This window comes from Rana temporaria, unplaced genomic scaffold (genome assembly GCF_905171775.1).
Source record: "Rana temporaria unplaced genomic scaffold, aRanTem1.1, whole genome shotgun sequence".
NCBI classification, from domain to species: Eukaryota; Metazoa; Chordata; class Amphibia; order Anura; family Ranidae; genus Rana; species Rana temporaria.
Window position 1 is genome coordinate 1 of NW_024404525.1, and position 126603 is coordinate 126603.

The 126603-nt window shown below is 52.7% G+C and overlaps 3 protein-coding genes across 5 annotated transcripts; all 3 read right to left on the minus strand.

Annotated features, from left to right (window-relative positions):
- Positions 1-13977: 13977 nt before the first annotated feature.
- On the minus strand, positions 13978-28991 carry LOC120922127 (rho-related GTP-binding protein RhoG-like). 2 transcript variants are annotated; one of them, XM_040334601.1, is made up of 3 exons: positions 28499-28991; positions 21113-21716; positions 13978-14344 (listed from the first exon to the last, which is right to left on the minus strand). In XM_040334601.1, exons 1-2 carry the CDS (start codon positions 28616-28618, stop codon positions 21120-21122), a joined length of 717 nt encoding a protein of 238 aa, XP_040190535.1. In that variant the 5' UTR covers positions 28619-28991; the 3' UTR covers positions 13978-14344; positions 21113-21119. The 2 variants fall into 2 exon arrangements, with proteins under 2 accessions (XP_040190535.1, XP_040190534.1); XM_040334600.1 differs by lacking the exon at positions 13978-14344 and having other exon boundaries at positions 20822-21716; positions 28499-28989.
- Positions 14338-18486, minus strand: LOC120922129 (rho-related GTP-binding protein RhoG-like). Its single transcript, XM_040334602.1, has 2 exons — positions 18066-18486; positions 14338-14959 (listed from the first exon to the last, which is right to left on the minus strand). The coding sequence occupies exons 1-2, from the start codon at positions 18183-18185 to the stop codon at positions 14363-14365; spliced, it is 717 nt and encodes a 238-aa protein (XP_040190536.1). The 5' UTR covers positions 18186-18486; the 3' UTR covers positions 14338-14362.
- Positions 28992-43812: 14821 nt separating the features above from the next.
- On the minus strand, positions 43813-77854 carry LOC120922130 (rho-related GTP-binding protein RhoG-like). 2 transcript variants are annotated; one of them, XM_040334604.1, is made up of 4 exons: positions 77276-77854; positions 63431-63442; positions 54178-54182; positions 43813-44939 (listed from the first exon to the last, which is right to left on the minus strand). In XM_040334604.1, exons 1-4 carry the CDS (start codon positions 77823-77825, stop codon positions 44367-44369), a joined length of 1140 nt encoding a protein of 379 aa, XP_040190538.1. In that variant the 5' UTR covers positions 77826-77854; the 3' UTR covers positions 43813-44366. The 2 variants fall into 2 exon arrangements, with proteins under 2 accessions (XP_040190538.1, XP_040190537.1); XM_040334603.1 differs by lacking the exons at positions 54178-54182; positions 63431-63442; positions 77276-77854 and adding an exon at positions 67673-67857 and having other exon boundaries at positions 43813-44963.
- Positions 77855-126603: the final 48749 nt, after the last annotated feature.

Sequence of the window (126603 nt, forward strand, 5' to 3'; positions counted from 1 at the left end):
GGAGCTCTGTATACAATCCAGGAGGGCGCTGTACATAGAGGAGCTCTGTATACAATCCAGGAGGGCGCTTGTACATAGAGGAGCTCTGTATACAATCCAGGAGGGCGCTGTACATAGAGGAGCTTGTATACAATCCAGGAGGGCGCTGTACATAGAGGAGCACTGTATACAATCCAGGAGGGCGCTGTACATAGAGGAGCATTGTATACAATCCAGGAGGGCGCTGTACATAGAGGAGCATTGTATACAATCCAGGAGGGCGCTGTACATAGAGGAGCATTGTATACAATCCAGGAGGGCGCTGTACATAGAGGAGCATTGTATACAATCCAGGAGGGCGCTGTACATAGAGGAGCTCTGTATACAATCCAGGAGGGCGCTGTACATAGAGGAGCTCTGTATACAATCCAGGAGGGCGCTGTACATAGAGGAGCTCTGTATACAATCCAGGAGGGCGCTGTACATAGAGGAGCTCTGTATACAATCCAGGAGGGCGCTGTACATAGAGGAGCTCTGTATACAATCCAGGAGGGCGCTGTACATAGAGGAGCTCTGTATACAATCCAGGAGGGCGCTGTACATAGAGGAGCTCTGTATACAATCCAGGAGGGGCGCTGTACATAGAGGAGCTCTGTATACAATCCAGGAGGGCGCTGTACATAGAGGAGCATTGTATACAATCAGGAGGGCGCTGTACATAGAGGAGCTCTGTATACAATCCAGGAGGGCGCTGTACATAGAGGAGCATTGTATACAATCCAGGAGGGCGCTGTACATAGAGGAGCTCTGTATACAATCCAGGAGGGCGCTGTACATAGAGGAGCTCTGTATACAATCCAGGAGGGCGCTGTACATAGAGGAGCTCTGTATACAATTCCAGGAGGGCGCTGTACATAGAGGAGCTCTGTATACAATCCAGGAGGGCGCTGTACATAGAGGAGCTCTGTATACAATCCAGGAGGGCGCTGTACATTAGAGGAGCATTGTATACAATCCAGGAGGGCGCTGTACATAGAGGAGCTCTGTATACAATCCAGAGGGCGCTGTACATAGAGGAGCTCTGTATACAATCCAGGAGGGGCGCTGTACATAGAGGAGCTCTGTATACAATCCAGGAGGGCGCTGTACATAGAGGGGGCTCTGTATACCATTCCAGGAGGGCGCTGTAACATAGAGGAGCATTGTATACATCCAGGAGGGCGCTGTACATAGAGGAGCTCTGTATACAATCCAGGAGGGCGCTGTACATAGAGGAGCTCTGTATACAATCCAGGAGGGCGCTGTACATAGAGGAGCTCTGTATACAATCCAGGAGGGCGCTGTACATAGAGGAGCTCTGTATACAATCCAGGAGGGCGCTGTACATAGAGGAGCTCTGTATACAATCCAGGAGGGCGCTGTACATAGAGGAGCTCTGTATACAATCCAGGAGGGCGCTGTACATAGAGGAGCTCTGTATACAATCAGGAGGGCGCTGTACATAGAGGAGCTTGTATACAATCCAGGAGGGCGCTGTACATAGAGGAGCTCTGTATACAATCCAGGAGGGCGCTGTACATAGAGGAGCTCTGTATATAATCCAGGAGGGCGCTGTACATAGAGGAGCTCTGTATACAATCCAGGAGGGCGATGTACATAGAGGAGCTCTGTATACAATCCAGGAGGGCGCTGTACATAGAGGAGCTCTGTATACAATCCAGGAGGGCGCTGTACATAGAGGAGCTCTGTATACAATCCAGGAGGGCGCTGTACATAGAGGAGCTCTGTATACAATCCAGGAGGGCGCTGTACATAGAGGAGCATTGTGTACAATCCAGGAGGGCGCTGTACATAGAGGAGCTCTGTATACAATCCAGGAGGGCGCTGTACATAGAGGAGCTCTGTATACAATCCAGGAGGGCGCTGTACATAGAGGAGCTCTGTATACAATCCAGGAGGGCGCTGTACATAGAGGAGCTCTGTATACAATCCAGGAGGGCGCTGTACATAGAGGAGCTCTGTATACAATCCAGGAGGGCGCTGTACATAGAGGAGCTCTGTATACAATCCAGGAGGGCGCTGTACATAGAGGAGCATTGTATACAATCCAGGAGGGCGCTGTACATAGAGGAGCTCTGTATACAATCCAGGAGGGCGCTGTACATAGAGGAGCATTGTATACAATCCAGGAGGGCGCTGTACATAGAGGAGCATTGTATACAATCCAGGAGGGCGCTGTACATAGAGGAGCACTGTATACAATCCAGGAGGGCGCTGTACATAGAGGAGCTCTGTATATAATCCAGGAGGGCGCTGTACATAGAGGAGCTCTGTATACAATCCAGGAGGGCGCTGTACATAGAGGAGCTCTGTATACAATCCAGGAGGGCGCTGTACATAGAGGAGCTCTGTATACAATCCAGGAGGGCGCTGTACATAGAGGAGCTCTGTATACAATCCAGGAGGGCGCTGTACATAGAGGAGCATTGTGTACAATCCAGGAGGGCGCTGTACATAGAGGAGCTCTGTATACAATCCAGGAGGGCGCTGTACATAGAGGAGCTCTGTATACAATCCAGGAGGGCGCTGTACATAGAGGAGCTCTGTATACAATCCAGGAGGGCGCTGTACATAGAGGAGCTCTGTATACAATCCAGGAGGGCGCTGTACATAGAGGAGCTCTGTATACAATCCAGGAGGGCGCTGTACATAGAGGAGCATTGTATACAATCCAGGAGGGCGCTGTACATAGAGGAGCTCTGTATACAATCCAGGAGGGCGCTGTACATAGAGGAGCTCTGTATACAATCCAGGAGGGCGCTGTACATAGAGGGGCTCTGTATACAATCCAGGAGGGCGCTGTACATAGAGGAGCTCTGTATACAATCCAGGAGGGCGCTGTACATAGAGGAGCTCTGTATACAATCCAGGAGGGCGCTGTACATAGAGGGGCTCTGTATACAATCCAGGAGGGCGCTGTACATAGAGGAGCTCTGTATACAATCCAGGAGGGCGCTGTACATAGAGGAGCATTGTATACAATCCAGGAGGGCGCTGTACATAGAGGAGCTCTGTATACAATCCAGGAGGGCGCTGTACATAGAGGAGCTCTGTATACAATCCAGGAGGGCGCTGTACATAGAGGAGCATTGTATACAATCCAGGAGGGCGCTGTACATAGAGGAGCTCTGTATACAATCCAGGAGGGCGCTGTACATAGAGGAGCTCTGTATACAATCCAGGAGGGCGCTGTACATAGAGGAGCTCTGTATACAATCCAGGAGGGCGCTGTACATAGAGGAGCTCTGTATACAATCCAGGAGGGCGCTGTACATAGAGGAGCTCTGTATACAATCCAGGAGGGCGCTGTACATAGAGGAGCTCTGTATACAATCCAGGAGGGCGCTGTACATAGAGGAGCTCTGTATACAATCCAGGAGGGCGCTGTACATAGAGGAGCTCTGTATACAATCCAGGAGGGCGCTGTACATAGAGGAGCTCTGTATACAATCCAGGAGGGCGCTGTACATAGAGGAGCATTGTATACAATCCAGGAGGGCGCTGTACATAGAGGAGCTCTGTATACAATCCAGGAGGGCGCTGTACATAGAGGAGCACTGTATACAATCCAGGAGGGCGCTGTACATAGAGGAGCTCTGTATACAATCCAGGAGGGCGCTGTACATAGAGGAGCTCTGTATACAATCCAGGAGGGCGCTGTACATAGAGGAGCTCTGTATACAATCCAGGAGGGCGCTGTACATAGTGGAGCTCTGTATACAATCCAGGAGGGCGCTGTACATAGAGGAGCTCTGTATACAATCCAGGAGGGCGCTGTACATAGAGGAGCATTGTATACAATCCAGGAGGGCGCTGTACATAGAGGAGCTCTGTATACAATCCAGGAGGGCGCTGTACATAGAGGAGCATTGTATACAATCCAGGAGGGCGCTGTACATAGAGGAGCTCTGTATACAATCCAGGAGGGCGCTGTACATAGAGGAGCTCTGTATACAATCCAGGAGGGCGCTGTACATAGAGGAGCATTGTATACAATCCAGGAGGGCGCTGTACATAGAGGAGCATTGTATACAATCCAGGAGGGCGCTGTACATAGAGGAGCTCTGTATACAATCCAGGAGGGCGCTGTACATAGAGGAGCTCTGTATACAATCCAGGAGGGCGCTGTACATAGAGGAGCTCTGTATACAATCCAGGAGGGCGCTGTACATAGAGGAGCTCTGTATACAATCCAGGAGGGCGCTGTACATAGAGGAGCTCTGTATACAATCCAGGAGGGCGCTGTACATAGTGGAGCTCTGTATACAATCCAGGAGGGCGTTGTACATAGAGGAGCTCTGTATACAATCCAGGAGGGCGCTGTACATAGAGGAGCTCTGTATACAATCCAGGAGGGCGCTGTACATAGAGGAGCTCTGTATACAATCCAGGAGGGCGCTATACATAGAGGAGCTCTGTATACAATCCAGGAGGGCGCTGTACATAGAGGAGCTCTGTATACAATCCAGGAGGGCGCTGTACATAGAGGAGCTCTGTATACAATCCAGGAGGGCGCTGTACATAGAGGAGCATTCTATACAATCCAGGAGGGCGCTGTACATAGAGGAGCTCTGTATACAATCCAGGAGGGCGCTGTACATAGAGGGGCTCTGTATACAATCCAGGAGGGCGCTGTACATAGAGGAGCTCTGTATACAATCCAGGAGGGCGCTGTACATAGAGGAGCTCTGTATACAATCCAGGAGGGCGCTGTACATAGAGGAGCATTGTATACAATCCAGGAGGGCGCTGTACATAGAGGAGCTCTGTATACAATCCAGGAGGGCGCTGTACATAGAGGAGCATTGTATACAATCCAGGAGGGCGCTGTACATAGAGGAGCTCTGTATACAATCCAGGAGGGCGCTGTACATAGAGGAGCATTGTATACAATCCAGGAGGGCGCTGTACATAGAGGAGCTCTGTATACAATCCAGGAGGGCGCTGTACATAGAGGAGCTCTGTATACAATCCAGGAGGGCGCTGTACATAGAGGAGCTCTGTATACAATCCAGGAGGGCGCTGTACATAGAGGAGCTCTGTATACAATCCAGGAGGGCGCTGTACATAGAGGAGGGCTCGGTGGGTGGCGGAGCAGAGGGATGACATCATCTCTCAGTGCCTGGGAGCTCCGCCCTGAATCCTGCCAGCTCCGCCCCTCAGTCACATGACCTCACGAGTATAAAACTGTAAAGACATTTCTGGCTTCCTGATTGGTCTTCCCGCCTGTCCATCTAGCTAAGCCCCGCCCTGTCAGAGACTGTGCAGGGAAATGACATCATCTCTCCGCTCCTTGATTCCGGGATACAGGAAGTGACCCTCCCCATCCCCCGGGATCGCCTCGCTGTGTCCCTGGATCCTGCCACGCCCCCCCCGCTGTGTGATGGAGCCGCCTCCCCCTCGATCGATTCACAGCGCCCCTGTGCTGCCGAGCTCCGTTCCCTGTGACGTCGCGACGCACGGGGGGAGGGGAGATAGGCGCCACATACACAATACATACAATAGCTTTCCTCTAGGGGGCCCACGTGTCCCCGGATTGCCCGGGACTGTCCCGCAAGTGACATGTGTGACCCGGGTCCCGGGCACCTTCATTCCGGGACAATACAATGAAATAGAGGACACCCCACCCCCCACTAACTAATTACTACATTTCCGGGACTGGTTGCTAGAGGCCGGCGCTGCCTGGCGTCTTACAATTTACTCTCAGACAGTGAGGCCGGGAGCGAGGCCTGCGCCTAGTGCAGCACTTCTGTCCCCGCCCACCTTGGCTCCTCCTCCTTCTCCGGAACCCAGCGGTAGGGACCGGTGTGACCTTCACTCTCCAGATAGCGACTCCGCCCCTTTCCTTCTACGCACGCGACTCATGCAGAGGGAGTGACAGCGGCGCATTCACCTGACAAATAACCCGCCGCCAAATTCCCAACAACCCCGAAACTACATTAGCCCCGCCCCCCCTTTTTTGGGGGGAAGGTGAGAGAGGGGGCGTGTCCCTGATTTGTCCCTTATTTTGGCCTGGTCTCTATTAGCTGGATTCACGTACCCGCGCCTAACGTTAGGCAGGCGTAGCGTATCGCATATACGCTGCGCCGCCGTAAGTCAGCGAGGCGCGTCCCGTATTCACAAAGCACTTGCCTCCTAAGTTACGGCGGCGCAGCGTAAATGGGGCCGGCCTAAGCGCGCCTAATTCAAATTGTGAAGAGGGGGGCGTGTTTTATGCTAATGCATCGCGACCCGACGTGATTGACATTTTGAACGAACGGCGTGGACGTATCCCAGAGCGCATTGCTCCAAATTACGCCGCAAGGACGTCATTGGTTTCGGCGTGAACGTAAATTACGCCCAGCCCCCGTTCACGGACGACTGACGCAAACGACGTAAAAATTTCAAAATTCGACGCGGTTCCGACGGCCATACGTAACATTGGCTGCGCCATCTTTTTGTTGGACTAAACTTTACGCCTGAAATCGCCTTATGTAAACGGCGTATGTTTACTGCGACGGCCGGGCGTACGTTCGTGAATAGGCGTATCTCGCTGATTTACGCATTCTAGGCGTAAATCAGCGTACACGCCCCTAGCGGCCGGCGTAAACAGACAGCTAAGATACGACGGCGCCGGCGGTCGTATCTTAGCAGCATTTAAGCTTATCTCCGTTTTAGAATACGCCTAAATGTACGACGGCGCAGATTCCGAGTTACGACGGCGCATCTCTACGCGAATCTGGCCGTATAATTGGATATAAAACGCACTTTTTATCGATCAGAAAGTGTTTCCCGGCGCTAAACCTTTCCTCCGATCTCTAAATCGCTACATTTGTAAATTCCAAAAGACGATATAAAAGAATATTTGTGGTAAAAAATCCCTTGTGGGTGTAACCAATCTTTTATTTTTTGTACAATTCTCCTTTAAGGGGGTGTGGCAAGGGGCGTGTCCTATACCTGCATACTTTTGCTGATAGGTGTCCCTCATTCCCATCTCAGAAAGTTGGGAGGTGTGCAATAGATCTGCATGAAATAATGACACACCCCCTTTGTCCCCCCCTAGTGGTCTGTCCCGTGTCCTGCATGAAATAATGACACGCCCCCTTTGTCCCCCCCTAGTGGTCTGTCCCGTGTCCTGCATGAAATAATGACACACCCCCTTTGTCCCCCCCTAGTGGTCTGTCCCGTGTCCTGCATGAAATAATGACACGCCCCCTTTGTCCCCCCCTAGTGGTCTGTCCTGTGTCCTGCATGAAATAATGACACCCCCCTTTGTCCCCCTAGTGGTCTGTCCCGTGTCCTGCATGAAATAATGACACGCCCCCTTTGTCCCCCCCTAGTGGTGTGTCCTGTGTCCTGCATGAAATAATGACACGCCCCCTTTGTCCCCCCCTAGTGGTCTGTCCTGTGTCCTGCATGAAATAATGACACGCCCCCTTTGTCCCCCCCTAGTGGTCTGTCCAGTGTCCTGCATGAAATAATGACACACGCCCCTTTGTCCCCCCCTAGTGGTCTGTCCCGTGTCCTGCATGAAATAATGACACACCCCCTTTGTCCCCCCCTAGTGGTCTGTCCCGTGTCCTGCATGAAATAATGACACACCCCCTTTGTCCCCCCCTAGTGGTGTGTCCTGTGTCCTGCATGAAATAATGACACGCCCCCCTTTGTCCCCCCCTAGTGGTCTGTCCCGTGTCCTGCATGAAATAATGACACACCCCCTTTGTCCCCCCCTAGTGGTGTGTCCTGTGTCCTGCATGAAATAATGACACGCCCCCTTTGTCCCCCCCTAGTGGTCTGTCCCGTGTCCTGCATGAAATAATGACACACCCCCTTTGTCCCCCCCTAGTGGTCTGTCCCGTGTCCTGCATGAAATAATGACACGCCCCCTTTGTCCCCCCCTAGTGGTCTGTCCCGTGTCCTGCATGAAATAATGACACACCCCCTTTGTCCCCCTAGTGGTCTGTCCCGTGTCCTGCATGAAATAATGACACACCCCCTTTGTCCCCCCCTAGTGGTCTGTCCCGTGTCCTGCATGAAATAATGACACACCCCCTTTGTCCCCCCCTAGTGGTCTGTCCCGTGTCCTGCATGAAATAATGACACGCCCCCTTTGTCCCCCCCTAGTGGTCTGTCCCGTGTCCTGCATGAAATAATGACACACCCCCTTTGTCCCCCCCTAGTGGTCTGTCCTGTGTCCTGCATGAAATAATGACACGCCCCCTTTGTCCCCCCCTAGTGGTCTGTCCCGTGTCCTGCATGAAATAATGACACACCCCCTTTGTCCCCCCCTAGTGGTCTGTCCCGTGTCCTGCATGAAATAATGACACACCCCCTTTGTCCCCCCCTAGTGGTCTGTCCCGTGTCCTGCATGAAATAATGACACACCCCCTTTGTCCCCCCCTAGTGGTCTGTCCCGTGTCCTGCATGAAATAATGACACACCCCCTTTGTCCCCCCCTAGTGGTCTGTCCCGTGTCCTGCATGAAATAATGACACGCCCCCTTTGTCCCCCCCTAGTGGTCTGTCCCGTGTCCTGCATGAAATAATGACACACCCCCTTTGTCCCCCCCTAGTGGTCTGTCCCGTGTCCTGCATGAAATAATGACACACCCCCTTTGTCCCCCCCTAGTGGTCTGTCCCGTGTCCTGCATGAAATAATGACACACCCCCTTTGTCCCCCCCTAGTGGTCTGTCCCGTGTCCTGCATGAAATAATGACACACCCCCTTTGTCCCCCCCTAGTGGTCTGTCCCGTGTCCTGCATGAAATAATGACACACCCCCTTTGTCCCCCCCTAGTGGTCTGTCCTGTGTCCTGCATGTGCTTTTATATAATAAATAGTGGGGTGGATTCAGGTAGGGGCGCGCAAAACTGCGGCGGCGTAACGAACGACATTTACGCTACGCCTCCGCAAGTTTTACGGGCAAGTGCTTGATTCACAAAGCACTTGCTCCGTAAGTTGCGGCGGCGTAGCTTAAAAGGAGCCGGCGTAAGCGCGCGTAATTCAAATGATCCCGTAGGGGGCGTGGATCATTTAAATTGGGCGCGTTCCCGCGCCGAACGTACCGCGCATGCGCCGTCCCTAAAATTTCCCAACGCGCATTGCGGTAATTGACGTCGCAAGGACGTCATTGGTATCAACGTGAACGTAAATGGCGTCCAGCGCCATTCACGGACGACTTACGCAAACGACGCAAAATTTTGAAATCGCGACGCGGGAACGACTGCTGTACTTAACATTGGCTGCGCCTCCTAATAGCAGGAGCAGCCTTACGACGAAAACGACGTACACAAACGACGTAAAAAACTACCGCAGGGCGCGCGTACGGTTGTGAATCGGCGTGAGTATGTAATTTGCATACTGTACGCTGACATCTATGGGAGCGCCACCTAGCGGCCAGCGTAAGAATGCAGCCTAAGATACAACGGCGTAAAAGACTTATGCCAGTCGTCTCTTAGGCTGCAGTCGGCGTATCGAGCTTTCTGAATACAGAAAGTCGATACGCCGGCGCTACTTAGCAATTACGCTGCGTATCTATGGATACTCCGGTGTAATTGCTCTCTGAATCTACCCCATTGTTCTTTCTGCCTGGAAACTGGAGATTGTCCATAGCAACCAAAAGTGTCCCTTAATGTCAAAAGTGGTTTTAGAGCAGCTAGAAAACAGTGGGGTAGATTCAAAAAGCAATTGCGTCTGCGTAACCATAGTTACGCAGCGCAATTGCTTAGTTGCGCTGGCGTATCGAATGCTCCTGATTCAGAAAGCTCGTTACGCCGACTGCAGCCTAAGATATGCGCGGTATAAGGCTCTTATGCCCGCATATCTTAGGCTGCATTCTTGCGATGGCCGCTAGGGGGCGCTCCCGTTGTGGTCAGCGTATAGTATGCAAATTGCATACTAACGCCGATTCACAACCCTACGCGAGCCCTGCGTACGCAGTTTACGTCGTTTGCGTTCGTCGGGTTCCGCGTAAGGCTGCTCCTGCTATTAGCAGGGGCAGCCAATGCTACGTATACCCGTCGTTCCCGCGTCGCGAAATTTGAAAAATACGTCGTTTGCGTAAGTGAATTGTGAATGGCGCTGGACGCCATTCACGTTCACTTTGAAGCAAATGACGTCCTTCTGACGTCATTTACCGCAATGCACGTCTGGAAAGTTTCCCGACGGAGCATGCGCACTACGCTCGGCGCGGGAACGCGCCTAATTTTAATGATCCACGCCCCCTACGGGATCATTTAAATTGCGCGCGCTTACGCCGGGCATTTTGCCGGAGCGCCCACGCAATTTACGGAGCTGCTGCTCCGTGAATCAAGGGTAGCGCAGGTAATTTACGGAGGCGCAGCGGCAAAACGGTGCGCTGCGCCTCCGTAATAAATGCGCAAATGTACCTGAATCTACCCCAGTGATAATAAATTATAATCACTTGCGGAATTGCGCGATACGATTTGTGGGGAAATTCATCATAAAAACATAAAAGTAATGACAGCGACAATTCTGTAAATTTCAGGGATTTTGATTTGATTCCATTATTGAATAATTTTTATTAGAATTATATTATTATTTTTTATAATTATTTATTATATTATCATTTGCCATTTTGTTTTTCAATCTTTATCTACTAGACTCTGGTGATCGGACGGATTGAAGGGAGTTATTCCTCAGGATTGCTGGCCTACAGTGTAAAACGCAAAATTTCATGCAAAATAATTCCTGGGGTAGTGGATGGGACTTCCGTCTTCACTGACACCAACCCAGCTGAAGTGCTGGTAACAGGGAAGAGTGCTACCAACCTCTGCCCACTACTGACAACAACTCCACACTTCCGGGGAGCCGGGGCAGTCGGCCTCTCTCCCAAGCAGAGAGCTGGAGCAGATGATGTAGGGAAGCTCCTACACCCAGCAGAACTGGTGGCAACGGAGTAGAGTACTGCCGGCCTCTGCCCCCCACTAACAGAAGAGGGGGTTCCTGTGGTAGTGGATGGGACTTCCGTCTTCACTGACACAACCCTAGAAAATGGTGCGGCACTGAGACAGGAGGATGTCAGCCTTGCTCTCCAAGCAAAAGTGGATGGGACTTCAGTCTCCACTGGTATACCCCAGGGATGGGGGGCAGTTGGCCCAGATCCCCAACAACATGACGGACTGAGCCCAGTCACCCTGTCTTCTCTCCAGCGGGTGAAAAGACTCCAGGGGGGAAGGGCCAGTCCAGGCCTCTCCCCAGCGGCGGGTATGTTCTCTGAGAGAGGCAGAGGTTGGCGGGGTGAGTAATGCTCTGTTTGGAGCAATTTATTTGGGGTACTGTGTGGGTACCGGCATTGGGGGGCTGGATCTACTGACTAACTTCAGAGTCAACCCGTCTGGGGTCTCCTCCTGTGTTAGTCTCCCACCGAAAGGGGAGATTTGTGACGGGAGTCACTTTGGGTGGGGGGTTGTGGGACTCAGCTTACCCTGGAGATTCTGGAGGCTCCTTGTCCAGCTCCCCCGACCCTCTTATGTGTAGATCCCCCTGTGTCTCTAATAGGGGTACAGGGGGCCGAGAACCCCACTATGATCTGTGCTAGTCAGACCCAATGCTGTATATAGTGTGTGTTGTGGACTCTTTGCTGGGATGGTTTGGGGTGTGACTGTATTCTATTGTCTATTGTGGTGTCTGCCTCAAATATTATGGGATGCGTGAGTGTGTTTGCTGTGAGGAAAGAGGGAGGGGGGATTCCTCCAGAAACCACAAATATCTTGATTATTAGAAGACGGCGGTCAGTCACAATCGATCGCGGTGTCACCGGAATCCTTTCAGATTCATCTGGGAATAACGACCTCACCGAGACAAACGTACTTCATCACTCCGAGTGTTTTGTCTCATCGTCCAATCAGAATACAAACATCACGTCACCAGATCTGAGGACTTTGCCAAGAGAGCGGCTCCAGGAAGATGTGGCAATACGATGAAAGTTCACAAAGTGCGACTTTATCTTCATCAATGAGAACATTTTATTAGCTAATCACATATTCAGCCGTTATGATTCGGGGCAAAGAACTATTATGGGATGTTCGAAAATAGAGCTGAAATGGTAAGGAAGGACAACATGGAGGATTATAGACATTCGGCACTGCCGAAAAATTTGTTTTCGTTACATACATTTTTTTGCATTTTCGGAAATTCGGTAAGTTTGAATATTTGGAATTCAAAAATTTGGTAAATTTTTAATTTCTGGATTCCCAAATTTTTTCATTTTCTAATCTCCGAATTTCGAATTTTCTAATCTCTGAATTTTCCAATCTCCGAATTTTCCAATCTCAGAATTTTCAAAATTTCAAAATTTCGAATTTCAAAACTTCGAATTTCAAAATTTCTAATTTTGACATTTCTAATTTTTAAATTTTCAAATTTCCAAAATTTAAATGATCAGAAATTCTAATTTCCAAAAATCGGAAATTTGAAAATTTCGGAAATTTTAAAAATAGAAAATTCTAAATTAGAAAATTCTAAATTAGAAAATTCTAAATTAGAAAATTCTAAATTAGAAAATTCAGTAAGACTGATACGCCGTAGTAAGTCCGAATCTGCGCCGTCATATCTTTAAGCGTATTCTCAAACTGAGATACGCTTAAATGTTGCTAAGATATGACCGGTGTAAGTCTCCTACGCCGTCGTATCTTAGCTGCATATTTACGCTGGCCGCTAGGGGCGTGTACGCTAATTTACGACTAGAATATGTAAATCAGCAAGATACGCCTATTCACGAAGGTACTTGCGCCCGATACGCTCTTTACCTAAGGCGTTTTTCAGACGTAAAGATAAACCACCAAAAAGATGGCGCAGCCAATGTTAAGTATGGACGTCGGAACAGCCGTCGAATTTCATGTCGTTTGCATAAGTCGTACGTGAATGGGGCTGGGCGTAAGTTACGTTCATGTCGAAAGCATTGATTATTTGCAACGTGATTTTGAGCATGCGCACTGGGATACGTCCACGGACGGCGCATGCGCCGTTCGTTAGGCACGTCATTTACGTGGGGTCACGATTCATTAGCATACAACATGCCCACTACCAGCCTACTTTGAATTAAGCAGGCTTACGCCATTTACACTACGATGCTGTAACTTAGGACGCAAGTTCTTTGTGAATACAGTGCCTGCCTCTCTAAGTTACGGCGGCGTAGTGTATTTGAGATACGCTACGCCCGCGCAAACTTAAGCCAATCTTTCTGAATCTGGCTAATTATATTCTCACAACCTTCTGGAAACAGAGAAATATGAATTTGCCGTAAATTGCGCTCAATAGAAGGTCCTTGGTTTACAGTCTTTAAGGTTAGTCTTCTGCTGGCTAAGTTGGGGCCCTTTAAGGTTAGTCTTCTGCCGGCTAAGTTGGGGCTCTTGAAGATGTTGGCGCACTTGTCAGAAGAGACAAAACCATGGAAGAGATTGCTGGAGGTCTGAAATATTCATCTCCATCTGGGGGTTTCTTTGGTCCAATGGACATTTTAGATAAGGGACACATAGAAGAGTCTGTAATCCTTGAGATCTACGTAGGTTGTGGTTCTTCAGGACAAAGTCATGTGATCTGAGATCAACACAAGGAGGTCACAGTGACCAGATCTTGGAGGAATCTTCTTCTCACAGTAAGACACATGGACTCTTCTTTTTTACTGGGCCGAGAACGGCTCTCACTGACTCTGAGAAAACTTCTTGGACGCCTTCTTGGTTGAGTGGTTAGTCTTCTGCCGGCTAAGTTGGGGCCCTTTAAGGTTAGTCTTCTGCTGGCTAAGTTGGGGCCCTTTAAGGTTAGTCTTCTGCTGGCTTAATTGGGCCCCTTTAAGGTTAGTCTTCTGCTAGCTTAGTTGGGGCCCTTTAAGGTTAGTCTTCTGCTGGCTTAGTTGGGGCCCTTTAAGGTTAGTCTTCTGCTGGCTAAGTTGGGGCCCTTTAAGGTTAGTCTTCTGCTGGCTTAGTTGGGGCCCTTTAAGTTTAGTCTTCTGCTGGTTTAGTTGGGGCCCTTTAAAGTTAGTCTTCTGCTGGCTAAGTTGGGGCCCTTTAAGGTTAGTCTTCTGATGGCTAAGTTGGGGCCCTTTAAGGTTAGTCTTCTGCCGGCTAAGTTGGGGCCCTTGAAGATGTTGGCGCACTTGTCAGAAGAGACAAAACCATGGAAGATATTGCTGGAGGTCTGAAATATTCATCTCCATCTGGGGGTTTCTTTGGTCTAATGGACATTTTAGATAAGGAACACATAGAAGAGTCTGTAATTTCCAGTCCTTGAGATCTACGTAGGTTGTGGTTCTTCAGGACAAAGTCATGTGATCTGAGATCAACACAAGGAGGAACCACTGACCAGATCTCGGAGGAATCTTCTTCTCACTGTAAGACACATGGACTCTTCTTTTTTACTGGGCCGAGAACGGCTCTCACTGACTCTGAGAAAACTTCTTGGATGCCATCTTGGTTCAGCGCTGAGCACTCCATGTACTTCACCGCGTCAATTTGCCGGGACAGGTTGACCCCTTGTTGGTAGGAGATCGGTAGCTGGTTCTCCTTATTCAGCCTGTTGATGACATCCGGGTTGGTCCTTAGATCTTTCTTGGTGCCCACCAGGAGGATGGGAATGTTGGGACAATGGTGGGTGACTTCGGGATACCAGTAGTTCTGTACTCTCTCGTATGATGACGGACCGGAAATGTCGAAGCAGATGATGGCCACGTTGGTCTCGGGGTAAACTAACGCTCTTAGAGACCTATACTCATCCTGGCCGGCCGTGTTCCACAGGTTCAGGCTCACGGCTTTTCCATCCACTGTAATCTGGGCATTGTAGGGTTCAATCACGGTGGGGATGTACTCCTCGGGGTAGGAATTGGTTGTGTAACAAACGACGAGGCAAGTTTTCCCCACAGCTCCGTCCCCGACTACCACACACTTGATGGTCTCCATGGTCTCCGTTGTGTCCAATCTCAGCACCTGGAAAAGAGACAAATGAAGTCAGGAGTACGAAACTTCGACCTGTCCAGGATAAGTTACCCAAAACCAATACTTCTTATAGGCGGGGGAGGGACAACCATCCGGCAAGATCTCCATGTATTGGATTGTATGGTGACTGCACTGTCCGCCCTCATAAAGTGCCGAGCAATCTGTTGTCACCACACAAATCTCCCCAAAACACTGCAGAGTCTCACTCCTCTAGTGGAAGTCGGAGTCATTTGAATAAAGAAGAACCCCCAACTCTTTAAAGCGAGGAGAAGACTCCATCACAATGACTTCAGCTTGTAGCTGAGATTTTACCGCCCCCCATCCATCAGATTGGGGTACAGACTCTGGAACCAGCGTTCTGATAATTCTGATGTTCATAGAGGAGATATTACCCCCCCCGGCCTGCAGACCCCCAATACCTCAGGTCAGGGGGGTGGGGTGAAGACCTTGTCCTTACCAACATGGAGACAGGGAGCTTTGCTGGATGGGGGTCTCCCCTGGAAAGGCACCCCCTCATGTTGGGGGGGTGTGATCTGGGATGTTTGGTGGGGGGGTGAAGTGTTGCCATTTTGCCAACCTCCTGAAGGGAAATTCACTGACAGCACCATTTATTTTACTGACACAACACATGACATTTACTGACACTTCAAACTCTGCAGACTCTGATGTAGGGATTAGGACACTGCCCAGGATTAGGACACTCCCAGGATTAGGACACCCCCAGGATTGGGACACCCCCAGGATTAGGACAAACTCAGGATTAGGACACTCCCAGGGTTAGTACACCCCCCAGATTAGGACACCCCAAGATTAGGACACCCTCAGGGTTAGGACACTCCCAGGGTTAGGATGCCCCCAGGATTATGACACCCTAATATTAGGACACTCCCCAGGATTAGGAGCCCCCCAGGATTAGGACGCCCCAGGATAAGGACACTCCCAGGATTAGGACACTCCCAGAATTAGGACACTCCCAAGATTAGAACGCCCCCAGGATTAGGACACTCCTAGGATTAGGACACTCCCAGGATTAGGACACTCCCAGGATTAGGACGCCCCCAGGATTAGGAGACTCCCAGGATTAGGACACCCTCAGGATTAGGACACTCCCAAGATTAGGACGCCCCCAGGATTAGGACACTCCCAGGATTAGGATGCCCCCAGGATTAGGACGCTCCCAGGATTAGGATGCCCCCAAAATAAGGACACCCTCAGGATTAGGACACTCCCAAGATTAGGATGCCCCCAGGATTAGGACGCTCCCAGGATTAGGATGCCCCCAAAATAAGGACACCCTCAGGATTAGGACACTCCCAGGATAAGGACATGCCCCAGAATTAGGACACCCCCAGGATCAGGACCCCCCAGGATTGGGACACCCCCATGATTAGGACAGTTCCGGTATTAGGACATCCCCAGGATTAGGACACCCCCAGGATTAGGACACCTCCAGGATTAGGACAACCCCAGGATTGGGACACCCCCAGGATTAGTACACCCCCCCGGATTAGACCGCCTTAGGATTAGGACACTCCGAGGATTAAGACACCCCCAGAATTAGGACGCCCCCAGGATAAGGACACCCCCAGGATTAGGGCACTCCCCAGGATTAGGATGCCCCCAGGATTAGGACACTCCCAGGATTAGGACACCCACAGGATTAGGACACTCCCAGGATTAGGACGCCGCCAGGATTAGGACACCCACAGGATAAGGACACTCCCAGGATTAGGACACTCTCAGGATTAGGACACCCCAGGATTAGGATGCCCCCAGGATAAGGACATCTCAAGGATGAGGACACTCCCCAGGATTAGGACACTCCCCATGATTAGGATGCCCCCAGGATTAGGACACTCCCAGGATAAGGACACTCCCAGGATAAGGACACTCCCAGGATTGAGACACACCCAGGATTAGGACACTCCCCAGGATTACGATGTCCCCAGGATTAGGACATTCCCAGGATAAGGACACTCCCAGGATTGAGACACTCCCAGGATTAGGACACTCCCAGGATTAGGATGTCCCCAGGATTAGGACACTCCCAGGATTAGGACACTCCCAGGATTAGCACGCTCCAGGATTGGGACAACCCCAGGATTAGGACGCCCAGGATTAGAATACCCCAGGATTAGGACACCCCCAGGATTAGGACACTCCCAGGATTAGGACACACCCAGGATTAGGACACCCCCAGGATTAGGACGCCCCCAAGATTAGGAAGCCCCAGGATTAGGATGCCCCAGGATTAGAATACCCCAGGATTAGGACACCCCCCAGGATTGAGACACACCTAGGATTAAAACACTTCCATGATAAGGACACTCCCAGGATTAGGAAACCCCAGGATTCGGAACACCCCCAGGATTAGGACACTCCCAGGATTAGGACACCCCCCGGATAAGGACACCTCCGGATAAGGATACCCCAGGATTAGGATAACCCAGGATTAGGACACCCCCAGGATTAGGACACCCCCAGGATTAGGACGCCCTGGATAAGGACGCTCCCAAAATAAATTCGCCCCCAATATTAGGATACCCTCAGGATCAGGACACCCCCAAGATTAGGATGCCCCCTGGATTAGGATGCCCCAGGATTAGGATGCCCCCAGGTATGGGACACCCCCAGGATAAGGATGCCCCAGGATTAGGATGCCCCAGGATTAGGACACCCCAGTATTAGTATACCCCCAGGATTAGAACACCCCCAGGATTAGGACACTCCCAGGTTTAGGACCCCCCTCAAGATTAGGACATCCCCAGGATTATAGCCCCCAAGGATTAAGACACCCCCAGGATTAGAACCCCCAAGGATTAGGACACTACCTAGACATGCTTTTTAAATGAATGGTAATCGATGAGGTAGAAAAGCATATAACAGGGACAGGTCACAGGGTGCGGGGGGGGGGGTTTAGGAGAGAAGTATGGGAAATATAAGAGGTGTGGGGGGAGAGAACTAGGGGGTCTCCCCACAATGTCAGCAGCCCATGCCCTCTATGTACATCACACCTTTATATCAGGACTCGATGGGTTGCCAAGCAAAGACATTTAGTCAGCAGAGCAGCTAAGAGTATTCCAATAAATCCACTTACCTCAGAAATCCTTTTTATGGCGTTGATCTGAGGAAAGCACTTAGACAGCGTTGGGGGTGACGCTACAACAAGGGGGTGCGAGGCTGAGCTGGATCCACCAATGTGCTCATCAAGGAGCATTTACTGGATATGTTCTCTTGGTCGGTGAAAGAGGAAGAAGGCGGGGTCATGTGGGATGACATCATCCATACATTGTGAAATCCCCCGTCCGAAGAGCTTCAATCATGAGCAGGAAATAAGGAAATCGATCGGCACCTCAGAGAGCAGCAGTCACATCTTCCTTTTCTGAATCCATCCACAGTGATAGAAAATCACAGAAAACCGACGCGTTTCTGCATGGAAGGGTCTCAGTCATAAAGATTAACCCCTTCCTGCTCAGCCTATTGTAAAATGATGGCTGGGGCGGGAGAACTGTTATCCTGGGTGGACTTGCATGACATCACTTGCCCCATGCCCCTCCCCCCCCCGGCATGATCTGTCACTCGTATCCACCGGACACAGAGGATAACAGATCAGTGTACCGGCCCGCTGCCTGTACCATGTGATCGCAGTGAGCAATCACTGCAGATCACATGACAATTGTACACAATGGATGGCTATGATTCATGCCATTCATTGTGTACTATGTGATCTCTGTGATTGGTCACAGGGATCACATGGTACTGACCTGGCCAATCACAGCCAATCACAACAATACACACTGGGTGAATCTATGTCATTAATTAATAATGGTTCTTATAACACTGATATTCTCTGTTATAAACAATCATAATATGTGAAAATAATCCTGATCTCCTCCTCCGGGTAGTAGAATGGTGACATTGGCTGATGATGGACCTTTCCTCCATGCTTCCTATCAACTTGTTGGGTGCCAAGTTCTGGGTCACACGAGAGGACTACCCCCCCCCCTTACGCCAGGTGGGGGTCAGGGTCACTCATCCTAGCACTTTGCCCCAAGGCGTGCTCATCAATGCCCAGGACCAAGCGGGGGCCACACTTAGGCCCCATACACACGAGAGGATTTATCCGTGAATACGGTCCAGCGGACCGTTTCCGCGGATAAATCCTCTCGAGGATTTGCGCGGATTTCTATGTGATGGAGTGTACTCACCATCGCATTGAAATCCGCGCCGAAATCCTCTGGCGATGACGTGTCGCGCCGTCGCCGCGATAATGACGCGGCGACGTGCGCGACGCTGTCATATAAGGAATTCCACGCATGCGTCAAATCATTACGACGCATGCGGGGGATCCCTTCGGACGGATGGATCCGGTGAGTCTATACAGACCAGCGGATCCATCCGTTGGGATGGATTCCAGCGGATAGATTTGCTTGGCATGTCAGCAAATATTCGATCTGCTGGAATCCATCCCAGGGGATAAATATCCGCGGAAACAGATCCGCTGGAGTGTACACACCATAGGATCTATCCGCTGAAACCCATTCGCTGGGATTTTTCAGCGGATGGATTCTATCGTGTGTATGGGGCCTAAGAGATGAGCCACTTGTGTTGTATGCAGAGTTCCTCCAGAAGATGTTGTCCCTCCTCCTACACAGGTACAGGTGTATGCTTTGCATTAGGAGGGGCGGGGCCTAAGCCCACTCCACCAATCAGCATACCTCTCACTCCCTGTAACAGAATGGTGCCCCACTGAACACACAGCATGGACTTCATACACCCTTGCCTTACGTACCAAGTGACCAAGCCATAGATCTCCACGCCGCTCTTCCTCTCCCGGTGACCAGTGGAGACGGAGCACTGAACCCCCTCGCTACCAGGGGACCCGTCACCCAACCAGGTACCATGCCAACCACTGGTTGCTCTTTCCTCCTGTGGTTCCCCATGGCAACGTCTCCTCCTCTTAGACTCCACTAGATATCCACAGTCCTAACACAAGGACGACCTCCCATTCATCAAGTCCCCAGGAATGGGACCCGAGGTGATGTCACTAATAATATGGATGAAGTCACACAAGACTCTTTCCCGTACATAACAATACAAAGGGAGTCGGGGGATGGGAAGAACTTCTCAGTGAGGACAACATGGAGCAGAAATGGTGACAAAGTTCTCCAGAAACCACAAGGGGGCGCAGATCAGGCTTTGCTGCATATCAGTGTAGCGCTAACCCCGCAGGGGCCTCTGGTTATGTTGGGTCTTCTGTTCTTACCTTGACCTTGGGAAAGACCTCCCACCACTGACACCTCGGGAATGCACATCAATAGGTAGAGATTAATGATTTGTGATCATATTTTAGGATCTCCCGGAAATGAGACTCGAGACGTTGTGGAAAAGTAAGAAACTTTATTAACAAGTAATGTTCAGACAAGCAGAGAATAAGAACAAGGATTTCCTCATAGATTATACTATAATAAGACTTCACCTGAGATGGTTAGAGGGACACCTTAAGTTCAAACCAAACCGGAAAATAACCTGAAGTTCTCCTCAATAAATGAGCAGCGAAGGCCAACAACAGAACGCCGATAAGGGCCAAGGACACCCGAGGGAGGAAGTTAGGCCTGGGCCTTCTGGAAATAGAGAAATATCAATATGCTGTACATTGCGCTCATAGAAGGTCCTTTGTGTACAGTCTTTAAGGTTAGTCTTCTGCTGGCTAAGTTGGGGCCCTTTAAGGTTAGTCTTCTGCTGGCTAAGTTGGGGCCCTTTAAGGTTAGTCTTCTGCTGGCTAAGTTGGGGCCCTTTAAGGTTAGTCTTCTGCTGGCTAAGTTGGGGCCCTTTAAGGTTAGTCTTCTGCTGGCTAAGTTGGGGCCCTTTAAGGTTAGTCTTCTGCTGGCTAAGTTGGGGCCCTTGAAGATGTTGGCGCACTTGTCGGAAGAGACAAAAACATAGAAGATATTGCTGGAGGTCTGAAATATTCATCTCCATCTGGGGGTTTCTTTGGTCTAATCAACATTTTAGATAAGGAACACATAGAAGAGTCTGACATTTTTGGTCCTTGAGATCTACGTAGGTTGTGGTTCCTCAGGACAAAGTCACGTGATCTGAGATCAACACAAGGAGGTCCCGCTGACCGGATCTCGGAGGAATCTTCTTCTCACAGTAAGACACATGGACTCTTCTTTTTTACTGGGCTGAGAACGGCTCTCACTGACTCGGAGAAAACTTCTTGGACACCATCTTGGTTCAGCGCTGAGCACTCCATGTACTTCGCTGCATCAATTTCCCGGGACAGGCTGACCCCTTGTTGGTGGGAGATCGGTAGCTGGTTCTTCTCCTTTAGCTTGTTGATGACATTCGGGTCGGTCCTCAGATCCTTCTTGGTGTCCACCAGGAGGATGGGAATGTTAGGACAATGGTGGCTCACTTCAGGATACCACTTGTACTTGACGTTCTCGTAAGATGGAGTACTGGCGATGGAGAAGCAGATGATGGCGACGTTGGTCTTGGGGTAAACCAATGGCCTTATTCGGTCGGGCTCTTCATTGCCGTGCGTGTCCCACAGGTTCAGACTCACGGTTTTTCCATCCACTGTAATCTGGACAGTGTAGTTTTCGAGCACCCTGGGGTAGAACTCCTCAGGGAAGGTGTTGGTTTGGTAACACATGAGGAGGCAAGTTTTCCCGACACCTCCGTCCCCGACTACTACACACTTGATGGTCTCCATGGTCTCCGTTGTGTCCAATCTCAGCACCTGGAAAAGCGGCAAATGAAGTCAGGAGTACGAAACTTCAACATCCAACAAATCTGTCCAGGATAAGTTACCCGAAACCAATTCAAATAATGAAACAACCTCAGCGCTAATAAATATCAGAAAAGACAATCGCACCATAACGAGGTGAGCAGAGCTTCCCCCACCGAAACGTATGATCACCATCCACATCGATCGGATAGAGGAGAAGAGCTCCACACTACAACATGAAGCCTTAGTGCCGCTTCCCAAATCACATGCAATGTCTGATCTCCCCAATTCCTGCACCTTCACCCCTCAGATCACCCCAATTCCTGCACCTTTGCCCCTCAGATCACCCCAATTCCTGGACCTTCACCACTCAGATCTCCCCAATTCCTGGACCTTCGCCCCTCAGATCTCCCCAATTCCTGCACCTTCACCCCTCAGATCTCCCAAATTCCTGGACCTTCACCCCTCAGATCTCCCCAACTCCTGGACCTTCACCCCTCAGATCTCCCCAATTCCTGGACCTTCACCCCTCAGATCTCCCCAACTCCTGGACCTTCACCCCTCAGATCTCCCCAATTCCTGGACCTCCACCCCTCAGATCTCCCCAATTCCTGGACCTTCATCCCTCAGATCTCCCCAATCCCTGCACCTTCACCCCTCAGATGTCCCCAACTCCTGGACCTTCACCCCTCAGATCTCCCCAATTCCTGGACCTCCACCCCTCAGATCACCCCAATTCCTGGACCTTCATCCCTCAGATCTCCCCAATTCCTGCACCTCCACCCCTCAGATCTCCCCAATTCCTGCACCTTCACCCCTCAGATCTCCCCAATTCCTGGACCTTCACCCCTCATATCTCCCCAATTCCTGGACCTTCACCCCTCAGATCTCCCCAATTCCTGCACCTTCACCCCTCAGATCTCCCCAATTCCTGGACCTTCACCCCTCAGATCACCCCAATTCCTGGACCTCCACCCCTCAGATCTCCCCAATCCCTGCACCTTCACCCCTCAGATCTCCCCAATTCCTGGACCTTCACCCCTCAGATCTCCCCAATTCCTGGACCTCCATCCCTCAGATCTCCCCAATTCCTGCACCTTCACCCCTCAGATCTACCCAATTCCTGCACCTCCACCCCTCAGATCACCCCAATTCCTGGACCTTCACCACTCAGATCTCCCCAATTCCTGGACCTTCACCCCTCAGATCACCCCAATTCCTGCACCTTCACCCCTCAGATCACCCCAATTCCTGCACCTTCACCCCTCAGATCTCCCCAATTCCTGGACCTTCACCACTCAGATCTCCCCAATTCCTGGACCTTCATCCCTCAGATCACCCCAATTCCTGCACCTTCACCCCTCAGTTCTCCCCAATTCCTGGACCTTCACCACTCAGATCTCCCCAATTCCTCGACCTTCACCCCTCAGATCACCCCAATTCCTGGACCTTCATCCCTCAGATCTCCCCAATTCCTGGACCTTCACCCCTCAGATCTCCCCAATTCCTGGACCTCCACCCCTCAGATCTCCCCAATTCCTGGACCTTCATCCCTCAGATCTCCCCAATTCCTGCACCTCCACCCCTCAGATCTCCCCAATTCCTGGACCTTCACCCCTCAGATCACCCCAATTCCTGCATCTCCACCCCTCAGATCACTCCAATTCCTGAACCTTCACCCCTCAGATCTCCCCAATTCCTGCACCTTCACCCCTCAGATATCCCCAATTTCTGCACCTCCACCCCTCAGATCTCCCCAATTCCTGGACCTTCACCCCTCAGATCACCCCAATTCCTGGACCTCCACCCCTCAGATGTCCCCAATCCCTGCACCTTCACCCCTCAGATCTCCCCAATTCCTGGACCTTCACCCCTCAGATCTCCCCAATTCCTGGACCTCCATCCCTCAGATCTCCCCAATTCCTGCACCTTCACCCCTCAGATCTACCCAATTCCTGCACCTCCACCCCTCAGATCACCCCAATTCCTGGACCTTCACCACTCAGATCTCCCCAATTCCTGGACCTTCACCCCTCAGATCACCCCAATTCCTGCACCTTCACCCCTCAGATCACCCCAATTCCTGCACCTTCACCCCTCAGATCTCCCCAATTCCTGGACCTTCACCACTCAGATCTCCCCAATTCCTGGACCTTCATCCCTCAGATCACCCCAATTCCTGCACCTTCACCCCTCAGATCTCCCGAATTCCTAGACCTTCACCACTCAGATCTCCCCAATTCCTCGACCTTCACCCCTCAGATCACCCCAATTCCTGGACCTTCATCCCTCAGATCTCCCCAATTCCTGGACCTTCACCCCTCAGATCTCCCCAATTCCTGGACCTCCACCCCTCAGATCTCCCCAATTCCTGGACCTTCATCCCTCAGATCTCCCCAATTCCTGCACCTCCACCCCTCAGATCTCCCCAATTCCTGGACCTTCACCCCTCAGATCACCCCAATTCCTGAACCTTCACCCCTCAGATCTCCCCAATTCCTGGACCTTCACCCCTCAGATCACCCCAATTCCTGCACCTTCACCCCTCAGATCACCCCAATTGTGTGAGCACCCTGAGCCCACCCAGTTGTGTGACAATACCGAAATAATATTCACTAATGTCTTCCTGCTTCTCCTCTCGGCCAATCAAGACGCGGGGTCCTGAGACCCGATTGGTCAGGGAGTTGTATGCTGTGTACACACGATCGAAAAGTCCGATGTGAGCTTTTGGTCAGAAATTCTGACCGTGTGTCGGCTCTATCGGAAATTTTCCGTCGGAATTTCGGCCAAGAAAAATTGGAGAGCCGGTTCTCAAACTTTCCGACAAGAAAAGTTCTTGGAGGAAATTCCGATCGTCTGTATGCAATTCCGACGCACAAAAAAAACACGCATGCTCTGAAGCATTGGACTTCATTTTTCTCGGCTTGTTGCAGTGTTGTACGTCACCGCGTTCCTGACGGTCGGAATTTGGTGTGACCGTATTTACAACACAAGTTTCAGCCGAGATTCCGTCGGGAAAAAAACCCACGGTTTCTTGTCAGATTTTGTGTGTTATTTACTTTGCACTTTTTTTGGTGAATAAGTAGGGGTACCCCAAACTCATTCACATGGGGGGCTGTGATCTGGGGGCCCCATTGTTGAATGGGAATTCCAGATTCTGATAAGGCCCCGCCTACAGACCACCAAAACCACTCAGGATTAGGAATACCCTCAGGATTAGGAACTCCCTCAGGATTGGGACACCCCTCAGGATTAGGACCCTCAGGATTAGGACCCCCCTCAGGATTAGGACCCCCAGGATTAGGACACCCCTCAGGATTAGGACCCTCAGGATTAGGACACTCCCAGTATTAGGACACTCCCCAGGATTAGGACACTCCCAGGATTAGGACACCCCCAGGATTAGGACCCCCAGGATTAGGACACTCCCAGGATTAGGAACCCCCTCAGGATTAGGACGCCCCCAGGATTAGGACACTCCCAGGATTAGGACACCCAGGATTAGGACACCCCCAGGATTAGGACCCCCAGGATTAGGACACCCCCAGGATTAGGACACCCACAGGATTGGGACACCCCCAGGATTAGGACACTCCCCAGGATTAGGACGCCCCCAGGATTAGGACACTCCCAGGATTAGGACACCCACAGGATAAGGACACTCCCAGGATTAGGACACTCCCAGGATTAAGACACCCACAGGATAAGGACACTCCCAGGATTAGGACACTCCCCAGGATTAGGACGCCCCCAGGATTACGACACTCCCAGGATTAGGACACCCACAGGATAAGGACACTCCCAGGATTAGGACACCCCAGGATAAGGATACCCCCAGGATAAGGACACCCCCAGGATAAGGACACCCCCAGGATTAGGACACCCCCAGGATTAGGACACTCCCCAGGATTAGGACACTCCCAGGATAAGGACACTCCCAGGATTAGGACACCCCAGAATTAGGATGCCCCCAGGATTAGGACACTCCCCAGGATTAGGACACCCCAGGATTAGGACACCCCCAGGATAAGGATACCCCCAGGATTAGGACACTCCCCAGGATTAGGACACTCCCAGGATTAGGACACCCCCAGGATAAGGACACCCCCAGGATAAGGACACTCCCCAGGATTAGGACACCCCCAGGATTAGGACACTCCCCAGGATTAGGACGCCCCCAGGATTAGGACACTCCCAGGATTAGGACACCCACATGATAAGGACACTCCCAGGATTAGGACACTCCCAGGATTAGGACACCCACAGGATAAGGACACTCCCAGGATTAGGACACCCCAGGATTAGGATGCCCCCAGGATAAGGACACCCCCAGGATTAGGACACTCCCCGGGATTAAGACACTCCCAGGATTAGGACACTCCCAGGATAAGGACACTCCCAGGATTAGGACACTCCCAGGATTAGGACACTCCCAGGATAAGGACACTCCCAGGATTGAGACACACCCAGGATTAGGACACTCCCAGGATAAGGACACTCCCAGGATTAGGACACTCCCAGGATAAGGATACCCCCAGGATTAGGACACTCCCCAGGATTAGGACACTCCCAGGATTAGGACACCCCCAGGATAAGGACACCCCCAGGATTAGGACACCCCCAGGATTAGGACACTCCCCAGGATTAGGACACTCCCCAGGATTAGGACACTCCCAGGATTAGGACACCCACAGGATAAGGACACTCCCAGGATTAGGACACTCCCAGGATTAGGACACCCACAGGATAAGGACACTCCCAGGATTAGGACACCCCAGGATTAGGATGCCCCCAGGATAAGGACACCCCCAGGATTAGGACACTCCCCAGGATTAAGACACTCCCAGGATTAGGACACTCCCAGGATAAGGACACTCCCAGGATTAGGACACTCCCAGGATTAGGACACTCCCAGGATAAGGACACTCCCAGGATTGAGACACACCCAGGATTAGGACACTCCCAGGATAAGGACACTCCCAGGATTAGGACACTCCCAGTATTAGGACACTCCCAGGATTAGGACACTCCCAGGATAAGGACACTCCCAGGATTAGGACACTCCCAGTATTAGGACACTCCCAGGATTAGGACACTCCCAGGATTAGGACACTCCCAGTATTAGGACATGTATCATGTGCTGTGTCAGTAAAAGAAATGGTGCTGTCAGTGAATTTCCCTTCAGGAGGTTGGCAAAATGACAACACTTCACCCCTCCCACCAAACATCCCAGATCACACACCCCCAACATGGGGGGGTGCCTTGCCAGGGGAGACCCCCATCCAGCAAAGCTCCCTGTCTCCATGTTGGTAAGGACAAGGTCTTCACCATCACCACCCTGGTTTGTGGTTTTGGGGGCCTGCAGGCCGGGGGGTAATATCTCCTCTATGAGCATCAGATTTATCAGAACGCTGGTTCCAGAGTCTGTACCCCCAATCTGATGGATGGGGGCGGAAAAATCTCAGCTACAAGCTGAAGCCATTGTGATGGAGTGATGACTCCGATTTGCCCCCAGAATTAGGACACTCCCAGGATTAGGACGCCCCCAGGATTAGGAGTTTCCCAGGATTAGGACGACCCTCAGGATTAGGACACTCCCAGGATTAGGATGCCCCCAGGATTAGGACACTCCCAGGATTAGGACACTCCCAGGATTAGGACGCCCCCAGGATTAGGACGCCCCCAGGATTAGGACACTCCCAGGATTAGGACGCCCCCAGGATTAGGATACCCCAGGATTAGGACACCCCCAGGATTGAGACACACCTAGGATTAAAACACTCCCATGATAAGGACACTCCCAGGATTAGTACAAAACAGATTATAGCGCACACATGCAAAAATGACATTTATCCTGCAAGGCAAGTTAAAAACACCTGAACATATTCAAAAATACGGGGGTTTGGTCACACTATATAGTCATATAGTGCTAAGCCCACTTACTGCGACAAAGTACTCCCAGGATTAGGACACACCAGGATTTGGAACACCCCCAGGATTAGGACACCCCCAAGTAAGCACATCCCCGGAAAAGGATACTCCAGGATTAGGACACTCCCGGATAAGGACACCCCCGGATAAGGATACCCCAGGATTAGGATACCCCAGGATTAGGACACCCCCAGGATTAGGACACTCCCAGGATTAGGACACCCCAAATAAGGACGCTCCCAAAATTAAGTAACCCCCAATATCAGGATGCCCTCAGGATTAGAACACCCCCAGGATTAGGATGCCCCCAGGATTAGGACACCCCCATGATTAGGACACCTCTCAAGATTAGGACACCCCAAGGATTAAGACACCCCCAGGATAAGGATGCCCCAGGATTAGGACACCCCCAGGATTAGGACACTCCCAGGATTATTACCCCCAAGGATTAGGACCCCCCAGGATTAGAACCCCCAAGGATTAGGACACTCCCAGGATTAGGACACCCCCAGGATTAGGACCCCCCAGGATTAGGACGCCCCCAAGGATTAGGACACTCCCAGGATTAGGACGCCCCCAAGGATTAGGACACTACCTAGACATGCTTTTTAAATGAATGGGAATGGATGAGGTAGAAAAGCATATAACAGGGACAGGTCACAGGGTGCGGGGGGGGGGGTGGTTAGGAGAGAAGTATGGGAAATATAAGAGGTGTTGGGGGAGAGAACTAGGGGGTCTCCCCACAATGTCAGCAGCCCATGCCCTCTATGTACATCACACCTTTATATCAGAACTCGATGGGTTGTCAAACAAAGAAATGTAGCCAGCAGAGCAGCTAAGAGTATTCCAATAAATCCACTTACCTCAGAAATCCTTTTTATGGCGTTGATCTGAGGAAAGCACTTAGACAGCGTTGGGGGTGACGCTACAACAAGGGGGTGCGAGGCTGAGCTGGATCCACCAATGTGCTCATCAAGGAGCATTTACTGGATATGTTCTCTTGGTCGGTGAAAGAGGAAGAAGGCGGGGTCATGTGGGATGACATCATCCATACATTGTGAAATCCCCCGTCCGAAGAGCTTCAATCATGAGCAGGAAATAAGGAAATCGATCGGCACCTCAGAGAGCAGCAGTCACATCTCCCTTTTCTGAATCCATCCACAGGGATAGAAAATCACAGAAAACCGACGCGTTTCTGCATGGAAGGGTCTCAGTCATAAAGATTAACCCCTTCCTGCTCAGCCTATTGTAAAATGATGGCTGGGGCGGGAGAACTGTTATCCTGGGTGGACTTTGCATGACATCACATGCCCCATGCCCCTCCCCCCCCGGCATGATCTGTCACTCGTATCCACCGGACACAGAGGATAACAGATCAGTGTACCGGCCCGCTGCCTGTACCATGTGATCGCAGTGAGCAATCACTGCAGATCACATGACAATTGTACACAATGGATGGCTATGATTCATGCCATTCATTGTGTACTACGTGATCTCTGTGATTGGTCACAGGGATCACATGGTACTGACCTGGCCAATCACAACAATACACACTGAGTGAATCTATGTCATTCATTAATAATGGTTCTTATAACACTGATATTCTCTGTTATAAACAATCATAATATGTGAAAATAATCCTGATCTCCTCCTCCGGGTAGTAGAATGGTGACATTGGCTGATGATGGACCTTTCCTCCATGCTTTCTATTAACATGTTGGGGGCCAAGTTCTGGGTCACACGAGAGGACTACCCCCACCCCTTTCGCCAGGTGGGGGTCAGGGTCACTCATCCTAGCACAGGAGTAACACTTTGCCCCAAGGCGTGCTCATCAATGCCCAGGACCAAGCGGGGGCCACACTTAGAGATGAGCCACTTGTGTTGTATGCAGAGTTCCTCCAGAAGATGTTGTCCCTCCTCCTACACAGGTACAGGTGTATGCTTTGCATTAGAAGGGGCGGGGCCTAAGCCCACTCCACCAATCAGCATACCTCTCACTCCCAGTAACAGAATGGTGCCCCACTGAACACACAGCATGGACTTCATACACCCTTGCCTTACGTACCAAGTGACCAAGCCATAGATCTCCACGCCGCTCTTCCTCTCCCGGTGACCAGTGGAGACGGAGCACTGAACCCCCTCGCTACCAGGGGACCCGTCACCCAACCAGGTACCATGCCAACCACTGGTTGCTCTTTCCTCCTGTGGTTCCCCATGGCAACGTCTCCTCCTCTTAGACTCCACTAGATATCCACAGTCCTAACACAAAGACGACCTCCCATTCATCAAGTCCCCAGGAATGGGACCCGAGGTGATGTCACTAATAATATGGATGAAGTCACACAAGACTCTTTCCCGTACATAATAATACAAAGGGAGTCGGGGGATGGGAAGAACTTCTCAGTGAGGACAACATGGAGCAGAAATGGTGACAAAGTTCTCCAGAAACCACAAGGGGGCGCAGATCAGGCTTTGCTGCATATCAGTGTAGCGCTAACCCCGCAGGGGCCTCTGGTTATGTTGGGTCTTCTGTTCTTACCTTGACCTTGGGAAAGACCTCCCACCACTGACACCTCGGGAATGCACATCAATAGGTAGAGATTAATGATTTGTGATAATATTTTAGGACCTCCCGGAAATGAGACTCGAGACGTTGTGGAAAAGTAAGAAACTTTATTAACAAGTAATGTTCAGACAAGCAGAGAATAAGAACGAGGATTTCCTCATAGATTATACTATAATAAGACTTCACCTGAGATGGTTAGAGGGACACCTTAAGTTCAAACCAAACCGGAAAATAACCTGAAGTTCTCCTCAATAAATGAGCAGCGAAGGCCAACAACAGAACGCCGATAAGGGCCAAGGACACCCGAGGGAGGAAGTTAGGCCTGGGCCTTCTGGAAATAGAGAAATATCAATATGCTGTACATTGCGCTCATAGAAGGTCATTTTAGGTAGATTGATGTAGATTGGATTAACTTTAGGTTAGCCTGTTTAGGCTACACCGGCCTAATCTGTAGAGCAAATTTGATGATTCACCAGGCTTTTACACACCAATGTGCGCCGGGCAAACCTAAAGTTGGAGGCTTAAGTCGGTGCAAGTGGAAGTGGGTGTCAACTTATGTAAATGATTGTCTGAGCGTGGTGCAGTGGCTTACACCCGGCCTAACTTCAACGGAGCATGCTCAGTGATGTTTTATCCGAACTTCCTGTTGTAGGCCGGCCTAATGGCTAGGCTCGAGTGTACAAGTACGGCCAGACAGGGCTGCTGTTAGAAATCACGGGGCCCCGTACAGCCTACCTGGCAGGGCCCCCCTCAAATACAGTTGTGTTCAAAATTATTCAACCCCCCAATGCTGTAAAGGGTTTTAGGGAATTTAGTGTACATTTGTAATTGTATTCAGAATGCAATCCTACAAGGACTTCTTAAAGAACCAAATGCAACTAATATGACATCAATTGGTTTTGTAATACAGTAGTAAATGTTTATTTTGTGAATTCTTCATTTACACAATTATTCAACCCATTAAAGACTACCACTCTGAAGAACAGAGGTTCATTGAAGTGTTTTCAATCAGGTATTGAAAACGCCTGTGGATGTCAGGGAGCAGCAATAAAGCCTAATAAGCACCAATCAGGCAGCTTTAAAATGACTGTGATACTCAGCTCCTTCTAGACATTTACTGGTGTGGTTACAAACATGGTGAAGTCAAGAGAATGGTCCGGGAAGACAAGAGAAGAGGTGATTACTCTTCAAAGGAAGGGCAATGGCTATAAGAAGATTGCAAAGATGTTAAACATACTGTAACGGACATATGCATGCTGCCGGGACAGTTATAATCTCATGCAGGGAGGACTACAAGGAACTGCATGGCTTGTCACAATTGGATGTACCACATTGTATTCTGAGCTCAAAGGGTTAACTGGACAAGTCTCTTTTCATTGTTGAATGCTAATGTACCCTTCGCATAGCTAATGAACTCTCTCTTGTGTAGGTAACAGCCCCCCTGTGAGGTGTATGCTGATGGGGATTATGTGTGAGTGATAATTGTTTTAAAGGTTAATTGAATTCTATTGAGAAAGGAATGTGCCTGGCCAGAAAATGTTAAGTGGTTTGTGGTGCCGAAGCGTCTAGAGACTGGTCAAGTGATTAATCCAATGAGATGTCATTGTTTCAGGGGGTCTGTGTTGAAGCCCCCTACTGGATGAAGGGGGGGGGCGGAAACTGTCATTGTTCTTGTAACAGTTGTAAGCAGATATAAGCAGGTGAAATATGCCAAATAAAGTCAGTCTACTTGACCCTTCAAACGTAGCACGTCTCGTTTCTTGGAAGGGCGTTCGATGGGATATACCGGCGGTACCTGCATATCACAGCTTGCCAGGGAAAAGGACGTCTCCAACGGCTGAGACCCTCACACCAGTGGGTAGCCGTTACACATACCAAGAGACACCATAGGAAGCATCATTCGCAAATTCAAGGCAAAGGGCACTGTTGAAACGCTACCTGGTCGTGACTTTGACTGCTGTGCGCTACCTGAAGCGTAGAGTGGAGAAAAGTCCCCGTGCTGAGGAACTGAGAAAATATTTGTCAGATGTGGGTACTGAAGTTTCTGCTCAGACAATACGGCGCACACTGCGTAATGAAGGCCTCCATGCCAGAACTCCCAGGCGCACCCCCTTGCTGTCTCCAAAGAATAAGACGACTGCAGTATGCCGAAAGTCATGTGGACAAACCACAGAAGTTTTGGGATTGTGTTCTGTGGACTGATGAAACAAAATTAGAAGTGTTTGGGCCCATGGATCAACGCTATGTTTGGAGGAGGAAGAACAAGGCCTATGATGAAAAGAACACCGTGCCTACTGTGAAGCATGGCGGGGGTCAATCATGCTTTGGGGCTGTTTTGCTTCTGCAGGTACAGGGAAGCTTCAGCGTGTGCAAGGTACCATGAGTTCTCCTCAGTACCAGGAGATATTGGATGACAATGTGATGCAGTCCGTCACAAACCTGAGGCTTGGGAGACGTTGGACCTTTCAACAGGACAATGATCCCAAGCATACCTCCAAGTCCACTAGAGCATGGTTGCAGATTAAAGGCTGGAACATTTTGGAGTGGCCATCGCAGTCACCAGACTTACATCCGATTAAGAACCTCTGGTGGGACTTAAAGAAAGCAGTCGCAGTGCGCAACCCTAAGAATGTGACTGAGCTGGAGGCTTTTGCCCGAATGGGCGAAGATCCCCGTAGATCGCTGCAAGACACTTGTGTCAAGCTATGCTTTACGTCTAAAAGCTGTTCTAACTGTAAAAGGATGTTGTACTAAGTACTAAGATTGGATGTCACTTGGGGGTTGAATAAAACCGATAATGATGTGAGCACAGAAAAGACATTTGTGGTTATTTCATTATAAATGTTATATTTGTCTGACCTACACGTGCCTCTTTGATTTCATTGTAAGCAGGATGACAGGATGATCAAAATCAATGTCACACTGGGCCAAACAATCAATTTCAGGGGGGGGTGAATCATTTTGAATACAACTGTATATCAAACCAAGATATTCAATTAAAATATACTAAAATTATTCTTAGCGGACACAAAGATAAGATTTTTTCCTTTTAACAAAAACATTTAAATGTTTTGAAAAAAAATATTTGACAATTTTTATAAAAAAAAATCATTTTTTTTCCAAGAATTGTATTACATTTTACAAGGGTTTAAAACAATACAGGGTAACAATTTGTTATTTTTTTAATGAGACAGGGAAGCTGGCAGCTGTGTCCGTGTCTCTCCCTGCAGCAGCTGAAAGTTGTGGGAGGGAGAGAAACCGGGTTCACATTGGGCATCCTGTATTTGCCCCTCCATCCGACTGCACTGATTCCCTCTGCTGTATGGGCCCCCCCTGTGAGCCCGGGCTCCCTACAGGAGGACTGGTGGTCCCCCCCTATCAGCGGCCAGACATGCATCTGGTCTTTGCAAAATGACATCCTGCTTTCCACCCCCCCCCCCCCCTGAGCTTGGTAATTTTGCCCCTTGCGTTCAGTTTCTGAATGACTATGTCTGCTCCAGTGGCAGCTCCCGTGTCAGCTCCTGTCACCCACAGGAAAAAAAACTTTACACCCCAGGAGAGGGCCATTATTATTGATGGGATGGAGGAGTTCTATGAGTCCCTCCATGGCCCTTCCAGCCGCAATACGACGTGTGCAAGGAGGCAGGAGATTTATGATACTATTGCCACCAGGGTCAATGCCCTTGGCAATGTCCCCCGCCTTGGCCATCATATATTAAATAAAATTAACGATCTGCGGCTTCGGGAGAAGGTGGCCAAAATCAGAAAGCACCGGATTGGCACTGGGGGTGGCCCACCCTGCGATATTGAGCTGACCCCGGAGGAGGAGAGGATCGCCCGGTGTCTGCACAGGGAGCAGGTGGAGGGTATTGAGGGGTTTGATTCCCGGGAAGATGTCTTGAGGACAGGTAAGTGTGTTTTATATTTCCTATCTGGTGTGTAACATGTGTGGGTGGGGGAAGGGAACATGTGACAAGTGTGTGGGTCCCCCAACATGTGACTGCTTTATGTCATCCACAGATGTGCAGGAAGGGGCGGGCCCATCTGGGCTTGTTGGCCGTCCCACCACCTCTTCTGAGGATCCACATGAAGCCCCCCAAGATGTTGTGGAGGAGGGGACAGTCCACACCAGGTCTATTGAGGTGGTCTTGGACGACTCGGTGGACCTTGGCCAGATCGGGCATATTATAGAGGAGTGTATTGTGATGGTTGGGCCCTCCACCACCTCCACCCCCATTATAAGAAGCCCCTCTCCCTCACCCACCAGCAGGGCCACCACAACCAGGGGCTCCCCCTACACCCGCTCTGTTGCCTCTTCTGGCCACAGGAAGGTGACCAAGGAGACCAGGGGTGTAGTGGGCGATGTCCAGGAGCAGATCGCCCTGGACCAAACCCTCCAGACCTGGCATATGGGGGATCTAGCTGGGGGGATTAAAAAAAATGCCCAGGATGCTCACCATCTGAGGGAGGCTGTGCAGGATTTGAGCTGCAACAGCTCTGCAGTGGCCACCTGTATGGTCGACCTGGGCACCAAGGTGGATTGCCTTTGTGAGGCTGTTAAGGCCAACACCACCGCGGTGCAGGAGGAGGGGAGACGGAGGCAGCGGAGTGAGAGAGACAACCTCACCCGCCAGCTCAGGATGCAGGCCCAAACTAACCTGGTCCTCACCAGGATTGCCGCTGCCTTGGTGGCCAGGCAGCCATCACCTGGCAGGAGTAGGCCACCTCCCGATCTGCCACCCCCCCCACCCCAGGCTCCGCCCAGGCAGCCGTCACCTAGCAGGAGTGGTCCACCTGCTGATCTCCCACCCCCCCCCACCCCAGGCTCCGCCCAGGCAGCCATCACCTAGCAGGAGTGGTCCACCTGCTGATGAGCCTCCTGCTGATCAACCACCCCCCCACCACCCCAGGCTCCGCCCAGGCAGCTGAGGAGCCAATCTGCTGCCACCAGGCGAAGCCAAAGAAATGCAAAATAAAGCCTTTTTTTTTTTTTGCTCAGGTCATGAGCTGGATTTGAGTTATGCCAGCACACGGTGAGGAGTGCTGCTTCAGTGTGACTGGTGTGTGAATGGGGGGGTGTCACTTCTGCTGGCAAAGGGGTGTCACCCTCTGCCGTGTGAAAGGGGTATGAATGTACAGTGACATAATTGGAGCCTTGGCGTGACGTTGCTGCTCCCAAGTCCCGTCCGGTGTCCTTGGGTCTAATCCAATTAGATGAGGATGTGGTGTGTGTGCGCTAGGGACCACAGTGGTGTGCATGCATGTATTCTACTTGTGCCATGTTTAATGTGTGTAAATATGTCTTCTGTGAGGCGTCTTCTGATTGCGGCTCCCACAGCAGACGGGGTACCCTCGGTTAGGGGGGGATTGTCTGGTTGGGGGGTCAGGTCATCACCTATGTCAATCTCCAGGCCCTTTCTCACGGCGTAGTTGTGCAAAATACAACATGCAACATACAACATACAACATGAACAGGCATTCCATCAACGTACAGGTGATAGCCGATGCCATATGAGGCATTGGGCATCGGCTATCACCTGTACGTTGATGGAATGCCAGTGCTTCCGATTGCGGTATAGGTGCTTTGTGTCACGGGGGGGCCGTAGTGCCACATGGGTGCAATCAATGGCCCCCACGGTGCGTGGGAATCCGGCAATTTTGTAGAAATCTGTCATTGTCTTCATCCGCTGGACCTCCTGGGTGGGTCTGATGATGTGGTGGGACATGCGTCTGAGGATTGCGGGGACAACCTGGTGCACACATCTGCTCATGGAGGATTGTGACATCCCAGACACGACTCCACTTGTGCGCTGAAAAGATCCACTGGCGAGGAAACGCAGTGTTGCCAGGACCTTGACCAGTGGCTGCACTGCATGTGAGGGGTGTGTCTGGCTGGTGATGTCATCATGCAGGGTTGTGGCTAATTCCAGGATGGCATCAGGGCTGAATCTGAAGATGTGATACACCTCCGAATCCCCCATGCCAAAGATGTTCATGCGCAATCGGTAGATCCGCTCCCGTGCCCTCCTACGAGTCGGTGGACCCATTAGTAGTGCTAGGACCACGCTTGCCCCTGGCATGTTGGCACACAGATGTGTTGTCCTGCAAGTGTGGTTGCTCGGCTCGTCCGTAACGCTGCTGCTGTAGCTGCTCTCCAGCTGACCTGTGTCCTGGTGCAAAGATATTCCACCTTTTTGGTGGAATAACTTTAGGCCGGACGTAACACTTGATTGCACCGGGCTTAGCCTAAATCTGGTGCACTTTCCTTCGTGAATCGCCGTATCTCCCTAATTTGCATATTTAAATAGGAAATCAATGCAAGCGGAAGATGCGTCACGCCTAAATATGCGCCCGGCTTAGCAAAGTTACATCGGTCGGAAAAAGCCTATTTTCAGGCCTATCTTGTTCTGTGGGTAAGGTGCAAAAGCGTGCCGAAGCATATCTACACCTAGGCCGCCTATCTGGAGATAAGCCGGCCTAACTCTTTGTGAATCTACCTAAGTGTCTCCAGCCCGAGGGGGGGGAGATTTCCACCCTGCCCCCCGTGCCAGCCCTCCCCTGTACACAAGGTCACAACATGTGCTACGTCTGTTACACGAGGGCCTATAGAGTCATTTATGGCTCCAAGAAGATTTTCAAACTTAATTCAATATTGAGGCCCTTCGGCTGAAGGGTCTGGAGGAGAACCGTGTCTCCTCTCCGTTCTGGGAGGTCGAGGGCATAAAATCCCTTGACAGTCGATCCGGATGATTTGCCCTGAAATGAAATTGAAGGACATGTTGAGCTGTGGGTGTATCCTCCTTTAATCTGATACTTTTGAGGCGTTCCCCAAATCTTACCCTTAACTGGCGTTTAGTTTTGCCCATATAGGCCCATATTCTCTAATATCCTCGGCGGGGGGCGCGTAAGCCATTTACACTCCGCCGCCCCAACCTACAGGAAGGAGCAAGTGCTGTATTCCCCAAACACTTGCTCCGTAGTTTGCGGCGGCGTAGTGTATTTGGCCCGGCCTATCTCCGCGTATCTCCAAGGGGGCGACTTGTATTTAAATTAAGCGCGCCCCCGATTCTAATGAACTGCGCATGCGCCAGGCTTAAAATAGCCCAGTGCGCATGCTCCAGTTCTCGTCGGAAAACGTCAATGACGCCGACGTGTGCGTCATTGACATAAAGTCGTATTCAAGAACGACTTAGTAAAACGACGTAGCCGACGGGAAAACACAACGCGGACCCGACGCCATACTTAACATGGCCTACGTGGGACTGGCGTAAGGTTACCCCTCATATAGCAGGGGTAAGTTTACGCTTACGCAAACGACGTAGGCGACGGTTACGCGACGCAAATTAGTTCGGGAATCGGCGTATCAGGCTCATTTGCATAAACAAATGAGACCTGAACGTAAACGCCACCTAGCGGCCGGCTGGGTAATTACATTTAAGATCCGACACATGGCGGATCTTCAGCGTATCTATGCGAAAATGATTCTAAGAATCACTCGCATAGATACGCGGCCCAAAAAAGAGAGATACGACGTGTTTCCTGAGATACTCCATCGTAAAATTTACTCAGAATATGGCCCATAGAGTTTGTGACGGGGACATTCCAGAATGTAAAGGACCCCGGGGGGGTGGAACAGTTTATGAAGGATCTCATTTCAAATGTTTGGCTTAGACTCCGAGGCCCAGATTCTCATAGGGCTTACGACGGCGCAACGCCATGTACGCCGTCGTAAGTCCTAATCTAGGCCATCGTATCTATGCACCTGATTCTTAGAATCAGTTACTCATAGATATCCATTAGATCTGACAGGCGTAAGGCTCTTACGCCGTCGGATCTTAAATGCATTTTTTTGCATTTAAGAAAAAGTTTTTTTTTTTGCCTGTAAAGTTGCGGCGGCGTAGCGTAAATCACCCGGCGCAAGCCCGCCTAATTCAAATTAGGCGGGTAGGGGGCGTATCGCATTATAAATTAAGCGCGTTCCCGCGCCGAATGTAATGCGCATGCGCCGTCCCTAAAATTTCCCGACGTGCATTGCGCTAAATGACATCGCAAGGACGTCATTGGTTTCGACGTGAACGTAAATGGCGTCCAGCCCCATTCACGGACGACTTACGCAAACGACCTCAATTTTTAAATTTCGACGCGGGAACGACGGCCATACTTAACATTGATTGCTCCTCATATAGCAGGGGCAACTTTACGCCGGGAAAAGCCTAACGTAAACGTCGTAACTTCACTGCGTCAGCCGCGCGTACGTTCGGGAATTCGCGTATCTAGCTAATTTGCATACTCGACGGGGAAAACAACGGAGGCGACACCTAGCGGCCAAAAAAAAAATGCATTTAAGATACGACGGCGTAAGCGCCTTACGCCTGTCGGATCAAATGCTTATCTATGCGTAACTGATTCTAAGAATCACTCGCATAGATACGACGGCCCAGATTAGGACTTACGACGGCGTACATGGCGTCGCGCTGTCGTAAGCCCTATGAGAATCTGGGCCTCAATGTTTTAGAGCAGGGGTCTCAAAGTACTGGCCCGCGGGCCATTTACCGCCCACGGACCGGTAATAAATGGCCCGCAGGCAGGGCGGGTGCCGCGGAAGTGTAGATCGAGGTGCATGAAGATTAGCGCAGGAAGCGTCTGTCAGAGGTTCACTTGTCTCTCATGTCACGCCGCTACTCCCCTCTTCTCGTCCATCCCTATTTGCTTGTGACATCATCTGGGATGGACGAGAAGAGGGGGGGGCCGCCGGGGAGTAGCAGCGTGACATGAGACAAGTGAACTTATGACAGACGCTTCCTGCACTGCTCTGCATCTGAAGAAAACAACAAGTAAACGCTGACCTTGTGCCCTGATGTGCTCACATGTGCCCTGATGTGCTCTCATGTGCCCTGATGTGCTCTCATGAGCCCTGATGTGCTCTCATGTGCCCTGATGTGCTCTGATTGTGCCCCATGTACCCTCATGTGCCCTGATGTGCCATGTACCCCATGTACCCTGATGTGCCATGTGCCCCATGTACCCTGATGTGCCTCATGTACCCTGATGTGCTGGGCTCTGTACATCAGGGTACCCTGTGCCCTGTACCCTGATGTGTCATGTGCCCTGTACTGATGTGCTGTGCCTGATGTGCTCTCATGTGCCCTGATTGTGCCCTGATATGCCCCATGTGCCCTGATTGTGCTCTGATTGTGGCCCATGTACCCTGATGTGTGCCATGTACCCTGATGTGCTGTTTCATGTGCCCTGTGCCATGTGCCCTGTCCTGATGTGATGTGCCCTGATGTGGCCTGTTGTGCTGTACCCTGATGTGCCATGTGCCTTGTCCTGATATGTCCTGTCCTGATGTGCCGTGCCCTGTACCCTGATGTGGCCTGTTGTGCTGTACCCCTATGTGCTGTGCTCTGATGTGCCCATGTACCCTGTTGTGCTCTGATGTGCTGTGCCCTGATGTGCTGTGACCTGTGCCCTGATGTGCTGTGCCCTGTGCCCTGATGTGCTGTGCCCTGTGCCCTGATGTGCTGTGCCATGTGCCCTGATTTGCTGGGCTCTGTGCCTTGATGTGCTGTACCCTGATGTGCTGTGCCCTGTACCCTGATGTGCAGTCGGCAGTGCAGTGGTCTGTCAGCAGTGTAGTGGTCTGTCGGCAGTGTGCAGTGTAGTGGTCAGTGTGCAGTGGTCCGTGTGTAGTGGTCCGTGTACAGTGCAGTGGTCAGGGATAATAATGCGTTTGCTGACACCAGTGCTGGGGATTAATAATACGTTGGCTGACACCAGTACTGTTTTTGAAGTTTAAAAGTTTGCATGTGGCCCCCCGTGGGATATGAAAACTTGTCTTGCGGCCCTCAGGTAATTTGAGTTTGAGACCCCGGTTTTAGAGCGATCCACATATTTGCATGTGTTACAATGACCACATGCAAACATGCCAGTTACCCGGGGCATGTTAGTGCTACCAACCTCTGCCCAGCAGCACCGACAATAACTGTGGAGTTACAAGAGACTCCTCCAGCTGAAGCGCTGACCACCGGACAGAGGGTCCAAGACCTCTACTCAACACCTGCAGTAGTTCTAGGGGCCGGGGCCCATGGTGAGAAGAGGACGGTCACTCCCCGACAGTTAGCCGGAGTGGATGATGTGGAGTCTCCAGCAGAAGTGCTGGCAACAGGGCACAGTGCTACCAACCTCTGCCCAGCACCGGCAACAACTGTGGAGTTCCAGGGAGCCGGGGCAGTTGGCCCCTCTCTCCAGCAACAAACTGATATAGTAAAGATTTTACTCCCAGCGGAATCACTGGCAGCAGGGCAGAATGCTACTGGCCTCTGCACGCAACTGCAGCTTGAGCTGATATCGGGGGATGGGACTGCGGTCTCCATTCACAGCCACCTAGCAGAAGAGCTGGCAATGGAGCACAGTTCTGCTGGCCTCTGCCCTCCAGTAACAGAAGAGGGTGTTCCTGTGGTAGTGAATGGGACTTCGGTCTTCACTGACACCAACCCAGCTGAAGTGCTGGCAACAGGGCAGAGTGCTACCAACCTCTGCCCACTACTGACAACAACTACAGAGTTATGGGGAGCCGGGGCAGTCGGCCTCTCTCCCCAAAAGTTAGCTGGAGCAGATGATGTAGGGAAGCTCCTACGCCCAGCAGAACTGGTGGCAACGGAGTAGAGTCCTGCTGGCCTCTGCCCTCCACTAACAGAAGAGGGGGTTCCTGTGGTAGTGGATGGGACTTCGGTCTTCACTGACACAACCCTACAAAATGGTGCGGCACTGAGACAGGAGGATGTCAGCCTTGCTCTCCAAGCACCGGGGGATTTTCACCTACTACCAGTGGATGGGACTTCAGTCTCCAACTGTATACCCCAGGGATGGGCGGCAATCGGCCCAGATCCCCAACAACATGACGGACTGAGCCCAGTCACCCTGTCTTCTCTCCAGCGGCTGAAAAGACTCCAGGGGGAAGGGCCAGTCCAGGCCTCTCCCCAGCGGCAGGCAGGTTCTCTGAGAGAGGCAGAGGTTGGCGGGGTGAGTAATGCTCTGTTTGGGACAATTTATTTGGGGTACTGTGTGGATACCGGCATTGGGGGGCTGGATCTACTGACTAACTTCAGAGTCAACCCGTCTGGGGTCTCCTCCTGTGTTAGTCTCCCACCGAAAGGGGAGATTTGTGACAGGGGTCACATTGGGTGGGGGGTTTGTGGAACTCAGCTTACCCTGGAGGCTCCTTGTCCAGCTCCCCCGACCCTCTTATGTGTAGATCCCTCTGTGTCTCTAATAGGGGTACAGGGGGCCGAGAACCCCACTATGATCTGTGCTGGTCACGGTCAGACCCAATGCTGTATATAGTGGGGGGTTGTGGACTCTTTGCTGGGATGGTTTGGGGTGTGACTGTATTCTATTGTCTATTGTGGTGTCTGCCTCAACTATTATGGGATGTGTGAGTGTGTTTGCTGTGAGGAAAGAGGGAGGGGGGATTCCTCCAGAAACCACAAATATCTTGATTATTAGAAGACGGCGGTCAGTCACAATCGATCGCGGTGTCACCGGAATCCTTTCAGATTCATCTGGGAATAACGACCTCACAGAGACAAACGTACTTCATCACTCCGAGTGTTTTGTCTCATCGTCCAATCAGAATACAAACATCACGTCACCAGATCTGAGGACCTTGCCAAGAGAGCAGCTCCAGAAAGATGTGGCAATACGATGAAAGTTCACAAGGTGCGACTTTATCTTCATCAATGAGAACATTTTATTAGCTAATCACATATTCAGCCGTTGTGATTCGGGGCAAACAACTATTATGGGATGTTCGAAAATAGAGCTAAAATAGAAAGGAAGGACAACATGGAGGATTATAGACATGTTTTATAGACATTCGGCACTGAAATTTGTTTGTTTTTCGTTACATTAATTTTTATTAATTTTTTGGAAATTCGGTAAATTCGAAAATTTGGAACATTTTTAATTTCTGCATTTCCAAATGTTTTAATTTTCTACTTTCGAATTTTCAAGTTTCAAAATTTCGAATTTCAAGGGTTCAAATTTCCGAATGTTCTAATCTCTGAATTTTCTAATTTTTTTATTTCTAATTTTTTTATTTCTAATTTTTTTATTTCTAATTTTTTAATTTTCTAATTTCCAAAATTTAAATGATCAGAAATTCTAATTTCCAAAAATTGGAAATTTCGTAAATTAGAAAATTTGGAATTTGAAAATTTGGAAAATGTTTCATTTCTGGATTTCCAAATTTTAAATTTTCTAATCTCCGAATTTCGAATTTTCTAATCTCTGAAATTTCTAATCTCCGAATTTTCAAATTTCATAATTTCGAAATTTCATAATTTCGAATTCCAAAATTTCGAATTTCGAAGGTTCAAATTTCCAAATGTTCTAATCTCTGATTTTTTTCATTTCTGACATTTCTAAATTTTGAAATTTCTAATTTTTGAATTTCTAATTTCGAATTTTCAAATTTCCAAAATTTAAATTATCAGAAATTCTAATTTCCAAAAATTGAAAATTAGTAAATTTGCGTAAATTCGAAGATTTGGTAAATTTGAATATTAAAAAATTCTAAATTAGGAAATGACAGTCAAAATAAAAAGGGATAACTATCCTTCTAATTTGTTAGCTTGCCCTAATTGTATTACCAATAACCCATAATGTATTGGAAATGCTAAGGTCATTGTAATTGTATTGCTATTTTGTACTTGGTATTCGGATCTTTATTGTTTACAAAATCAATAAAAACGATTGTAAAGAAAAATTCTAAATTAGAAAATTCTAAATGTTGGTGGAAATTCAACATTTTGGAAATCTGAAAATTCAGGAATTGAAAAATTCAGAAACTTTCGAAATTAACTAATTTGTCAAAACTCGTTAAAAAACGAATTTGGAACTAAATGAATGTAGAGAATTACAGAAATACATTGGCCCGGATTCACAAAGCACTTACGCTGACGTATCTCGTGATACGCCGCGTAAGTGCAAATATGTGCCGTCGTATCTGTGCGCCGGACTCTGAAACCAAGATACGCCTGAAACTAGGCTTCATCCGACCAACGTAACTTTCCTACGCCGGCGTATCGTGGGCGCATATTTATGCTGGACGCAATGGGTGCTCCCATTGATTTCCTATTCAAATATGGAAATGAGGGAGATACATTGATTCACGAACGTACTTGCGCCTGGCGCATAATATACACGGTTTGCGTAAGTCGTACGTCCGGCGTAAAGTTATTTCCCATATAGGAGGCGCAACTCATGCAAAGGTATGGACCAGGGAACACAGCCGTCTTATTTTACGTCGTTTACGTTGGACGTGAATATGGCTGGGCGTAGGTTACGTTCACGCCGTAGGCAGTGATTCAACGTATCTTAGGCAGTTGTTTCGATGTGATTCTGAGCATGCGCACTGGGATGCGTCCACGGGACGGCGCATGCGCCATTTATTTTAAGTACTTCTATGGCGCTTGGGGTCAAGCCTCATTAGCATGGCTCACGCCCACTTCCACCTACGCTGGCTTACGCCGAGGAAACCCAGCGCAGATTTGACAGCGAGTGGGAGGCAAGTGCTTTGTGAATACTGTGCTTGCCTCTCTGCACTGCGTCGGCGTAGCATATATTCGATACGCTACGCCAGCATAAATATGCACCAATGTATGTGAATCCGGGCCAATATATTCTCACAACCTTCTGGAAACAGAGAAATATAAATTTGCCGTAAATTGCGCTCAATGGAAGGTCCTTGGTTTACAGTCTTTAAGGTTAGTCTTCTGCTGGCTATGTTGGGGCCCTTGAAGAGTCAGTTCTAGAAATAATGGACCCCTTGGAGCAGTGGTGAGGGTGTGGCCAGACAAGGGTTAATACTGTGAAATATGATGATTGTAATTTATTATATATTCTGACCAGCAGCCATATATATATATACTGTGTCCAACACCGGAAGAGACAAAACCATTGAAGATATTGCTGGAGGTCTGAAATATTCATCTCCATCTGGGGGCTTCTTTAATGGACATTTTAGATAAGGGACACATAGAAGAGTTTGTAATTTCCGGTCCTTGAGATCTACATAGGTTGTGGTTCCTCAGGACAAAGTCACGTGATCTGAGATCAACACAAGGAGGAACCACTGACCGGATCTCGGAGGAATCTTCTTCTCACAGTAAGACACATGGACTCTTCTTTTTTACTTGGCTGGGAACGGCTCTCACTGACTCGGAGAAAACTTCTTGGACGCCATCTTGGTTCAGCGCTGAGCACTCCATGTACCTCACCGCGTCAATTTGCCGGGACAGGCTGACTCCTTGTTGGTAGGAGATCGGTAGCTGGTTCTCCTTATTCAGCCTGTTGATGACATCCGGGTTGGTCCTTAGATCTTTCTTGGTGCCCACCAGGAGGATGGGAATGTTGGGACAATGGTGGCGCACTTCGGGATACCAGTAGTTCTGTACACTCTCGTATGATGACGGATCGGAAATGTCGAAGCAGATGATGGCCACGTTGGTCTCGGGGTAAACTAACGCTCTTACAGGCCTATATACATCCTGGCTGGCCGTGTTCCACAGGTTCAGGCTCACGGCTTTTCCATCCACTGTAATCTGGGCATTGTAGGGTGCAATCACGGTGGGGATGTACTCCTTAGGGAAGGAATTGGTTGTGTAACAAACGAGGAGGCAAGTTTTCCCCACAACTCCGTCCCCGACTACCACACACTTGATGGTCTCCATGGTCTCCGTTGTGTCCAATCTCAGCACCTGGAAAAGAGACAAATGAAGTCAGGAGTACGAAACTTCGACCTGTCCAGGATAAGTCTACCCAAAACCAATACTTCATATAGGCGGGGGAGGGACAACCATCCGGCAAGATCTCCATGTATTGGATTGTATGGTGACTGCACTGTCCACCCTCATAAAGTGCCGAGCAAACTGTTGTCACCACACAAATCCCGTATAATAATCTCCCCAAAACACTGCAGAGTCTCACTCCTCTAGTGGAAGTTGGAGTCATTTGAATAAAGGAGAACCCCCAACTCTTTAAAGAGAGGAGAAGACTCTATCACAATGGCTTCAGCTTGTAGCTGAGATTTTACCGCCCCCCATCCATCAGATTGGGGTACAGACTCTGGAACCAGCGTTCTGATAATTCTGATGTTCATTTAGGAGATATTACCCCCCCTGGCCTGCAGACCCCCAATACCTCAGGTCAGGGAGATGGGGTGAAGACCTTGTCCTTACCAACATGGAGACAGGGAGCTTTGCTGGATGGGGGGTCTCCCCTGCCAATGTTGGGGGTGTGTGATCTGGGATGTTTGGTAGGGGGGGGGGGTGAAGTGTTGCCATTTTGCCAACCTCCTGAAGGGTAATTCACTGACAGCACCATTTATTTTACTGACACAACACATGACATTTACTGACTGTGATACATTTGCCTATATGTCTCAGTGTACTGCTCCCTGCTAGCCATATGGGTAGAGGTAGAAAGGAATTTCATGTGTGATTCATTCCTCTGACAGGTTATTGACGTGCTAATGTCCCCTCACTATTCTAAAGGTTAATTGATCTATTGTGTTGTGTAAAGAAGATCTGTGTTTACCCTTAAAAGATGTGTATTGTATCATCAGGCTAAATGATTAGAGAAGTAGTATGTTAATTATTCTGATTGCTTCAGTGTATTAATTAACTCCACTGATGTCTTTATCTAAAGAAACGTGTCTGCATGGTCGGCTCCGACTTGTCTCCTATAATCTGTATGGGAAACCCCACTGTGTGAGGGGGGCGTTCCTAACAGGTTGTAACTAGGCATGTGCAATTTTTTAAGTTACGAATACGTTTTCCGTCATTTTTCGTTATTTTAGTTGATTCGTTAACATACGAATGAACGAATGGTTTAGCGCAATTAATAACGAATAACGATATTTTCAAAATAACGAATATGGAAAACAACGAAGATACGAAAGAAGAAAGAAACGAAAACATAGAAACAACGAAAATACCGAACCCAAAAAAAAAAAATAATTACGAAAAACAAAATGAACGAAAATGCAAACTTACTAATATTCGAAGACCGAAAAGAAAACGAAATGCCGAACAAAGACTAAAAAACGAAAATCAAAACTAACGAAAAATAAATTACGGATCTTCGGAAAACTGAAATGAAAACAACGAAAATACAAAATAATGTAAATTAGCTTTCGTTAGTACTGAAATATTTCTGACCAATAGCCACTGAGCGCTGTCCCTTTCCTCTGAAGAGGTTTGTTCCTTCCCCCAATGAGCTTCTTTCTCATTACCTCCTGGCTCATTGTGTCTTTTTCTGTGTTAGACTGCAGTGCATCTACTTTCTAGATTTGTATTTGTAATATCTGACATATTTTAGTTTTCTTCTACGTCAGACTTCATTCTAGACAGGGTGTGTGTGCTAACTAAGACAGTCAAGTCAATCACAGTAAAATCCGAATTACAAAATTACGACGAGTAGTGTGTCGAATAAACGTAAAATGTATTCTAACAGAATTACGAATGCAATAAAATCTACAAAAGTACGTTTTTACAATCAAAGGAAATTAGACATGAAAATACGAATGATCATAAAGCAACGAAAATATATTTCTTTACGAAAATACGAATGCGGCATGATGGAAAATATAATATAAATACGAATAACAAAACAACGAAAATTAAACTAACGTAAAAACGAAGGAACGAATAAAATCATTTTAAAAATACGAACGCGGCAGAATACAAAATATAACGAAAATACGAATCTCGATTCAACGAAAAATAAACTAACAGAAAAAAACAGAAAACGGAAAAAAGAGTGTTACGAAAATACTAAAGAGTACGAATACGATAACTAACGTCTTACGAAATTACGACTCGTTACGAATCACGATAAACGAACAGAAACGAAACAGAAATAAACGAAAATTTTTGCTGTGCACATGTCTAGTTGTAACCACATATAAGCTGAGTTTTTGTGTCATTAAAGTGTCTTGTTCCAGCAGTAAGCTTGTCATGTGTGGCTTTCTGGGCGATTCCAGGGATATCCCTCCTCGTGGACTATTGGGGTGATTTTCGTTATGGGAAGAAGGGAACGTTGACGGGGATATCATACCGATACCGTCACACTGACACTTCAAACTCTGCAGACTCTGATGTAGGGATTAGGACACTGCCCAGGATTAGGACACTTCCAGGATTAGGACACCCCCAGGATTAGGACAACCTCAGGATTAGGACACTCCCAGGGTTAGGATGCTCCCAGGATTAGGACACTCCCAGGATTAGGACACTCCCAGGATTAGGACACTCCCAGGATTAGGACCCCCAGGATTAGTATGCCCCAGGATTAGGACAACCCCAGGATTGGGACACCCTCAGGATTAGGACACTCCCAGGATTAGTACACCCCCCCGGATTAGGACACCACAGAATTAGGACACCCCAGGATTAGGACACTCCCCAGGATTAGGACACTCCCAGGATTAGGACACCCCCAGAATTAGGACACCCCCAGGATAAGGACACCCCCAGGATCAGGACACTCCCCAGGATTAGGACACCCCCAGGATTAGGACACTCGCCAGGATTAGGATGCCCCCAGGATTAGGACACCCCCAGGATTAGGACACTAGCCAGGATTAGGACGCCCCCAGGATTAGGACACTCCCAGGGTTAGGATGCACCCAGGATTAGGACACTCTCAGGATTAGGACACCCCCAGGATTGGGACACCCCCAGGATTAGGACGCCCCAGGATTAGGACACCCTCAGGATTAGGACACTCCCAGGGTTAGGATGCCCCCAGGATTAGGACCCCCAGGATTAGTATGCCCCAGGATTAGGACAACCCCAGGATTGGGACACCCTCAGGATTAGGACACTCCCAGGATTAGTACACCCCCCCCGGATTAGGACGCCACAGAATTAGGACACCCCAGGATTAGGACACTCCCTAGGATTAGGACACTCCCAGGATTAGGACACCCCCAGGATTTGGACACTCCCCAGGATTAGTACACCCCCAGGATTAGGACACTCACCAGGATTAGGACGCCCCCAGGATTAGGACACCCCCAGGATTAGGACACTCGCCAGGATTAGGACGCCCCCAGGATTAGGACACTCCCAGGATTAGGACACCCACAGGATAAGCACACTCCCAGGATTAGGACACTCCCAGGATTAGGACACTCCCAGGATTAGGACACTCCCAGGATTAGGACACCCACAGGATAAGGACACTCCCAGGATTAGGACACTCCCAGGATTAGTACACCCCCAGGATTAGGACACTCACCAGGATTAGGACGCCCCCAGGATTAGGACACCCCCAGGATTAGGACACTCGCCAGGATTAGGACGCCCCCAGGATTAGGACATTCCCAGGATTAGGACACCCACAGGATAAGCACACTCCCAGGATTAGGACACTCCCAGGATTAGGACACACCCAGGATTAGGACACCCACAGGATAAGGACACTCCCAGGATTAGGACACTCCCAGGATTAGGACACCCACAGGATAAGGACACTCCCAGGACACTCCCAGGATTAGGACATGTGAAGGATGCTTCAGTTTAAATTCTCCCTGCTAAGTAATATTGTGTGTGTGTGTTAAGTGTAACAGGCTTTTGAAATGTTAATGACCCTTCCTCAGCCAGTCCTATTTCAAAGGGTAATTGTGTGTGGGAAGGAGCCCTGTGTTTACTGTTTACTGTGATTAGAAGTGACTCATGTTAATTATTCTGATTGCTTCATTGTGGTAATTATCCCTTCTATATGCGGGGCCAAGCTGTCTAGATAATGTATTCTGTACAACTAGTAATTACCTTCACTGATGTCATTATCTAAAGAAAATGTGTTTTCAGGTCGGCTCCGAAATGTCTGCCTATGATCTGTATGGGAGCCCCCACTGTGTGTGAGAAGGGGGTGGAGATTTCATTGTTCCTTGATTGAGGATTTAGCTTGAAAACTGTATATATACCAGCAGCATGCTGCCATTAAAGTGTTTTGTTCCAGCATTAAGCCTTGGCTCATGTGTGGATGATTCTGTGATGTTCTTGTATGGAGAGGAGGGAATGCTTGACGGGGATATCATACCGATACCGTCACAAACTGGTTGGCAGCAGCGGGATTTTCCCTTCTACTCTCCTTTACACCCGGATTCCAAGCAGACACTGGGAACAGTGAATGGAAGGCTGGTACACCCGGCTTAAAAGAAATACACTGAAAGAACTACTGGAAGTTCGTGGAAGGATTGCTAGCAACAAAACCAAGCGGGTCATCATAGCAGAATTAATGGAGCTAGACCAGGAGAACGTGATTGCAGCAACGCCAGCAGTACAAGAGATGGAGACACCAGTGATTCAGGAGGAGGAATCGCCAGCCAACAAGCTAATGAGAGAGAAGCTAGCGTGGTTCGGTTCGAACCCAACAGCGGATGTAGTGCTGAGAGTGATGGACCTGTTAGCGGAGGAGGCTAAACAAATAAGAGACAAACAAATAAGAGACGCAGAGCTACAGGAGGCTAAAGAAATAAGAGACGCAGAGCTACAGAAGGATAAACAAATAAGAGACGCAGAGCTACAGAAGAATAAACAAATAAGAGACGCAGAACTACAGGAGGATAAACAAATAAGAGACGCAGAACTACAGAAGGATAAACAAATAAGAGACGCAGAACTACAGGAGGATAAACAAATAAGAGACGCAGAACTACAGAAGGATAAACAAATAAGAGACGCAGAACTACAGGAAGCTAAACAAATAAGAGACGCAGAACTACAGAAGGATAAACAAATAAGAGACACAGAACTACAGGAGGCTAAACAAATAAGAGACGCAGAACTACAGGAGGATAAACAAATAAGAGACGCAGAACTACAGGAGGATAAACAAATAAGAGACGCAGAACTACAGGAGGATAAACAAATAAGAGACGCAGAACTACAGGAGGCTAAACAAATAAGAGACGCAGAACTACAGGAGGATAAACAAATAAGAGACGCAGAACTACAGAAGGATAAACAAATAAGGGACGCAGAACTACAGAAGGATAAACAAATAAGAGACGCAGAACTACAGAAGGATAAACAAATAAGAGACGCAGAACTACAGAAGGATAAACAAATAAGAGACGCAGAACTACAGAAGGATAAACAAATAAGAGACGCAGAACTACAGGAGGATAAACAAATAAGAGACGCAGAGCTACAGGAGGATAAACAAATAAGAGACGCAGAACTACAGAAGGATAAACAAATAAGAGACGCAGAACTACAGGAGGCTAAACAAATAAGAGACGCAGAACTACAGGAGGATAAACAAATAAGAGACGCAGAACTACAGGAGGCTAAACAAATAAGAGACGCAGAACTACAGGAGGATAAACAAATAAGAGACGCAGAACTACAGAAGGATAAACAAATAAGAGACGCAGAGCTACAGTTAAAACTGGCAGCAGTCCAACAAGCAGCCGCACCTTCTCCAAACAGTGAGTACAGCACAGCAGACGCAAGGAAGATTCCGTTTAGCGCTTTTAAAGCTTTTGATGAAAAGGACTGTGAGATTGATAACTACCTGGCGGATTTTGAGCGACAATGTAACCTGCACCGAATAGCTAGAGGAGACTGGGTTGCAATATTGTCAGGCAAACTGTCAGGCAAAGCTTCTGATGCTTTCCGGACCGTGCCAGATCAGGATATCCATAGCTACGCCCGGGTTAAAGAAGTGCTCCTGGCTCGTTATGCAGTAACCCCAGAGTCCCACCGACAGAAGTTCAGGGACTCACGCAAAACCACGAAAGACTCTTACGCGGAATGGGCATGCCAGTTGTTCCTGTCGGCCTCTAACTGGGTTAACAGCAGCCAGGCCACCACCGCAGAGGACATTTTGCAACTAATGCTCCTGGAGCAATTTTACAATCACATCCAGATGGACGTCAAAGACTGGGTGAGAGATCGCAGGCCCATGACTCTACCAGAGGCCGCTAAGTTGGCGGATGAATATGCGGATACTCGCAAGATGAACCAGGTCACACCACAGGTACAACCTCCACGACCAACGGCTCCCTCACACCCACCAGCCGCTAGATACCAACCTCCTAACAGACCGGTGACATCTAGCCCTCGCTATCCACGCCAGGAGGACAACGAACAGCGCTGCTTCCGGTGCAAACAGCTGGGTCACTTCAAGCAGAATTGCCCCATGAACGACAACACCAGGTCAAATTGGTCTCAACCTGGGTACCGCCCACCAGCAGCAGCCCATTGTGTAGACTCGGCTTGGGATCCCCAGGAGCTGGGTCAGGAAGAACCATTGGGCACCCTTTACGAAGCCCTCATGGTACAATCTGTTATTACGGACAACAGGAAACACCATTGTCAGCTGGTCATGGTTAACGGAAAAACCGCCCGGGGATTAAGAGACAGTGGGGCGACCATCACGTTGGTACAAAGACACCTTATTGATGCATCAGAGAAACCGGGGAAATCAATTGCTGTGAGAGTGGCAGGGGGGGCAGTATACCGTATTCCTACTGCACAGGTACACCTGGACTGGGGTGCGGGAGCTGGCAATGTTCATGTGGGCGTCATGAAAGACTTACCTTCTGAAGTCATCTTGGGCAACGACATTGGCCCCCTGACTTCGGCGTTCGCCTCTACCACCGCTCAGGAGGCCCACGCAGTAACCACCAGAGCACAAAGTCGCGCTGCCGAGAGCCATCCGCTTCCTACTGAGACCCAGGTAAGCCAACCCAACCTACCCTTGACTGTGGAACCCTTACCCTGGGACACCCCAGAGGACTTTGGGCGGGAGGTGACCGGAGACCCTTCCCTCTGAAAGTATCGAGAGAAAGCCAGGAGGGGCCAAGGGGGGTTAGAGAAGGAGCAATTTATCTGGGAGGAAGACCGCTTGTACAGGCTCACCGAGACCCGGGGTAATGCCCCAGGGCCTAAGCAAAAACGCCAGCTGGTAGTTCCCCGGAAGTACCGGCAGAAGTTATTGAGGATTGGCCACGACGTACCCTTGGCAGGCCATTTGGGAATACGCAAGACAGGGTATCGGATAACCCAGAACTTTTTCTGGCCTGGGGTATCCGACGACTTCAGGGCGTATTGTCAAACGTGCGAGGTATGCCAACGTATAGGTAAAAAGGGAGACCACCCAAAGGCTAAACTAGTTTCCATGCCCATTATTGATGAACCGTTCACAAGGGTAGCCGTGGACATTATAGGGCCCCTGGCCCAACCTAGCCGTTCCGGCAAGCGGTATATCCTCACCGTAGTAGACTACGCCACCCGTTACCCCGAAGCGGTAGCTCTCTCTAACATACAGGCTGAGACTGTAGCAGAGGCCCTAGTTAAAGTATTTTCCCGAGTAGGCTTTCCCAAGGAGGTTCTGTCCAACCAAGGTACCCAATTCACGGCCGAGGTAACCCAGCAGATATGGAAAACCTGTGGAGTTAAATCCCTGACTAGCTCCCCATACCACCCCCAGACTAACGGCCTGTGCGAGCGCTTCAACGGAACGATAAAGCAAATGTTGAAGTCGTTCACGGGGGCGTACAAGGATTGGGAGCGATTCCTGCTGCACCTTCTCTTTGCCTACCGAGAGGTACCACAGGAATCGACCGGATTCTCACCCTTCGAACTTCTCTATGGGAGGCGGATGAGGGGGCCCTTAGATCTCATCAAGGATCACTGGTAGGGGCAAACAGAAATTGAGGGGACCCCGGTTGTACCTTATGTCCTGGAGCTGAGGGACCGCATGGAGGAATTAGCCCAGACAGTGCGAGAGAACCTCCAGGCGGCCCAACAGCGCCAGAAGGTATGGTATGACCGACGGGCTAGGCACCGGAGCTTTCAGATAGGCCAAAAGGTCATGGTATTAAGGCCCGTCCGAACAGACCAGCTCCAGGCTGCCTGGCAGGGCCCCTATAAAGTTATAGGACAGATATGCGACACTACCTACACGATAGGTAGTAGTTGGCTCATGTGTGGATGATTCTGTGATGTTCTTGTATGGAGAGGAGGGAATGCTTGACGGGGATATCATACCAATACCATCACAGGACACTCCCAGGATTAGGATGCCCTCAGGATAAGGACACTCTCAGGATTAGGACACTCCCAGGATTAGGACACTCCCAGGATTAGAACACCCCAGGATTAGGACACTCCCCAGGATTAGGACACTCCCCAGGATTAGGACACTCCCAGGATTGAGACACACCCAGGATTAGGACACTCCAAGGATAAGGACACCCACAGGATTGAGACACACCCAGGATTAGGACACTCCAAGGATAAGGACACCCACAGGATTAGGACACCCCAGGATTAGGACACTCCAAGGATAAGGACACCCACAGGATTGAGACACACCCAGGATTAGGACACTCCAAGGATAAGGACACCCACAGGATTAGGACACCCCAGGATTAGGACACTCCAAGGATAAGGACACCCACAGGATTAGGACACTCCCAGTATTAGGACATGTATCATGTGTTGTGTCAGTAAAATAAATGGTGCTGTCAGTGAATTTCCCTTCAGGAGGTTGGCAAAATGGCAACACTTCACCCCTCCCACCAAACATCCCAGATCACACACCCCCAACATGGGGGGGTGCCTTGCCAGGGGAGACCCCCATCCAGCAAAGCTCCCTGTCTCCATGTTGGTAAGGACAAGGTCTTCACCATCACCACCCTGGTTTGTGATTTTGGGGGTCTGCAGCCCGGGGGGGGGGTAATATCTCCTCTATGAACATCAGATTTATCAGAACGCATGTTCCAGAGTCTGTACCCCCAATCTGATGGATGGGGGGCGGTAAAATATCAGCTACAAACTGAAGCCATTGTGATGGAGTCTTCTCCTCTCTTTAACCACTTGACCACTGGGCACGTAAACCCCCTTAATCACCAGACCAATTTTCAGCTTTCGGTGCTCTCACATTTTGAATGACAATAACTCAGTCATACAACACTGTAACCAAATAAAAGTTTTGTCCTTTTGTCCTTTTTTCCCACGAATAGAGCTTTCTTTTGGTGGTATTTGATCACCTCTGCGGTTTTAATTTTTTTCGCTATAAATGAAAAAATAAAGAAAATGTTGTAAAAAAATGAATTTTTCTTCATTTCTATTATAAAATTTTGCAAAAAATAAAATTTTCTTCATAAATTTGGCCTAAAATGTATACTGCTACATATCTTTGGTAAAAAAAAAAAATGGTTATTATTTAGTCTGGGTGAAAGATATAAGGTCTACAAGCTATGGTGCCAATTACTGAAAATTGATCAATTTGATCACATCTGATATACTGACAGCCTCATTTCTTGAGACCCTAACATGCCAGAAAAGTACAAATACCCCCCAAATGACCCCTTTTTGGAAAGAAGACATTCCAAGGTATTTAGAAAGAGGCATGGTGAGTTTTTTGAAGTTGTCATTTTTTCCCACAATTCTTTGCAAAATCAAGATTTTTTTTTTCACAAAATGTTCATATTCGCGGGTTATTTCTCACACACAGCATATGCATACCACAAATTACACCCCAAAACACATTCTGCTATTCCTCCCGAGTATGGCGATACCGCATGTGTGAGACTTTTACGCAGCGTGACCACATACAGAGGCCCAACATGCAGGGAGCACCATCACATGTGTGAGACTTTTACACAGCGTGACCACATACAGAGGCCCAACATGCAGGGAGCACCTTCACATGTGTGAGACTTTTACACAGCGTGGCCACATAGAGAGGCCCAACATGCAGTGAGCACCTTCACATGTGTGAGACTTTTACACAGCGTGGCCACATACAGAGGCCCAACATGCAGGGAGCACCTTCACATGTGTGAGACTTTTACACAGCGTGGCCACATAGAGAGGCCCAACATGCAGGGAGCACCTTCATATGTGTGAGACTTTTACACAGCGTGGCCACATACAGAGGCCCAACATGCAGGGAGCACCTTCACATGTGTGAGACTTTTACACAGCGTGGCCACATACAGAGGGCCAACATGCAGGGAGCACCTTCACATGTGTGAGACTTTTACACAGCGTGGCCACATACAGAGGCCCAACATGCAGGGAGCACCTTCACATGTGTGAGACTTTTCCACAGCCTGGCGACATACAGAGACCCAACATGCAGGGAGCACCTTCACATGTGTGAGACTTTTACACAGCGTGGCCACATAGAGGCCCAACATGCAGGGATCACCTTCACATGTGTGAGACTTTTACACAGCGTGACCACATACAGAGACCCAACATGCAGGGAGTACCTTCACATGTGTGAGACTTTTACACAGCCTGGCCACATACAGAGGTCCAACATGCAGGGAGCACCTTCACATGTGTGAGACTTTTACACAGCGTGGCCACATAGAGGCCCAACATGCAGGGATCACCTTCACATGTGTGAGACTTTTACACAGCGTGACCACATACAGAGACCCAACATGCAGGGAGTACCTTCACATGTGTGAGACTTTTACACAGCGTGGCCACATACAGAGGGCCAACATGCAGGGAGTACCTTCACATGTGTGAGACTTTTACACAGCGTGGCCACATACAGAGGCCCAACATGCAGGGAGCACCATCAGGCCTTCTGGAGCACCCAGACCAATTCTGACATTCCTCTCCTACATGGAAAAATCATCATTTATTTGCTAGAAAATTACATAGAACCCCAAAACATTATATATGCTTTTTTAGCAAAAATCCTAGAGAATACAATGGCGGTCGTTGCAACTTTTTATCGCGCACGTTATTTTCGCAGCAATTTTTCGAATGCGTTTTTTTGGAAATAAAACGGTTTTGTGCTTTAAAAAAAAAACCATTAAAGTTTGCCCAATGTTTTTGCATAATATGAAAGATGAAGTTACGCCGAGTCGATAGATACCCAACATGTCACCCTTCAAAATTGCACACGCTTGTGGAATGGCGCCAAACTTCGCTACTTAAAAATCCCCATAGGTGACGCTTTAAATGTTTTTACTGGTTACATCTTTTTAGTTGGAGAAGAGCTCTAGGGCCAAAATTATTGCTCTCCCTCTAACGTTCGCAGCGATACCCCACATGTGTGGTTTGAACACCGTTTTCATATGTGGGCGGGACTTACGTGTGCGGTCGCTTCTGTATACGAGCACGCGGGAACAGGGGACGCTTTAAATTTTTTTTTTTTTTTTTTTTTCATTTTGCTTTATATATTTTAGTTTGACACGTTTTTCCCCAAAAATAAATGTTTTGATCACTTTTATTTCAATTACAAGGAATGTAAACATCCCTTGTAATAGGAATATAGCATGACAGGTCCTCTTTACAGTGAGATATGGGGTCAATAAGACCTCACATCTCACCTCTAGGCTGGGAAGCCTGAAAAAAAAAAAACGATCCTGGCTTCGATCGTAGCGGTGAGTCGGAAGAAGCACCGGAGGGAGAAGGGAGGGGGGACGTCCCCTTTCGCCTCCCGTAAGAACTATCAAGAGGCGTAACAGCCGCCATGATTATTCTTATGGTGTAGAGAATCGCCGGCTGAAAAAAATGATATCTGAATGATGCCTGTAGCTGCACCCATCATTTAGATATCCCTGCACAAAGTCAAGGACCTCATATGACGGCCGGCGGGCGTGAAGTGGTTAAAACACATTTTTTTTCGGGGTATTGCAGAGTATTGTGCGGGGGGTATTGCAGAGTATTGTGCGGGGGTATTGCAGAGTATTGTGCGGGGGGTATTGCAGAGTATTGTGCGGGGGAACTGCAGAGTATTGTGCGGGGGGTATTGCAGAGTATTGTGCGGGGGATACTGCAGAGTATTGTGCGGGGGGTATTGCAGAGTATTGTGCGGGGGATACTGCAGAGTATTGGTGCGGGGGTATTGCAGAGTATTGGTGCGGGGGTACTGCAGAGTATTGGTGCGGGGGTATTGCAGAGTATTGTGCGGGGGGTATTGCAGAGTATTGTGCGGGGGTATTGCAGAGTATTGTGCGGGGGGTATTGCAGAGTATTGGTGCGGGGGTATTGCAGAGTATTGTGCGGGGGGTATTGCAGAGTATTGTGCGGGGGTATTGCAGAGTATTGTGCGGGGGTACTGCAGAGTATTGGTGCGGGGGGTATTGCAGAGTATTGTGCGGGGGTATTGCAGAGTATTGTGCGGGGGTATTGCAGAGTATTGGTGCGGGGGTACTGCAGAGTATTGGTGCGGGGGTACTGCAGAGTATTGGTGCGGGGGGTACTGCAGAGTATTAGTGCGGGGGTATTGCAGAGTATTGTGTGGGGGGTATTGCAGAGTATTGTGCGGGGGCTATTGCAGAGTATTGTGTGGGGGGTATTGCAGAGTATTGTGCGGGGGGTATTGCAGAGTATTGTGCGGGGGTATTGCAGAGTATTGTGTGGGGGTATTGCAGAGTATTGTGTGGGGGGTATTGCAGAGTATTGTGTGGGGGGTATTGCAGAGTATTGTGCGGGGGTATTGCAGAGTATTGTGCGTGGGTATTGCAGAGTATTGGTGGGGGTATTGCAGAGCATTGTGCGGGGGTATTGCAGAGTATTGGTGCGGGGGTACTGCAGAGTATTAGTGCAGGGGGTATTGCAGAGTATGGCAGGGGGTATTGCAGAGTATTGCAGGGGGTATTGCAGAGTATTGCAGGGGTATTGCACAGTATTGCAGGGGGTATTGCAGAGTATTGCAGGGGGTATTGCAGAGTATTGCACAGTATTGCACAGTATTGCAGGGGGTATTGCAGAGTATTGCACAGTATTGCAGAGTATTGCAGGGGGTATTTCAGAGTATTGCAGAGTATTGCAGGGGGTATTGCAGGGGGTATTGCAGAGTATGGCAGGGGGTATTGCAGAGTATGGCAGGGGGTATTGCAGAGTATGGCAGGGGGTATTGCAGAGTATGGCAGGGAGTATTGCAGAGTATGGCATGGAGTATTGCAGAGTATGGCAGGGAGTATTGCAGAGTATGGCAGGGAGTATTGCAGAGTATTGCAGGGGGTATTTCAGAGTATTGCAGAGTATTGCAGGGGGTATTGCAGGGGGTATTGCAGAGTATGGCAGGGGGTATTGCAGAGTATGGCAGGGGGTATTGCAGAGTATGGCAGGGGGTATTGCAGAGTATGGCAGGGAGTATTGCAGAGTATGGCATGGAGTATTGCAGAGTATGGCAGGGAGTATTGCAGAGTATGGCAGGGAGTATTGCAGAGTATGGCAGGGGGTATGGCAGAGTATGGCAGGGGGTATTGCAGAGTATGGCAGGGAGTATTGCAGAGTATGGCAGGGGGTATTGCAGAGTATGGCAGGGGGTATGGCAGAGTATGGCAGGGGGTATTGCAGAGTATGGCAGGGGGTATTGCAGAGTATGGCAGGGGGTATTGCAGAGTATGGCAGGGGGTATGGCAGAGTATGGCAGGGGGTATTGCAGAGTATGGCAGGGGGTATTGCAGAGTATGGCAGGGGGTATGGCAGAGTATGGCAGGGGGTATTGCAGAGTATGGCAGGGGGTATTGCAGAGTATGGCAGGGGGTATTGCAGAGTATGGCAGGGGGTATTGCAGAGTATTGCAGGGGGTATTGCAGAGTATTGCAGGGGGTATGCAGAGTATTGCTGGGGGTATTGCACAGTATTGGGGCGGGGGTTGCAGGGATGGCTGAGCAGGGATGGATGCAATAGTCACAGATCCATCCACAGCGCTGCTGACACCCGCGCTCCCCCCTCTCACACTGTACTGATCGGTACAGAGAGAGGAGGGAGGAACCGGCGTCATCAAATGATGCCGGTTTGTTTACATGTGATCGCTCCGTCATTGGACGGAGCGATCACGTGGTAAACCGCCGCTATCAGCGGCGATTTACCGTGATCCATGAGATCACGGAGATTCCCGTGTGTGCGCCCCAGAGGGCGCGCGGGAGCGCGATTCTGGGAGGACGTCCATGGATAAATACGACCCTCAGGATTAGGACACCCCCAGGATTAGGACACTCCCAGGACACTCCCAGGACACTCCCAGGATTTGGACACTCCCAGGATTTGGACACCCTAATGCAGGGGTATTGCACAGTATTGCAGGGGGTATTGCAGAGTATTGCACAGTATTGCACAGTATTGCAGGGGGTATTGCAGAGTATTGCACAGTATTGCAGAGTATTGCAGGGGGTATTTCAGAGTATTGCAGAGTATTGCAGGGGGTATTGCAGGGGGTATTGCAGAGTATTGCAGTGGGTATTGCAGAGTATGGCAGGGGGTATTGCAGAGTATGGCAGGGGGTATTGCAGGGGGTATTGCAGAGTATTGCAGTGGGTATTGCAGAGTATTGCAGGGGGTATTGCAGAGTATGGCAGGGGGTATTGCAGGGGGTATTGCAGAGTATTGCAGTGGGTATTGCAGAGTATTGCAGGGGGTATTGCAGAGTATGGCAGGGGGTATTGGACAGTATTGCAGGGGGTATTGCAGAGTATTGCAGGGGGTATTGCAAAGTATGGCAGGGGGTATTGCAGAGTATTGCAGGGGGTATTGCAGAGTATGGCAGGGGGTATTGCAGAGTATGGCAGGGGGTATTGCAGCGGCGATTTACCGTGATCCATGAGATCACGGAGATTCCCGTGTGCGCGCCCCAGAGGGCGCGCGGGAGCGCGATTCTGGGAGGACGTCCATGGATAAATACGACCCTCAGGATTAGGACACCCCCAGGATTAGGACACTCCCAGGACACTCCCAGGACACTCCCAGGATTTGGACACTCCCAGGATTTGGACACCCTAATGCAGGGGTATTGCACAGTATTGCAGGGGGTATTGCAGAGTATTGCACAGTATTGCACAGTATTGCAGGGGGTATTGCAGAGTATTGCACAGTATTGCAGAGTATTGCAGGGGGTATTTCAGAGTATTGCAGAGTATTGCAGGGGGTATTGCAGGGGGTATTGCAGAGTATTGCAGTGGGTATTGCAGAGTATGGCAGGGGGTATTGCAGAGTATGGCAGGGGGTATTGCAGGGGGTATTGCAGAGTATTGCAGTGGGTATTGCAGAGTATTGCAGGGGGTATTGCAGAGTATGGCAGGGGGTATTGCAGGGGGTATTGCAGAGTATTGCAGTGGGTATTGCAGAGTATTGCAGGGGGTATTGCAGAGTATGGCAGGGGGTATTGGACAGTATTGCAGGGGGTATTGCAGAGTATTGCAGGGGGTATTGCAAAGTATGGCAGGGGGTATTGCAGAGTATTGCAGGGGGTATTGCAGAGTATGGCAGGGGGTATTGCAGAGTATGGCAGGGGGTATTGCAGCGGCGATTTACCGTGATCCATGAGATCACGGAGATTCCCGTGTGCGCGCCCCAGAGGGCGCGCGGGAGCGCGATTCTGGGAGGACGTCCATGGATAAATACGACCCTCAGGATTAGGACACCCCCAGGATTAGGACACTCCCAGGACACTCCCAGGACACTCCCAGGATTTGGACACTCCCAGGATTTGGACACTCCCAGGATTAGGACACTCCCAGGATTTGGACACTCCCAGGATTAGGACACTCCCAGGATTAGGACACTCCCAGGATTAGGACGCCCCCAGGATTAGGACACTCCCAGGATTTGGACACTCCCAGGATTAGGACACTCCCAGGATTTGGACACTCCCAGGATTAGGACGCCCCCAGGATTAGGACACTCCCAGGATTTGGACACTCCCAGGATTTGGACACTCCCAGGATTAGGACGTGTGATGGACTTTTTACCTATATGCTTCAGGTTAATCCTCCCTGCTTGTTTAAGGCTGTTAATTGTATTTACTCTTCTGCAGCCAGTCCTGTTTCAAATGTTAATTGTTCTAGCCCTGTGGTTACTGGTTACTGTGATTAGATAAGTGGCTCATGTTAATTATGCTGATTGCTTCCTTGTGATAATTATCTCTCTATATGCGGAGCCGAACCGGCTAGCTACTGAGTAGTTCAAAGAAATATCTTTATTTCAAAGGAGCTGTATTGAAGACCCCCCACTGTGTGAGGGGGGGGCGGAGATTTGTCATTGTAACAGTTGTAACCACATATAAGCTGTGTTTTTTACTATTAAAAGTCTGTGTTGTTCCAGCATTAAGCCTTGGCTCATGTATGGGTGCTGCTGTGATTTCTTTTATGGGAAGAAGGGAACGTTGACGGGGATATCATACTGATACCGTCACAAATTGGTTGGCAGCAGCGGGATCTTCCCTCTACTCTCCTTTACACCCGGATTCCAAGCAGACACTGGGAACAGTGAATGGAAGGCTGCTACACCCTGCTTAAAAGAAATACACTGAAAGAACTACTGGAAGTTCGTGGAAGGATTGCTAGCAACAAAACCAAGCGGGTCATCATAGCAGAATTAATGGAGCTAGACCAGGAGGACGGGATTGCAGCAACGCCAGCAGTACAAGAGATGGAGACACCAGTGATTCAGGAGGAGGAATCGCCAGCCAACAAGCTAATGAGAGAGAAGCTAGCGTGGTTCGGCCCGAACCCAACGCCGGATGTGGTGCTGAAAGTGATGGACATGTTAGTAAACGCAGAACTACAGAAGAATAAACAAATAAGGGACGCAGAGCTACAGTTAAAACTGGCAGCAGTCCAACAAGCAGCCGCACCTTCTACGAACAGTGAGTACAGCACAGCAGACGCAAGGAAGATTCCGTTTAGCGCTTTTAAAGCTTTTGATGAAAAGGACTGTGAAATTGATAACTACCTGGCGGATTTTGAGCGACAATGTAACCTGCACCGAATAGCTAGAGGAGACTGGGTTGCAATATTGTCAGGCAAACTGTCAGGCAAAGCTTCTGATGCTTTCCGGACCGTGCCAGATCAGGATATCCATAGCTACGCCAGGGTTAAAGAAGCGCTCCTGGCTCGTTATGCAGTAACCCCAGAGTCCCACCGACAGAAGTTCAGGGACTCACGCAAAACCACGAAAGACTCTTACGCAGAATGGGCATGCCAGCTGTCCCTGTCGGCCTCTAACTGGGTTAACAGCAGCCAGGCCACCACCGCAGAGGACCTTTTGCAACTAATGCTCCTGGAGCAATTTTACAATCACATCCAGACGGATGTCAAAGATTGGGTGAGAGATCGCAGGCCCATGACTCTACCAGAGGCCGCGATGTTGGCGGATGAATATGCGGATACTCGCAAGACAAACCAGGTCACACCACGGGTACAACCTTCACGACCAACGGCGCCCTCACACCCACCAGCCGCTAGATACCAACCTCCTAACAGACCGATGACATCTAGCCCTCGCTATCCACGCCAGGAGGACAACGAACAACGCTGCTTCCGGTGCAAACAGCTCGGTCACTTCAAGCAAAATTGCCCCATGAACGACAACACCAGGTCAAATTGGTCTCAACCTGGGTACCGCCCACCAGCAGCAGCCCATTGTGTAGACTCGGCTTGGGATCCCCAGGAGCTGGGTCCGGAAGAACCATTGGGCCCCCTTTACGAAGCCCTCACGGTACAATCTGTTATTACGGACAACCGGAAACACCATTGTCAGCTGGTCATGGTTAACGGAAAAACCGCCCGAGGATTAAGAGACAGTGGGGCGACCATCACGTTGGTACAAAGACACCTTATTACTGCATCAGAGAAACCGGGGAAATCAATTGCTGTGAAAGTGGCAGGGGGGGCAGTATACCGTATTCCTACTGCACAGGTACACCTGGACTGGGGTGCGGGAGCTGGCGATGTTCATGTGGGCGTCATGAAAGACTTACCTTCTGAAGTCATCTTGGGCAACGACATTGGGCCCCTGACTTCGGCGTTCGCCTCTACCACCGCTCAGGAGGCCCACGCAGTAACCACCAGAGCACAAAGTCGCGCTGCCGAGAGCCATCCGCTTCCTACTGAGACCCAGGTAAGCCAACCCAACCTACCCTTGACTGTGGAACCCCTACCCTGGGACACCCCAGAGGACTTTGGGCGGGAGGTGACCGGAGACCCTTCCCTCAGAAAGTATCGAGAGAAAGCCAGGAGGGGCCAAGGGGGGTTAGAGAAGGAGCAATTTATCTGGGAGGAAGGCCGCTTGTACAGGCTCACCGAGACCCGGGGTAATGCCCCAGGGCCTAAGCAAAAACGCCAGCTGGTAGTTCCCCGGAAGTACCGGCAGGAGTTATTGAGGATTGGGCACGACGTACCCTTGGCAGGCCATTTGGGAATACGCAAGACAGGGTATCGGATAACCCAGAACTTTTTCTGGCCTGGGGTATCCGACGACGTCAGGGCGTATTGTCAAACGTGCGAGGAATGCCAACGGATAGGTAAAAAGGGAGACCACCCAAAGGCTAAACTAGTTTCCATGCCCATTATTGAAGAACCGTTCACAAGGGTAGCCGTGGACATTATAGGGCCCCTGGCCCAACCTAGCCGTTCCGGCAAGCGGTATATCCTCACCGTAGTAGACTACGCCACCCGTTACCCCGAAGCGGTAGCTCTCTCTAACATACAGGCTGAGACTGTAGCAGAGGCCCTAGTTAAAGTATTTTCCCGAGTAGGCTTTCCCAAGGAGGTTCTGTCCAACCAAGGTACCCAATTCACGGCCGAGGTAACCCAGCAGATATGGAAAACCTGTGGAGTTAAATCCCTGACTAGCTCCCCATACCACCCCCAGACTAACGGCCTGTGCGAGCGCTTCAATGGAACGCTAAAGCAAATGTTGAAATCGTTCACAGGGGCGTACAAGGATTGGGAGCGATTCCTGCCGCACCTTCTCTTTGCCTACCGAGAGGTACCGCAGGAATCGACCGGATTCTCACCCTTCGAACTTCTCTATGGGAGGCGGGTGAGGGGGCCCTTAGATCTCATGAAGGATCACTGGGAGGGGCAAACAGAAATTGAGGGGACCCCGGTTGTACCTTATGTCCTGGAGCTGAGGGATCGCATGGAGGAATTAGCCCAGACAGTGCGAGAAAACCTCCAGGCGGCCCAACAGCGCCAGAAGGTATGGTATGACCGACGGGCTAGGCACCGGAGCTTTCAGATAGGCCAAAAGGTCATGGTATTAAGGCCGGTCCGAACTGACAAGCTCCAGGCTGCCTGGCAGGGCCCCTATAAAGTTATAGGACAGATATGCGACACTACCTACACGATAGCCAGTTGCGAGGATGAAGATGTGAAACGAACCTTTCACATCAACATGCTCAAGGCCTATCAGGAACGGGCAGAGGAGGTAGCCGCTATCTGTGCACCAGCAGGAGAAGACACAGAGACCCTACCCCTTCCCGACCTATTGGGCAGTAGCAAAGGGATGACCCAGATAGAGAAAGTCCAGCTAGGTGAACATCTGGAGCCGCAAGAGCGGGCTCAAGCTGGCCGCTTACTAGAAATAAAACAGGCCACATTCTCTCAGGAGCCTGGATACACACGCCTAGCCGTACACAAGCTGGAGACTCCAGGACAGACACCCCTGAGACAGCCTCCTTACCGTATCCCCGAAGCAGTCCGGGAAGGAATGCGGAAGGAGATAGATGAGATGCTTCGGCTAGGCGTAATCGAACCCTCAGAAAGTCCTTGGGCCTCGCCGGTAGTCTTAGTGCCAAAGAAGGATGGGACAACCCGCTTCTGTGTAGATTACCGGCGCCTCAACGACAAGACAGTTACGGACGCCTATCCGATGCCACGGATGGACGAGCTGCTTGACCGTATCTCTGCAGGGAAGTATCTGACCACAATAGACCTATGCAAGGGATATTGGCAGATTCCTCTAGCAGAAGATGCCAGACTCAAGTCGGCCTTCATCACCCCGTTCGGCCTATACCAATTCCGGGTTATGCCGTTCGGGATGAAGAACGCCCCGGCCACCTTCCAACGGATGGTGGATCAGTTACTTGGGGGTCTCCAGAGCTTTGCATGTGCTTATCTGGATGACATCGCCATCTACAGCGATACATGGGAAGCGCACCTAGAGCACGTAGGGGTAGTATTGGATAGGATCAAGGGGGCCGTGCTGACCCTGAAACCCGACAAATGTCATTTGGGTATGGCAGAGGTACAATATTTGGGCCACCGAGTAGGATGTGGTAAGCAACGGCCGGAGCCGGCCAAGATCGAGGCCGTTGCCAATTGGCCCACTCCCCACACCAAGACACAAGTCATGGCTTTCTTGGGCACAGCCGGCTATAACAGACGCTTTGTACCCGACTATAGCGCCCTGGCCAAACCCCTGACCGACTTGACCAAAAAGAAGCTACCCCGACAAGTCCTGTGGTCCCCGGAATGCGAGGTGGCTTTCCAAACCCTAAAGACTGCTCTGGTTAATGCTCCGGTGTTGGTTACCCCAGATCCTAACAAAAGATTTATTGTCCACACAGATGCTTCAATGTTTGGACTGGGGGCAGTACTAAGCCAGATCGGGGAGGATGGAGGAGAGCACCCGGTGGCATACCTGAGTCGGAAGCTGTTGCCAAGGGAGGTCAGTTACGCCACCATTGAAAAAGAGTGTTTGGCCTTGGTATGGGCACTCAAAAAGCTCACACCTTACCTTTATGGCCGGGCTTTCACTCTCATCACCGATCACAACCCCTTGGTGTGGCTTAACCGGGTTTCAGGGGACAACGCCCGTTTGCTACGCTGGAGCTTGGCCTTACAGCCCTATGACTTTACGATTCATTATCGCCCAGGCAAGCAAAACGGGAATGCTGATGGATTGTCACGCCAAACGGAGTTAACCTCGGACTAAAAGCTCTGAACCCGTCAACCCTACTGGACCAGGAAAGGTCCAACAGGCTTTTCCGGAGCAGGGAGAAGAAGGGGGGCCATTGTGATGGACTTTTTACCTATATGCTTCAGGTTAATCCTCCCTGCTTGTTTAAGGCTGTTAATTGTAATTACTCTTCTGCAGCTAGCCCTGTTTCAAATGTTAATTGTTCTAGCCCTGTGTTTACTGGTTACTGTGATTAGATAAGTGGCTTGTGTTAATTATGCTGATTGCTTCCTTGTGATAATTATCTCTCTATATGCGGTGCCGAACCGGCTAGCTACTGAGTAGTTCAAAGAAATATCTTTATTTCAAAGGAGCTGTATTGAAGACCCCCCACTGTGTGAGGGGGGGCGGAGATTTGTCATTGTAACAGTTGTAACCACATATAAGCTCTGGTTTCTTACCATTAAAACTCGGTGTTATACCAGCATTAAGCCTTGCCTCATGTATGGATGCTGCTGTGATTTCTTTTATGGGAAGAAGGGAACGTTGACGGGGATATCATACCAATATCGTCACAGGACGCCCCCAGGATTAGGACACTCCCAGGATTAGGACACTCCCAGGATTAGGACGCTCTAGGATTGGGACACCCCCAGGATTAGGAGACTCCCAGGATAAAGACGACGCCCAGGATTAGGACACTCCCAGGATTAGGAGACTCCTAGGATTGAGACACACCTAGGATTAAAACACTCCCATGATAAGGACACTCCCAGGATTAGGAGACTCCCAGGATTGAGACACTCCCAGGATTTGGACACTCCCAGGATTAGGACACTCCCCAGGATTAGGACACTCCCAGGATTAGGACGCCCCCAGGATTAGGAGACTCCCAGGATAAAGACGACCCTCAGGATTAGGACACTCCCAGGATTTGGACACTCCCAGGATTAGGACACCCCCAGGATTAGGACACTCCCAGGATTAGGACGCCCCCAGGATTAGGAGACTCCCAGGATAAAGACGACCATCAGGATTAGGACACCCCCAGGATTAGGACGCCCCCAGGATTAGGACACTCCCAGGATTAGGACACTCCCAAGATTGAGACACACCTAGGATTAGGACACCCCCAGGATTAGGACGCCCCCAGGATTAGGACACTCCCAGGATTAGGACACTCCCAGGATTGAGACACACCTAGGATTAGGACGCCCCCAGGATTAGGACACTCCCAGATTGAGACACTCCCAGGATTGAGACACACCTAGGATTAAAACACTCCCATGATAAGGACACTCCCAGGATTAGGACACTCCCAGGATTAGGACACTCCCAGGATTTGGACACTCCCAGGATTAGGACACTCCCAGGATTAGGATGCCCCCAGGATTAGGACACCCCCAGGATTAGGACACTCCCAGGATTAGGACCCCCCAGGATTAGGACACTCCCAGGATTAGGACACTCCCAGGATTAGGACACCCCCAGGATTAGGACGCCCAAGGATTAGGACACTACCTAGACATGCTTTTTAAATGAATGGGAATGGATGAGGTAGAAAAGCATATAACAGGGACAGGTCACAGAGTGCGGGGGGGGTTTAGGAGAGGAGTATGGGAAATATAAGAGGTGTGGGGGGGAGAGAACTAGGGGTCTCCCCACAATGTCAGCAGCCCATGCCCTCTATGTACATCACACCTTTATATCAGAACTCGATGGGTTGCCAAGAAAAGAAATGTAGTCAGCAGAGCAGCTAAGAGTATTCCAATAAATCCACTTACCTCCGAAATCCTTTTTATGGCGTTGATCTGAGGAAAGCACTTAGACAGCGTTGGGGGTGACGCTACAACAAGGGGGTGCGAGGCTGAGCTGGATCCACCAATGTGCTCATCAAGGAGCATTTACTGGATATGTTCTCTTGGTTGGTGAAAGAGGAAGAAGGCGGGGTCATGTGGGATGACATCATCCATACATTGTGAAATCCCCCGTCTGAAGAGCTTCAATCATGAGCAGGAAATAAGGAAATCGATCGGCACCTCAGAGAGCAGCAGTCACATCTCCCTTTTCTGAATCCATCGACAGGGATAGAAAATCACAGAAAACCGACGCGTTTCTGCATGGAAGGGTCTCAGTCATAAAGATTAACCCCTTCCTGCTCAGCCTATTGTAAAATGATGGCTGGGGCGGGAGAACTGTTATCCTGGGTGGACTTGCATGACATCACTTGCCCCATGCCCCTCCCCCCCCCGGCATGATCTGTCACTCGTATCCACCGGACACAGAGGATAACAGATCAGTGTACCGGCCCGCTGCCTGTACCATGTGATCGCAGTGAGCAATCACTGCAGATCACATGACAATTGTACACAATGGATGGCTATGATTCATGCCATTCATTGTGTACTATGTGATCTCTGTGATTGGTCACAGGGATCACATGGTACTGACCTGGCCAATCACAGCCAATCACAACAATACACACTGGGTGAATCTATGTCATTAATTAATAATGGTTCTTATAACACTGATATTCTCTGTTATCAACAATCATAATATGTGAAAATAATCCTGATCTCCTCCTCCGGGTAGTAGAATGGTGACATTGGCTGATGATGGACCTTTCCTCCATGCTTCCTATCAACTTGTTGGGTGCCAAGTTCTGGGTCACACGAGAGGACTACCCCCCCCCTTACGCCAGGTGGGGGTCAGGGTCGCTCATCCTAGCACAGGAGTAACACTTTGCCCCAAGGCGTGCTCATCAATGCCCAGGACCAAGCGGGGGCCACACTTAGGCCCCATACACACGAGAGGATTTATCCGTGAATACGGTCCAGCGGACCGTTTCCGCGGATAAATCCTCTCGAGGATTTGCGCGGATTTCTATGCGATGGAGTGTACTCACCATCGCATTGAAATCCGCGCCGAAATCCTCTGGCGATGACGTGTCGCTCCGTCTCCGCGATTATGACGCGGCGACGTGCGCGACGCTGTCATATAAGGAATTCCACGCATGCGTCAAATCATTACGACGCATGCGGGGGATCCCTTCGGACGGGAGGAAGGAAGTTAGGCCTGGGCCTTCTGGAAATAGAGAAATATCAATATGCTGTACATTGCGCTCATAGAAGGTCCTTTGTGTACAGTCTTTAAGGTTAGTCTTCTGCTGGCTAAGTTGGGGCCCTTTAAGGTTAGTCTTCTGCTGGCTAAGTTGGGGCCCTTTAAGGTTAGTGTAACGGCTACCCACTGGTAGTGAGAGGGTATCAGCCGTTGGAGACGTCCTTTTCCCTGACAAGTTGCGATATGCAGGTACCGCCGGTATATCCCATCGAACGCCCTTCCAAGAACGAGACGAGGCTACGTTTTGAAGGGTCAAGTAGACTGATTTTAATGGTACATACACCTAGCTTATATGTGGTTACAAGCTGTACAGGAACAATGACACTCTCCGCCCCCCCCTTCACACAGATACTTTGAAATAATGACATCTCCTTGAATCAATCAGTCTCTAGACGTTCCGGCACCGAGATCCACTTAACATGACCTGGCCAGGCACATTCCCTTCTCAATAGAATTCAATTAACCTTTAGAACAATACACACTCACAGATCATCACGTTAGCATACACCTGGCATGAGGCTGTTAACTGGTAATACACAACAGAGCGTCAATTAGCATTTAGCAGTGAAAAAGTCACTCTACAATTAACCCTTTGAGCTCAGAATATAATGTGGTAAATCCAATTGTAACAAGTCATGCAGTCCTCTGTAGGCAGAATAGTTCATAGGTCCGCTACACTACTCCCCTTTTGTGGAACACTCCGGCAGACCCGGATTGATCCTTTTCGGGTCAACTTGGGGATGTCCGGTCTGCTGTTAAGGTAAAAGTTCCGTTTGCCTGGACAGTCCGTCGGCATTCCCATTGGCTTACCAGGTCGGTAGCTGATGGTGACGGTGAATAATAGAATTCAGTTCTGGAACAGTCACTTGCTTTGCTCTCTCAATGGCTCCCAAAACCTGTTGCTGATGCTCTTGGGACAGATACGGCACTGTGACGGAATTAGAATATCCCCGTTAAAGTCTTCCCTTCTTCCCATAAAGATAATCACCCAATATTCCACAAGTAGGAGTCCATGGAATCGCTCCCAATAAGCCACACGAGTCCAGGCTTACTGCTAGAACAAGACACTTTAATGACACAACTCTCAGCTTATATGTGGTTACAACCTGTTAGGAACGCCCCCCTCACACAGTGGGGTTTCCCATACAGATTATAGGAGACACGTTGGAGCCGACTATGCAGACACATTTCTTTAGATAATGACATCAGTGGAGGTAATTACCACACTGAAGCAATCAGAATAATTAACATACCATTTATCTAATGCCTAGGGGTGGCACGTTTGCAAATGGGGTTCTTTCTCAAAGTGGGGGGATTTATCTAAGTGGGAGCACTTCTGAGCCTGCACTTGTCTGAAGATTCTTCTTTGTCTCTTCACAGGTATGTTTGCAGCTGAATCCGCCCAGAATTGAATATTGAACGTGTTTAATTCCCCATAGTCTAAATTGCTGGTATGTTTTCACTGATGAAACGCCATCTTTAATTGAAATAATGGCAACTTTTTTGCTTATGTCTTTTGCTTAACAATCTGTAGACTATCCACATACCTTGCTTTTGTTTTTGTTTCCTCCCTTTGCTTTACCCCTAAATTATGGCCTTTCCTTATCTCTATTAGCTGTCCACTTGTAAATCTGTTTCTTAAGTGAGAATTCTGCTCTGCATAGCCAGCCATTTTATTACCTTCCTAATTAGTAATTGGAAGAACACACCCCCCATTCCTAACAGTATATATCTAACCATCTCTTGGGAAAGGCACGTTTGCCTAGGGGAGGCACGTTTGCAAATGGGGTTCTTTCTCAAAGTGGGGGGATTTATCTAAGTGGGAGCACTTCTGAGCCTGCACTTCAGCGATTGCACAAAGCGTAGGAAAAAAAAGGAGATTTGTTAGACAGGTAACCTTGTTCACACTCTCTGCTCTTCCTCCCCCTACTAAAATGCTCTGTCTACCACTCCTTCTGACAGCTGCATCTTCAATCCTTAAACTGGCTTTCATTCATCCCTCTTCTCCACCCCACACCTTGTATATATCACCCTCACTTCTGTCCTCCCCTTATTACTGCGCTCACCAACTCTGGCTAACTCTAAATTTACACGCCCAATACTCCAAACAACTGGGGAATGTCACATTCCCACATTACCTCCCTCACCCTTCTGCTTCTCCTATCCTCTGGTGATGTATCACCAAACCCTGGGCCTCCTAACTGTGCTCAACACACCCATTACCCTACACCCTCTGGCTGCAATGCACACAATCTAGTTCCCATTACTCTTCTTCCCAAGACTAGACTCCCTTTCTCTTGCGCCCTTTGGAATGCTCGCTCCGTCTGTAACAAACTAACCTCCCTCCATGATCTCTTTATCGCTAAATCATTTAATCTTCTCGCCGTTACCGAAACCTGGCTTCATGAATCCAACACTGCGTCTTCTGCTGCTCTATCTGACGGTGGTCTTCTTTGGACTCACTCCCCCAGAGCCAGTGGACGCAAAGGAGGGGGTGTTGGAATCCTTTTAGCCCCACATAGCACCTTTCAGGTACTTCACCCACCTCCCTCTCTGTCACTCTCCTCATTTGAGGCGCATTGTGTTCGTCTCTTCTCCCCAGTTTCTCTAAGGATAGCTGTGATCTACCGGCCCCCTGGCCCAGTATCATCCTTTCTGGATGACTTCTCTGCCTGGCTACCCTACTTTCTCTCTTCTGAAATCCCCACAATCATTCTTGGCGACTTCAACATCCCTACTAATGCTAGCACTCCTGCAACTTCAAAACTTCTCAGTCTAACCTCCTCCTTTGACCTGAAGCAATGGATACACAACGGATACACGCTCCTACTCACTCCGAAGGCAATACCCTTGACCTTGTCTTTTCCCACCTATGCATTCCACGTAACCTCTCCAACTATCCTTACCCCCTATCTGATCACTACCTTATTAACTTCACTCTCTCCTTCTCCTCCACCTCCTCTCCACCCAAACGCCTAACAGTTTCTCGTAGAAACCTTCACCATATCAACCCTTCTCTTCTATACTCTGCGACTGACCACCTCTACGACAAAATCGCACCCCTGTCCTGCACTGACCTAGCCACTTCTGTCTACAACACTTCACTTCTAGCATCACTGGACAGACTGGCCCCCCTCACTACACGCAGAATAAGGCCCCGCCCCCTTCAACCCTGGCAAACAGATGATACCAGAAGTCTGAAAAAACACAGCCGTGCTCTTGAGCGCCAGTGGCGCAAGAGCAAGTCCAAGGAAGACTTCGTCCAGTATAAATCTGCCCTCCAAAAATACAATTCCAGCCTCCTCACTGCCAAGCAGACCTATTTCATCACCCTCATTAAAAACTTATCATCCCGTCCCCGTCAACTCTTCTCTACCTTCAACTCTCTACTTTGTCCCCCACTGCCTCCACCCACCAACTCACTCACTGCCCAGGAGATCGCCAATCACTTCAAACAGAAGATTGATACAATTCGCAAGGAGATCTCTACTGTTCAGATACCCACCACACTTCCCACCTCATGCCCACAGGTACAATCTTTACTTCCCTCTTTCAACCCCACCACTATAGACGAGGTCGCTAAATTACTTGCCAACGTCCATCTTACCACCTGCGCTCTGGACCCTGTTCCCTCGCAAATGCTACGTTCACCCTCTGACTCTATTCTACATTCTCTAACCCACATCTTCAATCTCTCCCTCTCTTCTGGCATCTTCCCTAACTCTTTGAAACATGCACTAGTCAGCCCCATACTTAAAAAGCCCTCACTGGACCCATCCAATCTTGACAACCTACGTCCCATCTCCTTGCTCCCCTTTTTATCCAAACTCCTTGAACGTCTAGTCTACAACCGACTGAGCGTACACCTTGCTGATAATAACCTTCTTGATCCCTTTCAGTCTGGATTTCGTCCTCAACATTCCACAGAAACTGCTCTCCTAAAACTTACAAACGATATACTAACGGCCAAAACTAAGGGACACTATTCTGTGCTCCTACTCCTGGACCTCTCTGCCGCCTTTGATACGGTTGACCACCCACTCCTCCTCAAAAAACTTCACACCGTTGGTCTCCGTGACCGTACTCTTCGCTGGTTCTCTACTTACTTATCCAACCGTACCTTTAGCGTTACTTACAATTCTACTTCCTCCTCTCCTCTTCCATTCTCAGTTGGGGTCCCCCAAGGTTCTGTTCTTGGACCTCTCCTATTTTCAATCTACACCTCCTCCCTGGGTCAGCTGATAGCCTCCCACGGCTTCCAATACCATCTCTACGCTGACGACACTCAAATTTATTTCTCTACCCCTCAACTCACTAGCTCATTTTCCTCACGTATCACTAATTTACTATCAGATATTTCACTTTGGATGTCGCACCACTTCCTCAAACTCAACCTATCCAAAACCGAACTTATCATTTTCCCTCCCCCACGTGCCTCTTCCCCTGATCTCTCTGTCAAAATTAATGGCACAACTATCGGCCCATCCCCACATGTCAAGGTCCTAGGTGTAGTCCTGGACTCTGAACTGTCCTTTAAACCTCACGTTCAATCACTGTCCAAATCTTGCCGCCTCAACCTTCGCAACATCTCCAAAATACGCCCCTTTCTAACCAATGACACCACAAAGCTCTTAATCCACTCCCTGGTCATCTCTCGCCTTGATTACTGCAATTCCCTTCTCATTGGCTTACCTCTGCATACTCTATCCCCCCTTCAGTATATCATAAATGCTGCTGCCAGACTCATCCACCTTACCAAACGCTCTGTCTCTGCTTCCCCTCTCTGTCAATCCCTCCATTGGCTTCCACTCACCCAAAGAATTAAATTCAAACTATTAACTAATACCTACAAAGCCATCCACAACTCTGCCCCCAGCTACATCACTGACCTAGTCTCTAAATACCAACCTAATCGTTCCCTTCGCTCTTCTCAAGACCTCCTACTCTCTAGCTCTCTCATCACCTGCTCCCATGCTCGTCTCCAGGACTTCTCCAGAGCCTCTCCAAGCCTATGGAACTCCTTACCCCAATCTATCCGCCTATCTCCTTCTCTACTAGCTTTTAGAGGATCCCTGAAAACCCTCCTCTTCAGAGAAGCCTATCCTACCCACACCTAACAACTGTATTTGCATTTGAGTCCATCTGATCATCCCCCACAACTACTACCCTTTGTTCCACTTGACCCTCCCTTCTAGATTGTAAGCTCTAACGAGCAGGGCCCTCTGATCCCTCCTGTATTGAATTGTATTGTGACTGTACTGTCTTCCCTGATGTAAAGCGCTGCGCAAACTGTTGGCGCTATATAAATCCTGTATAATAATAATAATAATAATAATAATCTAATCATTGTAAACAGTAAGGCCGGTCTCCTTCACACACACAATAAATCAATTACCATTTGAACTAGGGAGCTGGCTGAAGAAGGGTCATTAACATATCAATCAGCCTGTAACACATGAACCCTTTTTACCTCTAACACACACAATATAACTAAAACAAGCAGGGAGAATTACACTGAAGCATATGCTTCACAGGCACCACCTGGATGCAAATCCCATTTAATCTTTTGACAATTTCCGCCTGTTTGTGCATTTCAATGTTCAAGCCACGGGACATCTCATAATACATGACATAGTGTCGTTGCATCTCTGATTTCTCACTGGCCAACTTGTCACATTCCCATTTTAGACTGTGATATTGTGCCGGATCTACAGTACATGTCGGGGAAGGTAGTCTTACCCGGTACTCAGCAGCAAGCGAGTTGATTCCAGCAACACGGGTGGTCACGGGACAAGCAGCAGCAGGTGTAGGTAAATAAGCCGAAGTCAGAGGGCCAATGTCGTTGCCCAGCACCACCTCGGGAGGTAGGTTGTCCATGATACCAACTGTGGTCTTTCCTGACCCGGCTCCCCAGTCTAAGTGCACCCGGGCGGTGGGTACGCGAAATACAGCACCCCCTGCGACCCGGACGGCAACTGTGCGAGTGGACACGTTCTCTGGCTTTATCAGATGTTTTTGAATCAGAGTGATAGTAGTCCCGGAATCTCTTAGGCCTTGTGCTACTTGTCCATTCACCCGTACCTCCTGACGGTGATGCTGACGGTTATCCGGAGAGGCCGCTTGTATTGGGTCTGCCTCATACCAAATTCCCAGACATTCCTCAGGGCCCCCCTCGGTCTCCAGGCAGTGGGCCACAGAGGGACGTGATGGAGTGACCTCTGTGTTGGGTGTTGTACGTCTCCAATTGTTATTTGTAGCTCTCAAAGGGCAATAACGAGCAATATGTCCCGTGTCGCCGCAGTGATGGCACGTCACCCTAGGCGAATCCCGGGGGTAGTTGCTAGGCCCCTGAGGACGTGGTGGGACTGGAGCCCGAAACTCTGGGCGTGGGGTGACGGTTGGAGTACGCGGTTCTACCTTCTGAGCCAGCCGCATAGTACCCTGGCTTACTTTCCTTGTTTCCGCGTACTCATCTGCTAGCCGAGCCGCCTCGTTTAAGTTAGCGGGACGGCGATCTCGTACCCAGTCTTGTATGTCTGCGGCCAGGTCTTGGAAGAAATGTTCCATTAGGAACAGCTGCAATACTTCCTCCCCGGTGTTGGCCTTGCACCCTTGGACCCAAAGGGATGCCACCCTTTGTAACTGGTTGGCCCATTCCATGTGGGAGTCCACAGCCATCTTCTTGGACTCCCGGAAGCGCCGGCGGTAGGCTTCTGGCGTTACGGCGTATCGGGTTAGCAGCGCCTTTTTAACTTGCTGGTATTGTAAAATATCCTCTGGAGCGAGAGCCCGAAAGGCTTCATTGGCTTTGCCCGACAATTTCCCCGACAAAATAGTGACCCATTGGTCTGGTGGTACCTGGTGTAGTGAGCACTGCCTCTCAAAGTCCGCCAAATATCCATCGATTTCCTCCTCACTTTCTACAAAAGCTTTAAATGCAGTGAACGGTATTTTCTTTCCTGTAGCAGCAGGTGGGGGGGTAGGAACTGCAGGTGTAATGGGCTGTCTCGCTCTTACCAGTTCCAGTTCTTGTCCCCTCTTCGTTTGTATCTCTTCCCTTGCTTCCCGGAACAGCTGGTTGATAAGTTCCACGGACGTTTCTGAATACAAGGATAATCTCCGCTGTACAATCCCAGTAATTACATCTTCTTCGCTGACCGGTGCAAGGGGCTCAGTTCCTTCCATGGATCCATCCATTTCGTCCAGCTCCAGCAGTTCAGCTATCAGCTCCCTCCGTGGTCTGTTGCTGGCGCTCCTACCACGAATCTCCAATAGATCTTTCAGTGTGGATCTTTTCAGCCTGGCGTACTGCGACTCCATTCAGCACTTGCGCTTTGGATAAAAGGACCATCCCGCTGCTGCCAACCAATGTAACGGCTACCCACTGGTAGTGAGAGGGTACCAGCCGTTGGAGACGTCCTTTTCCCTGACAAGTTGCGATATGCAGGTACCGCCGGTATATCCCATCGAACGCCCTTTCAAGAAACGAGACGAGGCTACGTTTTGAAGGGTCAAGTAGACTGATTTTAATGGTACATACACCTAGCTTATATGTGGTTACAACTGTTACAGGAAAAATGACAATCTCCGCCCCCCCCCTCCTCACACAGTGGGGGGGCTTCAATACAGATACTTTGAAATAATGACATCTCCTTGAATCAATCAGTCTCTAGACGTTCCGGCACCGAGATCCACTTAACATGACCTGGCCAGGCACATTCCTTTCTCAATAGAATTCAATTAACCTTTAGAACAATACACACTCACAGATCATCACGTTAGCATACACCTGGCAGGAGGCTGTTAACTGGTAATACACAACAGAGCGTCAATTAGCATTTAGCAGTGAAAAAGTCACTCTACAATTAACCCTTTGAGCTCAGTAACAAGTTATGCAGTCCTCTGTAGGCAGAATAGTTCATAGGTCCGTTACAGTTAGTCTTCTGCTGGCTAAGTTGGGGCCCTTTAAGGTTAGTCTTCTGCTGGCTAAGTTGGGGCCCTTGAAGATGTTGGCGCACTTGTCGAAAGAGACAAAACCATTGAAGATATTGTTGGAGGTCTGAAATATTCATCTCCATCTGGGGGCTTCTTTGGTCTAATGGACATTTTAGATAAGGAACACATAGAAGAGTCTGACATTTTTGGTCCTTGAGATCTACGTAGGTTGTGGTTCCTCAGGACAAAGTCACGTGATCTGAGATCAACACAAGGAGGAACCACTGACCAGATCTCGGAGGAATCTTCTTCTCACAGTAAGACACATGGACTCTTCTTTTTTACTGGGCTGAGAACGGCTCTCACTGACTCGGAGAAAACTTCTTGGACACCATCTTGGTTCAGCGCTGAGCACTCCATGTACTTCACCGCGTCAATTTGCCGGGACAGGCTGACCCCTTGTTGGTAGGAGATCGGTAGCTGGTTCTGCTCTTGTAACTTTTCGATGACATCTGGGTCGGTCCTCAGATCCTTCTTGGTGCCCACCAGGAGGATGGGAATGTTAGGACAATGGTGGCGCACTTCAGGATACCACTTGTGCTTGACGTTCTCGTAAGATGGAGGACTGGCGATGGAGAAGCAGATGATGGCAACGTTGGTCTCGGAGTAACTAAATGGCCTCAGTCGGTCGCGCTCTCCATTGCCGTGCGTGTCCCACAGGTTCAGACTCACGGTTTTTCCATCCACTGTAATCAGGACAGTGTAGTTATCGAGCACCCTGGGGTAGAACTCCTCAGGGAAGGTGTTGGTTTGATAACACATGAGGAGGCAAGTTTTCCCGACACCTCCGTCCCCGACTACCACACACTTGATGGTCTCCATGGTCTCCGTTGTGTCCAATCTCAGCACCTAGAAAAGAGGCAAAGAATGAAGTCAGGAGTACGAAACTTCGACCTGTCCAGGATAAGTTACCCAAAACCAATTCAAATAACGAAACAACCTCAGCACTAATAAATATCAGAAAAGACAATCGCACCATAAAGAGGTGAGCAGAGCTTCCCCCACCGAAACGTATGATCACCATCCACATCGATCGGATAGAGGAGAAGAGCTCCACACTACAACATGAAGCCTTAGTGCCGCTTCCCAAATCACATGCAATGTCTGATCCCCCCAATTCCTGCACCTTCACCCCTCATATCACCCAAATTCCTGGACCTTCACCCCTCAGATCACCCCAATTCCTGCACCTCCACCCCTCATATCACCCCAATTCCTGCACCTTCACACCTCAGATCACCCCAATTCCTGCACCTCCACCCCTCAGATCTCCCCAATTCCTGCACCTCCACCCCTCATATCACCCCAATTCCTGGACCTCCACCCCTCAGATCACCCCAATTCCTGCACCTTCACACCTCAGATCTCCCCAATTCCTGCACCTTCACCCCTCAGATCTCCCCAATTATTGTACCCCTCAGATCACCCCAATTCCTGGACCTCCACCCCTCAGATCTCCCCAATTCCTGCACCTCCACCCCTCAGATCACCCCAATTCCTGGACCTCCACCCCTCAGATCTCCCCAATTCCCGGACCTTCACCCCTCAGATCTCCCCAATTCCTGGACCTTCACCCCTCAAATCTCCCCAATTCCTGGACCTTCACCCCTCAGATCTCCCCAATTCCTGCACCTCCACCCCTCAGATCTCCCCAATTCCTGCACCTTCACCCCTCAGATCACCCCAATTCCTGCACCTTCACCCCTCAGATGTCCCCAATTCCTGCACCTCCACCCCTCAGATCTCCCCAATTCCTGCACCTCCACCCCTCAGATCACCCCAATTCCTGCACCTTCACCCCTCAGATCTCCCCAATTCCTGGACCTTCACCCCTCAAATCTCCCCAATTCCTGGACCTTCACCCCTCAGATCACCCCAATTCCTGCACCTCCACCCCTCAGATCACCCCAATTCCTGGACCTCCACCCCTCAGATCTCCCCAATTCCTGGACCTTCACCCCTCAAATCTCCCCAATTCCTGGACCTTCACCCCTCAGATCTCCCCAATTCCTGCACCTCCACCCCTCAGATCTCCCCAATTCCTGCACCTTCACCCCTCAGATCTCCCCAACTCCTGGACCTCCACCCCTCAGATCACCCCAATTCCTGCACCTTCACCCCTCAGATCTCCCCAATTCCTGCACCTCCACCCCTCAGATCTCCCCAATTCCTGGACCTTCACCCCTCAGATCTCCCCAACTCCTGGACCTTCATCCCTCAGATCACCCCAATTGTGTGAGCACCCTGAGCCCACCCAGTTGTGTGACAATACCAAAATAATATTCACTAATGTCTTCCTGCTTCTCCTCTCGGCCAATCAAGAAGCGGGTCCTGAGACCCGATTGGTCAGGGAGTCTTATGCTGTGTACACACGATCGAAAAGTCCGATGTGAGCTTTTGGTAAGAAATTCTGACCGTGTGTCGGCTCCATCGGAACTGTTCTGTCGGAATTTCCGCCAAGAAAAATTGGAGAGCCGGTTCTCAAACTTTCCGACAAGAAAAGTTCTTGGAGGAAATTCCGACCGTCTGTATGCAATTCCGACGCACAAAAAAAAACACGCATGCTCTGAAGCATTGGACTTCATTTTTCTCGGCTCGTTGCAGTGTTGTACGTCACCACGTTCCTGACGGTCGGAATTTGGTGTGACCGTATTTACAACACAAGTTTCAGCCGAGATTCCGTCGGGAAAAAAACCCACGGTTTCTTGTCAGATTTTGTGTGTTATTTACTTTGCACTTTTTTTGGTGAATAAGTAGGGGTACCCCAAACTCATTCACAAGGGGGGGCTGTGATCTGGGGGCCCCATTGTTGAATGGGACTTCCAGATTCTGATAAGGCCCCGCCTACAGACCACCAAAACCACTCAGGATTAGGAATACCCCTAGGATTAGGACCCCCAGGATTGGGACACCCCTCAGGATTAGGACCCTCAGGATTAGGACCCCCCTCAGGATTAGGACCCCCAGGATTAGGACCCCCAGGATTAGGACACCTCCAGGATTAGGACACCCCCAGATTAGGACACCTCCAGGATTAGGACACCCCCAGGATTAGGACACCTCCAGGATTAGGACACCCCCAGATTAGGACACCTCCAGGATTAGGACACCCCCAGATTAGGACACCTCCAGGATTAGGACACCCCCAGGATTGGAACACCCCCAGGATTGGGACACCTCCAAGATTAGGACACCCCCAGGATTGGGACACCTCCAAGATTAGGACACCCCCAGGATTGGGACACCCCCAGGATTGGGACACCTCCAAGATTAGGACACCTAGGGACCCAGCAGGGAAGCGGGGGTAACACTTGAGGAAGATACTCAGTGAAAAGATTGGAGGAGCTCCAGGGATTCAGAGTCAGTGAATCGGATGGGGAGCTTAGTAATCTGATGAACTACAAGAAGTGATCGTAGTGGAAGAGATCGAACTGTTAAAGATGGTTGCCATAGGAGACGGCATTCCTACACATGTAGAGATGGCGTCTGGCTGCATGACTTTCCCTGCATATCTGTCCTCCTGTAGAAGTCTCGGAGGGTGTCCTCGCCCCAACTTTCTCTCCCAACGTTCTGTTAAGAGAAATAGAATCTCTTTTGCATTCAAGAAGTGTCTGGCGTCCAATGAATCTAACTGCTTTGCCCCCACTATGGCTCACAACCCACCACACACAGAAGGATGTCAGCTGTCTCTGGCCCTGGAGGTTCTCATGAGACTAAAGGCGGCCGGGGATCAAACACTGATGTAGGAGGGTAAGAGGGGAGGAGCACAGAAAATAAAAAGGTGTGAGGTGGGGGGAGGAACAGACAATGTCAGCAGCCCATGCCCTCTATGTACATCACACCTTTATATCAGAACTCGATGGGTTGTCAAGAAAAGAAATGTAGTCAGCAGAGCAGCTAAGAGTATTCCAATAAATCCACTTACCTCAGAAATCCTTTTAATGGCGTTGATCTGATGGAAGCACTTAGACAGCATGACGTGGCAAGTGACAATCCACAAGGTGTGGCCGGTGACGTGGCAAGTGACAATCCGCAAGGTGTGGCCGGTGACGTGGCAAGTGACAATCCGCAAGGTGTGGCCGGTGACAAGTGACAATCCACAAGGTGTGGCCGGTGACAAGTGACAATCCACAAGGTGTGGCCGGTGACGTGGCAAGTGACAATCCGCAAGGTGTGGCCGGTGACGTGGCAAGTGACAATCCGCAAGGTGTGGCCGGTGACGTGGCAAGTGACAATCCGCAAGGTGTGGCCGGTGACGTGGCAAGTGACAATCCACAAGGTGTGGCCGGTGACGTGGCAAGTGACAATCCGCAAGGTGTGGCCGGTGACAAGTGACAATCCACAAGGTGTGGCCGGTGACAAGTGACAATCCACAAGGTGTGGCCGGTGACGTGGCAAGTGACAATCCGCAAGGTGTGACCGGTGACGTGGCAAGTGACAATCCACAAGGTGTGGCCGGTGACGTGGCAAGTGACAATCCGCAAGGTGTGGCCGGTGACGTGGCAAGTGACAATCCGCAAGGTGTGGCCGGTGACGTGGCAAGTGACAATCCACAAGGTGTGGCCGGTGATGTGGCAAGTGACAATCCACAAGGTGTGGCCGGTGACAAGTGACAATCCACAAGGTGTGGCCGGTGACGTGGCAAGTGACAATCCGCAAGGTGTGGCCGGTGACGTGGCAAGTGACAATCCACAAGGTGTGACCGGTGACGTGGCAAGTGACAATCCACAAGGTGTGACCGGTGACGTGGCAAGTGACAATCCACAAGGTGTGGCCGGTGACGTGACAAGTGACAATCCACAAGTTGTGGCCGGTGACGTGGCAAGTGACAATCCACAAGGTGTGGCCGGTGACGTGGCAAGTGACAATCCACAAGGTGTGGCCGGTGACGTGGCAAGTGACAATGCACAAGTTGTGGCCGGTGACGTGGCAAGTGACAATCCGCAAGGTGTGACCGGTGACGTGGCAAGTGACAATCCGCAAGGTGTGGCCGGTGATGTGGCAAGTGACAATCCACAAGGTGTGGCCGGTGACATGGCAAGTGACAATCCACAAGGTGTGGCCGGTGACGTGGCAAGTGACAATCCACAAGGTGTGGCCGGTGACAAGTGACAATCCACAAGGTGTGGCCGGTGACGTGGCAAGTGACAATCCGCAAGGTGTGGCCGGTGACGTGGCAAGTGACAATCCACAAGGTGTGACCGGTGACGTGGCAAGTGACAATCCACAAGGTGTGACCGGTGACGTGGCAAGTGACAATCCACAAGGTGTGGCCGGTGACGTGGCAAGTGACAATCCACAAGGTGTGGCCGGTGACGTGGCAAGTGACAATCCACAAGGTGTGGCCGGTGACGTGGCAAGTGACAATCCACAAGGTGTGGCCGGTGACGTGGCAAGTGACAATGCACAAGTTGTGGCCGGTGACGTGGCAAGTGACAATCCGCAAGGTGTGACCGGTGACGTGGCAAGTGACAATCCGCAAGGTGTGGCCGGTGACGTGGCAAGTGACAATCCACAAGGTGTGGCCGGTGACGTGGCAAGTGACAATCCGCAAGGTGTGGCCGGTGACGTGGCAAGTGACAATCCGCAAGGTGTGGCCGGTGACGTGGCAAGTGACAATCCACAAGGTGTGGCCGGTGATGTGGCAAGTGACAATCCACAAGGTGTGGCCGGTGACAAGTGACAATCCACAAGGTGTGGCCGGTGACGTGGCAAGTGACAATCCGCAAGGTGTGGCCGGTGACGTGGCAAGTGACAATCCACAAGGTGTGACCGGTGACGTGGCAAGTGACAATCCACAAGGTGTGACCGGTGACGTGGCAAGTGACAATCCACAAGGTGTGGCCGGTGACGTGACAAGTGACAATCCACAAGTTGTGGCCGGTGACGTGGCAAGTGACAATCCACAAGGTGTGGCCGGTGACGTGGCAAGTGACAATCCACAAGGTGTGGCCGGTGACGTGGCAAGTGACAATGCACAAGTTGTGGCCGGTGACGTGGCAAGTGACAATCCGCAAGGTGTGACCGGTGACGTGGCAAGTGACAATCCGCAAGGTGTGGCCGGTGATGTGGCAAGTGACAATCCACAAGGTGTGGCCGGTGACATGGCAAGTGACAATCCACAAGGTGTGGCCGGTGACGTGGCAAGTGACAATCCACAAGGTGTGGCCGGTGACAAGTGACAATCCACAAGGTGTGGCCGGTGACGTGGCAAGTGACAATCCGCAAGGTGTGGCCGGTGACGTGGCAAGTGACAATCCACATGGTGTGACCGGTGACGTGGCAAGTGACAATCCGCAAGGTGTGGCCGGTGACAAGTGACAATCCACAAGGTGTGGCCGGTGACAAGTGACAATCCACAAGGTGTGGCCGGTGACGTGGCAAGTGACAATCCGCAAGGTGTGACCGGTGACGTGGCAAGTGACAATCCACAAGGTGTGGCCGGTGACGTGGCAAGTGACAATCCGCAAGGTGTGGCCGGTGACGTGGCAAGTGACAATCCGCAAGGTGTGGCCGGTGATGTGGCAAGTGACAATCCACAAGGTGTGGCCGGTGACAAGTGACAATCCACAAGGTGTGGCCGGTGACGTGGCAAGTGACAATCCGCAAGGTGTGGCCGGTGACGTGGCAAGTGACAATCCACAAGGTGTGACCGGTGACGTGGCAAGTGACAATCCACAAGGTGTGACCGGTGACGTGGCAAGTGACAATCCACAAGGTGTGGCCGGTGACGTGACAAGTGACAATCCACAAGTTGTGGCCGGTGACGTGGCAAGTGACAATCCACAAGGTGTGGCCGGTGACGTGGCAAGTGACAATCCACAAGGTGTGACCGGTGACGTGGCAAGTGACAATCCACAAGGTGTGACCGGTGACGTGGCAAGTGACAATCCACAAGGTGTGGCCGGTGACGTGACAAGTGACAATCCACAAGTTGTGGCCGGTGACGTGGCAAGTGACAATCCACAAGGTGTGGCCGGTGACGTGGCAAGTGACAATCCACAAGGTGTGGCCGGTGACGTGGCAAGTGACAATGCACAAGTTGTGGCCGGTGACGTGGCAAGTGACAATCCGCAAGGTGTGACCGGTGACGTGGCAAGTGACAATCCGCAAGGTGTGGCCGGTGACGTGGCAAGTGACAATCCACAAGGTGTGGCCGGTGACGTGGCAAGTGACAATCCACAAGGTGTGGCCGGTGACGTGACAAGTAACAATCCGCAAGGTGTGGCCGGTGACAAGTGACAATCCACAAGGTGTGGCCGGTGACAAGTGACAATCCACAAGGTGTGGCCGGTGACGTGGCAAGTGACAATCCGCAAGGTGTGACCGGTGACGTGGCAAGTGACAATCCACAAGGTGTGGCCGGTGACGTGGCAAGTAACAATCCACAAGGTGTGGCCGGTGACGTGACAAGTAACAATCCGCAAGGTGTGGCCGGTGACAAGTGACAATCCACAAGGTGTGGCCGGTGACAAGTGACAATCCACAAGGTGTGGCCGGTGACGTGGCAAGTGACAATCCGCAAGGTGTGGCCGGTGACGTGGCAAGTGACAATCCGCAAGGTGTGGCCGGTGACGTGGCAAGTGACAATCCACAAGGTGTGGCCGGTGATGTGGCAAGTGACAATCCACAAGGTGTGGCCGGTGACAAGTGACAATCCACAAGGTGTGGCCGGTGACGTGGCAAGTGACAATCCGCAAGGTGTGGCCGGTGACGTGGCAAGTGACAATCCACAAGGTGTGACCGGTGACGTGGCAAGTGACAATCCACAAGGTGTGGCCGGTGACGTGGCAAGTGACAATCCACAAGGTGTGGCCGGTGACGTGACAAGTGACAATCCACAAGTTGTGGCCGGTGACGTGGCAAGTGACAATCCACAAGGTGTGGCCGGTGACGTGGCAAGTGACAATCCACAAGGTGTGGCCGGTGACGTGGCAAGTGACAATGCACAAGTTGTGGCCGGTGACGTGGCAAGTGACAATCCGCAAGGTGTGACCGGTGACGTGGCAAGTGACAATCCGCAAGGTGTGGCCGGTGATGTGGCAAGTGACAATCCACAAGGTGTGGCCGGTGACATGGCAAGTGACAATCCACAAGGTGTGGCCGGTGACGTGGCAAGTGACAATCCACAAGGTGTGGCCGGTGACAAGTGACAATCCACAAGGTGTGGCCGGTGACGTGGCAAGTGACAATCCGCAAGGTGTGGCCGGTGACGTGGCAAGTGACAATCCACAAGGTGTGACCGGTGACGTGGCAAGTGACAATCCGCAAGGTGTGGCCGGTGACAAGTGACAATCCACAAGGTGTGGCCGGTGACAAGTGACAATCCACAAGGTGTGGCCGGTGACGTGGCAAGTGACAATCCGCAAGGTGTGGCCGGTGACGTGGCAAGTGACAATCCGCAAGGTGTGGCCGGTGATGTGGCAAGTGACAATCCACAAGGTGTGGCCGGTGACAAGTGACAATCCACAAGGTGTGGCCGGTGACGTGGCAAGTGACAATCCGCAAGGTGTGGCCGGTGACGTGGCAAGTGACAATCCACAAGGTGTGACCGGTGACGTGGCAAGTGACAATCCACAAGGTGTGACCGGTGACGTGGCAAGTGACAATCCACAAGGTGTGGCCGGTGACGTGACAAGTGACAATCCACAAGGTGTGGCCGGTGACGTGGCAAGTGACAATCCACAAGGTGTGGCCGGTGACGTGGCAAGTGACAATCCACAAGGTGTGGCCGGTGACGTGGCAAGTGACAATGCACAAGTTGTGGCCGGTGACGTGGCAAGTGACAATCCGCAAGGTGTGACCGGTGACGTGGCAAGTGACAATCCGCAAGGTGTGGCCGGTGATGTGGCAAGTGACAATCCACAAGGTGTGGCCGGTGACATGGCAAGTGACAATCCACAAGGTGTGGCCGGTGACGTGGCAAGTGACAATCCACAAGGTGTGGCCGGTGACAAGTGACAATCCACAAGGTGTGGCCGGTGACGTGGCAAGTGACAATCCACAAGGTGTGGCCGGTGACGTGGCAAGTGACAATCCACAAGGTGTGACCGGTGACGTGGCAAGTGACAATCCACAAGGTGTGACCGGTGACGTGGCAAGTGACAATCCACAAGGTGTGGCCGGTGACGTGACAAGTGACAATCCACAAGTTGTGGCCGGTGACGTGGCAAGTGACAATCCACAAGGTGTGGCCGGTGACGTGGCAAGTGACAATCCACAAGGTGTGGCCGGTGACGTGGCAAGTGACAATGCACAAGTTGTGGCCGGTGACGTGGCAAGTGACAATCCGCAAGGTGTGACCGGTGACGTGGCAAGTGACAATCCGCAAGGTGTGGCCGGTGACGTGGCAAGTGACAATCCACAAGGTGTGGCCGGTGACGTGGCAAGTGACAATCCGCAAGGTGTGACCGGTGACGTGGCAAGTGACAATCCACAAGGTGTGGCCGGTGACGTGGCAAGTAACAATCCACAAGGTGTGGCCGGTGACGTGACAAGTAACAATCCGCAAGGTGTGGCCGGTGACAAGTGACAATCCACAAGGTGTGGCCGGTGACAAGTGACAATCCACAAGGTGTGGCCGGTGACGTGGCAAGTGACAATCCGCAAGGTGTGGCCGGTGACGTGGCAAGTGACAATCCGCAAGGTGTGACCGGTGACGTGGCAAGTGACAATCCACAAGGTGTGGCCGGTGATGTGGCAAGTGACAATCCACAAGGTGTGGCCGGTGACAAGTGACAATCCACAAGGTGTGGCCGGTGACGTGGCAAGTGACAATCCGCAAGGTGTGGCCGGTGACGTGGCAAGTGACAATCCACAAGGTGTGGCCGGTGACGTGGCAAGTGACAATCCACAAGGTGTGACCGGTGACGTGGCAAGTGACAATCCACAAGGTGTGGCCGGTGACGTGACAAGTGACAATCCACAAGTTGTGGCCGGTGACGTGGCAAGTGACAATCCACAAGTTGTGGCCGGTGACGTGGCAAGTGACAATCCACAAGGTGTGGCCGGTGACGTGGCAAGTGACAATGCACAAGTTGTGGCCGGTGACGTGGCAAGTGACAATCCGCAAGGTGTGACCGGTGACGTGGCAAGTGACAATCCGCAAGGTGTGGCCGGTGATGTGGCAAGTGACAATCCACAAGGTGTGGCCGGTGACATGGCAAGTGACAATCCACAAGGTGTGGCCGGTGACGTGGCAAGTGACAATCCACAAGGTGTGGCCGGTGACAAGTGACAATCCACAAGGTGTGGCCGGTGACGTGGCAAGTGACAATCCGCAAGGTGTGGCTGGTGACGTGGCAAGTGACAATCCGCAAGGTGTGGCCGGTGACGTGGCAAGTGACAATCCACAAGGTGTGACCGGTGACGTGGCAAGTGACAATCCGCAAGGTGTGGCCGGTGACAAGTGACAATCCACAAGGTGTGGCCGGTGACAAGTGACAATCCACAAGGTGTGGCCGGGTGACGTGGCAAGTGACAATCCGCAAGGTGTGACCGGTGACGTGGCAAGTGACAATCCACAAGGTGTGGCCGGTGACGTGGCAAGTGACAATCCACAAGGTGTGGCCGGTGACGTGGCAAGTAACAATCCGCAAGGTGTGGCCGGTGACGTGGCAAGTGACAATCCGCAAGGTGTGGCCGGTGACGTGGCAAGTGACAATCCACAAGGTGTGGCCGGTGATGTGGCAAGTGACAATCCACAAGGTGTGGCCGGTGACAAGTGACAATCCACAAGGTGTGGCCGGTGACGTGGCAAGTGACAATCCGCAAGGTGTGGCCGGTGACGTGGCAAGTGACAATCCACAAGGTGTGACCGGTGACGTGGCAAGTGACAATCCACAAGGTGTGACCGGTGACGTGGCAAGTGACAATCCACAAGGTGTGGCCGGTGACGTGACAAGTGACAATCCACAAGTTGTGGCCGGTGACGTGGCAAGTGACAATCCACAAGGTGTGGCCGGTGACGTGGCAAGTGACAATCCACAAGGTGTGGCCGGTGACGTGGCAAGTGACAATGCACAAGTTGTGGCCGGTGACGTGGCAAGTGACAATCCGCAAGGTGTGACCGGTGACGTGGCAAGTGACAATCCGCAAGGTGTGGCCGGTGATGTGGCAAGTGACAATCCACAAGGTGTGGCCGGTGACATGGCAAGTGACAATCCACAAGGTGTGGCCGGTGACGTGGCAAGTGACAATCCACAAGGTGTGGCCGGTGACAAGTGACAATCCACAAGGTGTGGCCGGTGACGTGGCAAGTGACAATCCGCAAGGTGTGGCCGGTGACGTGGCAAGTGACAATCCACAAGGTGTGACCGGTGACGTGGCAAGTGACAATCCACAAGGTGTGACCGGTGACGTGGCAAGTGACAATCCACAAGGTGTGGCCGGTGACGTGACAAGTGACAATCCACAAGTTGTGGCCGGTGACGTGGCAAGTGACAATCCACAAGGTGTGGCCGGTGACGTGGCAAGTGACAATCCACAAGGTGTGGCCGGTGACGTGGCAAGTGACAATGCACAAGTTGTGGCCGGTGACGTGGCAAGTGACAATCCGCAAGGTGTGACCGGTGACGTGGCAAGTGACAATCCGCAAGGTGTGGCCGGTGACGTGGCAAGTGACAATCCACAAGGTGTGGCCGGTGACGTGGCAAGTGACAATCCGCAAGGTGTGACCGGTGACGTGGCAAGTGACAATCCGCAAGGTGTGGCCGGTGACGTGGCAAGTGACAATCCACAAGGTGTGGCCGGTGACGTGGCAAGTGACAATCCGCAAGGTGTGGCCGGTGACGTGGCAAGTAACAATCCACAAGGTGTGGCCGGTGATGTGGCAAGTGACAATCCACAAGGTGTGGCCGGTGACAAGTGACAATCCACAAGGTGTGGCCGGTGACGTGGCAAGTAACAATCCACAAGGTGTGGCCGGTGACGTGGCAAGTGACAATCCGCAAGGTGTGGCCGGTGACGTGGCAAGTGACAATCCACAAGTTGTGGCCGGTGACGTGGCAAGTGACAATCCACAAGGTGTGGCCGGTGACGTGGCAAGTGACAATGCACAAGTTGTGGCCGGTGACGTGGCAAGTGACAATCCGCAAGGTGTGACCGGTGACGTGGCAAGTGACAATCCGCAAGGTGTGGCCGGTGATGTGGCAAGTGACAATCCACAAGGTGTGGCCGGTGACATGGCAAGTGACAATCCACAAGGTGTGGCCGGTGACGTGGCAAGTGACAATCCACAAGGTGTGGCCGGTGACAAGTGACAATCCACAAGGTGTGGCCGGTGACGTGGCAAGTGACAATCCGCAAGGTGTGGCCGGTGACGTGGCAAGTGACAATCCACAAGGTGTGACCGGTGACGTGGCAAGTGACAATCCACAAGGTGTGACCGGTGACGTGGCAAGTGACAATCCACAAGGTGTGGCCGGTGACGTGACAAGTGACAATCCACAAGTTGTGGCCGGTGACGTGGCAAGTGACAATCCACAAGGTGTGGCCGGTGACGTGGCAAGTGACAATCCACAAGGTGTGGCCGGTGACGTGGCAAGTGACAATGCACAAGTTGTGGCCGGTGACGTGGCAAGTGACAATCCGCAAGGTGTGACCGGTGACGTGGCAAGTGACAATCCGCAAGGTGTGGCCGGTGACGTGGCAAGTGACAATCCACAAGGTGTGGCCGGTGACGTGGCAAGTGACAATCCGCAAGGTGTGACCGGTGACGTGGCAAGTGACAATCCACAAGGTGTGGCCGGTGACGTGGCAAGTAACAATCCACAAGGTGTGGCCGGTGACGTGACAAGTAACAATCCGCAAGGTGTGGCCGGTGACAAGTGACAATCCACAAGGTGTGGCCGGTGACAAGTGACAATCCACAAGGTGTGGCCGGTGACGTGGCAAGTGACAATCCGCAAGGTGTGGCCGGTGACGTGGCAAGTGACAATCCGCAAGGTGTGGCCGGTGACGTGGCAAGTGACAATCCACAAGGTGTGGCCGGTGATGTGGCAAGTGACAATCCACAAGGTGTGGCCGGTGACAAGTGACAATCCACAAGGTGTGGCCGGTGACGTGGCAAGTGACAATCCGCAAGGTGTGGCCGGTGACAAGTGACAATCCACAAGGTGTGGCCGGTGACGTGGCAAGTGACAATCCGCAAGGTGTGGCCGGTGACGTGGCAAGTGACAATCCGCAAGGTGTGGCCGGTGACGTGGCAAGTGACAATCCACAAGGTGTGACCGGTGACGTGGCAAGTGACAATCCACAAGGTGTGACCGGTGACGTGGCAAGTGACAATCCACAAGGTGTGGCCGGTGACGTGACAAGTGACAATCCACAAGTTGTGGCCGGTGACGTGGCAAGTGACAATCCACAAGGTGTGGCCGGTGACGTGGCAAGTGACAATCCACAAGGTGTGGCCGGTGACGTGGCAAGTGACAATGCACAAGTTGTGGCCGGTGACGTGGCAAGTGACAATCCGCAAGGTGTGACCGGTGACGTGGCAAGTGACAATCCGCAAGGTGTGGCCGGTGACGTGGCAAGTGACAATCCACAAGGTGTGGCCGGTGACATGGCAAGTGACAATCCACAAGGTGTGGCCGGTGACGTGGCAAGTGACAATCCACAAGGTGTGGCCGGTGACAAGTGAAAATCCACAAGGTGTGGCCGGTGACGTGGCAAGTGACAATCCGCAAGGTGTGGCCGGTGACGTGGCAAGTGACAATCCACAAGGTGTGACCGGTGACGTGGCAAGTGACAATCCGCAAGGTGTGGCCGGTGACAAGTGACAATCCACAAGGTGTGGCCGGTGACAAGTGACAATCCACAAGGTGTGGCCGGTGACGTGGCAAGTGACAATCCGCAAGGTGTGACCGGTGACGTGGCAAGTGACAATCCACAAGGTGTGGCCGGTGACGTGGCAAGTGACAATCCGCAAGGTGTGGCCGGTGACGTGGCAAGTGACAATCCGCAAGGTGTGGCCGGTGATGTGGCAAGTGACAATCCACAAGGTGTGGCCGGTGACAAGTGACAATCCACAAGGTGTGGCCGGTGACGTGGCAAGTGACAATCCACAAGGTGTGGCCGGTGACGTGGCAAGTGACAATCCACAAGGTGTGACCGGTGACGTGGCAAGTGACAATCCACAAGGTGTGACCGGTGACGTGGCAAGTGACAATCCACAAGGTGTGGCCGGTGACGTGACAAGTGACAATCCACAAGTTGTGGCCGGTGACGTGGCAAGTGACAATCCACAAGGTGTGGCCGGTGACGTGGCAAGTGACAATCCACAAGGTGTGGCCGGTGACGTGGCAAGTGACAATGCACAAGTTGTGGCCGGTGACGTGTCAAGTGACAATCCGCAAGGTGTGACCGGTGACGTGGCAAGTGACAATCCGCAAGGTGTGGCCGGTGATGTGGCAAGTGACAATCCACAAGGTGTGGCCGGTGACATGGCAAGTGACAATCCACAAGGTGTGGCCGGTGACGTGGCAAGTGACAATCCACAAGGTGTGGCCGGTGACAAGTGACAATCCACAAGGTGTGGCCGGTGACGTGGCAAGTGACAATCCGCAAGGTGTGGCCGGTGACGTGGCAAGTGACAATCCACAAGGTGTGACCGGTGACGTGGCAAGTGACAATCCACAAGGTGTGGCCGGTGACGTGGCAACTGACAATCCACAAGGTGTGGCCGGTGACGTGACAAGTGACAATCCACAAGTTGTGGCCGGTGACGTGGCAAGTGACAATCCACAAGGTGTGGCCGGTGACGTGGCAAGTGACAATCCACAAGGTGTGGCCGGTGACGTGGCAAGTGACAATGCACAAGTTGTGGCCGGTGACGTGGCAAGTGACAATCCGCAAGGTGTGACCGGTGACGTGGCAAGTGACAATCCGCAAGGTGTGGCCGGTGACGTGGCAAGTGACAATCCACAAGGTGTGGCCGGTGACGTGGCAAGTGACAATCCGCAAGGTGTGGCCGGTGACGTGGCAAGTGACAATCCACAAGGTGTGGCCGGTGACGTGGCAAGTAACAATCCACAAGGTGTGGCCGGTGACGTGACAAGTAACAATCCGCAAGGTGTGGCCGGTGACAAGTGACAATCCACAAGGTGTGGCCGGTGACAAGTGACAATCCACAAGGTGTGGCCGGTGACGTGGCAAGTGACAATCCGCAAGGTGTGGCCGGTGACGTGGCAAGTGACAATCCGCAAGGTGTGGCCGGTGACGTGGCAAGTGACAATCCACAAGGTGTGGCCGGTGATGTGGCAAGTGACAATCCACAAGGTGTGGCCGGTGACAAGTGACAATCCACAAGGTGTGGCCGGTGACGTGGCAAGTGACAATCCGCAAGGTGTGGCCGGGTGACGTGGCAAGTGACAATCCACAAGGTGTGACCGGTGACGTGGCAAGTGACAATCCACAAGGTGTGACCGGTGACGTGGCAAGTGACAATCCACAAGGTGTGGCCGGTGACGTGACAAGTGACAATCCACAAGTTGTGGCCGGTGACGTGGCAAGTGACAATCCACAAGTTGTGGCCGGTGACGTGGCAAGTGACAATCCACAAGGTGTGGCCGGTGACGTGGCAAGTGACAATGCACAAGTTGTGGCCGGTGACGTGGCAAGTGACAATCCGCAAGGTGTGACCGGTGACGTGGCAAGTGACAATCCGCAAGGTGTGGCCGGTGATGTGGCAAGTGACAATCCACAAGGTGTGGCCGGTGACATGGCAAGTGACAATCCACAAGGTGTGGCCGGTGACAAGTGACAATCCACAAGGTGTGGCCGGTGACGTGGCAAGTGACAATCCGCAAGGTGTGGCCGGTGACGTGGCAAGTGACAATCCACAAGGTGTGACCGGTGACGTGGCAAGTGACAATCCGCAAGGTGTGGCCGGTGACAAGTGACAATCCACAAGGTGTGGCCGGTGACAAGTGACAATCCACAAGGTGTGGCCGGTGACGTGGCAAGTGACAATCCGCAAGGTGTGACCGGTGACGTGGCAAGTGACAATCCACAAGGTGTGGCCGGTGACGTGGCAAGTGACAATCCGCAAGGTGTGGCCGGTGACGTGGCAAGTGACAATCCACAAGGTGTGGCCGGTGACGTGGCAAGTGACAATGCACAAGTTGTGGCCGGTGACGTGGCAAGTGACAATCCGCAAGGTGTGACCGGTGACGTGGCAAGTGACAATCCACAAGGTGTGGCCGGTGATGTGGCAAGTGACAATCCACAAGGTGTGGCCGGTGACAAGTGACAATCCACAAGGTGTGGCCGGTGACGTGGCAAGTGACAATCCGCAAGGTGTGGCCGGTGACGTGGCAAGTGACAATCCACAAGGTGTGGCCGGTGACGTGGCAAGTGACAATCCACAAGGTGTGACCGGTGACGTGGCAAGTGACAATCCACAAGGTGTGGCCGGTGACGTGACAAGTGACAATCCACAAGTTGTGGCCGGTGACGTGGCAAGTGACAATCCACAAGGTGTGGCCGGTGACGTGGCAAGTGACAATCCACAAGGTGTGGCCGGTGACGTGGCAAGTGACAATGCACAAGTTGTGGCCGGTGACGTGGCAAGTGACAATCCGCAAGGTGTGGCCGGTGACGTGGCAAGTGACAATCCACAAGGTGTGGCCGGTGACGTGGCAAGTGACAATCCGCAAGGTGTGGCCGGTGACGTGGCAAGTGACATTCCGCAAGGTGTGGCTGGTGACGTGGCAAGTGACAATCCACAAGGTGTGGCCGGTGATGTGGCAAGTGACAATCCACAAGGTGTGGCCGGTGACGTGGCAAGTGACAATCCGGAAGGTGTGGCCGGTGACGTGGCAAGTGACAATCCGCAAGGTGTGGCCGGTGACGTGGCAAGTGACATTCCGCAAGGTGTGGCTGGTGACGTGGCAAGTGACAATCCACAAGGTGTGGCCGGTGACGTGGCAAGTGACAATCCACAAGGTGTGGCCGGTGACGTGGCAAGTGACAATCCGGAAGGTGTGGCCGGTGACGTGGCAAGTGACATTCCGCAAGGTGTGGCTGGTGACGTGGCAAGTGACAATCCACAAGGTGTGGCCGGTGACGTGGCAAGTGACAATCCGCAAGGTGTGGCCGGTGACGTGGCAAGTGACATTCCGCAAGGTGTGGCTGGTGACGTGGCAAGTGACAATCCACAAGGTGTGGCTGGTGACGTGGCAAGTGACAATCCGCAAGGTGTGACCGGTGACGTGGCAAGTGACAATCCGCAAGGTGTGGCCGGTGATGTGGCAAGTGACAATCCACAAGGTGTGGCCGGTGACATGGCAAGTGACAATCCACAAGGTGTGGCCGGTGACGTGGCAAGTGACAATCCACAAGGTGTGGCCGGTGACAAGTGACAATCCACAAGGTGTGGCCGGTGACGTGACAAGTGACAATCCACAAGGTGTGGCCGGTGACGTGGCAAGTGACAATCCGCAAGGTGTGGCCGGTGACGTGGCAAGTGACAATCCACAAGGTGTGACCGGTGACGTGGCAAGTGACAATCCACAAGGTGTGGCCGGTGACGTGGCAAGTGACAATCCACAAGGTGTGGCCGGTGACGTGACAAGTGACAATCCACAAGTTGTGGCCGGTGACGTGGCAAGTGACAATCCACAAGGTGTGGCCGGTGACGTGGCAAGTGACAATCCACAAGGTGTGGCCGTTGACGTGGCAAGTGACAATGCACAAGTTGTGGCCGGTGACGTGGCAAGTGACAATCCGCAAGGTGTGACCGGTGACGTGGCAAGTGACAATCCGCAAGGTGTGGCCGGTGACGTGGCAAGTGACAATCCACAAGGTGTGGCCGGTGACGTGGCAAGTGACAATCCGCAAGGTGTGACCGGTGACGTGGCAAGTGACAATCCGCAAGGTGTGGCCGGTGAAGTGGCAAGTGACAATCCGCAAGGTGTGGCCGGTGACGTGGCAAGTGACAATCCACAAGGTGTGGCCGGTGACGTGGCAAGTGACAATCCACAAGGTGTGGCCGGTGACGTGGCAAGTGACAATCCACAAGGTGTGGCCGGTGACGTGGCAAGTGACAATCCGGAAGGTGTGGCCGGTGACGTGGCAAGTGACAATCCATATCTTGTGGCCGGTGACGTGGCAAGTGACAATCCGCAAGGTGTGGCCGGTGACGTGGCAAGTGAAAATCCACAAGGTGTGGCCGGTGACAAGTGACAATCCGCAAGGTGTGGCCGGTGACGTGGCAAGTGACAATCCGCAAGGTGTGGCCCGTGACGTGACAAGTGACAATCCACAAGTTGTGGCCGGTGACGTGGCAAGTGACAATCCGCAAGGTGTGGCCGGTGACGTGGCAAGTGACAATCCGCAAGGTGTGGCCGGTGACGTGGCAAGTAACAATCCACAAGGTGTGGCCGGTGACGTGGCAAGTGACAATCCACAAGGTGTGGCCGGTGACGTGGCAAGTAACAATCCACAAGGTGTGGCCGGTGACGTGGCAAGTGACAATCCGCAAGGTGTGGCCGGTGACGTGGCAAGTGACAATCCGGAAGGTGTGGCCGGTGACGTGGCAAGTGACAATCCATATCTTGTGGCCGGTGACGTGGCAAGTGACAATCCGCAAGGTGTGGCCGGTGACGTGGCAAGTGAAAATCCACAAGGTGTGGCCGGTGACAAGTGACAATCCACAAGGTGTGGCCGGTGACGTGGCAAGTGACAATCCGGAAGGTGTGGCCGGTGACGTGGCAAGTGACAATCCATATCTTGTGGCCGGTGACGTGGCAAGTGACAATCCGCAAGGTGTGGCCGGTGATGTGGCAAGTGACAATCCGCAAGGTGTGGCCGGTGATGTGGCAAGTGACAATCCACAAGGTGTGGCCGGTGACGTGGCAAATGACAATCCACAAGGTGTGGCCGGTGACGTGGCAAGTGACAATCCGCAAGGTGTGGCCGGTGACGTGGCAAGTGACAATCCGCAAGGTGTGGCCGGTGACGTGGCAAGTGACAATCCGCAAGGTGTGGCCGGTGACGTGGCAAGTGACAATCCGCAAGGTGTGGCCGGTGACGTGGCAAGTGACAATCCGCAAGGTGTGGCCCGTGACGTGACAAGTGACAATCCACAAGTTGTGGCCGGTGACGTGGCAAGTGACAATCCGCAAGGTGTGGCCGGTGACGTGGCAAGTGACAATCCACAAGGTGTGGCCGGTGACGTGGCAAGTGACAATCCACAAGGTGTGGCCGGTGACGTGGCAAGTAACAATCCACAAGGTGTGGCCGGTGACGTGGCAAGTGACAATCCGGAAGGTGTGGCCGGTGACGTGGCAAGTGACAATCCGCAAGGTGTGGCCGGTGACGTGGCAAGTGACAATCCACAAGGTGTGGCCGGTGACGTGGCAAGTGACAATCCACAAGGTGTGGCCGGTGACGTGGCAAGTGACAATCCACAAGGTGTGGCCGGTGACGTGGCAAGTGACAATCCGCAAGGTGTGGCCGGTGACGTGGCAAGTGACAATCCGCAAGGTGTGGCCGGTGACGTGGCAAGTGACAATCCGCAAGGTGTGGTCGGTGACGTGGCAAGTGACAATCCGCAAGGTGTGGCCGGTGACGTGGCAAGTGACAATCCACAAGGTGTGGCCGGTGACGTGGCAAGTGATAATCCTCAAGGTGTGGCCGTTGACGTGGCAAGTGACAATCCACAAGGTGTGGCCGGTGACGTGGCAAGTGACAATCCGCAAGGTGTGGCCCGTGACGTGGCAAGTGACAATCCGCAAGGTGTGGCCAGTGACGTGGCAAGTGACAATCCATATCTTGTGGCGGTGACGTGGCAAGTGACAATCCACAAGGTGTGGCCGGTGACGTGGCAAGTGACAATCCGCAAGGTGTGGCCGGTGACGTGGCAAGTGACAATCCACAAGGTGTGGCCGGTGACGTGGCAAGTGACAATCCACAAGGTGTGGCCGGTGACGTGGCAAGTGACAATCCGCAATGTGTGGCCGGTGATGTGACAAGTGTCAATCCACAAAGTGTGGCAGGTGACGTGGCAAGTGACAATCCAGAAGGTGTGACCGGTGACGTGGCAAGTGACAATCTGCAAGGTGTGGCCGGTGACGTGGCAAGTGACAATCCGCAAGGTGTGGCTGGTGACGTGGCAAGTGACAATCCGCAAGGTGTGGCCGGTGAAGTGGCAAGTGACAATCCACAAGGTGTGGCCAGTGACGTGGCAAGTGACAATCCATATCTTGTGGCGGTGACGTGGCAAGTGACAATCCGGAAGGTGTGGCCGGTGACGTGGCAAGTGACAATCCGGAAGGTGTGGCCGGTGACGTGGCAAGTGACAATCCGGAAGGTGTCGCCGGTGACGTGGCAAGTGACAATCCACAAGGTGTGGCCGGTGAAGTGGCAAGTGACAATCCACAAGGTGTGGCCAGTGACGTGGCAAGTGACAATCCATATCTTGTGGCGGTGACGTGGCAAGTGACAATCCACAAGGTGTGGCCGGTGACGTGGCAAGTGACAATCCACAAGGTGTGGCCGGTGACGTGGCAAGTGACAATCCACAAGGTGTGGCCGGTGACGTGGCAAGTGACAATCCACAAGGTGTGGCTGGTGACGTGGCAAGTGACAATCCATATCTTGTGGCCGGTGACGTGGCAAGTGACAATCCGCAAGGTGTGGCCGGTGACGTGACAAGTGACAATCCACAATGTGTGGCAGGTGACGTGGCAAGTGACAATCCGCAATGTGTGGCAGGTGACGTGGCAAGTGACAATCCACAAAGTGTGGCAGGTGACGTGGCAAGTGACAATCCGCAAGGTGTGGCCGGTGACGTGGCAAGTGACAATCCACAAGGTGTGGCCGGTGACGTGGCAAGTGACAATAAACAAGGTGTGGCCGGTGACGTGGCAAGTGACAATCCGCAAGGTGTGGCCGGTGACGTGGCAAGTGACAATCCACAAGGTGTGGCCGGTGACGTGGCAAGTGACAATCCACAAGGTGTGGCCGGTGACGTGGCAAGTGACAATCCACAAGGTGTGGCCGGTGACGTGGCAAGTGACAATCCGCAAGGTGTGGCCGGTGACGTGGCAAGTGACAATCCACAAGGTGTGGCCGGTGACGTGGCAAGTGACAATCCGCAAGGTGTGGCCGGTGATGTGGCAAGTGACAATCCGCAAGGTGTGGCCGGTGACGTGGCAAGTGACAATCCACAAGGTGTGGCCAGTGACGTGGCAAGTGACAATCCATATCTTGTGGCGGTGACGTGGCAAGTGACAATCCACAAGGTGTGGCCGGTGACGTGGCAAGTGACAATCCGGAAGGTGTGGCCGGTGACGTGGCAAGTGACAATAAACAAGGTGTGGCCGGTGACGTGGCAAGTGACAATCCGCAAGGTGTGGCCGGTGACGTGACAAGTGACAATCCACAAGGTGTGGCCGGTGACGTGGCAAGTGACAATCCGCAAGGTGTGGCCGGTGACGTGACAAGTGACAATCCGCAAGGTGTGGCCGGTGACGTGACAAGTGACAATCCGCAAGGTGTGGCTGGTGACATGGCAAGTGACAATCCGCAAGGTGTGGCCGGTGACGTGGCAAGTGATAATCCTCAAGGTGTGGCCGTTGACGTGGCAAGTGACAATCCACAAGGTGTGGCCGGTGACGTGGCAAGTGACAATCCGCAAGGTGTGGCCCGTGACGTGGCAAGTGACAATCCGCAAGGTGTGGCCAGTGACGTGGCAAGTGACAATCCATATCTTGTGGCGGTGACGTGGCAAGTGACAATCCACAAGGTGTGGCCGGTGACGTGGCAAGTGACAATCCGCAAGGTGTGGCCGGTGACGTGGCAAGTGACAATCCACAAGGTGTGGCCGGTGACGTGGCAAGTGACAATCCACAAGGTGTGACCGGTGACGTGGCAAGTGACAATCCAGAAGGTGTGACCGGTGACGTGGCAAGTGACAATCTGCAAGGTGTGGCCGGTGACGTGGCAAGTGACAATCCGCAAGGTGTGGCCGGTGACGTGGCAAGTGACAATCCACAAGGTGTGGCCGGTGACGTGGCAAGTGACAATCCACAAGGTGTGGCCGGTGACGTGGCAAGTGACAATCCGCAAGGTGTGGCCGGTGACGTGGCAAGTGACAATCCACAAGGTGTGGCCGGTGACGTGGCAAGTGACAATCCGCAAGGTGTGGCCGGTGATGTGGCAAGTGACAATCCGCAAGGTGTGGCCGGTGACGTGGCAAGTGACAATCCACAAGGTGTGGCCAGTGACGTGGCAAGTGACAATCCATATCTTGTGGCGGTGACGTGGCAAGTGACAATCCACAAGGTGTGGCCGGTGACGTGGCAAGTGACAATCCGGAAGGTGTGGCCGGTGACGTGGCAAGTGACAATAAACAAGGTGTGGCCGGTGACGTGGCAAGTGACAATCCGCAAGGTGTGGCCGGTGACGTGACAAGTGACAATCCACAAGGTGTGGCCGGTGACGTGGCAAGTGACAATCCGCAAGGTGTGGCCGGTGATGTGGCAAGTGACAATCCACAAGGTGTGGCCGGTGACAAGTGACAATCCACAAGGTGTGGCCGGTGACGTGGCAAGTGACAATCCGCAAGGTGTGGCCGGTGACGTGGCAAGTGACAATCCACAAGGTGTGACCGGTGACGTGGCAAGTGACAATCCACAAGGTGTGACCGGTGACGTGGCAAGTGACAATCCACAAGGTGTGGCCGGTGACGTGACAAGTGACAATCCACAAGTTGTGGCCGGTGACGTGGCAAGTGACAATCCACAAGGTGTGGCCGGTGACGTGGCAAGTGACAATCCACAAGGTGTGGCCGGTGACGTGGCAAGTGACAATGCACAAGTTGTGGCCGGTGACGTGGCAAGTGACAATCCGCAAGGTGTGGCCGGTGACGTGGCAAGTGACAATCCACAAGGTGTGGCCGGTGACGTGGCAAGTGACAATCCGCAAGGTGTGGCCGGTGACGTGGCAAGTGACATTCCGCAAGGTGTGGCTGGTGACGTGGCAAGTGACAATCCACAAGGTGTGGCCGGTGATGTGGCAAGTGACAATCCACAAGGTGTGGCCGGTGACGTGGCAAGTGACAATCCGGAAGGTGTGGCCGGTGACGTGGCAAGTGACAATCCGCAAGGTGTGGCCGGTGACGTGGCAAGTGACATTCCGCAAGGTGTGGCTGGTGACGTGGCAAGTGACAATCCACAAGGTGTGGCCGGTGACGTGGCAAGTGACAATCCGCAAGGTGTGGCCGGTGACGTGGCAAGTGACATTCCGCAAGGTGTGGCTGGTGACGTGGCAAGTGACAATCCACAAGGTGTGGCTGGTGACGTGGCAAGTGACAATCCGCAAGGTGTGACCGGTGACGTGGCAAGTGACAATCCGCAAGGTGTGGCCGGTGATGTGGCAAGTGACAATCCACAAGGTGTGGCCGGTGACATGGCAAGTGACAATCCACAAGGTGTGGCCGGTGACGTGGCAAGTGACAATCCACAAGGTGTGGCCGGTGACAAGTGACAATCCACAAGGTGTGGCCGGTGACGTGACAAGTGACAATCCACAAGGTGTGGCCGGTGACGTGGCAAGTGACAATCCGCAAGGTGTGGCCGGTGACGTGGCAAGTGACAATCCACAAGGTGTGACCGGTGACGTGGCAAGTGACAATCCACAAGGTGTGACCGGTGACGTGGCAAGTGACAATCCACAAGGTGTGGCCGGTGACGTGACAAGTGACAATCCACAAGTTGTGGCCGGTGACGTGGCAAGTGACAATCCACAAGGTGTGGCCGGTGACGTGGCAAGTGACAATCCACAAGGTGTGGCCGTTGACGTGGCAAGTGACAATGCACAAGTTGTGGCCGGTGACGTGGCAAGTGACAATCCGCAAGGTGTGACCGGTGACGTGGCAAGTGACAATCCGCAAGGTGTGGCCGGTGACGTGGCAAGTGACAATCCACAAGGTGTGGCCGGTGACGTGGCAAGTGACAATCCGCAAGGTGTGACCGGTGACGTGGCAAGTGACAATCCGCAAGGTGTGGCCGGTGAAGTGGCAAGTGACAATCCGCAAGGTGTGGCCGGTGACGTGGCAAGTGACAATCCACAAGGTGTGGCCGGTGACGTGGCAAGTGACAATCCACAAGGTGTGGCCGGTGACGTGGCAAGTGACAATCCACAAGGTGTGGCCGGTGACGTGGCAAGTGACAATCCGGAAGGTGTGGCCGGTGACGTGGCAAGTGACAATCCATATCTTGTGGCCGGTGACGTGGCAAGTGACAATCCGCAAGGTGTGGCCGGTGACGTGGCAAGTGAAAATCCACAAGGTGTGGCCGGTGACAAGTGACAATCCGCAAGGTGTGGCCGGTGACGTGGCAAGTGACAATCCGCAAGGTGTGGCCCGTGACGTGACAAGTGACAATCCACAAGTTGTGGCCGGTGACGTGGCAAGTGACAATCCGCAAGGTGTGGCCGGTGACGTGGCAAGTGACAATCCGCAAGGTGTGGCCGGTGACGTGGCAAGTGACAATCCACAAGGTGTGGCCGGTGACGTGGCAAGTGACAATCCACAAGGTGTGGCCGGTGACGTGGCAAGTAACAATCCACAAGGTGTGGCCGGTGACGTGGCAAGTGACAATCCGCAAGGTGTGGCCGGTGACGTGGCAAGTGACAATCCGGAAGGTGTGGCCGGTGACGTGGCAAGTGACAATCCATATCTTGTGGCCGGTGACGTGGCAAGTGACAATCCGCAAGGTGTGGCCGGTGACGTGGCAAGTGAAAATCCACAAGGTGTGGCCGGTGACAAGTGACAATCCACAAGGTGTGGCCGGTGACGTGGCAAGTGACAATCCGGAAGGTGTGGCCGGTGACGTGGCAAGTGACAATCCATATCTTGTGGCCGGTGACGTGGCAAGTGACAATCCGCAAGGTGTGGCCGGTGACGTGGCAAGTGACAATCCGCAAGGTGTGGCCGGTGATGTGGCAAGTGACAATCCACAAGGTGTGGCCGGTGACGTGGCAAATGACAATCCACAAGGTGTGGCCGGTGACGTGGCAAGTGACAATCCGCAAGGTGTGGCCGGTGACGTGGCAAGTGACAATCCGCAAGGTGTGGCCGGTGACGTGGCAAGTGACAATCCGCAAGGTGTGGCCGGTGACGTGGCAAGTGACAATCCGCAAGGTGTGGCCGGTGACGTGGCAAGTGACAATCCGCAAGGTGTGGCCCGTGACGTGACAAGTGACAATCCACAAGTTGTGGCCGGTGACGTGGCAAGTGACAATCCGCAAGGTGTGGCCGGTGACGTGGCAAGTGACAATCCACAAGGTGTGGCCGGTGACGTGGCAAGTGACAATCCACAAGGTGTGGCCGGTGACGTGGCAAGTAACAATCCACAAGGTGTGGCCGGTGACGTGGCAAGTGACAATCCGGAAGGTGTGGCCGGTGACGTGGCAAGTGACAATCCGCAAGGTGTGGCCGGTGACGTGGCAAGTGACAATCCACAAGGTGTGGCCGGTGACGTGGCAAGTGACAATCCACAAGGTGTGGCCGGTGACGTGGCAAGTGACAATCCACAAGGTGTGGCCGGTGACGTGGCAAGTGACAATCCGCAAGGTGTGGCCGGTGACGTGGCAAGTGACAATCCGCAAGGTGTGGCCGGTGACGTGGCAAGTGACAATCCGCAAGGTGTGGTCGGTGACGTGGCAAGTGACAATCCGCAAGGTGTGGCCGGTGACGTGGCAAGTGACAATCCACAAGGTGTGGCCGGTGACGTGGCAAGTGATAATCCTCAAGGTGTGGCCGTTGACGTGGCAAGTGACAATCCACAAGGTGTGGCCGGTGACGTGGCAAGTGACAATCCGCAAGGTGTGGCCCGTGACGTGGCAAGTGACAATCCGCAAGGTGTGGCCAGTGACGTGGCAAGTGACAATCCATATCTTGTGGCGGTGACGTGGCAAGTGACAATCCACAAGGTGTGGCCGGTGACGTGGCAAGTGACAATCCGCAAGGTGTGGCCGGTGACGTGGCAAGTGACAATCCACAAGGTGTGGCCGGTGACGTGGCAAGTGACAATCCACAAGGTGTGGCCGGTGACGTGGCAAGTGACAATCCGCAATGTGTGGCCGGTGATGTGACAAGTGTCAATCCACAAAGTGTGGCAGGTGACGTGGCAAGTGACAATCCAGAAGGTGTGACCGGTGACGTGGCAAGTGACAATCTGCAAGGTGTGGCCGGTGACGTGGCAAGTGACAATCCGCAAGGTGTGGCTGGTGACGTGGCAAGTGACAATCCGCAAGGTGTGGCCGGTGAAGTGGCAAGTGACAATCCACAAGGTGTGGCCAGTGACGTGGCAAGTGACAATCCATATCTTGTGGCGGTGACGTGGCAAGTGACAATCCGGAAGGTGTGGCCGGTGACGTGGCAAGTGACAATCCGGAAGGTGTGGCCGGTGACGTGGCAAGTGACAATCCGGAAGGTGTCGCCGGTGACGTGGCAAGTGACAATCCACAAGGTGTGGCCGGTGAAGTGGCAAGTGACAATCCACAAGGTGTGGCCAGTGACGTGGCAAGTGACAATCCATATCTTGTGGCGGTGACGTGGCAAGTGACAATCCACAAGGTGTGGCCGGTGACGTGGCAAGTGACAATCCACAAGGTGTGGCCGGTGACGTGGCAAGTGACAATCCACAAGGTGTGGCCGGTGACGTGGCAAGTGACAATCCACAAGGTGTGGCTGGTGACGTGGCAAGTGACAATCCATATCTTGTGGCCGGTGACGTGGCAAGTGACAATCCGCAAGGTGTGGCCGGTGACGTGACAAGTGACAATCCACAATGTGTGGCAGGTGACGTGGCAAGTGACAATCCGCAATGTGTGGCAGGTGACGTGGCAAGTGTCAATCCACAAAGTGTGGCAGGTGACGTGGCAAGTGACAATCCGCAAGGTGTGGCCGGTGACGTGGCAAGTGACAATCCACAAGGTGTGGCCGGTGACGTGGCAAGTGACAATAAACAAGGTGTGGCCGGTGACGTGGCAAGTGACAATCCGCAAGGTGTGGCTGGTGACGTGGCAAGTGACAATCCACAAGGTGTGGCCGGTGACGTGGCAAGTGACAATCCACAAGGTGTGGCCGGTGACGTGGCAAGTGACAATCCACAAGGTGTGGCCGGTGACGTGGCAAGTGACAATCCGCAAGGTGTGGCCGGTGACGTGGCAAGTGACAATCCACAAGGTGTGGCCGGTGACGTGGCAAGTGACAATCCGCAAGGTGTGGCCGGTGACGTGGCAAGTGACAATCCACAAGGTGTGGCCAGTGACGTGGCAAGTGACAATCCATATCTTGTGGCGGTGACGTGGCAAGTGACAATCCACAAGGTGTGGCCGGTGACGTGGCAAGTGACAATCCGGAAGGTGTGGCCGGTGACGTGGCAAGTGACAATAAACAAGGTGTGGCCGGTGACGTGGCAAGTGACAATCCGCAAGGTGTGGCCGGTGACGTGACAAGTGACAATCCACAAGGTGTGGCCGGTGACGTGGCAAGTGACAATCCGCAAGGTGTGGCCGGTGACGTGGCAAGTGACAATCCGCAAGGTGTGGCCGGTGACGTGACAAGTGACAATCCGCAAGGTGTGGCTGGTGACATGGCAAGTGACAATCCGCAAGGTGTGGCCGGTGACGTGGCAAGTGATAATCCTCAAGGTGTGGCCGTTGACGTGGCAAGTGACAATCCACAAGGTGTGGCCGGTGACGTGGCAAGTGACAATCCGCAAGGTGTGGCCCGTGACGTGGCAAGTGACAATCCGCAAGGTGTGGCCAGTGACGTGGCAAGTGACAATCCATATCTTGTGGCGGTGACGTGGCAAGTGACAATCCACAAGGTGTGGCCGGTGACGTGGCAAGTGACAATCCGCAAGGTGTGGCCGGTGACGTGGCAAGTGACAATCCACAAGGTGTGGCCGGTGACGTGGCAAGTGACAATCCACAAGGTGTGACCGGTGACGTGGCAAGTGACAATCCAGAAGGTGTGACCGGTGACGTGGCAAGTGACAATCTGCAAGGTGTGGCCGGTGACGTGGCAAGTGACAATCCGCAAGGTGTGGCTGGTGACGTGGCAAGTGACAATCCGCAAGGTGTGGCCGGTGAAGTGGCAAGTGACAATCCACAAGGTGTGGCCAGTGACGTGGCAAGTGACAATCCATATCTTGTGGCGGTGACGTGGCAAGTGACAATCCGCAAGGTGTGGCCGGTGACGTGGCAAGTGACAATCCGCAAGGTGTGGCCGGTGACGTGGCAAGTGACAATCCGGAAGGTGTGGCCGGTGACGTGGCAAGTGACAATCCACAAGGTGTGGCCGGTGAAGTGGCAAGTGACAATCCACAAGGTGTGGCCAGTGACGTGGCAAGTGACAATCCATATCTTGTGGCGGTGACGTGGCAAGTGACAATCCACAAGGTGTGGCCGGTGACGTGGCAAGTGACAATCCACAAGGTGTGGCCGGTGACGTGGCAAGTGACAATCCACAAGGTGTGGCCGGTGACGTGGCAAGTGACAATCCACAAGGTGTGGCCGGTGACGTGGCAAGTGACAATCCATATCTTGTGGCCGGTGACGTGGCAAGTGACAATCCGCAAGGTGTGGCCGGTGACGTGACAAGTGACAATCCACAATGTGTGGCAGGTGACGTGGCAAGTGACAATCCGCAATGTGTGGCAGGTGACGTGGCAAGTGTCAATCCACAAAGTGTGGCAGGTGACGTGGCAAGTGACAATCCGCAAGGTGTGGCCGGTGACGTGGCAAGTGACAATCCACAAGGTGTGGCCGGTGACGTGGCAAGTGACAATAAACAAGGTGTGGCCGGTGACGTGGCAAGTGTCAATCCACAAAGTGTGGCAGGTGACGTGGCAAGTGACAATCCACAAGGTGTGACCGGTGACGTGGCAAGTGACAATCCACAAGGTGTGGCCGGTGACGTGGCAAGTGACAATCCACAAGGTGTGGCCGGTGACGTGGCAAGTGACAATCCGCAAGGTGTGGCCGGTGACGTGGCAAGTGACAATCCACAAGGTGTGGCCGGTGACGTGGCAAGTGACAATCCGCAAGGTGTGGCCGGTGATGTGGCAAGTGACAATCCGCAAGGTGTGGCCGGTGACGTGGCAAGTGACAATCCACAAGGTGTGGCCGGTGACGTGGCAAGTGACAATCCATATCTTGTGGCGGTGACGTGGCAAGTGACAATCCACAAGGTGTGGCCGGTGACGTGGCAAGTGACAATCCGGAAGGTGTGGCCGGTGACGTGGCAAGTGACAATAAACAAGGTGTGGCCGGTGACGTGGCAAGTGACAATCCGCAAGGTGTGGCCGGTGACGTGACAAGTGACAATCCACAAGGTGTGGCCGGTGACGTGGCAAGTGACAATCCGCAAGGTGTGGCCGGTGACGTGACAAGTGACAATCCGCAAGGTGTGGCCGGTGACGTGACAAGTGACAATCCGCAAGGTGTGGCTGGTGACATGGCAAGTGACAATCCGCAAGGTGTGGCCAGTGACGTGGCAAGTGACAATAAACAAGGTGTGGCCGGTGACGTGGCAAGTGACAATCCACAAGGTGTGGCAGGTGACGTGGCAAGTGACAATCCGCAAAGTGTGGCAGGTGACGTGGCAAGTGACAATCCACAAGGTGTGGCAGGTGACGTGGCAAGTGACAATCCGCAAGGTGTGGCTGGTGACGTGGCAAGTGACAATCCGCAAGGTGTGGCCGGTGACGTGGCAAGTGACAATCCACAAGGTGTGGCCGGTGACGTGGCAAGTGACAATCCACAAGGTGTGGCAGGTGACGTGGCAAGTGACAATCCGCAAGGTGTGGCTGGTGACGTGGCAAGTGACAATCCGCAAGGTGTGGCCGGTGACGTGGCAAGTGACAATCCGCAAGGTGTGGCCGGTGACGTGGCCCCATGTAAATGAAGCGCCGACCGAACGGCACATGCGCGCGCATGCTCAGAATAACGTCTAATTTACTCCCTAAGATACGCCTGCCCAATGCCTGTGACGTGAACTTAACCTACGCCCAGCCCCATTCACGCACAACTTACGCAAACGACGTAAAATACGACGCTTGTTCCGACGTCCATACTTTGCATTACCTGCGCCTCATATAGCAGGGGTAACTTTACGCCGGACGTACGCCTTACGTAAACGGCGTAGCTTACTGCGACGGGCACAAGTACGTTCGTGAATCGGCGTATCTCGCTCATTTACATATTCGACGCGTAAATCAACAGAAGCGCCCCTAGCGGCCAGCGTAAATATGCGCCCAAGATACGACGGCGTAGGAGACTTACGTCGGTCGTATCTTGGCAAAATTCAGGCGTATCTTGTTTCCAGAATACGGCGCACATTCGGACTTACGTTGGCGCACATTCGGACTTACGTTGGCGTATCTTGTTTCCAGAAAACGGCGCAGAGATACGACGGCGCACATTCGGACTTACGTTGGCGTATCTTGTTTCCAGAATACGGCGCAGAGATACGACGGCGCACATTCGGACTTACGTTGGCGTATCTGGAGATCCCTCGTCGGAAGTCTCTGTGAATCCGGACCAATGGCGTCTCTTCTTTGTCTCCCGTTGACGCTCTTCACACGACTCCCGATAATAAATCTTCTCACTCGGCCACAAAGCGATCCCCGTTCCTCACTAACTCCGCCTTTCACCGATTGTTCCGGTCCAATAATATTCCGGAAGGTTCCGTCCCCGGCTCTTCCTGGAACAATTATCTTCTGTGACCCCGAAGTACAAGACGAGGAAAGTTCTTTCCGGAACCCGGCGACCAGGAACGGCTTTCTACAGCAAATCTGAAATGAGCATCTCCTTCCGAGGAATTGGGCCCTAAGTGTGTGGGGCCCTAAGTCTGTGGGACCCTAAATCTGTGGGGCCCTAAGTCTGTGGGGCCCTTTCCGGTGAAAAGAAGCCAGTATGAGTTGATGGGGCAGAAGACTTGGAAATCGGAGTGAATCTGGACTGCAGACTTTGATTAGGCAAAGTAGGCGGTCACCTAAGGCCTCACACTCACAGGGGCCTTGCGGCCCCCTAGTTTGCCTGAATTCTAGATCCGTGTATCTTTCTGCAGCCATTTTTGTTACCTGTTATGGGGGCGAGTGGGGCCCCCCGTGTCTAAGGCCTCATAAAGCCTAGAGCCGCCTCTGAGAAGAGTGATCAAGGTCCATACCCGATGGAAGGGAAAGGGGCGGGGCCACAGAGGAAAGTTCACGGGAACCCGAAGGCAACATTCACGCCAAAAATCTTATCCAAGCGTCTAAGAGATCGCGTCCTGTGAAGTTGGCCAGAGGCCGCTCATTGGGGGAGGGGTCAATGTCAAGAGGGGCAAGCCAGCAACCAAGATGGCCGCCGCAATTCAGAAAAATTACCAACCAAACAAATGCCCGGGATCAATGCTGCCTGGTCTGCCCAGCGCCCCTCCCCCCCCCCGTGATTCCCACCGACCCGTCACCCTGTACCCGGCTTGTCTATGACTCTCCAACTCCCTCCTCATTGGCTGAGACAGCTTCTAGCCAATCAAGAGAGAGAGGGGGCAGTAGGAAGGTAGAGGAGGCCATGTTGGTACACCCAGCAGTAGGAAGGTGGTGGAGGACATGTTGGTACACCCAGCAGTAGGAAGGTAGAGGAGGCCATGTTGGTACACCCAGCAGTAGGAAGGTGGCGGAGGCCATGTTGGTACACCCAGCAGTAGGAAGGTGGAGGAGGACATGTTGGTACACCCAGCAGTAGGAAGGTGTCGGAGGCCATGTTGGTACACCCAGCAGTAGGAAGGTGGTGGAGGCCATGTTGGTACACCCAGCAGTAGGAAGGTGGAGGAGGACATGTTGGTACACCCAGCAGTAGAAAGGTGGAGATGGCCATGTTGGTACACCCAGCAGTAGGAAGGTGGAGGAGGCCATGTTGGTACACCCAGCAGTAGGAAGGTGGAGGAGGCCATGTTGGTACACCCAGCAGTAGGAAGGTGGCGGAGGCCATGTTGGTACACCCAGCAGTAGGAAGGTGGAGGAGGACATGTTGGTACACCCAGCAGTAGGAAGGTGGAGGAGGACATGTTGGTACACCCAGCAGTAGGAAGGTGGAGGAGGACATGTTGGTACACCCAGCAGTAGGAAGGTGGCGGCGGACATGTGGTACACCCAGCAGTAGGAAGGTGGAGGAGGACATGTTGGTACACCCAGCAGTAGGAAGGTGGAGGAGGACATGTTGGTACACCCAGCAGTAGGAAGGTGGCGGCGGACATGTGGTACACCCAGCAGTAGGAAGGTGTCGGATGACATGTTGGTACACCCAGCAGTAGGAAGGTGGCGGCGGACATGTGGTACACCCAGCAGTAGGAAGGTGGAGGAGGACATGTTGGTACACTCAGCAGTAGGAAGGTGGAGGAGGACATGTTGGTACACCCAGCAGTAGGAAGGTGGAGGAGGCCATGTTGGTACACCCAGCAGTAGGAAGGTGGCGGAGGACATGTTGGTACACCCAGCAGTAGGAAGGTGTCGGAGGCCATGTTGGTACACCCAGCAGTAGGAAGGTGGAGGAGGACATGTTGGTACACCCAGCAGTAGGAAGGTGGAGGAGGCCATGTTGGTACACCCAGCAGTAGGAAGGTGGAGGAGGACATGTTGGTACACCCAGCAGTAGGAAGGTGGTGGAGGCCATGTTGGTACACCCAGCAGTAGGAAGGTGGAGGAGGACATGTTGGTACACCCAGCAGTAGGAAGGTGGAGGAGGACATGTTGGTACACCCAGCAGTAGGAAGGTGGAGGAGGACATGTTGGTACACCCAGCAGTAGGAAGGTGGCAGAGGCCATGTTGGTACACCCAGCAGTAGGAAGGTGGAGGAGGACATGTTGGTACACCCAGCAGTAGGAAGGTGGAGGAGGACATGTTGGTACACCCAGCAGTAGGAAGGTGGTGGAGGACATGTTGGTACACCCAGCAGTAGGAGGGTGGAGGAGGAAATGTTGGTACACCCAGCAGTAGGAAGGTGGAGGAGGACATGTTGGTACACCCAGCAGTAGGAAGGTGGAGGAGGACATGTTGGTACACCCAGCAGTAGGAAGGTGTCGGAGGACATGTTGGTACACCCAGCAGTAGGAAGGTGGCGGCGGCCATGTTGGTACACCCAGCAGTAGGAAGGTGGAGGAGGCCATGTTGGTACACCCAGCAGTAGGAAGGTGGAGGAGGACATGTTGGTACACCCAGCAGTAGGAAGGTGGAGGAGGCCATGTTGGTACACCCAGCAGTAGGAAGGTGGAGGAGGCCATGTTGGTACACCCAGCAGTAGGAAGGTGGCGGCGGACATGTTGGTACACCCAGCAGTAGGAAGGTGGCGGCGGCCATGTTGATACACCCAGCAGTAGGAAGGTGACGGCGGCCATGTTGGTACACCCAGCAGTAGGAAGGTGGAGGAGGCCATGTTGGTACACCCAGCAGTAGGAAGGTGGAGGAGGCCATGTTGGCACACCCAGCAGTAGGAAGGTGTTGGAGGCCATGTTGGTACACCCAGCAGTAGGAAGGTGGCGGCGGCCATGTTGATACACCCAGCAGTAGGAAGGTGGAGGAGGCCATGTTGGTACACCCAGCAGTAGGAAGGTAGCGGCGGCCATGTTGGTACACCCAGCAGTAGGAAGGTGGAGGAGGACATGTTGGTACACCCAGCAGTAGGAAGGTGGAGGAGGCCATGTTGGTACACCCAGCAGTAGGAAGGTGGAGGAGGACATGTTGGTACACCCAGCAGTAGGAAGGTGGCGGCGGACATGTTGGTACACCCAGCAGTAGGAAGGTTGAGGAGGACATGTTGGTACACCCAGCAGTAGGAAGGTGGAGGAGGCCATGTTGGTACACCCAGCAGTAGGAAGGTGGCGGAGGACATGTTGGTACACCCAGCAGTAGGAAGGTGTCGGAGGCCATGTTGGTACACCCAGCAGTAGGAAGGTGGAGGAGGACATGTTGGTACACCCAGCAGTAGGAAGGTGGAGGAGGACATGTTGGTACACCCAGCAGTAGGAAGGTGGCAGAGGCCATGTTGGTACACCCAGCAGTAGGAGGGTGGAGGAGGACATGTTGGTACACCCAGCAGTAGGAGGGTGGAGGAGGACATGTTGGTACACCCAGCAGTAGGAAGGTGGTGGAGGACATGTTGGTACACCCAGCAGTAGGAGGGTGGAGGAGGACATGTTGGTACACCCAGCAGTAGGAAGGTGGAGGAGGCCATGTCGGTACACCCAGCAGTAGGAAGGTGGAGGAGGCCATGTTGGTACACCCAGCAGTAGGAAGGTGTCGGAGGACATGTTGGTACACCCAGCAGTAGGAAGGTGGCGGCGGCCATGTTGGTACACCCAGCAGTAGGAAGGTGGAGGAGGCCATGTTGGTACACCCAGCAGTAGGAAGGTGGAGGAGGACATGTTGGTACACCCAGCAGTGGGAAGGTGGCGGCGGCCATGTTGGTACACCCAGCAGTAGGAAGGTGGCGGCGGCCATGTTGGTACACCCAGCAGTAGGAAGGTGGAGGAGGACATGTTGGTACACCCAGCAGTAGGAAGGTGGCGGCGGCCATGTTGGTACACCCAGCAGTAGGAAGGTGGAGGAGGACATGTTGGTACACCCAGCAGTAGGAAGGTGGAGGAGGACATGTGGTACACCCAGCAGTAGGAAGGTGGAGGAGGCCATGTTGGTACACCCAGCAGTAGGAAGGTGGAGGAGGACATGTTGGTACACCCAGCAGTAGGAAGGTGGAGGAGGACATGTTGGTACACCCAGCAGTAGGAAGGTGGCGGCGGCCATGTTGGTACACCCAGCAGTAGGAAGGTGGAGGAGGCCATGTTGGTACACCCAGCAGTAGGAAGGTGGCGGCGGCCATGTTGGTACACCCAGCAGTAGGAAGGTGGAGGAGGACATGTTGGTACACCCAGCAGTAGGAAGGTGGCGGCGGCCATGTTGGTACACCCAGCAGTAGGAAGGTGGAGGAGGACATGTTGGTACACCCAGCAGTAGGAAGGTGGAGGAGGACATGTTGGTACACCCAGCAGTAGGAAGGTAGAGGAGGCCATGTTGGTACACCCAGCAGTAGGAAGGTGGAGGAGGACATGTTGGTACACCCAGCAGTGGGAAGGTGGCGGCGGCCATGTTGGTACACCCAGCAGTAGGAAGGTGGCGGCGGCCATGTTGGTACACCCAGCAGTAGGAAGGTGGAGGAGGACATGTTGGTACACCCAGCAGTAGGAAGGTGACGGAGGCCATGTTGGTACACCCAGCAGTAGGAAGGTGGAGGAGGACATGTGGTACACCCAGCAGTAGGAAGGTGGAGGAGGCCATGTTGGTACACCCAGCAGTAGGAAGGTGGAGGAGGACATGTTGGTACACCCAGCAGTAGGAAGGTGGAGGAGGACATGTTGGTACACCCAGCAGTAGGAAGGTGGCGGAGGCCATGTTGGTACACCCAGCAGTAGGAAGGTGGAGGCGGACATGTTGGTACACCCAGCAGTAGGAAGGTGGAGGAGGACATGTTGGTACACCCAGCAGTAGGAAGGTGGCGGAGGCCATGTTGGTACACCCAGCAGTAGGAAGGTGGAGGCGGACATGTTGGTACACCCAGCAGTAGGAAGGTGGAGGAGGACATGTTGGTACACCCAGCAGTAGGAAGGTGGCGGCGGCCATGTTGGTACACCCAGCAGTAGGAAGGTGGCGGAGGACATGTTGGTACACCCAGCAGTAGGAAGGTGGAGGAGGACATGTTGGTACACCCAGCAGTAGGAAGGTGGAGGAGGACATGTTGGTACACCCAGCAGTAGGAAGGTGGCGGCGGCCATGTTGGTACACCCAGCAGTGGGAAGGTGGCGGCGGCCATGTTGGTACACCCAGCAGTAGGAAGGTGGCGGCGGCCATGTTGGTACACCCAGCAGTAGGAAGGTGGAGGAGGACATGTTGGTACACCCAGCAGTAGGAAGGTGACGGAGGCCATGTTGGTACACCCAGCAGTAGGAAGGTGGAGGAGGACATGTGGTACACCCAGCAGTAGGAAGGTGGAGGAGGCCATGTTGGTACACCCAGCAGTAGGAAGGTGGAGGAGGACATGTTGGTACACCCAGCAGTAGGAAGGTGGAGGAGGACATGTTGGTACACCCAGCAGTAGGAAGGTGGAGGAGGACATGTTGGTACACCCAGCAGTAGGAAGGTGGAGGAGGCCATGTTGGTACACCCAGCAGTAGGAAGGTGGAGGAGGACATGTTGGTACACCCAGCAGTAGGAAGGTGGAGGAGGACATGTTGGTACACCCAGCAGTAGGAAGGTGGAGGAGGACATGTTGGTACACCCAGCAGTAGGAAGGTGGAGGAGGACATGTGGTACACCCAGCAGTAGGAAGGTGGAGGAGGACATGTTGGTACACCCAGCAGTAGGAAGGTGGAGGAGGACATGTTGGTATACCCAGCAGTAGGAAGGTGGCGGAGGCCATGTTGGTACACCCAGCAGTAGGAAGGTGGAGGAGGACATGTTGGTACACCCAGCAGTAGGAAGGTGGCGGCGGACATGTTGGTACACCCAGCAGTAGGAGGGTGGAGGAGGACATGTTGGTACACCCAGCAGTGGGAAGGTGGCGGCGGCCATGTTGGTACACCCAGCAGTAGGAAGGTGGAGGAGGACATGTTGGTACACCCAGCAGTAGGAAGGTGGAGGAGGCCATGTTGGTACACCCAGCAGTAGGAAGGTGGCGGCGGCCATGTTGGTACACCCAGCAGTAGGAAGGCGGCGGCGGCCATGTTGGTACACCCAGCAGTAGTGACTCTTTTACGATCATTACTTTGATTGGCACTCATGAATTGTCTCCCGGCGAATCACATGAGAGTTGCGGGGCGCCTGTCACCCAATAGAAGGCGACCTCCTCTGTACATCGAATGTGGTGACCCCCCCATGGAGAGGAACATTCCACGAGCATGCGCGCTTATAAAGTGTTTGGTGTCTATTTCCATTGTTTATCATTTACATAGAAATTGTTATTTTTCCATTAATATCCAATAAAGTTTTTTATAGTTGCGGTCTGACCGAAAATATAAACAACCCCCGCCATTGTATTCCCCGGGGCCTCCGCTGTATATAGAGAGGGGCGGGGAATAGAGGAAGGGGCGGGGTAAAGGAGGGACCTAAGATATGCGGGCGGAAATAATCTGAGCTAGGGGAGGGGCGAGACGGAGAGGAATGGGCGGGGAGACCCGCCGAAGATGAGAGGCGGGGGGGGCGGGAACACGGAGAGGTGGGCGGCTATATGCAGATATGTGGGCGGGGCGGAGACGTGTGTCAGCAGTCTTTCAGGGTCGTGGGTGGAGCGGGAGAGGAGAAGTGACGATTAGGGGCGGATCCTTGTGATGTTGGAGGCGGGGCGGGGAGAGGAGAGGTGACGTGTTAGGCGGAGAGGAGAGCAGTAGGCGGCGGTGTCAGTCCCAGGGGCGGAGTCGTATGACGTGTGGTAGGCGGAGAGGAGAGAGCAGTAGGCGGAGTCCTATGACGTGTGGTAGGCGGGGCGGTGTAGAGCAGTAGGCGGCGGTGTCAGTCCCGGGGGCGGAGTCCTATGACGTGTGGTAGGCGGGGAGAGTAGAGCAGTAGGAGGCGGTGTCAGTCCCGGGGGCGGAGTCCCATGACGTGTGGTAGGCGGGGCGGTGTCAGTCTCAGGGGCGGAGTCCCATGAAGTCGGTAGGCGGTGAGGAGAGAGCAGTAGGCGGAGTCGTATGACGTCGGTAGGCGGGGAGAGGAGAGCAGTAGGGTTGGTGTCAGTGTCAGGGGCGGAGTTCTATGACGTCGGTAGGCGGGGAGAGTAGAGCTGTAGGCGGTGTCAGTCCCGGGGGCGGAGTTCCATGACGTGTGGTAGGCGGGGCGGTGTAGAGCAGTAGGCGGCGGTGTCAGTCTCGGGGGCGGAGTCCTATGACGTGTGGTAGGCGGGGAGAGCAGTAGGCGGCGGTGTCAGTCCCAGGGGCGGAGTCGTATGACGTGTGGTAGGCGGGGCGGTGTCAGTCTCAGGGGCGGAGTCCCATGAAGTCGGTAGGCGGTGAGGAGAGAGCAGTAGGCGGAGTCCCATGACGTGTAGTAGGCGGGGCGGCGTAGAGAAGCCGCAGAGCTGTGAGGAGGCCGCCGACGCACTGCCGGAGAAGCTCGGAAGATCGGAGGAGATTGCACGGAGTGTATTGGGGGGACTCCCCATTGGCTGTGATTTGTCGGTGTGTGGCTCCACCCCCCGGGATGTATTGAGGGCCCAGTGATGGATTTGTGGTCCCGTCTGGTGGTTTGGATTGTCTGTGTTTCCTTCCTCAACCATGGCCGGGCCGAGAGACCCACCGGGGCCCCTCCAGAGGAGTCCCTACAGGCAGGTGAGTCACACCGGGGCCCCTACCATAGAGTGTAACCAGGGGGCCCCTACCATAGAGTGTAACCAGGGGACCCCTACCATAGAGTGTAACTGGGGGACCCCTACCATAGAGTGTAACCGGGGGACCCCTACCATAGAGTGTAACCAGGGGACCCCCTACCATAGAGTGTAACCAGGGGGCCCCTACCATAGAGTGTAACCGGGGGACCCCCTACCATAGAGTGTAACCGGGGGACCCCCTACCATAGAGTGTAACCGGGGGGACCCCCTACCATAGAGTGTAACCGGGGGACCCCCTACCATAGAGTGTAACCAGGGGACCCCTACCATAGAGTGTAACCGGGGGGACCCCCTACCATAGAGTGTAACCGGGGGGACCCCCTACCATAGAGTGTAACCGGGGGGACCCCTACCATAGAGTGTAACCGGGGGACCCCCTACCATAGAGTGTAACCAGGGGACCCCCTACCATAGAGTGTAACCAGGTGGACCCTACCATAGAGTGTAACCGGGGGACCCCCTACCATAGAGTGTAACCAGGGGACCCCTACCATAGAGTGTAACCAGGGGACCCCCTACCATAGAGTGTAACCGGGGGACCCCTACCATAGAGTGTAACCGGGGGACCCCTACCATAGAGTGTAACCAGGGGACCCCTACCATAGAGTGTAACCGGGGGGACCCCTACCATAGAGTGTAACCGGGGGGACCCCTACCATAGAGTGTAACCGGGGGGACCCCCTACCATAGAGTGTAACCGGGGGGACCCCCTACCATAGAGTGTAACCGGGGGGACCCCTACCATAGAGTGTAACCGGGGGACCCCCTACCATAGAGTGTAACCGGGGGGACCCCCTACCATAGAGTGTAACCGGGGGGACCCCCTACCATAGAGTGTAACCGGGGGGACCCCCTACCATAGAGTGTAACCGGGGGGACCCCCTACCATAGAGTGTAACCGGGGGGACCCCCTACCATAGAGTGTAACCAGGGGGGACCCCCTACCATAGAGTGTAACCGGGGGGACCCCCTACCATAGAGTGTAACCGGGGGGACCCCCTACCATAGAGTGTAACCGGGGGGACCCCTACCATAGAGTGTAACCAGGGGGGCCCCCTACCATAGAGTGTAACCAGGGGGACCCCTACCATAGAGTGTAACCAGGGGACCCCCTACCATAGAGTGTAACTGGGGACCCCCTACCATAGAGTGTAACCAGGGGGACCCCCTACCATAGAGTGTGCTCAGGGGGACCCCCTACCATAGAGTGTAACCAGGGGGGCCCCCTACCATAGAGTGTAACCAGGGGGACCCCTACCATAGAGTGTACTCAGGGGGACCCCCTACCATAGAGTGTAACCGGGGGGACCCCCTACCATAGAGTGTAACCGGGGGGACCCCCTACCATAGAGTGTGCTCAGGGGGACCCCTACCATAGAGTGTGCTCAGGGGGACCCCTACCATAGAGTGTGCTCAGGGGGACCCCTACCATAGAGTGTGCTCAGGGGGACCCCTACCATAGAGTGTGCTCAGGGGGACCCCTACCATAGAGTGTGCTCAGGGGGACCCTACTATAGAGTGTGCTCAGGGGGACCCTACTATAGAGTGTAATCAGGGGGACCCCCTACCATAGAGTGTAATCAGGGGGACCCCCTACCATAGAGTGTAACCAGGGGGACCCCTACCATAGAGTGTGCTCAGGGGGACCCTACCATAGAGCGTACCTAAAGTCCTATCCAACAATCCACCATCAGCATTTCCCCAACGTGGTCTCCCGTCCCCCCAACGTGGTCTCCCGTCCCCCCAACGAGGTCCCGCCCCCCGTCTCCCCCAACAAATGTCTCCCCCCCAACGAGGTCCCGCCCCCCGTCTCCCCCAACAAATGTCTCCCCCCCAACGAGGTCCCGCCCCCCGTCTCCCCCAACGAAGGTCTCCCCCCAACGAAGGTCTCTTCCAACCCACCAAAGGTCTTCCCCCGTCTCCCCAACAAGGTCTCTTCCAACCCAACGTGGTCTTCCCTCGTCTCCTCCAACGAAGGTCTTCCCCCGTCTCCCCAACAAGGTCTCTTCCAACCCAACAAGGTCTTCCCTTGTCTCCCCCAACGAAGGTCTTCCCCCCGTCTCCCCAACAAGGTCTCTTCCAACCCAACGTGGTCTTCCCCCGTCTCCCCAACAAGGTCTCTTCCAACCCAACGTGGTCTTCCCCTGTCTCCCCTAACGAAGGTCTTCCCCCGTCTCCCCAACAAGGTCTCTTCCAACCCAACGTGGTCTTCCCCCGTCTCCCCAACAAGGTCTCTTCCAACCCAACGAAGGTCTTCCCTCGTCTCCCCCAACGAAGGTCTTCCCCCCGTCTCCCCCAACGAAGGTCTCCCCAACAAGGTCTCTTCCAACCCAACGTGGTCTTCCCCCCCCCCCCCCGTCTCCCCCCAACGAAGGTCTTCCCCCCCCCCCGTCTCCCCTAACGAAGGTCTTCCCCCGTCTCCCCAACAAGGTCTCTTCCAACCCAACGTGGTCTTCCCCCGTCTCCCCAACAAGGTCTCTTCCAACCCAACGTGGTCTTCCCCCCCGTCTCCCCTAACGAAGGTCTTCCCCTCCCCTAACGAAGGTCTTCCCCCGTCTCCCCAACAAGGTCTCTTCCAACCCAACGTGGTCTTCCCCCGTCTCCCCCAACGAAGGTCTTCCCCCGTCTCCCCAACAAGGTCTCTTCCAACCCAACGTGGTCTTCCCCCGTCTCCCCCAACGAAGGTCTTCCCCCGTCTCCCCAACAAGGTCTCTTCCAACCCAACGTGGTCTTCCCCCGTCTCCCCTAACGAAGGTCTTCCCCCGTCTACCCAACAAGGTCTCTTCCAACCCAACGTGGTCTTCCCCCGTCTCCCCCAACGAAGGTCTTCCCCCGTCTCCCCAACAAGGTCTCTTCCAACCCAACGTGGTCTTCCCCCGTCTCCCCCCAACGAAGGTCTCCCCCCCCCCGTCTCCCCTAACGAAGGTCTTCCCCCGTCTCCCCAACAAGGTCTCTTCCAACCCAACGTGGTCTTCCCCCGTCTCCCCCAACGAAGGTCTTCCCCCGTCTCCCCAACAAGGTCTCTTCCAACCCAACGTGGTCTTCCCCCGTCTCCCCTAACGAAGGTCTTCCCCCGTCTCCCCAACAAGGTCTCTTCCAACCCAACAAGGTCTTCCCCCGTCTCCCCCAATGAAGGTCTCCCCAACAAGGTCTCTTCCAACCCAACGTGGTCTCCCCCCCCCCCCGTCTCCCCCCCAACGAAGGTCTTCCCCCCCCCGTCTCCCCTAACGAAGGTCTTCCCCCGTCTCCCCAACAAGGTCTCTTCCAACCCAACGTGGTCTTCCCCCGTCTCCCCTAACGAAGGTCTTCCCCCGTCTCCCCAACAAGGTCTCTTCCAACCCAACAAGGTCTTCCCTCGTCTTCCCCCAACGAAGGTCTTCCCCCGTCTACCCAACAAGGTCTCTTCCAACCCAACGTGGTCTTCCCCCAACGAAGGTCTTCCCCCGTCTACCCAACAAGGGTCTCTTCCAACCCAACGTGGTCTTCCCCCGTGTCCCCAACAAGGTCTCTTCCAACCCAACAAGGTCTTCCCCCCCGTCTCCCCTAACGAAGGTCTTCCCCCGTCTCCCCAACAAGGTCTCTTCCAACCCAACGTGGTCTTCCCTCGTCTCCTCCAACGAAGGTCTTCCCCCGTCTCCCCAACAAGGTCTCTTCCAACCCAACGTGGTCTTCCCCCGTCTCCCCCAACGAAGGTCTTCCCCCGTCTCCCCAACAAGGTCTCTTCCAACCCAACGTGGTCTTCCCCCGTCTCCCCTAACGAAGGTCTTCCCCCGTCTACCCAACAAGGTCTCTTCCAACCCAACGTGGTCTTCCCCCGTCTCCCCCAACGAAGGTCTTCCCCCGTCTCCCCAACAAGGTCTCTTCCAAACCAACGTGGTCTTCCCCCGTCTCCCCCAACGAAGGTCTTCCCCCGTCTCCCCAACAAGGTCTCTTCCAACCCAACGAAGGTCTTCCCTCGTCTCCCCCAACGAAGGTCTTCCCCCGTCTCCCCCAACGAAGGTCTCCCCAACAAGGTCTCTTCCAACCCAACGTGGTCTTCCCCCCCCCCCCCCCCCGCCCCCCCCCAACGAAGGTCCCCCCCCCCCCGTCTCCCCTAACGAAGGTCTTCCCCCGTCTCCCCAACAAGGTCTCTTCCAACCCAACGTGGTCTTCCCCCGTCTCCCCCAACGAAGGTCTTCCCCCGTCTCCCCAACAAGGTCTCTTCCAACCCAACGTGGTCTTCCCCCGTCTCCCCTAACGAAGGTCTTCCCCCGTCTCCCCAACAAGGTCTCTTCCAACCCAACAAGGTCTTCCCCCGTCTCCCCCAATGAAGGTCTCCCCAACAAGGTCTCTTCCAACCCAACGTGGTCTCCCCCCCCCCCCCCCGTCTCCCCCCCAACGAAGGTCTTCCCCCCCCCCGTCTCCCCTAACGAAGGTCTTCCCCCCGTCTCCCCAACAAGGTCTCTTCCAACCCAACGTGGTCTTCCCCCCCGTCTCCCCTAACGAAGGTCTTCCCCCGTCTCCCCAACAAGGTCTCTTCCAACCCAACGTGGTCTTCCCCCGTCTCCCCAACAAGGTCTCTTCCAACCCAACAAGGTCTTCCCTCGTCTTCCCTCGTCTTCCCCCAACGAAGGTCTTCCCCCGTCTACCCAACAAGGTCTCTTCCAACCCAACGTGGTCTTCCCCCGTGTCCCCAACAAGGTCTCTTCCAACCCAACAAGGTCTTCCCCCCCGTCTCCCCTAACGAAGGTCTTCCCCCGTCTCCCCAACAAGGTCTCTTCCAACCCAACGTGGTCTTCCCCCGTCTCCCCTAACGAAGGTCTTCCCCCGTCTCCCCAACAAGGTCTCTTCCAACCCAACAAGGTCTTCCCTCGTCTCCCCCAACGAAGGTCTTCCCCCGTCTACCCAACAAGGTCTCTTCCAACCCAACGTGGTCTTCCCCCGTGTCCCCAACAAGGTCTCTTCCAACCCAACAAGGTCTTCCCTCGTCTCCCCCAACGAAGGTCTTCCCCCGTCTCCCCCAACGAAGGTCTCCCCAACAAGGTCTCTTCCAACCCAACGTGGTCGTCTCCCCCCAACGAAGGTCTTCCCACCCCCCCGTCTCCCCTAACGAAGGTCTTCCCCCCCGTCTCCCCAACAAGGTCTCTTCCAACCCAACAAGGTCTCTCTCCCCCCCCCCCCCGTCTCTCCCCATCGAAGGTCTTCCCCCCCCCCCCCATCTCAATGTCTTCCTCACAAGGTTCCCATATACTTAATGAGATCACCATCTACCTAACTTCTCCCCAACAAGGTCGCCGTCCATCCAAAGACCCCCCCCCCTCTAAATACGGAAAGATTTCTTCACAGTAAGAGGTGTGAAAATGTGGAACAGACTCCCTCCAGAGGTGGATCAGATCAGTAGATCGCTACAAGACAGGCTTTGGGCTCCTCACTATGACCTGCGCCTGAAGTGAAGTCTCCCAGTGACGTAGACCAGGAAACATGTTTGTCTGGGTGAACCTCGTTTATATTTAGAGAAGACCCCCCCCACCCACCATCCAGGGAACCCTCCATCCCCCCCCCACCATCCGGTTGAGGGTTTGGACCCGTAGCCTCCTGAGTGTATTACTCTGTGTTGTTGGTCTAATGAAGAGTTCATCCCCTTCCCCCGACACGTTGAGATATACAAGAGTGACGGCAGATAAAGTCCTCCCTCCATCATCCGTCCCTCCCTCCCTCCCTCCATCATCCGTCCCTCCCTCCCTCCCTCCCTCCATCATCCGTCCCTCCCTCCCTCCCTCCATCATCCGTCCCTCCCTCCCTCCCTCCATCATCCGTCCCTCCCTCCCTCCCTCCATCATCCGTCCCTCCGTCCCTCCCTCCATCATCCGTCCCTCCCTCCATCATCCGTCCCTCCCTCCCTCCCTCCATCATCCGTCCCTCCCTCCCTCCATCATCCGTCCGTCCGTCCCTCCCTCCATCATCCGTCCCTCCCTCCCTCCCTCCATCATCCGTCCCTCCCTCCCTCCCTCCCTCCATCATCCGTCCCTCCCTCCCTCCCTCCCTCCATCATCCGTCCCTCCCTCCCTCCCTCCCTCCATCATCCGTCCCTCCCTCCCTCCATCATCCGTCCCTCCCTCCCTCCATCATCCGTCCCTCCCTCCATCATCCCTCCCTCCATCCATCAATCCCTCCCTCCATCAATCCCTCCCTCCATCATCCGTCCCTCCGTCCCTCCCTCCATCATCCGTCCGTCCCTCCCTCCATCATCCGTCCGTCCCTCCCTCCATCATCCGTCCCTCCCTCCCTCCATCATCCGTCCCTCCCTCCCTCCATCATCCGTCCCTCCCTCCCTCCATCATCCGTCCCTCCCTCCCTCCATCATCCGTCCCTCCCTCCCTCCCTCCATCATCCATCAATCCCTCCCTATCTCCATCATCCCTCCCTCCCTTCATCATCCCTCCCTCCCTTCATCATCCCTCCCTCCCTTCATCATCCCTCCCTCCATCATCCATCAATCCCTCCCTCCATCATCCATCAATCCCTCCCTCCATCATCCATCCCTCCCTCACTCCATCATCCATCCATCCCTCCCTCCATCATCCATTAATCCCTCCCTCCATCATCCATCAATCCCTCCCTCCCTCCATCAATCCCTCCCTCCCTCCATCATCCATCAATCCCTCCCTCCATCATCCATTAATCCATCAATCCCTCCCTCCATCATCCATCAATCCCTCCCTCCATCATCCATTAATCCCTCCCTCCATCATCCATCAATCCCTCCCTCCCTCCATCAATCCCTCCCTCCATCATCCATCAATCCCTCCCTCCATCATCCATCAATCCCTCCCTCCCTCCATCATCCATCAATCCCTCCCTCCCTCCATCATCCATCAATCCTCCCTCCCTCCATCATCCATCAATCCCTCCCTCCCTCCATCATCCATCAATCCCTCCCTCCCTCCCTCCATCATCCCTCCCCCCCTCCCTCCATCATCCATCAATCCCTCCCTCCCTCCATCAATCCCTCCCTCCCTCCATCATCCATCAATCCCTCCCTCCATCATCCATTAATCCATCAATCCCTCCCTCCATCATCCATCAATCCCTCCCTCCATCATCCATTAATCCCTCCCTCCCTCCATCATCCATCAATCCCTCCCTCCCTCCATCAATCCCTCCCTCCATCATCCATCAATCCCTCCCTCCATCATCCATCAATCCCTCCCTCCCTCCATCATCCATCAATCCCTCCCTCCCTCCATCATCCATCAATCCCTCCCTCCCTCCATCATCCATTAATCCCTCCCCCTCCCTCCATCATCCATCAATCCCTCCCCCCTCCCTCCATCATCCATCAATCCCTCCCCCCTCCCTCCATCATCCATCCCTCCCTCCATCATCCCTCCCTCCATCAATCCCTCCCTCCCTCCGTCCATCATCCCTCCCTCCCTCCCTCCATCATCCATAATCCCTCCCTCCCTCCCTCCCTCCATCATCCATCAATCCCTCCCTCCCTCCATCATCCATCAATCCCTCCCTCCCTCCATCATCCATCAATCCCTCCCTCCCTCCATCATCCATCAATCCCTCCCTCCCTCCATCATCCATCAATCCCTCCCTCCCTCCCTCCATCATCCCTCCCCCCCTCCCTCCATCATCCATTAATCCCTCCCCCCCTCCCTCCATCATCCATTAATCCCTCCCTCCCTCCATCATCCATTAATCCCTCCCTCCCTCATCCATCAATCCCTCCCTCCCTCCATCATCCATCAATCCCTCCCTCCATCATCCATTAATCCCTCCCTCCATCATCCATCAATCCCTCCCTCCCTCCATCAATCCCTCCCTCCCTCCATCATCCATCAATCCCTCCCTCCATCATCCATTAATCCATCAATCCCTCCCTCCATCATCCATCAATCCCTCCCTCCATCATCCATTAATCCCTCCCTCCCTCCATCATCCATCAATCCCTCCCTCCCTCCATCAATCCCTCCCTCCCTCCATCAATCCCTCCCTCCATCATCCATCAATCCCTCCCTCCATCATCCATCAATCCCTCCCTCCATCATCCATCAATCCCTCCCTCCCTCCATCATCCATCAATCCCTCCCTCCCTCCATCATCCATCAATCCCTCCCTCCCTCCATCATCCATCAATCCCTCCCTCCCTCCATCATCCATCAATCCCTCCCTCCCTCCCTCCATCATCCCTCCCCCCCTCCCTCCATCATCCATTAATCCCTCCCCCCCTCCCTCCATCATCCATTAATCCCTCCCTCCCTCCATCATCCATTAATCCCTCCCTCCCTCATCCATCAATCCCTCCCTCCCTCCATCATCCATCAATCCCTCCCTCCATCATCCATTAATCCCTCCCTCCATCATCCATCAATCCCTCCCTCCCTCCATCAATCCCTCCCTCCCTCCATCATCCATCAATCCCTCCCTCCATCATCCATTAATCCATCAATCCCTCCCTCCATCATCCATCAATCCCTCCCTCCATCATCCATTAATCCCTCCCTCCCTCCATCATCCATCAATCCCTCCCTCCCTCCATCAATCCCTCCCTCCATCATCCATCAATCCCTCCCTCCATCATCCATCAATCCCTCCCTCCCTCCATCATCCATCAATCCCTCCCTCCCTCCATCATCCATCAATCCCTCCCTCCCTCCATCATCCATCAATCCCTCCCTCCCTCCATCATCCATCAATCCCTCCCTCCCTCCATCATCCATCAATCCCTCCCTCCCTCCCTCCATCATCCCTCCCCCCCTCCCTCCATCATCCATTAATCCCTCCCCCCCTCCCTCCATCATCCATTAATCCCTCCCTCCCTCCATCATCCATTAATCCCTCCCTCCCTCATCCATCAATCCCTCCCTCCCTCCATCATCCATCAATCCCTCCCTCCATCATCCATTAATCCCTCCCTCCATCATCCATCAATCCCTCCCTCCCTCCATCAATCCCTCCCTCCCTCCATCATCCATCAATCCCTCCCTCCATCATCCATTAATCCATCAATCCCTCCCTCCATCATCCATCAATCCCTCCCTCCATCATCCATTAATCCCTCCCTCCATCATCCATCAATCCCTCCCTCCCTCCATCAATCCCTCCCTCCATCATCCATCAATCCCTCCCTCCATCATCCATTAATCCCTCCCTCCCTCCATCATCCATCAATCCCTCCCTCCCTCCATCCCTCCATCAATCCCTCCCTCCCTCCATCATCCACCCCCCCCCCCTGTGGCTTTGTCCTATTGATAGTTGGGGGTCACCATGTGAGGACCCTCATATCATAGGATTGGCTCCTCACTTCCCAGATGGGTGAATTTGGTCCCTTGGGGTCCCCGGGGGCACAGGAAGACCCGCTGTCATCCTGACCTCCTGTCCTAAGCCGGGTCTATCGCTATCGGGGGGGGGGGGATTGGTAACTTGAAGTGCCGCCGCCACCAAAAGTTTTCCGGACCGGCTCTGACCTTCACTCTAAACTTCCTGAAGCCTCCCCCCGTCCATGTTCCGTGTACTTCCTAGACATCGTGGGGACCCCGCATTGGGGCCCCCAGGAACCCGGGGGGGGGGGAGGGGCGAGCTCTGGGGGCCGGGACCCAACTTCATTCCCAATGAATGGAGCTGATTATTTGGCCCTGACGTGGCCGGTTCCGGTCTCTGCTTCTGTTTCCACAACACACATGGTGACGGAGGTGTGCGCCGGGTGACGGGGGCGGGGAGGAGGGTGCAGCTTTGATGAGAGTAAATATCTCCGGGCTGCCATGGTGTTAAAGGGGCAGTGTACCCCAAAAATACCCATTATATACGTCCATCAGGGATGGTGGGAACCCCTCATAATGGGCACAGCGGGTGTACAGACCCAGGAACTCAGCACAGGGATGGTGGGAACCCCTCATAATGGGGCACAGCGGGGGTACAGACCCGGGAACTCAGCACAGGGATGGTGGGAACCCCTCATAATGGGCACAGCGGGGGTACAGACCCGGGAACTCAGCACAGGGATGGTGGGAACCCCTCATAATGGGCACAGCGGGGGTACAGACCCGGGAACTCAGCACAGGGATGGTGGGAACCCCTCATAATGGGGCACAGCGGGGGTACAGACCCGGGAACTCAGCACAGGGATGGTGGGAACCCCTCATAATGGGGCACAGCGGTGTACAGACCCGGGAACTCAGCACAGGGATGGTGGGAACCCCTCATAATGGGGCACAGCGGGGGTACAGACCCGGGAACTCAGCACAGGGATGGTGGGAACCCCTCATAATGGGGCACAGCGGGGGTACAGACCCGGGAACTCAGCACAGGGATGGTGGGAACCCCTCATAATGGGCACAGCGAGTGTACAGACCCGGGAACTCAGCACAGGGATGGTGAGAACCCCTCATAATGGGCACAGCGGGGGTACAGACCCGGGAACTCAGCACAGGGATGGTGAGAACCCCTCATAATGGGCACAGCGGGGGTACAGACCCGGGAACTCAGCACAGGGATGGTGGGAACCCCTCATAATGGGCACAGCGGGTGTACAGACCCGGGAACTCAGCACAGGGATGGTGGGAACCCCTCATAATGGGCACAGCGGGTGTACAGACCCGGGAACTCAGCACAGGGATGGTGGGAACCCCTCATAATGGGGCACAGCGGGTGTACAGACCCGGGAACTCAGCACAGGGATGGTGGGAACCCCTCATAATGGGGCACAGCGGGTGTACAGACCCGGGAACTCAGCACAGGGATGGTGGGAACCCCTCATAATGGGCACAGCGGGTGTACAGACCCGGGAACTCAGCACAGGGGTGGTGGGAACCCTTCATAATGGGCACAGCGGGTGTACAGACCCGGGAACTCAGCACAGGGATGGTGGGAACCCCTCATAATGGGCACAGCGGGTGTACAGACCCGGGAACTCAGCACAGGGATGGTGGGAACCCCTCATAATGGGCACAGCGGATGTACAGACCCAGGAACTCAGCACAGGGATGGTGGGAACCCCTCATAATGGGGCACAGTGGGGGTACAGACCCGGGAACTCAGCACAGGGATGGTGGGAACCCCTCATAATGGGGCACAGCGGGGGTACAGACCCGGGAACTCAGCACAGGGATGGTGGGAACCCCTCATAATGGGGCACAGCGGGGGGTACAGACCCGGGAACTCAGCACAGGGATGGTGGGAAAC

Coding starts and splice junctions, on each gene's coding strand:
- LOC120922129 (XM_040334602.1), bottom strand. CDS start 18,185: ATGCTCCTTGATGAGCACATTGGTGGATCCAGCTCAGCCTCGCACCCC. Junction 14,960..18,065: donor CCATAAAAAGGATTTCTGAG/GTAAGTGGATTT, acceptor TCTCTTTTCCAG/GTGCTGAGATTGGACACAAC.
- LOC120922127 (XM_040334601.1), bottom strand. CDS start 28,618: ATGCTCCTTGATGAGCACATTGGTGGATCCAGCTCAGCCTCGCACCCC. Junction 21,717..28,498: donor CCATAAAAAGGATTTCTGAG/GTAAGTGGATTT, acceptor CCGCTTTTCCAG/GTGCTGAGATTGGACACAAC.
- LOC120922130 (XM_040334604.1), bottom strand. CDS start 77,825: ATGGAGACCATCAAGTGTGTGGTAGTCGGGGACGGAGGTGTCGGGAAA.